The sequence below is a fragment of the Sabethes cyaneus genome, chromosome 1 (genome assembly GCF_943734655.1).
Source record: "Sabethes cyaneus chromosome 1, idSabCyanKW18_F2, whole genome shotgun sequence".
NCBI classification, from domain to species: Eukaryota; Metazoa; Arthropoda; class Insecta; order Diptera; family Culicidae; genus Sabethes; species Sabethes cyaneus.
The window spans coordinates 148,752,369-148,896,547 of record NC_071353.1 but is presented as its reverse complement, the minus strand read 5'-3'; the positions used below and the strand labels follow the sequence as shown (position 1 = coordinate 148,896,547).

The following is a 144,179-nucleotide window of genomic DNA, read 5'->3' as shown; positions in this document are numbered from 1 at the left end:
TTGACGAAGAAGACAACGCCGAGAGTGCACAGGTGTCCACCGAGGAGCTCCTGGCTGTTGCAAGAGACCTGAAAGTGAAAGTCAGGTTGACGAAGTTTACGAAGAGCGCACACGGTCTGTCGAGAATGCAGTTGGGATTCCAGAAAGGGAAGTCGACGTTTGGCGCCATCCGGACAGTTATCGAGAAAGCCGAAAAGTCGGCCAAACAAAAGCGAAGAAGCGACCGATATTACGCGGTGTTAACCATCGACATCAAAAACGCCTTCAATAGCGCCAGCTGGGAGGCTATAACCGCGTCACTGCACAAAATTAGAATCTCAGACTATCTGTACAAGAACTCCTGAAGAGTTACTTCCAGAACGAGTCGGTTAAGGGGCTGCGATCGGTGAAGACTACAGCGGGAGTTCCCCAAGGCTTTATTCTCGGTCGAACGCTATGAAACGGGAATGTACAACGGTGCGTTGACTCTAAAACTGCCCAAACCGGGAGGGGATCGTTGGCATTGTGGACGACATTCTACTGTCGGTAGCAGGTAAAACCCTGGAAGAGGTAGAAATACTGACCACGGAGGCAATCGGTACAAATAAGAGAGCGATGCAAGGAGCGAAGCTGCAGATAGCTCACCAATTACGCCGAATAGCTACGGACCTAGCAGTAGTAAGCGTCGGCTTCTGGTTAGTGTCTCCATGTTGATTCGCAGGTACGGTAGTCCAGCTTGGATTTCAGAGTTGAGGATCAAGCGAAACCTAGCAAAGCTGAACAGCATGTTCCGTCTCATCGCCATGTGAGTCGCGAGTGCTTATAGGACAACTTCATCCGAGGCAGTATGCGTCACCGCAGGAATGATCCCTATCGGCATCACAATGGTGGAAGACAAATGCGAAGGCAAACCAGAGGAATCCTGAAAATTGTCAGAGAGGAGTTCCTGGCCAAATGGCAACAGGAATAGGATGCGGTGTCAAACGGCAGATGGACACACAGACTCATACCGGCTCAGATCGACCTGAACTTCCATCTGACGCAGTTCTTATCTGGACACGGTTGCTTGAGGCAGTACTTGCATCGGTTTGGCCACGCTGTTTGCCACAAAAAAGCTTTCGCATCAGCACGGGTACTGGATTTACAAACCGTAAACAAAAATGTAAATAATCAACCAAATCCGAGAACGATGGGATTCTTGGTAGATGCATCTTGATACTCTATTGATGCTTTATTTACAACGAAAGTATGGGAAAATACGGCGTGATAAGACAACTCAGTCAATCAAACGTTGCTGTAATCAGCTGAGCTGGGTATTGATTGGTAGCACGATTGCAAATCAGTATCGTTCTAGTTAGCTACCGAGTCACTGTCACTTTTTTTTTCACTGCACTTATTTCCCGCTCGATCCAATAGTTGCATTCTCGCATCTGTCTCTGTTACGATGGATTCGACAAAATTAAATAGGAACGTAGGAAGAATATTTCTGCTCTGGATTTGGATTGTAATTATTGGCATTAGCCTTCGAATAACACCGGTAGCAGGACAATCACGTACGTATTTCAAACGTTATCGAACAATTTTGTACCAGCTTTTCATATTTTTAGAGAATGCTCCGTGTACCACCTCCACAGGCCAGAAGGGCCTGTGCGTTGCAGTGCAACGCTGTCATCAAGATCAAGCCTTAAACACTATCGAAAATCCAACGCCGGCTTCAGCTGCAGGTGCAGCAGCGGTCTGCACCTTAGCGGGTGCGGGAGTAGAACAAAGCATTTGCTGTCAACCGTCCGATGTGATTGAGGAAGCAACAGCTTCCTCCCAAAGAACGAACCTGTTACCCACAGAATGTGGCCGCTCAACGCCCGATCTTATTCTTATTTTCCCGGAGACAGCAAAAGTGTTCGCCTACCCATGGATGGCTCTGCTGCGGTACAACACGAGCAGCAGTGGTACGGTCCGGATTCGTTGTGCTGGATCGCTGATTAGCAAGCGGTACGTCCTGACTGCGGCACATTGTTTGGAAAAGCAAGACACATTACAGTCGTAAGTGCCTTCCTATATTAATGCGAACTTAGTTGATAACTCCGGATGATGGTGTCGTTGCAGATTGCAGGTCCGTTTGGGTGAGCACACCCTGGATCAGGAACCGGATTGCAATACCTTCGCCAAGATGAAAGATTGCGCCGGACCTGTGGAAGATTTCAACGTTGAATCATTCGAAGTGCATCCGGATTTCAACAAGCCACGGCTTAACGGCGATATTGGTCTGATCCGTTTGGATCGTGACGTTGAATTTAAGGGTTATTTACCGCTAACATTCAATCAAATTCATCATAATTTGATCTTATTTACAATTGCTCGCAGATCACATTCGACCAATTTGCTTGCCAACCATTCCGGCGTACCGGTCCAAGCGACCCTCGGCGTACATTGTGTCCGGTTGGGGAGCGACCGAAAGCGCAGTCCCGTGGTCGGTTCTTCTGCAGGCAATCGTTTTTCCGGTGGACAATGCCGATTGTGCGCGGAAGCTGGCGCAAAGTCATTACAAAGTGCAGCTCAATGAGGGGCAGATGTGCGCCGGTGGTGGCCGCAAAGGAGCCACGTGCCGGGGAAATTCGGGTGCCCCGCTTGCTTCCTACGTGCGGTCACGCAACGGCACCGGACGGTTCGTACAGCACGGTATTCTGTCGGCCGGAGGACATGCATGCGGCGAGGAAGCCCTGCCGGAAATCTACTGCCGGGTGGAAAGTTATGTCGACTGGATTCTGGATACTATTAGGGACTAAATTTTTACAAAAATTTTCATAATGCGTATCTTCAACTCTCCATTCTGACCATTCTATCTCATTTTTAACTTTTTGTGGTTGGTCTGTATTTTTTCATCAAAAATGCATGCATCTTCTTTGCGAATGAAAATCAATAAGGTTATATTCACATTAAAACGTTTAAAGATTCTTAATTTTTCTAAGAGAAAAAAGAGATTTTTTTCGAAGACTGAACTTGAAAAAGCCAGTAAATCTGATATAACCTTAATGTTTTCTTCATTCGACAATAAACAACCGTTATTGAACGTAAACTGAAACCTTTTCCACAATCGTAACGGAAATTCGATACGCGCCTAATGAATCCGTACCCTTTCTTTTTGGCAATGTGCAAAAACTCGAAAACTCAAACCCAAAGGGGTTTTTTTTCTCATTTTTTCGTGGGAACCATTTCTCACCGCGCCGTGATCAATATTTTCCGTAATTTCAATCGCTTTATAGCACCAATATCAATTTCTCAAGTTTCAATCCGTTCGTTCACTATCAATCTTCCGAATCCGAAAGTATCGGAGAGAGCGGAAAAAAAATTCTATCAAAGTTCTTCATCAGCTATCAAGCTGTACAAACATTCATTTTTTACTCCGATCCGATCCGATCCGAGATTCTTCATTAATAACACAGGCAAACAAAGGATTTTCCAAAGGAAAAAAAACCTAAAATCTTTCCCCTTTTTCAGTACTTATCATTCGGAACCCGAACTTCGATCGATGATCAAAACCATGCATCACAAATATTGGGAAGCGACCAAATTTAACCCCATTACTTTCAATTTCTCAACCTTTGCCGGTCGGTCGGGTCGCGGCCGAGGGGCAGCTGACTCGTAATTTTTTTCAAAAAAAAAAACCAAATCCCTTCTTCCACACACGGGAAGTGACAGACGGGATCTTCGGGAAACCGGGATCGAAATTGAGAATTGAACTGAGAAATAGGGGTAAACCCCGAAAGGTCTGCTGCTGCTGTTGCTGTTGTACTTTGGCTTCTTCATTAATCTTCCTTCGGGTTTCCCGTCCCGTCTCGTCCCATTCCGTGTGATCATCCATCGTCATAGACAGTTGCGTAACCTTAAACCTTCAGTTCACCGTGGTCCGAAAGGGAAGGGACGGGCAGAGCAAGGGGGGTGCGAAGCGTTTTGAACTTCGAGTCGGCAAGGTCGGCAGTCTCTCGTAGACAGCACATTTCAAGGGTGAAGCATATTTTGATGAATCGTAATCGAGCGTTTAGGAGGAAATTTTCTCTCGTTCTCCTCCGGAGTCCGGATCGGATCCGCCGGGATGAGTAGCAAGTGGGTTCGGCTCGTCGTTGTTGAGGAGAAAGATTTTTAGGATTTTTTTTGCGCTGTTCAATTTGATCAAGAACAAAACGGGGAAAAGGAGTCGAATCGGAACCGAGTTTTTTTGCTTACGTTTTTGAAGTTTACTTTCTCACAGTACTTTCCTCGCATGTAGGTACCGGAGTCATTACGGATGAGATGTCTATCGTCCAGCTGATGGAAAAGATTGAGTTTTGTTTTGTTTCGTGTGGAGTTTTTTTTTTCGGTGAAATTCGAGATTTTTAATGACATTTTCGTTGATGAAGTCGTCGGATGATAAATTGACCGCGATGATTGATGACGTCGCGATTTTTGAGAGTTTTTTAAATTGATTTTTTATATCAATTTCGAAACGCTTTCGTACCGAAGACCGTTATGTTCATAGAGTAAAGTGTGGGAAAATTTTCGTTTCATATGAGAAAACGTGGGTTAAAAAAGACCGCGTTTACAATACCGGACCGAAACTAAGAATTTAAACGGCGGTGCTAAGGATTTTTAACGATTTCAAAGAATCATTTGATTACAAATTCCCTTAGCAACTACTTTTATCCTATATAACAACGTTCCTGTCAGGAACTTTCAAAAACAATTTAATAGTTGGCCATGACATTACAGTTAATCTACATTAGAAATTTGAATAAAAAAAAATTCTTGAATAAAAAATAGAGTATTTTTAATTAGAAATTTTGGTTATGGACCGTGTTATAACTGATGAGGTCGGAGAATAGAAAAAAAATCTGTTTTAAAATTGAATTGGGCCCCTCTGTTTCTGGTGCCAGCAGGTGGAGTTCTTGAAGAGAAGAGATTTCACTGCACAGATGACAGGCATTCTTGCGACGTGGTCGGCCTACTGTAGCTTTTCGATTTTAGCCAGCTGTACGTTGGATATGGTCTCCTAGTAGTGCTTCAGTTTGTGGTTCGGAAGACTGCGCCACTCTCCGCTTTCCGTATGTTGACAGCAATTTGGGCGACGAATTAACTTAATACATTTGGAACAGTACATCATTGAATAGTCTAGGTAGTGTCCTTTTGGAATAGTTTATTGCTGCAAACTGCAATAAGCAAGAGGTACGGAGGATTTTCAACCGCAGGGTTACGTACTACCGGAACGATGCACTGCCAAAGCCCAAAGAAAATATCACGGAAGCATTCTAGGCAGCTTCTTGTGGATTGTTCGAAGTACCTGCTTTCCCGGCAAGAACATGTAAACAATCATATAGATATGAATATCAACTGACCAACGGACGGCAAACCTTGATTGATCTTTTTCCCATCGATGAACGATTTTTCTCAGACATTTCCAAGGTACAAATGTCGACTAAAGCTGTTCAGGACTATGCTCAACGGCTCGAACCGTAATACTAAGAACAGAGAAGTTAGATGCGGCACATGTCGAGATTCGCTGGTTTACAACCATCGGGGAATTCACGATGACGATGTTAGGAGTAAATCCAATGGGTAGTATTGGAACAAGAGACAACCCTACAAACACAGTTGTTATAAACTTGTTGTGGAAACTGTTTGACTACTTACTTACTTTACTTACTAACTTACTTATAGACTTATGACTTATGAGGGCTAAATCCAATTATAAATAAGTCGCTGCAACTAAAGGTATCGAAGTTGTGTTGCTTGGAAATTTGACGAAGCCCAAATTTTAAAACTACTTGGTTTTACTTAAGTTTTATGAAGGTTTTATTGCGGTATTAATTATTACCTATGGCTTTATTATAGTATTCCTCAATACCAAGAGGATACGAATCGAAACACACTATAGCTGTTAGTAAAGCAAATTTATTGTGGTTGGCACAATAAAACTAGTTGGCTGCACCACGTCCCTTATAAACTAACCTTTATTAACCTATATGTGTGGCGTTTGTGGTTCAATATGGCACATCAATCAAAATTGATCTTATCCAGCTTTCCACGAGCGATAATGGCGGATATTGAGCACAAGTGGGCACAATCTTTTGACATTCATTGCAGAAGCGTCGAGTTCGCCCTGACGGAGTTACTATGGATACATTCATGATTGTTTGTTGTTCGAATGTAAAAATGTAAACATTGTTCAATTTTGCAGATCAGCTGAAGAGGAACATAATTGAACCGGCAACAAGTTTTATGGATTGTGGCATTGCAGTTTTCGCAAACTTCAGGGAGAATGTCCAAATACGCAACAGAAAGTTTCTTATCAAGTCGAGACGCTGTTCGAGAGCAAACTTGACAACGGCTCGACCAACATGAAGTTAATGTTTGCGTTAATGTGTAATGTTTCGAATGTTTAATTCGCACGATTGTGAAAAAGTATTCTGAGCCAATGCCTTCAGTAAATTATGGCCGCTTCAGCTGATCTGCAAAATGAAACAATGTTTACATTTAACACTCGAACAACAAACAATCATGGATGTTTCCATAGTAACTCCGTCAGGGCAAACTCGATGCTCCTGCAATAAATGCCAAAAGATTGCCCACTCGTGCTCAATAGCCGCCATTATCGCTCGTGGAAAACTGGATTACGGTTGATTGTCTTCTCAACAAACGGTGAAATGGCTAAATTCGTATCTCACCGATAGAGCACTACGACTCAAACTCGGATCCAGTATTTCTTGGGAGTTTACCAATATATCTGGTGTTCCTCAAGGCAGCAGCATGGGAGCATTACTTTTCCTGCTGTTCTTTAACGATGTTACGTTACAGTTGGGTGTCGGTTGCAATGGCAATTATTGTGAGCGTTGCAAAATGCGAATGATGAGCTTTTATCGCATCAAAACCTCGATAAAAATTGATTACATTATTGCTGGTACAGAGTTACGCAAAGTGAACCAACGAACTCGGTGTCTTACTGGACACTAAACTGACATATAATTTGCACCGTGAATCAATCATCTCTAAGGCATTTCGGCGGTTTGGATTTAACTCCAAAATTGGGAGAAACTTTAAGGACGTCCACTGCCTTATATCATTATGTTGTGCCCTAGTTCGTCCGCTTCTGGAGGATTGTAATTTGGTTTGATTCCCGTGGAAACTTACCGGGTTCATACGGATTGAATGCGTGGAAAGAAGATTTATTCGACTTGCTTTGCATCATTTTCCTTAGCGAAATTCAGAAAATTTGTCACCTTTTTGCCTTTCTACTATATAAATATATAGTATAAAGGTATAGAAATCACTTGGAAAACCGGAAATGGAAAGAAGGTCCTGCGGGCCGAATGTTATATACCATTCGACTCAGTTTCGAAAACTGAGCATTTTCTGTGTGTGTGTATGTATGTGTGTGTGTGTGTGTGTGTGTGTGTGTGTGTGTATGTAACGCTTTTAATCTCACTCACTTTTCTCGGAGATGGCTGGACCGATTTTAATGTTCTTAGTGTCAAATGAAAGGTCTAGGTGTCCCATTGGTCGCTATTGAATTTCATTTTGATCGGACTTTTAGTTCAAAAGTTATGTATAAAAATACGAAAAATATGGAACTTCATTATCTCATAGATCCCTTAACCGATTTGAACAAAATTGATTGCATATGAAAGAGGAGCCTTACAAACCCTTAACTTCCAAATTTCATGATGATTGGACTTGTAGTTTGAAAGTTACATAAAGAAATGTGAAAAAATAGTATTTAAAACATATTTTTGTAACATTTAAGAATTAATTCAATGAAAAACAACACACATTTTATTATTATTTGAAAATTACTGCTGAGATCTATCAAACGAAACCAAGTTATTTAAAATCGGACGGTTCATTCAAAAGTTATTCAAACTTTAACATTTAAGCCCCGTATATTAAACCGTTAAAACGTGTGAAATCAAAACATATCAATTAAATGTTGATTGTATTCAATGTGTGCGATGTATGTATGTATGTATGTATGTATGTATGTATGTATGTATGTGTATGTGATGACAATTTGCAATGAAATTCAAGGAAAGTGAGAAACATGTCAAAAGTCAGAAGTTTTTGAAGCCTCTTAGTGGAATACGAACTCTGAAATAAAAGAAAAGAAAAAATCTTTTACCGACTAAATTCCACTATTTAATATTTATTCGCGACAGATACGTATACGCTTTGAAAAAAGACACTGATGAAGCCTGCATGTTGTAGGTGAACTACGTATCTGTCGCAAATAAATATTAAATAGCGGGATTCAATTGCAAAGTTTTTTCTTTTCTTTGATTTTAGATTTCAATTGTCATTTTCTTCACTTGCTGTTACTCACAATTGCACGCAAAGCAAAAAGCGGAGAAAAGCAGTTAATTTAAGTATATAAGTATAGTGTTGTATAGGATCAAAATACTAGTGAGTTGATTTTTCCAAATAAATTTATACAAATTTCATACAAATTTTGCGCATCAATATATGCTCCATAGATACTAGAGCTTAGAAATGTTATATGAAAAATAGGAAGTAAACGTTGCACGGTAGTAACTTTGTACGATTTGTTTTCGTTAGTGACATTTTAAAGGACAGATGTCTTATGTCATGTATCATGTTTTAATAAATAAATCAAAAATGACCAGCACTGGAAATCATATCGATCATATTTCTCATTCTCAAGCATGTTTATGGCGCAGTTTTTGCACTATTTTTCGACCTCATCTTGTTTTCCTAACACTCTAACATTGTAAAAACGATGCGATCAAGCTAATGACTATCTTTTCATGAAAGTACATTCAAAAGAAGCTCAAGTTTTGATTTTCATGCAAAAATAATTATCTGAAGGAGCGCCAGCTAAGAAAAAGTTCAATTTCTCTTTTTCATATCTAATGCTCTATTCAGTTATTTTTTCTAATTCAGATATATTGCAAAATTGAAGCCAAGCAAACTAATAGTAAAATTTTGAGATTAATCATTTTGTTGTAGATATCCTTTTTCTTCAAAAACGAAGTATAATAATAATTTTTCTGAACTCTTGTTTTTCAAAGATGCTAACTTTTGAACGCATGGTATTAATATCAAAATATCAAAAAAAATCTACCCTTTGGGCTAAAACCACTAAAAAAATATATCAAAAATATGCTATGAATGCATATTTCATATTGTCAGTTCAAAACAAGTTTCGTATGTGGCTCTGAAACCCAAAAGTTAAGGCCGACCGATTATAAAACTAAATAAGGTGTTCATCAAATAACATAAATGACGTTTACAAGTATTTACGCACCCAAGGAAAGAAAATATAATTATTCTACGCAATACGTTGTGAATTTTACTGGCAAATAAGGATTTTGAGGAATACGGAACGGATATTTAAAAATATAGTCAAGTTAATTATAGATGTTCCTGAGAAATTAAATAATGATTATTGTGGCAGTAGAAAGGCTAGGTCACGCCGCTAGGTGGATTAATTCAGGTTTTTTTGAACAGAATGTATAAGAAAAAGAGTAGAAGAGTTGTTCGACTTCGGCGCACTAAAATTAAAAGGGTCTTGCTTACTTTAAGATTTTTATTCTTTAACACCGTAACACCTTAATCAAACAGATTTATCGCTACTATTTGGAAGAATGTTAAAGTTCAACATCGAAAGCATTTTTTATGCGGGACCATATTCTAGTAGTTTTTTAACCCTCTAATAAAAAATTATCAAAGCGGAGAAAGTGAGCTGCAGAAAGAAAAATAAATATCAGTACGTTTTTATGTCACAGGAAGCACCTAGAGTGAATTTGAAATTGAGATTGGTCAATTGAATATATTTATTTTGCTAAAATGATCAGTTTTTGAAAATTGTATAGTTTTGATGGCGCATTGATTTTATCCACCTATCATATCAATATGCATGATACAATTTAATGCGCATATGCTGCAAACCAACAGAGACTGCTGAAAATTTATTAACTACTAGCTGACCCGACAAACTTCGTATTGCCACAAATTAAAATGTGTTGGACATAAATCGTGAATCTGTCACAATCTCGAGTTTAGCAAATTTTTGAGGAGCTCAACCTTAGATAACTCATTTTGGCAGTTACGGCACTATGAAAGCATGGGTAGTTTAATTTTCAATTTTTCCTTACAGTAAAGTAGAAAACAATCCCCCCGTTACTTAGCCAGATAAAATAAAGCGGATAACTTAAATATTTGCCGTGATTGTATAACATTTCGCCGCATACCATTTCGCGAAAACCCTTACGCGGAATGTACCATTTCACGGAAAACCTTTTCGTGGAAAGTACCGTTTCGATCCTCGGGGTGATCCTCTCCTTACTCGTTGTCGCTCGTTCGGTCCCAACTGAAGGAGAGTAATAGAGGTCAGTAGACCTAGGAAAACAAATAAACCTAGACAAAGGTGATTTTTGCGGGGGGCTGCAGATAGTTTTTGGTGGTCTTGTTATTGTCTGTTATGTTTCATGGAAGAGTCTAAAATTTCTCGAGTTCGATTAGTTTTTGAGTTACGCAAAAATTTCTGTTTTGTTTGTATGAGAGTCCTTATTCTCCTACCACAGGAGTGAGGGGTCTCAAACCATCATAAAAAATCCTCCCAAATTTGGTTCCATTTGCTTGATTAGTTCTTGAGTTATGCAGAAATTTATGTTTTATTTGTATGGGAGCCCCCACCCCCCCTCTTAGTGAGGGGAGGGGTCTCTAACCATCATAAGAACCTTCCCCGGCCCCAAAAACCCCTTATATGCAAATTTTCACGCCGATCGGTTCAGTAATTTTCGATTCTATAAGGAACATACGGGCAGACAGAAAGAAATCCATTTTTATAGGTATAGAAGATTTGCCATTTCATGAATTGTCACGTTTTCATTTGTTATCATGTTTGCGCACTGAATTTGAATTATCACCGCTTTATTTTATTTTTTACTGTTACTGCTTCTCGGTGGCTACAAGCGTATTACTTTAGACTCTTTTCTACCTTATTCATCGTATTCTCTCTCTCACTCATACACACACACACACACACTCACTCACACACACACTCACACACACACACACACACACACACACTGCCTTCTTTCTCTGTCTCCTCTCTATCTGATCATCTGTCTGTTTGTCTTACTCTATCTCCGTCTTTCCCCTATCTCTTTGTCTTACCATCTTTATCTCTCCGCCTCTCTCTCTTTCTCTCATCTCTCTCTATCTCTCTCCTCTCTCTCTATCTCTCTCACACACACGCACATTTTTTTTTCTCTCCAATTTTGTCGCTCTCTCTCAGTGTCTTTCTCTCTCTTTCTCTCACTGTCTGTATCTGTGTCTTTCTTTCTTCTCTGTCTCTCTATCTGTGTCCTTTTCTCTTTATACACTTCCTCTCTCTCTTTCCTCCATCTTTCTTTCTCCTCTCTATTTTTCGATCTGTCCGATGTCGATATCTCGATCTCGTTCTCATTCGTTCTCTGTCTTTCTCTCTTGTTAATCCCTTATTAATCAAAATATACATTGCCCAATGTCTAGACCTAAACAGAAAGTGAGATACTGACCTTTCAAAAGTATGCTTTTGGACAGAGAATTACCAAATAATCGTAGGATGGTGGATCTTTTTTACGGTTTTGCACTTGCACTCAATTGCACTTCAAATTGTATTTAAAGCTGGGCTTGAAATTGCACTTCAAATTAGGCTTCAAATCGGCGTTGAAATTGGAACACTCGGAATAGAAGCTGAAAAAGGGACATTAAATTTCACTTAGAATTAAACCTCATCACATTTGAAATAGGACTAGAGATCGGTGGTAAAATTGAAACTAAATTATGCTGAAAATTGGCGTTAAAATGTGACATTAAAATTAACCTCTTGAAACTAGATATGACCTTAACATCGTTTATGTTAAGGCCAGACTTGGTATTGGACCTGAAATCGGAGGTGAAATTAAACTAAATTAGACTTCGAATTGGACTTAAATTGGGCATGAAATCGGACCTAAATTGGAGTTGAAATTGAGCTAGAAATCGACTTTAAGATGCGACACTCGACTTCAATAGGATTGCCCTTGATACTAGACTTGAATATGACCTTAAAATCGGACATTAAATTGCACTTGAAATTTGCCCTAAAATTGGAGGTGAAATTGGAACTAAATTAGACTTGAAATTGGACTTGAAATGGGACATACAATCGGAACTGAAATTGAAATTATGATTGGAATTCAAAACGCACTTGAATTTAAACTTCAAGTCGTACTTGAAAATCAAAGGCCTAAATTAAAGGACATGGAATTAAAGTTAAAATTGAGCTTTGAAGCTCGGTCGTAGCATGACGCTAACATGGATATAATTGTCACTTGTCACTGTCACTGAACTGGGAGGATCACAAGGAGCACACGTACTGATTGTCACTGTTTGCCCCTGGGGTTCCGGGAATCCCGACATCTTATTTAAACCATTTCCTGAAGCTTCTAGAACGTCCAACAGCGCTATCTTAACAGCACGTCTGGTAATCAAACCTCCCGGCGTCTGAATGACTGCTCTGTGAACTTGACCTTCGATCTCCTCAAGAAGCCTACCACGCATCCGCCATTTCGACTCTTCTGTTCAACCACTACTATGACATCTCCAGGTTCCAGAGCTTTCACCGGTTGGAACCACTTCGTAGGTCAAGTCAATGTGAGAAGATATTCGACGATCCACCTTTGCCAGAAACTGTCTACCCAACTCTGAGCGATTATCCAGCTATTTCTTAGGACTAATCCTGCCCTGACCATGGTCGGTTGATTGATGCCTCCAATGCGTGTTCACAATAGCGAAAAATACGCTAAAATCCGCCAATCGTATGAAATACGTGCTTTCGAAGATTCGAGAAGCATCTCCAAGCTGCCTACATCTGCTACCCTACTAGCACAGTTGTTGCAAACCAGTTGTGGTAACCGAATTATGACTAATTTCAGTCATAATTGAGTTGCTACAAGTAGAATGGCCAAAAGCGTGCTGCTTGGGTAGCAACGTATATCGAACATTCTAGGTACTTCTTTCCAATGCCAGCAATACATTTCATCGAACCTTCCCGAAGTTGCTCGAGATGACCAGAATGCCGCGCCGTGTAGTATAAATACGGGCGTTTTGGATAGTTGCCTTGTTTCCGATCCCTGCTAGGTACAGAGTGCTGTGTATTCGTCGCCGTATGCTTCAAGTTGTGTTTGGTGCTAAATCCAATTCTCGGCTTTGAATAATTCCTCCTGCGTGAGAGGATACCATATCTTCTGTCCCTGAAACAGCTTCAAAGACCGCAGTATTTCTCTAATTAACCCGGTTGTGGGCTACCGCTTTACAATGCCTCGGACACCGAGTACTCTCCGCCACATCTCGCTCCACCTGATCTAACCATTTTGCTCGCTACTCTCATCTTGTTGCTACCGGATTTGAGGCAAACACCATGTTTGCAGGGTAGTTGTCCGGCATTCTTGCAACATGGTATCTGTCCAGCCTTAGCCACCTTTTAGTTACTGGGTTAGCCATAGAGCTGTGCCAGTTCGTGGTTTGTCCTCCGTCTCTATACTCCGTTCTCCTGTACGTCACTGAAGATAGTTCTTAGCACTCGACTTTCGATTCACCGGCGTCCACGAATACATGCATTTGGAGACAAGAAAGTGTTTCGTCGCTAGCCCCGGACGAAGAAACAACGTGGAATTTCGACGGTGCCTAACTCATTGTAGAGCTGAGTTAATCATTATGCACAAACCTGGCGTTATTGGCGTGGAGATTGTTTAGCTTGATGCTGTAAAAGGATGTGAAAGTGCATTTTTTTGTAAAGAAGAACGTTAAGGTGAAGGTCGTGAGAGTCCAGTTGCTTTTTTACCGATTTCAGTGCTTGTTGCCACTATTGTTTTGTTGAGAATAGAGTTGCTAGTAGTATGTAATAATCTGTTATGAACAATTATGAAACGTAGAATCGCGTATCTATTTTTGTTGTTGAACTAGATCCGATAGTAATTCTATCACATAAAATGTTGTTTACGGTGAATTTTATAAGTATATTATCGGCACTTTATTATACGACCTTTAATTTAATAGCGAAAATAATTGGTAAATTTCATGCTCAAATGTTTACGTTGGCATCACTCCATATCGACGTCCGTTTCCTTGGTAACGTACAACAACGACGTTTGCGGATTCGGAATTGCAATCGAAACGAAGTGAAGTTTTTCTTATCAATTCAAGTGAACAATTTGGGCAAAATGATTATAATATCTCTCTAAATAACTGTTCGGGTGGTAAAAGGTTTTTGTGCCTCAAGTTAAGTTTCGCGAGTGATTTGACGACTGAAACGGCTGAAAAAAATTAATGAAAAACCGACGGCAAAAAAGTGAAAATATAGTGATGAATATTAATTGGTCACTAAAAATCTCAGTATTTAGTGTAATTAATGACCGAAAAGTAATAGAACTTATAGAATGCAATGTTTCGTGCTTCGAGTTGCAAGATCTTACTACGGCTAGCAGGTTAGTTGAACTAATTTTCTATTTTTGTGATGGTTTCTCGAGCCTATGGGAGCATGTTAGTACACTGAAGAACGGAAGGGAGAGTGATATTCGGTGCCATGTTGACTGCCATAAATGGACTCTGACGACCTTGTCGTTAAGAAAATTGTGTTTGAAATTCGCGAAAAAAAAAATCTAAATTCTGGGTCCGGCACACGATGTGTAATGAATAGACAGAAAGTGATTGGGTTTGAGATGTGACTTTTATTATTTCAAAGGAATGTGCGAAAACAATCAAAACTGCACTACCGCTAGAAAGAGTCAAAAAAACGTTGCGCTAGTCCTGCAATTGTCCTGTACTCTAACAGCCGGCTGCGAAGTCTGTCGATAAAAAAGGGTCAGGCCTTTCAAAGTCGTTTAAGCCCTAGATTTTACTCTTTTTCACTTTGGCCCGACAGTATCACGTTTTGTCTTGACTATGACGGTCTTGAGATGGCCACAAAAACAATCCACAAGCTGCCCGAGTATGACTTGCCCATATTTTGACCCACTCACGGACAATGGTTGTTCCTTCGCATCTCGTGGTTGGCGTATTTTTTTACTCGGACCTTGCTCGTCAAAATGGTTCATTGGATTTGCAAATGGTAAATTCGAAAACTATGCTGTGGTCAAAATGAAGTTCGGAACGTTGTTTTTCAGACATTCTTGGTTCACTCGCGCTTCGTGAGACGGTGCCGAGTCTTGTTGAAACGTCTATGGTTTTCGACCGAAATGTTTATCCGGCCATGGCTGCCTCCGGAAGACTCCCGATAATATGTCGCATTTGCTTTGACGCCAGGCTCAAAGAAAACGATAGAAGAGCACCCATTTGCGGTTACAGAGTGGTCCGAAACATTACTATTTGTGGCGGGTGCTGTTTTCTGCCTAGTGACTAACCGGTAGCTCAAATTCTCGGACCTCGCAAATTGATCGCTGTCGGTCGGGCGAAGCAACTTATTTGCGCTCTCAAGCCTAACTTGATCGTGGATTTCGCTCAAGACGCTTCTCCACTTTTCGAACCATCTCAGGTTGGCAAGGCAAGATAGGCAAGGGTTGTTATGATGAGGTGGACACATTTAAAATAGAAAATATATCTATCACATATTGAATATTTATGCAGGAAGTGATTTACCTCGTGGGTTAAATGTAGCCATACAGCTTCTATATTTATAAAAGTTTAGAAATATGGGTGGTGATCAAATAAGTTGTAATTATAAAATTTCCAGTCAATAGTAAACTTGCAAATTCCTCTTTGGCTGGTTTGCGAAAACTAAACAATGTTTACATTTTTCCATTCAACCTGCAAACAACCGTAGCTGCTTCCATACCATAGCAACGGGTGGCAACTAAAATTTTGGATTTTTTTGCGGCCCTTATGCACATAACAACAAACGAGAGAAGTCAGAGATCAAATGAGAGTATGTATGTGTTAGCTCTCTCTCTCTCTCTCTCTCTCTCTCTCTCTCTCTCTCTCTCTCTCTCCAAAACAAGGCGAACAGGGCTGGGCGAATCTCATTGTCAAAATGCTTTGAGGCTCGTTTCAAGGGGTTCAACTAGAAAACTTAGATTATCAGCATGAATACACAGATTTAAGGCAGTATAGTTGGGAAACTATACGATTGCTTTATTCTACACCAATTTATGTCTTTAAACCCGATTTTTGTTACTTTCATTTTAATCTCGACTTGAAAATGTACTTGCAAACTATCATAGTGGTATTCCTCATTGTTTACATTTTGCTAGTTGCGCCCTAATCGCGAATCACTCCGGATTTTTTGTTTTGTTTATGCTTGCCCTGTTTTGCTAAAAATGGTGTCGAAACAAGAAGCATTTCGGGAGCGCATTGTACACTTCTACGAACTGCAACAGAAATCTCGGCAAAAAGAATACGGTACAACATTCAAAAAGCAAATATGTTGCGGCTTCGACTGTTTACCGTATCCTAATATGCCCAACAACTATTCGCAAGCAAGATAGTGGAAGACCAGCCAAAATTATGGATGCAGAAGGACATCGTTCTCTTTCTCGTTTCTTAAATGAGCAACAAGCCCTCTGGTTTGGCTTTCGATTAAGATGCACCAGACGAATGTTTAAAGAAAATGTTGATCCCGTTTCTACAAAAACATCATGCAGATGAACAATACGTGTTTTGGCCGGATAGAGCATCATCGTATTACGCCAAAAAAACACAATCGTTCCTGAATACCCATTCGATCCCATTTGTATCCAAAAACCACGACCCGAAAAATCTGTCTCAGTGCGCCCAATCGAAGATTTCTTTGGGATTTTGAGTTGCTTGACGTACAAAAATAACTGGAGAGCCACGAATTGCAAACAGTTGATTGGTAGAATCAAGAGATGCATTCGCAAAGTTGACATGACGGCCGTACAACGCTCCTGTTTCGACGTCAAACGAAAGCATCTCCGAACAGCCGATTACGGACCGTTTTCAAATGTACACTAGTTTTTTTTTCAACAATGGATAATGTATCTTTAATTTCGGTAAATCAGATCATCTTAATGTATCTTTGTTTTTTTTTTTGACTGCTTGAGAAAAAAATTCCAAAATTTTAGTTGCCACCCGTTAACCGCAGTAACCGCTCCTGCATTAAATGTCAAAACCGAACTGTGCCCTACAGACAGTTGTACTCATCAGCCGCCATTGTCGCTGGTGGAAAGCTGGATAATTTTGTCAACTACCAAAAATCAACTTTATTGGTTAATGGACAGCTGAGTTATCGCGATGGGCGTACAGCACCACCCACCGCGTTATACAAATCTTTACTGTATAACGAGTTTTGGAATGGTGATCATCTTGCCCTTTCCTATCCTAACTTTCATTCTGAGCTTTTGAACGCTTGTAAACAATATTCGGAACTGTCATTTAGCAAGGTGACAGCTGCGACAACGGTCTAAAGTTGGTTACGCTTCGAATGCCGGACCCGGTATGATTAACCCGGTATGACAACACTTGGCTATCAATGCCGCACAGCAGCGTGGAAGTTGGATCCACAATCGTTCCTAGACTATCTATCGGTTTACAACATCTAATTTTGGTAGCTTTGGGTAAACTATGGTGAGATCCATTCCTTTCCCGCTTGCCGAACTTTGTTCGGTGTCGAAAAATGCAATTTAGATCTGACCTAGTGCGTCGTCCTGCGACGGATGAATCGAACCCACAGATTTGTTCGATCCCTATGATCTTCTAATAGATGCCATAAATTAAATCTAAACACTACTTCGATACTTTGCTGCTGTTGGTCTGGCTGATCTGGCCGACCGCTGCGTGTGCTTCCTCGATTAAAGATCCGCTTTCGGTCGTCTTTCGCCGAATCATTGTTTTTTTCTGCCTTGCTTTTTCGAAAAGGATAAAATATCCGGTTAAAAGATTTTTCACGTCCCGTTTGCTTTTGTGTAAAATGCTGTCAAATAGGGTGTGTTTGTGTGTGCGAAACAGAACAAAATAAAAGGTAAACGAAAAACGGCATACTGTGATCACTGATGGTGATACTGTTGCACTACTGTATTGTCGCTTGTTTCGTTCCAAGTTCTAAAGCAAGGGGTTCGTTTTCTGTTTCCGTTCCTTTTCGACTTGTGTCGAAAGGATTTTCTCAGAGACATTGCAATGAAAATTTAATCCTTTTTTTTGGCGCAACCTTAACAAAACGTGACGCAGCTGCGCTGCTGTTTGAGTTCGTTTTTTTCCTTTCGAATTTGAATTAATTTATGGTGTTTTTTTTTGCAATTTTTAACCAGCAAAGCATAACTTCAGTCAAATATTAAACTGTCTTAAATTGCTTTAATTCAGAATATTACTCGAAACCTGATTCCTAACCATGCCATTAATTGGAATGTTGTTCTCTTTATTGCGCATAAAACTGAGTGATTTTTTTATACACATTTCCTTGACTGCAAGTTCAAACTCTACGTCAGTCAGCCAGCCAGCCAGTCAGAGACTTCAATTATACACAGTTTATTCGAAACACGAACTGGAACCACCGTTCGTTCGTTCGTTCGTTCGAGTTAGGTTAGATCATCACGACGAGTGTCGGTCGGGAGAAAAAAATCTAACCAGCATTCGAAATTCCTCAGATTTCAATACCACTCGCGGCTGTGGGGCTGGGGCTGGACGGGTACTGGCACTGGTACACTGTGGTACCGGTACGGGTACTACAGACAGGTACAGGTGGCCTCGGCTCACATACATCGTGCTATAATTGGCCGGTATCAAAAGTGCACGCTGCTGCACTGCAGCACTCCGCCAGCCATCCAACCAGCCAGTCAGCCAGACCTCGTATTTGAATGCAAATACTTAATAATAACTATGCCGTTTGCAGGTTGCAGCGGCAGCAGCAGCAGGCAACAAACACGAAGTGCATTTGCAACCGGAGAGCCTCCAATATTGTAGTATTTAATATTTAAGCATAGACGCTCGAGCACTGCACAAAAAATATGCTCGTAAAAAAACGATAAAATATAAGCTGCTGATGCGAGCTGCTTTGAGAATGTTGTCGGTGTGAGTGCGCGTGTTGGTGGCGGCCGGAATGGCAGCAAAAACATCGCAAATATAGGTACATATGGAAAGAAGTAATGGAAGTAATAACGAGAACAAACCGCGTTCCGATATGCGAGGAGTAGACTCACTGCTGGAAAAAATGAATCATGTTTTTAGCGTTTTTAGACCCGGTAGTAAAATTGTGTACTCGCCGCGTACTGTCGTTGTCGCCGTCGGTGTGTGTGACAAAGAGAACGAGAGAAAACTTTAAAGTTTCGGTGTTTGAGAGCTAAGATGAGAGCTTTAAACCACCCGCCGTCGCTGCGAGTGGGTGGGAAAAGCGGGTGGTGAGAGCCCAACCATGTAAAGCGAAACACACGACTTTACCGTGCGCGCTATCAAGGCCTCCTCAGATGGATGTGAGTGACCAAGCGATTTGTTTCTCACCTAAAAGCGGTGAGTAAAAAGAGGTTGTTCATTTCTTTTGTCTTTTTAAATCAGCGCCTACGTTGTTTGGATTCAAGTGTGCAAAATCAGAATAATTATCATATCTCAAGCTACCTATTATCGTTTTTGTTGGAAATCATCAGTTGTGATTACTGGAAAGCCCCAATGTGGGGCTTACGTTTCAATATGATTCCTTTCTTTGACTCGAACATTTTTTTGAGATCTGAGAATGCTGCTGCGAATAAGCGTTGTGGTTTTCCATACAAAACCCTACCAAAAACTTCAAGGTATACAGCCCTAAGGGTTGTACGAAAGGGTGACGTAGGACTATATCAGATCAAAGACTAATGTAAACTGCATTTATGGCATATGTATGTTTATAAGAATCTGTGAGTGCCATTTTTTAAGTGAATATTTAAAAGAGAAGAGCAAAATATTCAAATTCAATTCTTAATTTAATGCAATGGTGACTTTGAATATACGTGGACGGGGGTTCATAACTACAATGCCTGCAACCTTTGAGGCATAGAAATTTCTTTTTAAAATCACTTGTGTGTATCATAAAGGTTGAAATGGTAATGAATTATCCTCCTACCGCAGGGGTGAGGGGTCTCAAAGCATCATAAAATAAATAAATTCAAAATAAATTCAGGCCTCCAAAAAAGTATAGTAAACAAAGACGTAGTCCTACGTCAAAAACAGACAAAATCGAAAGCCTTTTTTTTGTTCCGTTTTCCGGTCATTGCATTGTGCGAATTTCCGTTTTTCTTTCGTACTGGAAGCACTAATACTCCCCACCCAAGCAACAATGTGATTTTTATTGTACTCTTGAGGCGGTTTTCATGACCAGTTTTGGTCTAAAATGCCATCATAAGCGCACAATAAAACCCAAATTTTTACTTGGGCAGACAATTGATCTTAAGAAACATAAATTTACTCATGTCCAATAGATTCACGTCTCATTTCACATCTCAAAGATTATTTAGTATGAATTCCAAGTGAAAATCACTCTACAAAAGTGTTTCCTTATCCAGCTTTTTACGAGCCATAATGGCGGACGTGTTCGTAATATTTGAACACCATTTTTGACATTTCCCTAATACATCGCACGTTTTCTTTCCGTGCGTTCACGGAAAAACTAGAGGAATGTACGGAAAGAAAACGTGCGATGTATTAGGGAAATGTCAAATATACTGTTCAAATATTACGAACACATGCGCCATTATGGCTCGTAAAAACCTGGATAGCGAAGATCGATTATACTTATTCGGATATGTTCGTATCTCGTTGGTCGTCGGCTAACAGTGAAAATCTGTGATATTTTTTCTGGAGAATTTGCTGCTCCGTCTGGGATCCCTCAAGGTAAGGTAGCCACCTCGGACCATTTATTTTCGTAATACACTTTAACGAATTTCAAACTCAGAGTTTCCCGTTCGTCTTTTTTTTAAGAAAAAGGAAAGAGCTCAAGAAATCCCGGATTCACGTTTCAAATCGCTAAGGATTTCAGCAACATCTACTGTCTGGTGAGTCCTTATACCGCTCATTGGTGCCTCCAATCCTCGAATATTACTGTCAAGTTTAGAATCCTTGCTCGAAGCTGTACAGTAGAGATTTGTGCGCTTTGCCCTTCGACACCGTCCATAAAGAGTCTTGTTTCGGTTGCTCCCTTACACAAGTCGTTGCCAATTCGTGAATTCGCAACGAATTCGTTTGACGAGCTTACTGCTAGAACGGAATGTCCAGGTAGTATAGTTGAACTTTTTCGTTCATCCCACAGTGTTGCCGAAAGGCCTTTTGATGATGTAAATTATAATATACCGACGGATACCAGAGAAACGTAGGGTAAGTGGCCCTTCATTTGGTCAAAACGGCTAACTAGAAACAGATGCATTTCATTCAATATCAATAAACATAAGACCCAACCTAATGATAGCGGCATTTGGAGATATCAAGATAAACGAAATATGAAAAAATGAATCGGCTTTTGTTGTTTGTTGTCTAAAAAATAGAGAAAAAAGTTCTAGCGGCTAAGAAGAAGAAAGGTGTACGGTCCTTATACTAGAGTGTTCCGAGCACTCTGCTCTTCGAAAGAGGTATAAAATTCTTGTCCAAAAGTTGGATCGAAAACGGCCTTGCAGTTCGTTTCATCACCTATAATGATAGTGGAATATGGTCCAACAAAATTTGTAAAGTTATAATTTTCCACAGAAGGAAATAAAATGTTTGAGATCCTGTTGAGTAAAGGGAGCATAAGTCTAACTCTGTCGACTGCTATGCAGTCAGCCTCGATGAGACGTCCTCGTGAACATCTCGGTTCGTCTCGCTTTTCAAAAGACATTGGGCCCTATTCTCACAGTCACCTCACCTCACCTTACTTCTCTCACGCGCCCTGTTCTCACATCACAGTCACCTCACCTCAACTAACGGTTCCCCGTTTGATTTGTACAGTCACCCAGGTGAGCGGAGTCACCTAGATGACTGTGAGAATCGCAAATTGTCACCTCACCTGAAAAATTTAGGTGAGGTGACTGTGAGAATAGGGCCCATTATCTTCCTCATATCAGATTTAGAAATTTTCTACGAACCTACGGATCGAGTGCTCATATCTACGGGTTTTCATTAATTTTCGGAAGTGAGAGTTTCATTTAGTCTAATGAGAAGTGAATTTTCAAGTTTGCAAAATATTTTCAATTTTATTTCCTCCCACATTTTGATAGTTCCTAATGAGGATGATTTCTGTAGCGCGATAGAACTTCAAAATTAAGCGAATAAGGTCGTTCGTTATCATCAAGTTGCTGGAATCCTTATCAATGTTGTATCAATGTTCCATATTCTCTTTTTACGCGATAATTAAAAACTCTTGGACATTTAAACCTCCAGAAAGTCATGGAAAGATGACTAACATACATAGCGTAGAAAGATAGCGCATTGGAAGGTTTTTGGAAAGGGGTTACCGGGCAGCAATCTGTTTATTGGACCGCTTCGGCACGACTGTTCGAACTTGCTTCGGTAAGTGTTTTTGTTGTTGGTTGCGATTGCTGCTTCTTTTTTTCTAACGACTGCTGCTTTTGCATCAACGACTTCTGCGATTTCTGGCCGGTTAACAGGCGAGCAAGTGACTTCCTTCCTTCTTCAGACAGCTGGAATGTTTCATCATCTTCTGCTTCGTTTTCCTCTTGGATATCATCGATGTTTTCTTTTTCACTTTCTGCTTGGATGTCAGCGCTCTTCTTCTTCACTTTCTTACTGACACAAGCACGGCCACCTGCTTCGACGAGCACGGCTTCCTCTGCCAACTCTTAGCTGGCGCTCTTTAAGCTCGCGCTCTTGCTCTAGTCGTTTCTCGCGGAATGCTTTTTCCACTTACTGGCGTTTTTCACGTAAGATCATCTCCTCCACGTAGGCTTCTCCATGGTGCGCTGTCCCCTATCTAATCTTTTCAGAGAATCTTCCAGCGTGCCGGCGCCCTCCAAAATGGACCCGACTGAGCACTTCGCTTTCTGCCCAGTCATCCTTTCGGCGTCGTTCCTGGAAACTTGTTTGGTCTTTGGAACCTGCAATGCATTTGTGCCCTTCTTGCAGTTCCAATTCTGCTCCTTTACCGCTGCCGTAACGCCAGGACACAGGTAGTGGACCCACAGCTCACACGTATCGCACTGCATCATATCGCACAAATCATGTTCGGAGCATTGCATATCATGCAATCTCGCTTATCGGAATCTCTTCTTTGAGGCGTAAATTTCTTCAATTTTGTTAGGATTTCTGTCAAACTAAGGTCTTGATGAATCAGCCAATTGAAGTATTTTAGGGCTGCTCCTAGCTGGAATTGTATTGGTTCTTAACCTACCAATTTAGTAGGGCCGGTGAGTACAAGTACTTCACCTTGATCCACCTTTCTTACTGTCGAGGTAGCAAGTATTTCATCCGTCAGACGCTTTCCCTCGCCTATTGACTCCAGCACATCTTTCGTGGAACGAACGAGTCTCTCCCAGACTCCGCCCATGTGGGCTGAAGCCGATGGATTAAAATTCAACTTCATCCGTGCTGATGTCAGGTCTTCTGCGTCTGCGTAGTCCACGTTGATGCTGTGTACTTGGTTCACCACTTCTTTGCTTGCTCCCTTGAAGTTTGGCAGTTATCCGTGACCACTTGCGATGGTGGACCTCGTTATGCAATAAACTGGTTTCTAGCCTGCAAACACGATTCAGTGGTACGAGATGAACCGCCCCGACTACCAGACATTTGAATAAGACGATCCACCGCTTTTCACTACGGTACGCCGAATGATACTGTTACCGACCCGAAGTAATCGATTCCTACGAAGACATTCTGTATGGTCTCTCTGTATCCAAGCTCGAATTGTTCGTGATAGTTTTGCACAATTTTCCAGGCATGTTTTTGAGTTTTTACTTTGTTTTATTGTTGGAGTAGATCTTACGCTTTAGGTTTGCCCAAAAATTTTCGATGGGACGCATCTGGGGGACGCTGGGCGGATTCGCCGACCTCAATATTCAGCCGCTCCATCTCCTCCAATGATCGCTTCGAGTAGTGGACCGACGCCAGATCCGCCCAGAACACCGCGTCTTCGCCTTTATTGTATTTCTTGATGAACGACGCAACTTCCGACGGGCACTTCCACTTCGTACTCTAAATTTTCCCGTTCACGGCCTGTCCGGAGCAAAAGAATAGCGGCTTTAACATCCTCTGAGAAACTTGGTGTGTGAAATGAACTTCACCTCGGAGCTCACTTCCTTCATGGGGGAAGTAAAATACGAAGTTCCCTGCCAGTCGTTGCCATCCGAGGTGAGATAGGTCTCGTCGTCCATCACCACCGCCACGTCGCGATTCGCCGGGAAAATCGTCTTGACCATCTTATTCAGCCGTTACCGCCGTTGCCGCAGTCGGCGCGGTTACACCGACCTCTCGGCGGAGCGCACGCAGCGATATAGCCACTTTTCCTTCGGTCTTCCCCTTCAGCATCCTTTGGAAGGTCTCTTGTCGCTCAGGGTCGTCGGCTGTCCGGAACCGGGCTTTCTTTCGATTCTTTGATTGTTGTCCAATAGTGCCAAGATATTGTAGATGACGGAACGGGCGTATCCGTGCGTCAAAGTGCCGCATGAGTCTGTTTTCGATGCGACCGGCGGGGTGTCGTTCTTTGAAAGCGCACACTACTGAACGGTGCAGTTTTACTGACTGATGGAGCTGTCAATTTTTTTCTACTGACTCATGGGTTACTATGTTTGATGCTGTATGTGTAGTTTCGTCAGTGCGTGTGGAGGTAAACCCATGAAAGCTCGGCAATTGTTTTCCAGGAAGGAAGGAAGGAAGGAAGGAAGGAAGGAAGGAAGGAAGGAAGGAAGGAAGGAAGGAAGGAAGGAAGGAAGGAAGGAAGGAAGGAAGGAAGGAAGGAAGGAAGGAAGGAAGGAAGGAAGGAAGGAAGGAAGGAAGGAAGGAAGGAAGGAAGGAAGGAAGGAAGGAAGGAAGGAAGGAAGGAAGGAAGGAAGGAAGGAAGGAAGGAAGGAAGGAAGGAAGGAAGGAAGGAAGGAAGGAAGGAAGGAAGGAAGGAAGGAAGGAAGGAAGGAAGGAAGGAAGGAAGGAAGGAAGGAAGGAAGGAAGGAAGGAAGGAAGGAAGGAAGGAAGGAAGGAAGGAAGGAAGGAAGGAAGGAAGGAAGGAAGGAAGGAAGGAAGGAAGGAAGGAAGGAAGGAAGGAAGGAAGGAAGGAAGGAAGGAAGGAAGGAAGGAAGGAAGGAAGGAAGGAAGGAAGGAAGGAAGGAAGGAAGGAAGGAAGGAAGGAAGGAAGGAAGGAAGGAAGGAAGGAAGGAAGGAAGGAAGGAAGGAAGGAAGGAAGGAAGGAAGGAAGGAAGGAAGGAAGGAAGGAAGGAAGGAAGGAAGGAAGGAAGGAAGGAAGGAAGGAAGGAAGGAAGGAAGGAAGGAAGGAAGGAAGGAAGGAAGGAAGGAAGGAAGGAAGGAAGGAAGGAAGGAAGGAAGGAAGGAAGGAAGGAAGGAAGGAAGGAAGGAAGGAAGGAAGGAAGGAAGGAAGGAAGGAAGGAAGGAAGGAAGGAAGGAAGGAAGGAAGGAAGGAAGGAAGGAAGGAAGGAAGGAAGGAAGGAAGGAAGGAAGGAAGGAAGGAAGGAAGGAAGGAAGGAAGGAAGGAAGGAAGGAAGGAAGGATGGCAAAACGATGATTTTTGACGTTCGAACTCAGCCTTAAAGTGGGCCCTAAAGCACCAAATAAAAAAATATTGCTCTAAAATTTTCCGAAAAAAAGGAACACATATACAGTAATATTCCGATTTTACTGGCTCACGATTTTGTCTACCCCCAATTTTATCAGCTTTTTATCCCGATTTTGTTAGTCTATAAATTTTGTTTAACTTTTGTGCTTTTACTATTCTTTACTTTTGTGCTTGAAACTACTCTGATTCTCTGGGGAGAGTTTTTGAATAAAATGATGCCTTCTTGCGAGTAATTCGGGGTCAAAAATAGGGTATTTTTGTAGTAAAACTTCTATAGGTTCTAAACAAGTAAAGATAGAGGTAGACTATATTCAGCAATGTTGTGTATTTTTATTATTTGTACAACTTTGTAAACCTGGAAAAAGTCATACAACAACTACAAAAACAGCTAAAATAGAAAAACTTATTTTAACCATTTTTAATAGGATTTTCTATCTTTTCTGAAGAGATAGAAGGTTACTGTCTTCAGCAAATTTTCTTGTAATAATATGCCGTCGAACTTTGCAGAACATATCAATGTGATATATTGAAACTGAACAAAAATAAATTCTTTGTTGCACTTTTAGGGGGATTAATCAAAATTTGAATTCCACTGAACGATAGAACAGTTAGTTTTAAGAAACTCTTCCAAAGGTTTCAAAAGCCTAAAACCAAGTTTTCCCGCACAAAATTTGAAAAAAAAACCGAAGCCCGATTGTACTTTTTTTCAATTGGCAAATGACCAATACATTGCACAGAGGCTTCCAGTATTTCAAAAAGATATTTTGCTGTTATTTTAACATGACAAACTGGGAGTTGTTCGCTTCAAAACCCTCTATCTTGGGATCGGAACACAGAATATCCTTTAATACTTTGTTTTTAAATCTACTGTGATAACATTCATAGAGAGATTTTCTGTACTTATTTTTGACGTAGGACTACGTCTTTGTTTACTATACTGGGACTGGGTAGCACTTTGTGAAAACGAAAATAGAAGTGTAACGTTTGATTGAAAGATTTCAAATACTAATAACTACTGAACTATTGAATGAAACTGAACAATTTATATGTCGTTGAATAGATAAAATGACCAGCAATTTTATGGGTGGGTTAGAGAGCAATTTTAAGAAGGGTGTAAGAGCGGGGGGCTCCTATACAAATGAAACACAAATTTCCCCATAACTCTAGAACTTATCAAGCAAATGGAACCAAATTTGGCATGTGGAGGTTTCAGAAGGCAAGAATTTTTTCTATGGTGGATTATGAGGCATGAATTCGTTTTATGATGGTCGCTCACCCCTGTGGTAGGAGGATAAGGACTCTCATACAAATAAAACAGAAATTTTTGCGTATGTACCATATTTTCTGCTATGTAAGAAGCGGTAAGGTCTGAAAGTAAACCAGTAAAACCTTCTCGGAGCAAAAGACAGTGAATCGATGCCGCTAACTTACGTGCCTGTTGCCATTCATGTAAAAAGAGGACATTCGAATGGCACGTCATATTTGCGATGAAAGTGCTTTGGCTTTAATGTTATTTGTAACCAATAGCCCTTTCAAAGGCCACAAGGGAGTTGAAGTAAGATTATTGAAATATGTCATGCTACGCATAATCATATTTGATACAATAATCTCTGGGCTGGTCATTAATTAGTATTTCAACCTTTATGATGCACACAAGTGATTTTTAAAAGAAATCTCTATATCTCAATAGTTGCAGGCGTTGTACTTATGAACCCCCGGCCACGTATTTTCAAAGCCACCATTGTATTCAATGAAGAATTGAATCTGAATATTTTACTTTTTCTCTTAATGGCACTTACAGATTCTTATAAACATACATATGCCAGAAATGCAGGTTACATTAGTCTTTGATCTAATGAGCTGATATAATCCTACGTCACCCTTTCGTACAATCCTTAGGGCTGTATACCTTGTAGTTTTTTTAATTGAAATCAATACTTCGACTTCAAAAAGCTAATTGAAATTAAAAAGACATGACGAGAAACCCAACCTGAGCACCCCTATCAAGCGCAAGAAAAACCGGAAAAAGTTCCACAAAGCGAAATTCACTCACGCTCTCACGAACCGGTCGGTTCGGAATGCACCCCACTCATTCATTCCTTCATTCATTCATTCATTCATTTATTTCTAAAAGCGCTTCTTGAAGTAAATAATAAAGCAGTCGCGTTCAAACAGCAGTTTTTGTTATCAATCGAAACTGCGCTGACGATCAAAGGTGTGTGTGAGAATGAGAGAAGACGCATACACCCATCAACGTTTGCATGCGAAGACCAAAGAGCAGCGGCGCAAAAAAGCACGTTTTTTGTGCGCTCTTTATTCTCTGCAGTTCCCACACAACATCATTTGTTCTCCCTTTAATTTCGTTCCGAACGAAAGGGCGATACCGTGATGGTACGGCGCCGCAGGCGCAAGCGAGAAGCAAACAATAACAAAAAACCTTCTGCACTTACACACACGCGTTTAGTCGCGTGTGTGTGCGAGATTCAATGGGAGAGAGGAAATTGCAGCAGCAGCAGCAGCAGCAACAAAAAAAGAACATTATTTTTCGTCTCGTTCGTTTTGCCCTGCTGTTGCTGCTGCCTGCTGCAGCAGCGGTGCGCGCGGGACGCGCGGAAAGAACGTGAATCCGTCCGACCGACCGCGAGCGGTCGTTTCTCGTTCCGTTCGTCACATTTCGAAAACAGCCAGCGACGAAAACGGTGCCCTTTTCACAGAGTGTGCGCGCGCGATCGTTTTAGTTAGTGTAATAGCCTACTAGTAACTAGTAACCGAACCAAGCAAACCAACCAAGGTTGGTTGTGGAATCGAGCTGACAGAGTTGAAGAAAAACGAATAAAACAAACACTTTCAGTAGTAATAATTATTGTGGCGTGGATTAGAATCTCCCGTGCAGGTTCTGGCTTTCCAGGAATTGCTACATAAAAATTATTTTAGTTTTTTTCCCCGTGCGTTTGTTCGCTTCGCCGTCGTCGCCGACGACGTTTGTGTTCAGCAAATCACAGCAAGCCGTGTGTTGGTAGTAAAAAGTGAGGAAATTTCCTGAGTCATTCGATATTATTTTCAATTCGCTGGAAATTGCGTTTTTGTGTTTTGCGCTGATAACGCATTTTTTCGGAATTGTTGTTTTCCTGTTGCTTGAGTGAACGACGACGACGACACACACACGCGAGTACCGAGTAGTGTGGCGCGACAAGTGGCACCTTTCTCGGAAGAGCACGTGGGGGAACTCGTTTATCGCTGCTATCGTTTGGTTCGGTGTGGTGAAAAAGGGGGTGAGTCGACGTCTGTCTAGCCTAGCAAGTGATTGCAATCGAACAGCTGCCCAAAAAGCGTCCTCCCAGCGCCTGCCACCTACCACCCAACCGGGCGCGCGTGAGAATCGAACAATCGAGTGCGGAAAAAATCCCATTGTACCCCTATCTTGTTTGTTGGGAGGAAAAACAACTTTACTTACTTTACTCTTCTCCACAAGGCAAGTGTGCAGCAGCTGGTGATTGATACAACAGCAACAACAACAAAAAAATCAAAGTATTTTCCACGAGTCATTAGCATTGAAGAGAGAAGGGAAGAACAAAAGGCGTGTTTGTGTAGTTCTTTTTTTTTGTTTAATTCAGACGAAGCAGAAAAAAACGAAGGCAAGTGTTTTCAGTTCGCGGAAAATATCAGCAACTTGTTAAGTGGCAGAAATATAAGCACGTTCCGTGGTTCGTACTGGAACGCTGAAAAAAACTGAATTCAGTGGGGAGTCCCGGTTTTCCAGAAAACCGAAACAGCAAGCAAGCAAACGTGAAACGCGCAAAACTCAAAGATCGATTGACGGTGATATTGATTCCGCTGTGTCCGAACACTCTTCCACTGATAAGCGAACCGATTTGTGCGGTGTTTTGTTTTGTGTTGTGTTCAGCTGAAGTGAGTTTGCAATTGGAACGCCCCTCGGCTAAACCAAACCGACAACAAATAGACGTCATCGCCGTTTCGTTGTTCTTGTTGTTCGTTTCTGGCCGTTCGTTGATAAGAAAAAGCAAAGCAAGCCGCGCGCGAAGTCACTCTTCTGTGTTGGTTGGTTTAGCAGCGTCGTCACACTCCGTCAGCAGAGGTGAGCAGGACGCGGACTTGAAACGCAGCTAATAACAAGCGAGTGGACAGACGGAGACGGAGACAAAGACACCGCGGGCGCGGTGAGAGAGGAGGAACTGGAACTGGAATTTTTCGGGTAAGTCGTTGAACCTCTACAGAACCTCAATTAGCGAATGTAAACAATGGGCACGTTTGTGGTTTGAAAAATTCTTTTGGAGACTTGCTTTCCGGGGGGAAAAACAAAAACGAACATCAAATCGATGTTATCTTTTTATTTTACATATAAGCACCAGCAGCACAGAACTAATTTTCAAAATGAATCTCGTAAAATAAGGAATCCACTCACTCTAGGAAAATTCCTCCTTCCACATTCCGTTCCACCATCCCACCCAAGCCATCCAAGGGGACAGGAAAAGTTTACGAAGTATCGATTTTTCCTCTGCCACATTCCCTGTGGTAATTTGAATCGTTTTTCCTGCTTCTTTACCCGTCCGTCCGGGTCGGATCGTCCGGACGGTTTTTGCCTCCGAGTTGAACTTTGCTCCGGTTTTTACTTATACTTATACATATGTACTAGGTTTTTAGGTTTAAGGGTACCCTTCCCTCTTTTTTTCTGGGAATTTTATTCAAATTCAAACTGTTCAGTCGTTCGAGATAGCTCAATGATGGAAAGAGTTTGAATTAGATTTTCAAAATCTAACACAAACCTGGTTCCACTGGTTCGAACGGTGAGTGAAAACAAATGCTACTTTTCCTTCTCCTTTCCTCACATTAACCTCTGCGAAAGTAGTTATCATAGCAACAGCGTTCACTCAGATAAAAAAAAAGCGTCAAACGAAAGAATGCAATGAAAAGTCAATCCAAGTAGTCCTTTGTTTTTTCTTTTTTATTTTGTTTTGCAAATATCAAAGGTGGATTGTTGCGCTGCGACGGCACGTGCCTAACAAGAGGAAAATTATTCTTTCAACTTAACCTCTTGCAGTTTGTTCTTTACATGTTGTGAACTTTAAAAGGCTGTGGTGAGACGCGTTCTACGTTTCGATAATATCCGGATAGAAACGGTAAACAATTGGGCGCTCTAAGAAAGCATCTTTGTCTGGAAATTCAACTTGAATGTGGATAATTCTAGTCTAATTCAAAACCAAAATCCTGTTTCTAAAAACCCTCAAATACCAAATTTGGTTCCATTTGCTTGATTAGTTCTCGAGTCCTATGTGGAAATTTATGTTTCATTTGCGGGAGAGCCCTTCTTCGTCCAAAGGGACGAAGGGTCTCGTTCTCGAACCACCATAGGAAAAAAATCCTGCTTCCAAAAAAAACCCTCACATGCCAAATTTGATTCCATTTGCTTGATTAGTTCTCGAATTATGCAGAAATTTCTCTGTCTCCCTCCGCTACCGAATCGATTCTTCCGCCGCACGAGTGTTTCCTTACATGAAATAATGACTCGTGTTACTATAAATAATGTTGAGTTCAAAACGTAGATGACAGGAAGCTTTCACTAGTATTCTCAAAAATATTTTCCCTCAGTAAATGAGACAGTCTGACAACTTGTAGCTTGATTGTAAGATTTGGTAAACTAATTACATAATTATATAATATTGTTAACATGTTGTGTATTTTAGGTTCCGAAGATTATTTATTATCTAATGTTGATTTGAGCGTGTATGATCAGCTTCATACTAAACTTAAAAAGTATGGAATGGATATCGCCCTCACTAGTGGAAATAACCAGCTCCAAACACGATTAGGATCCACAAAAGATCCTATCGATAAATTGAACAAAGCAGGAGTCTACAAAAGTGCATGTGGTTGGTCACTGTGATAAGATTTATATCGGGCAAAAAAAAAGAAATTTTGGAATCCGATCCGAGGAGCATGTTTTAGAAGTAACAAAAGCTAGGAAAGAACTACAGGAGAGCCAATTTTACCACTCCAAATCCAAAGTAGCCGAGCACATTTTTTCCCATTACTTCTGAAAACATTAACCTTCTTCGCCCTGTCAATAATATTTGGAAACTGGATGTTGCCGAATATCTTGAAATTTTTAAAGAAAATCCATCCAATCTTCTAAATAATCAAACTGGTAGTAACATTTTACCGCTTTTTTACCTAGTAGGTAATTAAAATGTGTTTTTTGGGATATTGCTACTACCGGCTTTTTGCGTACCCACTGGATTGCCCACAATCCCTATTCGGTTTAAATAGGGGACTGTAAGCTGCTATTCCACACACAGTCTAAGTTAGTTAGATACTGATGAAGGTCTCACGTCGAGACGTGAAATACGTATTTATCAATAAAACATAGTAGTTGAATTAAAGAATATAAATAATGCCACAGTTTCGACACTGTGAAGCTGTTCAAAAATCATGTTTCTTCAAAATAAATTAAATTTTCTTTTGCATGGTAGTAGGAAATAGAGAATATAGAGGACACTGAAAATTGAATCAAAAGCCAGCGTTTGAATTTGATTTTGATTCCAGAATGCAAATTCTGAGTCAAAATCCAGAACAAATTCAAATTCTGCGTCTAAATCCAGTAGAAGTTCAATCCAAATCCAAGTCAAGTGCAAACTAAATCATATCCAACTTTAATTCAAATCCAACTCCCATGCAAATCCCATTGCAGCGTAAAAATCCAGTTTAGCGACTTAGTTACTCTAGGGGCGAGGGTCAGTTATCGATCCTGCGCCAAACTGAGCTGCCGCGTTTTACTATCCCTCCCGAACACCAACCCAAAATCGCCTGTTTTGCTGGAAACGATGTAAAAAGCTACTGATGAGCATAAGCTGTGGATGAGCATATAACGTCAACACATTTTGCCCGAAACCCTTTGAACAAATATCAAGATGCACATCAAGAAAGCAAATTTTCATCAACTGTACTACATACGGTTGTAAGAAAACTAGAAAGGTCTTTAGGAGCGGAAGAAATTTCACTAATTGCCTCCCTTGATTTAGCAGGCGCTCTTCATAATTCATCTCATAATTCAAAGATTATGACTATGATGAAACGTGGTACAATTTCTTCTTCTTCTTCTTCAGCAGCATAGAGCCGGGGTGGCTCGTGCTGTTTCAAGCACTCGTCTCCATTCAACTCGGTCTTGGGCCACTCGTCGCCAATTTCCTAGTCGTCTCAGAAGTCGCAAATCGCTTTCGACCTGGTCGAGCCATCGTGCACGTTGGGCCCCCCTGTTCCTGGTGCCGGTGGGGTTGTTGAAGAGGACCATTTTCGTCGCACTGTCGTCCGGCATCCTTACGACGTGTCCGGCCCACCGTAGCCTGCTAACTTTCGCTAGATGTACGATGGGAGTCTCCCCAAGCAGTGCCTGTAGCTCGTGATTCATACGCGTCCGCCACTCTCCGCTTTCAGTTTGTACTCCGCCAAATATCGTCCGCAGCACTTTCCGCTCAAACACGGCAAGGGCGCGTATGTCCTCCGTAAGCAGCGTCACGGCTTCAAGTCCATAAAGAACTACCGGTCTAATAATGGTTTTGTACATTGTTAGCTTCGTGCGGCGGCGTATGCTTCCTGATCGCAGCGTTTTGCGAAGGGCAAAGTAGGCCCGATTTCCCGCTTGGATGCGCCGCTGGATCTCCTTACTAGTGTTGTTGTCCGCGGTCACCAGCGATCCCAAATACACGAACTCTTCTACCACTTCTAGTTCGTCGCCGTCAACGGTTACCGTCCGTGGGAGGCGCGCATTTGTTTCCTTTGAGCCTCTTCCTTTCATGTATTTGGTCTTCGACGCATTTATTTTTAGCCCAATTCTCCTAGACTCCGCTTTCAGTCTGGCGTAGATTGCCTCCGCCGTCGCAAAGTTCCTGGCAATGATATCGAAGTCATCTGCAAAGCCTAGAAGTTGGCTACTCTTGGTAAAAATCGTGCCTCTCGTTTCAATGCCCGCTCGTCGGATCACCCCCTCAAGAGCGATGTTGAACAGCATGCAGGATAGACCGTCACCTTGTCTCAACCCTCGTCGCGTCTCGAAGGGACTCGAGAGTGTCCCAGAGATGCGTACGAAACACATCACTCGATCCAATGTAGCTCTGATCAGTCGCGTCAGTTTGTCCGGAAAACCGTATTCGTGCATTATCTGCCATAGCTTGTCTCGATCGACTGTATCGTATGCTGCTTTGAAATCGATAAAGATGTGATGCGTGGGCACGTTGTACTCCCGACATTTCTGCAAGATCTGTCGGATAGTAAACATTTGGTCCGTAGTTGCGCGAGCCCCCATGAAACCCGCCTGATAATTCCCTACGAAACCTTGTGCTATCGGTGACAGCCGGCGTAACAGGATCTGGGAGAGTACCTTGTAGGCGGCGTTTACCAGCGTAATACCACGATAGTTGCAGCAGTCTAGCCGATCACCCTTTTTGTAGATGGGACAAACCACTCCTTCCATCCATTCCTCCGGTAGCTTTTCCTCCTCCCAAATCCTCCAAATAACCCAGTGTAGAGCCTTTGCTAGCGTTTCCCCGCCATGTTTATAAAGCTCTGCCGGTAGGCGGTCCTTCCCAGCGGCTTTATTGGTCTTCAGCAGCCTGATTTCTCGTTTGACTTCTTGGAGATCAGGTGCTAGGACATCACTATCTTCCATGGGCGCTCCTAGGTTAATTTCCGTTCCGCCTCCTTCTGCGACTTCGCCATTGAGGTGTTCATCGAAGAACTGCTTCCACCTGTCGACCACCTCGCGCTCGTTTGTAATTAGATTCCCTCCCTCGTCCCTACACATGTCAGGTTTCGGTGTGTAGCCCTTCCGAGTTTGGTTCACCTTCTCATAAAACTTGCGCGTGTCATTAGCTCGGAATAGTTGTTCTAATTCCTCACGATCTCTGTCCTCCTTTTGGCGCTTTTTCCTCCTCAGGATCGTGGTCAACTGGTTCCTAGCTCGTCGGTACTTGGCCAGGTTCTCTCTAGTGGCAATACTTAGATAATTTTTCCAAGCATTTTTTTTCTCATCCACCGCTTGTTGGCATTCCCCATCAAACCAATCATTTTGTGTACTCCGAGGCCCAATACCTAGTGCCGCGGTAGCGGCCTCTCCGATGGCCGAGCGTATTCTGCCCCAACCGTCTTCGAGGTTTGAAGCACCTAACTCCTCGGAAGAAGGCAGTGCCTCATTCAGTACTCGCGCGTAGTTCTCGGCAGCTTGTGGGTTATCTAGCTGCCTGATGTTCAGCCGAGGAGGGCGGCTTTGACGTGTCCGGTATCCGGTGGACAGCTTTGAGCGCACATGTACTGCTACTAGGTAATGGTCAGAATCAATATCCGCACCCCGACGGGAGCGTACGTTCGTGATGTTAGAGAAGAACCGGCCCTCTATGAGAACGTGGTCAATTTGGTTCATTGTACGTTGGTCAGGTGATCTCCAGGTGGCTTTGTGGATATCCTTGCGCGGGAAAAAGGTACTTCGGATCACCAGGCCTCGGGAAGCTGCGAAGTTTATACATCGTTGGCCGTTATCGTTTGTGTCGGTGTGCAGGCTATGGGGTCCTACCACCGGTCTATACATTTCTTCCCTACCGACCTGGGCGTTCATATCCCCGATGACGATCTTGATGTCCCGTGACGAGCAGCTGTCGTACGTAGCCTCCAGCCTCGCGTAGAACGCTTCTTTCTCATCGTCGGGTCTACCTTCGTGCGGGCAGTGCACGTTAATGATGCTATAATTGAAGAAACGGCCCTTTATCCTCAATACACACATTCTCTCGTTGATCGCCTTCCAATCTATCACGCGATCCTGCATTCCGCCCAGCACTACAAAGCCCGTTCCCAGTTCGTTGGTAGCGCCACCGCTCTGGTAAAACTGGGCCTTTCCGCCACGGATCTTCCATACCTTCTCTCCTTTGCGACAGATTTCATGCAGAGCTACGATGCCGAGTTTGCGGGGTTCCAGCTGTTCAATCAGCACCCGCTCGCAACCTGCGAAATTTAGCGATCTGCAGTTCCAAGTCCCGAGTCTCCATTCGTCGTCCTTATTTCGTCGCCTAGGTCGATGCCGAATATTCCGCTCCGAATATGCTTGAATGTTGTTAGTTTAAGTTTAGTTTAGGTGTGTAGCCGTACTGGGGCAACACTACCGAGTCTCGCGATGGGGCTGCCATCTCATAGTGCCGAGACGCACTATACCTCCTTCCCGGTTAGTATACGACCTTAGTTTCCACCGGGGTTGGTTACCCGATCTCCGCTAAGGTTGCTCGTATTCCGGCTGGTACCACGAGGAGGTCGGGATCGGAGTTGCTGGATAAGAGGCTAACGACCACTATGGGGTCTATATTCCGCATTATCTAGCCGTTTACCAACCGTACAATTATATCTCGCAAACCATATGATGCAGATACTTAGCATCTTCAGCAAAGTTTAATGAAATTCCAAGATCTACAACTTTGCCGAACACATGAACATGCTATCTAGTTCCTATAAAAGTTAATGTGTTATCCCCTTAATATCTAATTGTATGAAAATATCAACAGATGTAGAATACTTTTTTAAGGAACTTCTCCGAGGACACCTACGGTCGCAGCTGGTGGATGATCGCTTACCTCCTTGATGGGGGACGTAAAGCACCCGGTTCCCAGCCAATGAATCGTTGTCGTCCTGCGCCGCCAAGTAGGTCACGTCATCCATTATGACCACGATGTCGCATTTTGCCGGTAGAATGTTTCTTCAGTGCCTCCTTCTGGGTAATTATCTGCCGCTCAGACCAAGTGCCTCAACTGATGTACAACTTCTTCGCTCCGGACTGGAGAGGGCATTACGAACTAACCATCGAGCGTAGTTGCTTGACTGTTTTAAACTTGTTTTCACCTATGATTATAACGTTCTGCCATAACGTGTGTTCTTGTTTCTACGGCAAATTGTGACAAATTATGTTCGTGTGCAAAAAGATGTTACCTACTTTAACAACCTGTATGGGTACTTAATAAGCTAATAAGTTAAATAAGTTTTAGTGGTATACTAAAAAACACATTTTCCGACAATCACAACCGTGACGGATTTGAAACTTATTTTTTTGTTCTCATCTTGCATACCTCCAACCACCGAATGGTTCCCCGGACCCGGACCGGGTCACGTGATTACACTCGGCGACGACTTTAAATTACGTACCAACAGCGGTTACTGTACCATCACGGTAGAGGCGCAATTACTGCCGCCCTTCACCACACTTGGTCTCGTCGGAATTGCTGCTGTCTTCGTCTCCAGTCCGTAAAAGGAGCTGTTTTGGATAGACGTTTTTTTTTCGTGTGCTTCTCTGCTCGCTCCACCAAAGTACCCACATTTTGATGATGGCTTCAAGGCAGACGAAAAATACCGAGAGCGGCAGATGGCAGGAGAAGGATTGACAGTTTTTTGTTGTTGTTGTTTTGCTACTAATATGACTAACCTAACCTAGCCAAGTAGGTATTGTGTTGTGTGGTGGCTCTCAAACTTGGCGAGTGCACGGCCTACTATGCTTCTCTAATAGCAGCAGCAGCAGCAGCGAAGCGAGCGGGTCTGTCACAATACTTTGTGTTGTGACGTGATGGCCTCGGTCTTTCCCAACTTCTCAACTCAACTGTTTATGGAATTGTTTTCGCTGCTAATGTCCATGTTTCTTGTTTTTTTTTCTGTGTGCAAGCCTCTCTCCCCGAAGCTAATGATGATTAGACTCATTTATTCGGTTGTTTGATAATGTGCTTGTGCAAAATAACGTGAAAGTAACTGAAGACGTAACTAAAGCCACGTTAGAATGACAACTATCCTTTGTCTTTTGATGACCTTTCAAAAGAAAAAAAAACGATTCCCGTTAGGAAGTTAGCCCACTTTCGAGTTCGACCAGTCGATCGATCGTGACCTTTAACAGTGCGAGAGATTTTCCCCTCATTTCCGTTCCCATTGAGCCTTAAAATTCTAATGACAGACAACGGCCACCGCACCGTCGTCTGGCTGACCCGAAAAGCTACCGCGGCCTGGCGTCACAAATCGATTCCACCACAGCCAAAAACAGAACGACGCCAGTCCGCGAGGTGTAAGTAAGCCCTGCACCAAATAAGTAGTCTCCGGTGCGCAGCAGCATTAAGCGACCCCTTAATTGCCACCTTGTGCGCTCGGAGTCAATCGAAAATAAAATATACCACCACGGTAAAGTCGAAATAGAAGGAAAAAATCAGAAAAAATAAGGCAAAAAAAAATACCAAAGGTCCAGGCCACACCGTCCGTCGACCGTCAGTCAGTCAGAATGGGGCATCAAATTATACGGTAGCAGCACGTTGATGCGAGGATTTTAAAAAGCACTTCCAGACCAGACCGGGCCCGGTCTGGTCTGCTCTGGTCTGGTCCTAATCGATTCATTACGCCCCGTCCGTGCACACGGACGCGGACGGATCACCGGCGCACGAACGAACGAACGAACGAAGGAAGATGATGACGACGACGACGCGTGCTGTTTGCATTTTTGCACTAGCCTACTACTACCTATACCTTTACCTACGATGGGATATGGGATGGCGCTCCATCTCCTTAATGACAGTTCAGTCTTCCGTTCGGTTACGCTTACCAACGCCTGCTGGTGCTGGAAGGGTCGATCGTCTTTTTTTCTTCTTCTGGGGATTCAGCGGGTTTCCGTATTCGTTTGACCTACAATGAAATTTTCGATCAACGTGTATCAATTTTCTATGGTGTGCGAAGAAGTAACCGCACCCGTGGTGCGGGGGACCCGGGACCGGGTAGGAAGAAGATACATTCCTTTTATTGTTTTTTTTTTCACATTTTTATTACGAACAGAAGCTGCTGGCTGCTTCGCGCTATCAGCGCGCGATCGAAAAAGAAGAAAGCGAAGAAGCAAAAAAGAAGGACGCGCCGCAGTAGGTTGGGTGTGAGTCAGCGAAAACTCAGTGAAGAGAAAAGGCAACAACAAAGCGTCGTCGTCGTCGTCGTTGTCGTCACTCTTTCGTCGAATCGATTTCCTCCTGCGTGGCGCCGCCGCCGGTTGCTTTGATAAAAGCAAAGCGAAAATTGTTTTCTGGAAAAATTGGAAAATTTTCTGTTTTTTTTTTGCAGTTTATTCAAACTCAAAAAACATTTTTGAAATTTTCCTACCAGTTTTTTGCTCTCAGCTCCGGAAGTGCTGCTCAGCACACAACGGAAAAGACTATTCTTTATCGCATCAAGCGACCGAACCGAACCAAATCATCGCGGACGGACGGACATACCTACATAGATAACACCATAACAAAGGGAAGCAAAAAATTAGACCATTCGATTCGATTCGATTCGATTGTCCGTACGACGAAGCCGCAGCGACAAACTGAGCACACGGCGAAACGGAAAGAGAAAGAAGCAAAAACATTCTGTTAATTATAACAATTATCGATTAGCCTCAAAAAGTGTGCAGCTCCGAGGACGGAACGGAACCATCGCTGCGAGTCGAGCGGAGCTCGCGGAGCTGTGATTGACGGTAAGATAAATTTATGATGACCAGTGACAGCTCATCGGAATCGGAGTCAACCGGCAGTAGAGGTGTGACCCAGTTATTAAAATTCTTCCGATTAAAATTTACATAACTTACACCTTTCTTTCGGCGATGATGATGATGATGAGTAATAATCTATTTCACGAAAGCAAAAACTTACAATCAAAAAAAGCTGACTCAAACGGCAGACACTGCTGCTGGTCGCAACAAAGACAGAACACACGTTGGTTGAGTAAACAAAAGATAACATCTTCCGACGAATCAAGCACAACAAATTGCAATTCTGTGAACGGACAAAGAATCGCGAGAATCGCGGCCTGCTGCGTCTCGCTCGCTCGCTCGATTGTGGAAAGAAAACGTACATATTAGGACAGTGGAATGCGTTCGCAGAGCGGGGGTAGGTATGAGAAATCCCCAGTCGATTACACACATCGGAAAAATCAGCAAAAAAACAACGTACTGAATAATGCACCCCGGGACGGGGTGCAATTGGCGTTCGGATGGGAAATACACCCGAAAAAAAACAGTGTTGTGGAAAATCCATCCTCCATTCAGCAGTTCCGTAGGTACGTACGAAAATCTTGTGGCGGGTATTAAAATTTTATGTAATCAACGTAATAGATACGTCGGTACTACTAGTGTGACACAGTCACAGTCACAACCGTGATGTGTAATCACTTTGTTCGACACAAAATGACACTTAAAATGTGTCGTGAGGCCGGCTGTTCAAGAGATGAGTGATGCGCCGCCAATCTACGCGCGGCCTGCTACGTTCGATAGAGCGAACGAACAACTGTAAACTGCACGAAGACTATTTCGAGCAGTTTCGAGCAAGCAGTCTAGATTTTCTCTGGAACATATTGCAAAAATAGTGGAAAGTGTATTGTAATCTGCACATAGGATTGCGATTCTGGGATCAGGATTTGAGGATTCTGAAATTTCAAACGCACGTCATCGATTTCTGGGATTTCAAAAGCAGTTTTACTGCTCAAAACAAAACGCCGGCAGCCGCCACTCTCCGCTTTCAGTTTGTACTCCGTCAAATATCGTCCGCAGCAGCACCTTCCGCTCAAACACGCCAAGAGCGCATATGTCCTCTGTGGGAGGCGTCAGGGCTTCAAGTCCATAAAGAACTACCGGTCTAATAAGGATTGTTTTGTACATTATCAGTTTCGTACGGCGACATATACTTCTTGATCGTAGCGTTTTGCGAAACGCAAGGTAGGCACTACGACGTAGTAGCTACGACGTTCGTATGTTTTTCCTGCTCCAACACGAAATATGCGATAAGGTTGCAAGGAAAGGTCATAGAATTTGCGGTCTTCTGCAGAAACGTGTGTTTTGAGTGCTTCGATAGTCGCCTTAAACAATGTATTCTTCCAAAATGCAACTAACAAAAGTTATGTATGATGAACAAATTTCAAAGGAACTTCCTAAGAAGCTGCTCCATAACCCTGCACGCGGTGGAGATAGAAATTTCATTTAGCATAGCATAGCATAGCATAGACAACCGTACACATCATAGGTGGCTGATATGATGTACCCGTAAGTACAACATACACCTGGCCATGTCCTTACGATTGTAGAAATGGGTACGTTAGTTGACCACCTACTTCAAGAGTATGCGCAAAAACTCACGCAATCTTCATAGGTGTTCTTGTACCCAGTAATATACGATATGGATAAAATATTAAAAATAAAATGAAATGAAGCATATTTGGGAAAAATAGAACAATCTCACCATCAATCCTTCGAATGAAAAATAATTGCGTCAGTTTCCATCATCTAATATCCAATAACTAATTTAATTTTTTCTTACCACCGTGGGAACCACGCGGCATCGCACCTCCTAGCTTAGCTACTCAATAAAGTATTACCGGGTATGGCCACGTGGAGGCGCTAGGTAGGAGCTTGGGCTGGCAAAAGCTATGTTGGTCGCTTTCTCGTCTCCATTTCATACCCGGTGGAGGTACAAATTTCATTTCTTCAGCAAACTTGCTTGTTTTTATGGTTTCGATAACTTTGCTGAAGAAACCGTGTGTATATCTCCTCCCTCTCTTAACTCTGACGGAAGATGATTTCAGTGTGCAATTGGATTGGATGCTGGGAAAACCCTCCATTCATTTAGTGTGGTAAACAGGTCCAGTATTGATTCGATTTGGACGGTGGATCATTAAACTGTGGATTTGATCCTTTAACGCGGACTTTGATTAAACTAGTTAACAAAATAGAGCAAAAAGCGTGAACTCAGTAAGCTGAAGGTGATTTTTTATGTAAAATTGGCCGCTGAATCCGAAAATGCGGTCAGAAAAATTTAAAGTAGGATAGTTTTTGAGATATGAATTAAAGTTGAAATTTTGCTTAAAGATAGAAAGTACATGCACATAAACACAAATTTTTCCGGCTGCGGTGCACCAATTTCAAATCCCTTTTTTCCATATTAAAGAGGAGAAAATTTGCTATCGATTAGTTGAACTTCATTTTTCTATAAGAATAATAGTACTGTGGATATTTGAGAATTTGTTCACAACAAAACAAAAAAGAACGCATCTTTTTGGAATAATTTCAACTTTATCAAAGGTTTTAGACAAGATTAACGCATTTCAAAAATTTCATTTCATGTGGGTCTTAAAGGCTGATAAAAAAACAAAGAAATCATGGGGTTAATGATAACAATCGGTTGAAAATTGTGGAAGTTATGACCATTTTACTAAAACAGTAATATTTGCGCATTTGAATATCATGCTCATGATCATGCTTGAAGAGTGATTGAATTCTGAATAGTAAGAATTGTGAAAATAGTAAGAACCGTAAGAAAAATGAGCGTAAGAAAGCATGAGTTTAAACGTGAAAATAATCCACAGAAACTCTGTTACGCCTGTGGAAACTATATTTTTACAACCCCGGTTAATTTCACTGCTTCATTGCAAACTGCGTTTCCATTTGCGTATCCATTTATATAGATCATGACAAGCAATTCGATAAATGTTATGCCAATTAAGACAATACTTGTTAGTGTTTGGATATAAAGAGGCTATTCGAAGTTACTGTTTGGATGTAAAGGGGCTATTTGGTGAGCCCAATGACCCAGCTGAATGGCGTTTGTTCATAGACAGCATAAAGCAGAGTGTGAAGACTGTATAGGATACCGCCTCTAGTGAAAATAAAAATCAGAAGTTGGCGCTAGTGTTTCATCATGCGTCATGTGTGAAAATATGCTTGAAACTGTCCATGTTTCCCTGTTGAATACAACAAATGTCGTTGCTTGGTAACGCATATTGTACATATTGAAAACAACCCAATTTTGCGCAACCAAAAATTTACTTAGCTAGGCAATAGCACTCTCTCTCTTTCATCTCTGTTTCTTTTGTGTTTACCGTTAAAGGCGGTATAACCTTGGACATTTGAACCAACAAATAGTTGGTAAATATTGTTTTTGTTTATCGCGTCCATGTCACGAAATTTAATTTCTTTTGAATTGAAATGTCGCAAAAATATTCAGCACCCGGCTCTCGCACGGTATCAAAATCACCTTCCTGAAACCACCTGAAATTTTTGAAATGCGTTAATCATGTCTAAAACCTTTGATAAAGTTGAAATTATTCCAAAAAAATGCGTTCTTTTTTGTTTTGTTGTGAACAAATTCTCAAATATCTAGAGTACTATTATTCTTACAGAAAAATGAAGTTCAACTAATCGATGGCAAATTTTCTCCTCTTTAATATGCAAAAAAAGAGATTTGAAATTGGGGCACCGCAGCCAGCGGCCAATTTTACATGGAAAATCACCTTCAGCTTGCTGAGTTCATAAATGCTGTTAATTCGAGCTCCAAATTTTGGACTCCGAATTTGCTCCGGGTTTGATATTGTGCTTAAAGATTTAAGCTAGATTCAGATTCAGCTAGATTTTGGACTCTAGATTTGAGGTCTGCATTCTAAATCTGGACAGGAAATTCGAGTTTGGGCACCGGATTCGGACTCTGAATTTGGTCCCAACACTTGGCTTCAACATTTGTGCTAGGAATTTGGTTTTGGTTAGAATTGTGCTGTGGATTCGAAGTCGATTTGAATTCTGCATTTGGATCTTTGGATTTGGAACTTTAAACTTGGAGTTGGGCTTTGGATTTGGACTTGAAATTTGGTTTTAGAATATACATTTGTGCTCTAGATACGAAGTTTGGATGTGAAACCTAAGTTTACCTCCCGAATTCGGACTCAAAACGTAGACTGGGAAGTTGCGCTCTATTTTTGGTTTCTGAATTTGGATTTCTATTTCAATTTGGGCTCTAATATTGACTGCTGAATTTGGATTTTGGAGTTGGACTGAGAAGTCGGTCTCTGTATTTAGACACTGGATTGGAACTCTGAATTTGGACTTTAGATTTGAGAGGTCTGAATCTGGTTTGGACCCTGAATTAAAACTCAAAGTTTTGATTCTGTGATTCTGTGAGTTTTGATTTTGAACTGCACTCTGAAGTTGAGCTTTTTATTTGAACTGTAGGCTGGAGTTTGGAATTGCACTCTTGCCGTGGATTAGGTAAGGATTTGGACAGAACCAAGAATAGATTTGGATGAAATTTGGGTTGAATTTGCTTTGGTTTCCAATTGCATTCAATTGCAATCCAATATAGTTTTAAATTGGATTTGAACTCGGTATGGTGGGGTCTCTGAGAAACATTCAATCTGGGATTCTTAATTCAATGTTTATTAGTTCTCTAGATTCGAACTGCGAATTTATACTCTAATTTTGACTGTGGATTTGGAATCTAGATTTAGATACTGCATTTTTTGGAGGATCTGATTTCGGATCCTAGATTTTGCGCTCTAAAGTTAAAACCGTTAAGGAATCTGAGTCTCCTTGTTAACCTCCAGATACGACACTGGTCTAACAAACAAGTCAGTCGTCGCAAGTTCGAATCTCGACTGAGAGAAGCTGCGCGAATCAATAGGATGGTAGCACACAGCAGCCCCGCAATTGTTCTGTACTCTCACAGATGGATGCGAAATCTGCCGTTTAAATTAACCGTAAGTCACGCTTTATAGAATCTGAGTTTTGACCCTGGATCCGGGCTCAAAGTTTTAAATCTGGGTTCAGATTCTACGCTCGAATTCAGAATTTGGACACTGAATTTGAACTTTGAGGTTAGAGTTTTGATTTAAAATCTCGATTCGACCTCTGGATTTGGATCTTAGATTGTCTTAGGCATGAAATTTGGACTCTGGATTTAGGCTTTGGACTTGGGCCTCGGATGTGGACTATGAATTTGGTCTTTTGATTAGGATTTTAGATTCGTACTATGGATTTAGGCTCTGGATTTGAAACCTGGACACTGAATATGGAATTTGTATTCCAGATTTCAATCTGGATTCGACCTCAACGTTTAGAATCTAAGAATTTGTTCTCAGTTTAATTCGGACTCAGACGCTGGATTCGGATTTTCGATTTGGGGTACGAACATGACTTTGCAATTTAGATTTAAGCTCTGAATTCAAGGTCTAGATGTAAAATTTGAGTGTTCACTCTTCCTTTCATTTGAATTTCGACTCTAAAGATTTGAACTTTGTAATTGGATTTTAGAGTAGGGCTATTACTATGGTCTCCATTCGGATTTGACTTGGATTTAAAATGCATTTGAATTGATTTTTGATTGTATTTGAAATGGATCTGGATTACATTTAGTTGCGTCTGCGGAATCTGAATTTGAGATCGACATAGAATCATAATTTGAATCCTAAATTCGGGTTTAGAATTTTTATTTTGGACTTGTATTGAATCCTAGATCTGCGCTCAAAATTTGGAATCCGAGTCGGATTCTAGATTTAGACTATACACTTTGCCTTTGGTTTTGAATTTTAAATTTGAATTATGGATTCAGGATTTCAGATTTGGACGATGGATTCGATCTTTTCATATTTGGACCCTGCATTTGATCTTTGATTCTGGGTTTCGATTATGAATTTTAAATGATGGATCCAAAGTTTGAGTACTCAGCCACTGGCTTTCGACCTCGGGTTTGCACTCTAAATCTGGAACTCGGATTTTGCACTCTGGTTGTGGATCTATGCGAGCGCGCTAACGCTCGATTCCTCCTGCTAGCAGATACTTTTTAGATGTATTTACCACTAACCCAGCCTTCACCGCTTCGCGTTTCAGTTTGGTCCTGAAACGTTCTTCAGCGTCGTGAGCGAAACCCGCGATTAATTTGCTAACTTTATTGAACACCTTCTAGCTTGATGTTGAACAGGAGACAGGAAATACTATCGTCTTGTCGAAGTTCCCTGCATGTTTACGGCACCGAACACACCATGCATCATTGCCTTCTCAGAAAAGCCGTTTTCGTCCTAAATTTTCCATGGCATTTCACGGTCGATAGTATCGTAAGCGGCTTGGAAATCTATGAATAGGTGGTGCGTAGAGATTTGCTATTCGCGACATTCTTGGAGGATCTGTCGCAGTACAAAGATTTGGTTCGTTGTTGATCGCCCGTCCACAAAACCGCCTTTAAAGCTGGAATTTTTTCCTCCATTTATGGTTTTCAGCACTTTTATTCGTATCCCCTTTAATCTAAAGCTGTCAAAAGTTCGGCCTCGCTTACTATAATGAAAACAAAAAAATAACTTTTTTGTGTTAGGAAATATAGACATAGTTTCTTCGGAAAAGTTGTAAATATTGTAAAAACAATTAACTTTGCTTAAGAAATAAAATTTCTATCTTTATCGAGTGCCGAACTAGAGGGCATATTCTTTAAAACTTATTTAAAAATTGGTTTTTCATGATTGCCTTTTGTTAGTTGCATTTTACAAGAATACATGGTTCTAGGCCAATTATCGGAGCTCTCAAAATACACGTTTTTGCAGAAGACCGCAAATCTCTTGGACCTTTACTTGCTGAGTTATCGCATACTCAAGCTTTCAATTTCCTTAGCTTCACGAGCCCATGGGGTGAAACGGGGGCAAGCGGATTTATGAAATCAGTGCTTCATCTCAAAGCTTAAGTCGAGTACTATAGACTTGTATGGGTTCCGCTTGTCGCCAACCACCCAAATGAGAGTACGGCAAGCATACGTTTTATGTGTTTCGCATTCGCTAAAGGCTCCATGCACGTCCATTTTTTTGGTTTCACATGGTTTCTTACGCAAAGTTATGGAAAATATAAAGGTAAACAACTTTGCTTAAGAAATGACATTTCTATCTCTGTCGAGTGCAGAGCTGTAGAGCATTTTCTTTGAAAATTCATTAAAAATAAGTTTTTCATATTTAGCGTATGTTGGTTGCATTTTACAAGAGTATATGGCTCTAGGCGATTATTGAAAGACTTAAAACACATGTTTCTGCAAAAGGTTGCAAATCTCTATGACCTTTCCTTACAAAGTTATCAAAGACAAAGTCCTAGAGATTTGCGGTCTTCTGCAAAAACGTGCATTTTGAGTGCTACGATAATTGCCTAAAACATTATATACTTATAAAATGCAACTAACAAAAGCTAAGTATGAAAAACCAATCTTTAAAGAAGTTTTAAAGAATATGCCCTATAGTTCAGCACTCGATAAAGATAGAAATTTTATTTCTTCAGCAAAATTGCTTGTTTTTACAATATTTACAACTTTACCGAAGAAACTATGTCTATATTTCCTAACACAAAAAAGTTATTTTTTTTTGTTTTCATTAAAGTAAACGATGACGAACTTTTGACAGCTTTAAATTAAGGGGCATATTCATACGAACAAAAGTGCTGAAGACCATAAATGATCAAATGAAAGCACAAAAGACACTAGGAAAAGAGTTCGGCTTTTCACCCTTTTGGACCACTGTGCGGCGTTGAGAATAGTGATTGCTCGATGGTTTTCACGTTCTAATATGATGATTCTTCGTTTGGATTTTTCGGAAATTTTGGCTTTCTTGGCTAGTTTCCTTATGGAACGTTTCATTATGGAAAAATAAATAAATAAATATTAAGTTTTCACCGAAAAAAACAGATAACAAAGAGGTGTAAGTTTTTTTTTGTTGTTGTCTACTTTTCACATCCCCTAAGAAGTAGTTACCAAATTGCTTCGTTCAAATCTTTCGTTCGTTCGTTCGTTCGAGATTGGAGTCAAGTCCCCGGTTGAAAAGTCGCTCGGTCATAGCAGGCCTCGCGCGTTGAAAGCTTTGCACCCGAAAAAAAAGTGATAATTGAAGCTCTCTAGCGCGCGGTGCGCGTTGCGCGGGGCAATGGATGATGATATTTTCCTTTTCGCTCTCACCAACCCAAACCAAACCTAACCTCACACGTCTTTGACAGTTTACTGTGATCACCACCAGCCACAGACTTTGAATTGAAAACCACTAGACCTGGATATTTCGGGGGGAAAACGTCAGCCCCGACGACGATGATGATGATGAGTGGTGGATGAGAAGAGAAAAAAAATGTGTAAAAACTCAAAGTCATGCGTAATTCCGGCTCGATTTGGACAGCAAATCGAACGATTTTTTTTTTTCGTTATTTTCTTGTTCCCTTCCAACTTGTATTAAACTAAATTAATCATAATCAAAAAATCGTTTTAGCTTTTCGTTTTTCTGGAGTTACGACGACGAAGAAAGAGTTGAAGCAACAACAACAAAAAACAACAAGAATGTCATGGGGATTAGCGAACGGGAGGGGGGAACGTGACCTTCGCGAGGGAACGCGGACCGTCAAAAACCAATTTCTCGGAGAACCCGGACTATAAAGCAAAGCACGGATTGATGGGGCCACTCTTCTCGCGACGGATGGTTTATTATTAGAGAGGAGGGTCTTTTGTACAACAATTTGACTCGCGCAAAAAGGAAAGAATTGAAATAAGAAAAAAAAACAACAACCGTTTTTTTTGTCTCCTTCAGCTGTGTTTTTTTTCGGGGGGGCTCTGCTGACGCGATATTCAAAATAAGTGCTGAGCCGACCCGAGAGCGGCTGGCTGGCTGGCTAGTGTGAGTGTTCGTCTGTTTTTTTTTATTCAGTTCCCTCGAATATAGCTATTAACCTCGTAATTTTTTGCTTATTTTTCAATATAATACAATTTGCTGCTTTTTTTTCTCCTCTCATTGTTACTGAAGTAAGCACACTGACATTCCTCATTATTATTATTATTTTTTTGCGTTTGCGTCTTGTCTTGTGGTGGTACGTACGTGACTCGAAAGCGCAAATTCGCTGTGGTTTTACACCGTGAATGATGCGAAAATATCCTTGCACTTTTGATGGCTATGTAGCGCGCTATGGCTTTTTTTTTTGGTTTTGAAATTCCAACAAACAAGCAAATCGCTGAAAAAGATTATTTCGTTGGAATCTAAATAATCGATATGTAATTGCTCGCACATCTGTGGGTCCCTCGGTTAATTACCGATTTGCGCTTGGCAATCAAAGGAGCCGTTGCTAAGGGTTTGTTTGGTGAAGTTATTTCGTGTTCATTGTTCATTCAAGCAGATTATTGTTCATTTGTTAAGAGGTTCGAAAGATGGATGAGAAAATGATAATATTCTGGTATCAACTACTTTATACTATTTTTTGAGTGAAAACAAAACAATCCTGAGTGAAAAATCGACAAAAGTACTAGAATTTAAGGTAACTTCGATTACCAAGGCACCCCGCCCTACTCAACAGACACCTCCCTATTCTATTTGCAGTTAATATTTGAACTGTAATCAGAATCCATTCCACAGTTTTTTTTGTTCAAAATTGTTCAATTTTGAGTACAAGTCTAGAACCATTGAATTACAGCGGACTGAGTAAAAGAAGGAAACTCTTCAACACCCTTATGAAGAGCGACGTATTTCAACACTTTTAGGACAAATTCCTGAACAAGTACCTCGGCGGAATAGCGCTGAATAAGCCGGCAAAAACGAAACAAAATAGTTCGAAGCTTCAGAAAAAGTTCCTCATTGGACGCAAAGTCTGGTGAATATGGCGGGTGGGGTAGTACTTCCTAGCTCAGTTATTCTCCAGGTAATTTTCGTGCAGTGCAGCAATTTATGTGATGTCTATTTTGGCCATTTTTCTACCAGATTCTTGCTGCATTTCAAACCAATTGTTTGATCAAATTAAAGCAGCTGATAATAGTAGTTTTTTCTGAACCCATTTCAATTTAGCCCAATCCTTCTAGATTCCGCTTTCAGTCTGGCGTAGATTGCCTCCGCCGACTCAAAGTTCCAGGCTATGATATCAAGGTCATCTTTAAAAACTAGAGGTTGACTATCCTTGGTTAAAATCGTGCCTCTCATTTCGATTCCCGTCCGTCGGATCACCCCCTCAAGAGTGATGTTGTCTCAAAGGGACTCGAGAGTGTCCCCGAGATGCTCACGAAACACATCACTCGATCAATTGTAGCTCTGATCAATCGCGTCGGTTGATCCGGAAAACCGTGTTCGTGCATTCTCTGCAATTGGCTGGTCTCGATCGACTGTACCGTATGCTGCTTTGAAATCAATAAAGATGTGATGCGTGGGCACGTTGTATTTCCGACATTTTTGCATGATTTGTCGGATGGTAAACATTAGATGCGTAGTAATTACGCTAAAACCGTTAGTCCTAGGCAGATAGTATCTTCGGAGTAAATTTGTTATTTTAACTTCCGCATTTTTTGGTGTATATGACATTAGGGTGACCGTCATAGTAAGCGAGTGCAAAATATAAACCTTTTTTATGGCTTAAGTTAGCTAAATAAAATATTCAGCAAAGTTAAAGAACATTAAATTTGAGGTAACTTTGCTAAAGAAATGAAAGTTCTATCTCTTATGGTTGATGGGCAGGAGCTATTTAAAGTTGGTGGACCTAAAAAATCCGTTTTTCCTTTATATCTTCTTTCGTGTTTATTTCTGACAAATCATGCCTTCTAAGCACTTTCACACGCATGGAAAATGCACATTTTGTTCGAAGGAATCAAGTTGCTATCTCCTTCGGTTCCGAAGCTACAGGCATTTTGTCTAAAAAAATATGGTTTTTTCAAATGTCTATAACGTAAAAACTGCTCAAAAGCAGCAAATCAAATTTTGTATAGATGTTTAGTAATATATTGGCCTCCAAAATTAATTGAGATCGTCGTATGTTCGAATACTGGGAGACTGGGAGAGGCTGTTAGAGTCAATCGTAGATCGTAGCAACTGGCCCTGCAATTGTCCTGCACTCTAACAGCTGGCTGCGAGGTCTGTCGTATAAAAACAGAAGGTCAAGTTTCGATAACGGAATGTAGCATCTAGGCTTTGCTTTGCTTGATGTTGGAAAGTGGCTGTGATGTGCTCTTTAAGGCGGCGTACGATTCAGTCAAACGGAATGAGCTGGGGCAGACGGTGACGTTGCTTGGACTGAAGCAAGCGGATGCACTCTCTAACTGTTCTGCTATTCAACATCCAACGGAAAGAAACAGTACTTCCATCACGAAGTCTCACATGCTTCTTGGTATTGCGGATGACGTCGAATCATCGAAATCAACCGAAGAGCAGTGGAAGACGCCCTTAGGCCTTTCGAACGGAAAGCAGCGAGATTGGGGCTTACTGTTAACACCGCCAAACCGACATGGTACATGGTTGTTGGCAGGGAACGTGGGAGTCCAAATGGTGTCGGTGTCGAGGTGCAGTTGGGCGCAAAAACTGGCGCTCTACAGAACAGTCTTCCCGGTAGACAAGAATCATGGACCCTAAGGGAAGCTGACTGACGAGTGCTTGGGGTTTGGTGGGTGTGGCTGACGCCTAATTCAAATCTCAAGTATACAAATATGCTGACATCGTAAAGGTGGTACAATGTGGCAGGCTGCAGGGGGCTGGGCACTTGGCCAGAATGCCCGACAAAAGAGTAGCTAGAACTATTTTCAGCAGAGAACCAGGAAGAGGCCATAGGCTTCGGGGCAGATGGTGGAAAGCACCAAGGAAAAGTCGGAAAATACTTTTTTTTGTTTGCAAATTTCCGCTATTTTCATGATATTTTTTGCAGTTCTTTTATGGTTGAAGGGGGGGGGGGAGATGTTGTTCCTTTATAGGAGTTATGTCCAAAACTATTTTTAAATATTTCAAAAATTTAAATCGCATGAAACAAATAGCATAGAGCAAACAGTTTCTTATGATAATGCTAGTAAATTTTATTAACATATTCACAACTGGATTACTGATGGATCTAGAGGTAGTCCATCTCCTAGTGTTTCTGCTTGAGGAAGGAATAGGAAAGAGTACAGAGGAAAACGCGACAAACGCGACGGGATAGAGCAAGAAAAGAAGAAAAATGAACGAAAAATTGTGACCAAATGGGAGGAAAAACCAGAACAGAAACATAAAAAAAAAGTGTAAAAGTAGAAAACGGGAGAGAAAAGGGAAAAAACGAGGCAAAAAAGTAGAGAATGAGCATAAAAACGAGAGAACGAGAGAAAAAAGAAGAAAAACGGAAAAAATAAAAGAAAAAACAGAATGTAAAAGGAGGAAATACGGGATGCTGCCCTCAATTCGAGAAAAGAGAGCAGACAAAGAGGAAATTTGCAGAGTTAACCGGACAGAAAACAAAAAAACAAGACAGGAATAAGAAAATTAAGACTGAAAAAAGGGAAAACGGGAAAACAAAAGACGGGAACGAAGAAATAGAGGGTATAAAAAATGAGCACGAAAGAGAAAAGCGCAAGGAAAACGAGACAAAAAAGGAAAAACAACCAAAAACAAGAGTAACTGAAGGTGAAAAGAAGCATAACGAAAGAGGCAAAGGAAAATCGAAGAGAGGGAAACGAGAAAGAGAGGTTAAACGATATGAAGAAGGAAAGAGATGGGAAATTGAGACTTCTTTTTTGTCTTAATTTTCCATCTCATTAACTCAAAAACAGGAAAAACAGACCCATTAATTAAAATGATTGTGAAATTTTTCTTTGATATCCAACCTGGTGGTTTTGCTTATCAAGTTTATTAGTAATATTAAATTCCGCGAATGGAAAAAAGGGGACCAAAAACTGATTAAACATGACCGAACATAACAAAAAACGGGGCATCTAAAAGAGGAAAAACGGACCAAACGAAGACGAAAAATGGGAAGGAGAGTGGCAAAAAAAGGTAGAATAAGATGAAAACTGGAAACGAAAACAGGAAAAAAGGAAGAGAATTGATGAAAAACGAGAAAGAAAATAAGTGAGACAAGAAAGCAAAATGAGGAAAAACAGGACATAATAAGAGGAAGAACGGAGCACAGAAAAAGAAGACAAATAACAAATAAATAAATCAGGGCTGAGAAGTGATAAAGCGGAAAGAAATAGCAGGCAGAAAAAACGAGCACGAGAGAGGGGACTGGGGAAAACGTGACAAGAAAAGAAAAACACCACAAAAAATAAGAGAAACCAGAAGCAAAAAGAAGCAAAAGGGGAACAGGAGCCCCGATAGAGCAGGTGAGGAAAAAGAAGATACAGAGAGATGGGAAAATTGTGGGAATAGGATGAGAAATGGGGACAAAAAAAAGAAAAGAGAAGAAAAACGAAAAGCGGGAGATAAAAAAAGAAAACCGGAAAGCAAAGGGAAAAATGGGGACCAAAAATAGATTAAACGCAACCGAACAGAACAAAAAAAGGGGACATCCAAAAGAGAAAAAATGGAACAGACGACGAAAAACGAGAATGAAAGGGGATGAAAAGAGTAAGAAAAAACTAACACTGGAAACAAGAAACAGGAAAAAGGGAATGATGAATGATGAAAAACAGGGAAGGAAATTAAGAAAACATAAACGGAACATGTCATAAAAGGGGGAAAGAGCAGGACATAATAAGAGGAAGAACTGAACAAACAAAACGAAATGGAACAGAAAAACGAAAAACGGTAGATAAAAAAGGAAAATCGGAAAGCAAAGGGAAAATAGAGGACCAAAAATGGATTAAACGTGACCGAAAAGAACACAAAACGGGATATCTAAAAAAGAAAAGACGGAACAGACTAAGAAGAAAGACGGAAAAAAGGCGATAAAAAGAGTTAGGAAAAAGACGAACATTGGAAACAAAAAAGAAAAGGAAAAGGGAAGAGAAATGATGTAAAACGGGAAAGAATATCAATGAAAAAAACGGCACATGTCAGAAAAGGAGGAACAACAGAACATTATAAGAAGAAATACAGAACACAAAAAAAAAGAAAAATAGAAAAAAGGTTTAGTAAAGACAGGAAACAAAAGATGAGACGAAAAGAGAAAAAACTGGCCTGAAACTGAGCAAAAATGGAAGACGAAAAACGAAATAAGGAAGAGAACAACAAAAATACGCTAATCATGGCTGAAATGCATTCCGCTTTTGTATCTAAACTTGCTTTTTCTTGTGTTGGACATATTTCGTAGCCAGCTGTTAGAGTACAGGACAATTGCGGGGCTAGTAATACGATCCTATTGACTCTTACAGCCCCTTCCGGTCAGGATCCGAACGATCGTCGTGTCTCAAAGCCAACTGGGAGACAAAAAATGGTAAAATAAGAGAGAAAGAGACGAAAAACCGGAGATAAAAAAAGGAAAACTTGAAAGCAAAAGGAAAAAAGGGGGTCAAAAATGGACGAAATGTGATCAAAAAGAACACGAAAAATGGGATAAAAAGGGTTAGAAACAGATGATAACTGGAAACGAAAATAGGAAAAAGGAAAGAGAAATAATGAAAAACGGGAATGAAAATAAATGAGGAACAAAGATGCAGAACTAGTACTAAAAATTAGGAAAAAAGATACATTAAAGCAGAGGAGCGGTGCGAAAAATGTTAGACTGAATACTGGGCAAGTTTTCGATCTGCGGCTAAAAATATATTGGGTTTAGCTCGTGGCACTGGGACTCCAACCCGGAATTTCTCGATTAGCACACATACGCTCCCCCGGTGACGGTTATTATTTGTAATATGACTGCCCTTTGCTTCTACACGAGAAGATAGACTGTTATCGACTGCATTCTGTAGAAGCTAACAGTCTGGTGCCTACCGTCGTCGAGGCACGGGGGAGCGTATGTGTGCGAAAGATGGAATGCTTCGACTGGTAGGACAAAAACTAGATCTGAGACTAATTAATACATGGGTGTGGTATAGTTTAAATGCGTAAACGCTCCTCTGCTTTAATACAAAAAAAAGAGACAGCAAACGAAGAAAAACGGTACAATAAAACGTGGAATAGAAAGAAAAAAAAAACATAAAGAAAAAAAAAAACAGAATAAAGAGAAAAACGGAAAGGAAAGAATGAAAAAGGAAAACAAAAACCTAGAAAACAAAGGATAAGACGAAAAGAGAAAAAAACGAGCTGATACTGAGCTAAAATGGAAGAGGTAAAACGAAATAGAGAAGCGAGAAACAAGAATAAACAAATCAGAAGCTAAAAAGGGGTGAAACGAGTAGAAGTAGCAGACAAAAAATGTGAACGAGAGAGGAAAAACGACGAGACAAGAAAGGAAAAACGCAACAAGAAACAAGAAAAATCAAAAGGAAAAAGAACAATAACGAAACAGGAAATGGGAAACAGATAGAAGAAGCGAGAATGTATAAAAGGAGAGAGATGGGACAAAAAGGGGAATAGGATGGGAAAATGGGACAAAAAATAAGAAGAGAACAGGAAAAACAGACCAATAAAAAAAGTGAAAGGATACAGAAAAAGATGAAAAACGGCAGATGAAACAGGAAAACCGGGGAAAGCATAGGGAGAAAAGAGGACTAAAAGTGGATTAAACGTGACCGAAAAGAACACAAAACGGGATATCTAAAACAGAAAAGACGGAACAGACGAATAAGATAGACGGAAAGGAAATGGGATAGAAACAGTTGGGGAAAAGACGAACACTGGAACCCAAAAAAAAGGAAAAAGGAAAGAGAAGTGATGAAAAACGGGAAAGAAAATAAATGAGAAAAAAAAACTAAATAAGATGAAACTGTTGTTGGGGTTTGTCACCGTGAAATTCTATGTGTTACTCTTGTTGACTTTTTCGGTGAAAACTTTTTAGTTCTTATTTCTCACCGAAAAAGTCAACAAGAGTAATATATATAATAAGGGGAAGTACAGAATACAAAAAATGAAAAATAGAAAAAAGTTAGTGGGACAGAAAATAAAAGATGAAACAAAAGAGAAAAAAACGAGCTGATACTGAACAAAAATAGAAGAGTAAAAACGAAATAGAGAAGAGAGAAAAAAGAATAATCAAACCAGAGCACAGTGGTCCGATCAGGGAAATACGTGATCGTTTGATATAGCGCCGAAACGTGAAGTTTTTCGCATATACTACTTTTAGTAACATTTTTTGGTATAACAAGCCCCTTCTTGTGAGAGAAATCTTTGGGTGATCAATTCCCTTAAAAGTGAGATACGAAATTTATTTTCTCGTATATTCGAGATACAGCCTTGGTACTTTCGGCAAAGTTGCGGTAAATATCAATGCAAAAAACTTTGTCAAAGACACCATACTTGTATCTCTTCATGGAAATTGTCTATGAAGCGTTATTCGTAGACAAACCCTTCAAAACAATTTTTAAACCCTGACTCATTCTGATCAACTTTTACGTGTCCATAGTGTTCTAGAAAGTTGTTTATCTTGCTAAAATCAACGTTTTTGTAGAACATTATTATACGCGATTTTCTGCAGTTTCGGAGATTTTGAGCATTTTTGATGAAAAATAGTACTATTTTGAGCTTAAATATTTCCCAAGGTGGCAAATGGTGGCAGATCAAAGAACTCGTACTTAAAAGTACAACAAAACAGGATACAAACAGATACAGACAATTGGTACTTGCTTTTAAAGGTTTTTTGTTGTACTTTTAAGTACGAGTTGTTTAATCTGCCACCATTTGCCACCTTGGGAAATATTTAAGCTCAAAGAAATACTATTTTTCATCAAAAAAGCTCAAAATCTCCGAAACTACAGAAAACCGCGTATAATAATGTTTCACAAAAACGTTGATTTTAGCAGGATAAACAACTTTCTAGAACACTATGAACACGTAAAAGTTGACCAGAATGAGTCAGGGTTTAAAAACTGTTTTGAAGGGTTTGTCCACGAATAACGCTTCATAGACAATTTCCATGAAGAGATACAAGTATGGTGTCTTTAACAAAGTTTTTTGTATTGATATTTACTACAACTTTGCTGAAGGTACCAAACCTGTATCTCGAATATACGAGAAAATAAATTTCGTATCTCACTTTTAAGGGAATTAATCACCCAATGATGTTTCTCACAAGAAGGGGCTTGTTATACCAAGAAATGTTCCTAAAGGTACTATATGCGATAAACTTCACGTTTCCGCGCCATATCAAACGGTCACGTATTTCGCTTTTTAGACCACTGCACTATGGGCCAGAAATTAAAATTTCGGGACATATATATTTGCTGTTAAATTGCATGTCTCAGCTCAAAGTGGTCTTCGGCAACTTTTTGAATGAAAAAATGATGCATATTTTGAAGGGGTCGTCCAATATTTAGGTATTACTTTAACAACAATTTAAGTAATAACTTTTTGAGTAACTTATTTTTCACCTTTTTGGTTTCAAAATATTAAAGATAAACCAATTTCAAGTATTTTTTCTGAAGATATTAAACTTGTACCTTTTACCCATTTACAACAATAGACCTTTGTGTATTAATGACCCCTCAAATCACATTTCTTCTTGTAACATGTTTATTCCAACAGACAGCTCAATGTGATTTTCTAGAAAATAGTTTGCACATAAGAGAGGAATATTTTTGCTGAAGACTGTTTTGCTTTTTCTGCATTAATTAATAAGATATAACTGTTTTTAGGCTAAAAACCGTTTGATGAAAAATGTGTATTTTTTCAAGGGTGGTGTCTTTGGAGAAGTAAAATAATAAAATATAGCGCATCTTCTTGCACTATTAGGGTGACCATGAATTCACCTATTAGGGTAATACAAACTTTTGTTTTCTTAAATAATTAAAAAAAAAATTTTTCTCCAAAAGTTGCGGAACATACTAAAATAAACAACTTTGCTGAATAAAGTAACTATCTATCTCTTACCAATTGCGAAATATGATGATGTGTTAAAAAAGAGCACTTAAAAATCAACTACACTCAATAACTTTGCACACGATTATTTTATTGCTTTCAAATGTTCTACAAAGTTATTCAGTATGTTGAAATACATATTTTCTGTGAAGACTGTTTGACGCTAGGACGCATTTTTATTGAGTTATAAAATGTATGAAAAAAAATCCACACTATTCTCAGGTATTCCCAGCCATGATATTCCCAGGTATTCTCTGAAATACACATTTGGGCAGATAGCTTCAATAATTCCCTACAAATTGGTATGCAAACTAATTGCAGATACTTGCAGATGGCTAAGATATTCGGATTTCTCATCAGACGGTTTTTAACCTAAAATCAGTTATATCTTATTAATTAATGCATATAAAGCAAAACAGTGTTCAGCAGAAATATTCTCCTTTTATGTGCAAAATATTTTCTAGAACATCACATTGAGCTATCTGTTGAAATAAACATGTTACAAGAAGAAATGTGATTTGGGGGGTCGTTTATAAACAAAGGCCTATTGCTGAAAATAGGTAAAAGGTAGAAGTTTCATATCTTCAGAAAAATTGCTTGAAATTAGTTTATCTTTAATATTTTGAAACCAAAATGGCGAAAAAAAGTTTACTCAAAAAGTTATTACTTAAATTGTTGTTCCAGTAACGCTTAAATATTGGACGAGCCCTTCCAAATTTGCATAATTTTTTATTCAAAAAGTTGCCGAAAAGCACATTGAGCTGAGATATGCCGTTTAACCGCAAATATTTTTGTCCCGAAATTTTAATTTCTGGCCCATAGTGAACCGTCCTTACTGGAAACGTTCTTATTCGAAACCGCGTTATTCGGGGGACTGCTGTACAGGAAAAACATACCAAAGAAAAAGGTAAAACGGGACAGAAAATGAATTAGACGTGACCGAAAAGAAGACAAAACAAGGCATCTAAAAGAGGAAAAACGGAACAGACAAAAACGAAAAACGAAAAGGAAAAGGGATAAAAAGAGTTAGGGAAAAGACGAACATTGGAAACAAAAAAAAGGAAAAAAGAAAAGAGAAATGATAGAAAACGCGAAAGAAAATAAGTGAAAAAGCAAGACGCAAAAACTAGAGGAAAAACAGGTCTGAAAATAAGCAAAAATGGGATTGTAAACGAGGAAAAACGGATCAATGAAACAGAAAACTCATGACAGAAAAAAGGAAAACGTTAGATTACCAGAAAAACGAAAGAAAAAAAGATGATAAGTAAGAACCAAAATCAAGCAAATGGTACAGAAAAGAAGAAAAATTTAAAAAGTTTAAAAAACAGGACTGGAAAAGAGAAAAACAGGAACAAAAAAGAGGAAAAACATATGAGGAAGACGAAAAATGTTATTTTTAATTTCGAGTTAAATTTCGTGTCCATGTCCAATTTCAAGTCTAACTTAATTTCAATTTTATGATCAATTTTAACACAAATTTAAAACTCCGGTTGCAAGTCCTCTCTGCTGCTAGATTTTTTTCCTCTGAAAACAGCAGCCTTTCTCTGGTGGCCACAGAGCGCTTAGGATGGAGCTCTAATTGAACTGTTATTTTTATAGCTGCTTTATGTAGGACACCAGCAGAGTTATTTCGGAAAAATATCTCTGCAAGATTTAAACTTTACACAAATCGGTAACCATTTTAAACCACCATGTTTAAGCTCACCTTATTTCCAACTAGTTTATTCAGGATGAGTGAAAAAAAGGTTCAAACAGACCAGCACATAGTGTATCCATTAAAATACACCAAGAAAGACATAAAATAATGACAAAAACCATTCATCTCCCTCCCTTCGCTTCTCGTTCCGCACCCCCGGTTTGAACTATTCCACCTCTTTTCTCCTCCCTCCCCCCCCACAGGCTCGAATGAGGCAAATGTTCGTGTGGAAAAATACACCAAACCATGGCAGTGCCAGCCAGAGCTCTAGCTAGCTAGCTCGCTAGCTAGCACACAGGATGAAAAACATTGAAACGAACTTGTTGAGCAAAAAAACAACTATTTCAGTCCCGGAATACACCGCTTGGTGGCGCATCCCACCTCCTCGGCCATGGCATGGCATAGCATGCCATGCCTGGCACTGGAACACATAGCCACTTTTTGTCTCATTTTCTACGTGCACGTACATATGAAATACATAGAAAAACCTTTTTTTTTTGTTCGTCTCCTAGTTCTGGAGTCCTCTTTGGAATCTTTTTGCCGTTTTGTGTTTCCTCCAAATGGAACTATACTTTCCATGTCCTCATTTTTCCCTCCCACCTCCCGCCACAGCCCAACGCCACTCACCCGTTCTTTCCCGGTTCGTTCTTCTCCATCGTCATCATCATCATCAGATGGCACGGCAGCGCACTTTTGTCTCCTCGTTGCTGCTGCTGCTGCTGCTGCTGCTGCACTTCTTGCTGCGACTGCGAAGAGGGTGTACCACCCCTCGACCTGGCCTGGCCTGCCTCTCCCGCCAGGGGCCAGGGGCACGCCATGTGCTCGCTCGTCGTCGTCGGTTCGACGCGAAGCTTCGCTTCGAGTGCATAAAATAAATTTAATAAATAATCTAGTGAGCGTAGGAAAAACGACGAGCAAAGAAAGCTCTTCCGACACACTGCCACACACGCCAACCTCTACCCAGTGCTCTGCCCGGTGCTCTGGTCTAGGCCTGCTACGGTGCGCTTCGTTCGGGGGCTTCGAGGGCAACAAAAAAGTTTCATTTACGTATAGTTTAATCATTTTTTTTTCTGTGCTGATCGTGCTCTTTCCCTTCATTTTTCGCTACAACTCTTTGCTTGCCTGCTTGCTTGCTTGCTGCTTCGGCAGTGTATTTTTCAATTACAATGAATTATTTATTTCTGCGTCTTTTGCTTACCCCCTCCGCGTTTCGGTTACCCTATCCTTACCGGGCTTAAATTCTCCTCCGACTCGAAGGTACCCTTCGGTACAGGCTCGCTAGCTTTTTGCGCATACGACTTCGACGAGATTCATCTTGCTTGCTGCTGCTGCTGATGCTATTATTGCTGCTCCCCGCCTCTCGTGTGTGCGCTCTCTTTTTCACTCTTTCTCATTCTCTAACTCCACACTTTATTCAAAGCGCCCACTTGCTGCGCCCGCTCCTCTTGTTGGTGCCTCTGCTCGCTCCGCTCGCTCGCCAGAACGGCGCTCATAACGCATCTACCTAGTAGTGTTTGTTTTGTTTACAACTAGCCAGCCCACCCGCGCCACCTCTTCTGGTTTCTCTCCTAACCACAACCACCATCACCGTCATCCTTCTGAATCGTCGTCGTCAGCTGTGTGCAGCTTGTGCCTCACACCGGAGTACCGACCGAGTACCGAACCGAGAGAGGAGCCTAATTCTGCTGGCGCTTTTTTCCTTCGTTCATTCGGGGTTCGTATTTTATTTCATCCTCCTCCTCCGGCATTGCCTCCTCCTCTGCCTTTTAATACTTACTACTTTTTTGCGGTTCTCATTGCCATCATCATCATCATCATCATCATCATCATCAGCAGCATGAACTTTTTGTGCTCCGGCTCCGGCTCCGGCTCCGGCTGTGCTTTGGCTTATTTCTAAGGTTATTTGTACACTGAAAACACTAACTGCTCGGTGCTGCTCGCTCGGACGGCCGTACGGCGGCCGGCGGGGGTCTCTCGGTTTGGCCTGCTAGCGAACCTTGATGGGGCTCTAGCAGGCTGGCTGGCTGGCATTGATTATGTTCATATTTTCGCTATTTTGCCATTAAAAGAACAAAAAAAATGAAATGAAATGAAATGAAATAAAATAAAAAGGTCATAGATAAATTGCGGTAAATGCACAACGCATTGCATCGCATCGCAGTAGGCCGCGCGTCCGGACCGGACCGGACGACGCACGGGGGAAGGTTTTCGTAATTTTGAAAAGTGACGTACCCCTTGAACGCGCAATCTCAGTAGGCTCAGCTGGCAGGTAACCAAGTTTCTAATAGGTTTTTTTTTCTTCTTTCCTGTCATAAGAATCGTATTACCTGGTTGCTTAGATTTTGCGGTTTGTTGTTTCGCAACGCGCAAGGAGATCGAGACCGTTTCGCGTGACACCTCGTCTTCTCATTGCATTGCACGAATTCATCTACTCACAGCACAGGTTCGCAGGTAATGCTGGCAATGACGATCGCAGCTTCGCAGTGACGTTTATTTCTGGTTTAACGTTTAGTCACGTTTTTTTTCTCTTGCAGTTTTTGCTGTTGTCTTTGTCAAGATTTTCTGCTGGATCCGTAGTAAAATAGTAAGTTTTCGTCGTCTCTGATTACCTCCGAGAACACCTAGAATTTGGACCGTTTTTAGCCCTCTAGCTTTGCCAAGTAGTTGGTAACTGAGTTCCAAACATGGCCATAAAACTTTTGAGTCGGTTCGTTAGCAGCACAAAAGAATTCCTTGAATACCTCAGAACATCGGAAGAACTAACAGAAGACGATATAGTAATCTCTTTTGCACATTTAGGGGTAATTTCTACAAACAATTGATGGGAGCACCAATGGGCAATTCACTGTCACCGATCCTGTGAGAACTGTTTATGGCGAATTCCAAAATAAAACTAGAGCAAAACTAGCTTTTTTCTGGAAAGATAGTGGCGATACGTCGATGATATTTATTTATTTAACAGCCAAAAAACGTATACCGTCGGTCGAGAATGGAGTAAATGGAGTTTTAAATTCAATGCGTTCTGTGGACGGTGGAAACCTTCGGGTGTCCACCAGAGGCGAGTATTTTTCTGACAGTTTTGCTTCTCCCGCACTGAATGACCCTATGTTGCAGCGTGATGTCACCTACGAATATGGTATCCGGATCCTCTATCAGAATGTGCGCGGCCTACGGACGAAAATCGAGGAGCTTTTTTTGACGACCTGCGAATGTAATCTAGACATCATCATTTTGACTGAAACTGGCCTGGACGACCGAATCAACTCCCTGCAACTATTTGGGTCATTGTTCACTGTATTCCGTTGCGAGTAATAGTAATGTATTCCGTAGTCCCTGTAATAGCAATAAATCCAGCGTTGGTGGTATGTTGGTTGCTGTAGCGCAGTGTCATCCCAGCTCAGTCATCGAAACAGTGAGTGGAAATAATCTGGAGCAAATTTGTGTGAAGGCTAGTGTTAGAGGCATGACCGTGCTACTGTGTGGCGTATATATACCTCCCGATCGCAGCCAGATCATCAACGTAATTGAAGAACATATCTCTTCTGTTGGCGAGCTTCACAGAAAATGTGGCGATGTTGTTTTCTGGAGATTTTAATCAACCACGACTTGTTTGCAATGTTGACCCAGTTGGTATTTCTACTCATCCTCCCGCAGCCAGCGCGGCGTTGATAGACGGCATGGATTTTTTCAATTTATGCCAAGCAAATTTACAAAAAAATCACGTTGGAGGTCCGCTGAACTTAGTGTTTTGTTCCTCTGATCATCGATTGTTCGGTGAGGCAGGGTGGCAACTACCTGGAAAAACCTGGAATTGTCAGGGAATTTGAAATTACCTGGAAAAACCTGGAATAATCAGGGAATTTTTAACAAAATCAGGGAATTTTTCAAACAACCCCAATGATCGATTCATTGAGTAGTCAAGAACATTTAGAAATAGATAAAGAAGTACGGCACACAAGCGATAGATTGGGTTATCGATAATTAGATCAGTGTTTTGCAAAGGGCCTTATTCTGCGAGGCAAGTGAAGTGATATAACAAATTTAGTTTGCACTCACTTTGCGCGTTGCGTTTGGCGTTAGTCAAGTCGAATCGAATAACATTGAAGTTTCAGGACGGACATTTTGCGGCATGTGACACAATTCGCAGAACATCGAAATAAATGCCAGTGGCACCGCAGCGAAATTCGGTGTTCGAGAAAAATGTTGGAGAAATTCCACTGACTCACGGCAGTACATAAACATGCCATACTGTTGTAACAAATTGTAACCGAAATGCGAGTGTAGCGACCCTACCTTCCACGTTACGAATCCCGATCAATCCAAAGTCCAAATCCAAATGCAAAGTGAAATAAGCCGCGTTGGTCAGAAAGTAGAACAGCCACCAGTGGTAAAGCGAAATAAATTAGTTCAATTAAACTGCTTTTTTGCATGGCTTATGGCTTGAAGAACGAAAATTAAACATACGAACATTTCCGCGTGGCTGGCAGGAAAAGCACCACGGCGGGTTCGAGAGCTAGCCGCAATGGGCACTAAAACTCCGCTTGCGCCTGAGTTTGCGAATAAACTTCCGCGGAAAAAAGAACAGATGAGGAACTCATGGGAGGAGTGTAATTTACTGGTCGGCAGAATAAGAGAAAGCGATTGAAGAATTCGCCTAGGTAAATAGAGTAGGTGGGGAAATTTTTCTCAATACCTCGTAGATTGATAAACAATTCAAATATCAATGATCGAAACACATTTTCAGTTAAAATTATATCGCAATATGAAACCTAGAATTTTATTAAACACCGGGAAAAACCTGGAAAAATCAGGGAATTTGGTTTTTCGTATCCAGTTGCCACCCTGTGAGGGCAGCATCGCCCCGCTACTTCCTGTCGATCCTCACCACCCGCCTCTTTCAATAACTCTTGCAACTGCCAATTGTAACAGCGCTGCTCGTGCATGTGTGGGTAACGAAATGCGATTGTTAAACTATCGAAAGATAGACTTTGATGCTTTGACAAATCACTTGTCGATATTTGTTGGGAGTTCCCGCGTGATTTCATTGATGTTGATGACATGACTGCTTCTGCAATATTTTTGTGGAATGGCTGAATGGTCTTTTGCGCAAGGGAAATTTCCCGGAATATGGAAGCAATCTTTTATGTTTCCGGCGTTGAAAGCTGGGGACCGGCAGAACGTTAGAAATTACCATGGAATCACTAGTCTGTCGGCTGGCTCCAAGCTATTCGAGATTATAGTGAGTGGCGTGGTTCTCTCCCGTACAAAGAATTACATCTCTACCTCTCAACATGGCTTTGTTCCAGGTCGCTCCGTTTGTACTAACTTGCTGGAATTTACTTCGTCGTGTATATCGCACAAGAAGCAGAAGGCACAAATCGATGTCATTTACACCGATCTAAAAGCAGCTTTCGATCGCATTGATCACAAGATCCTTCTGTGTAAAATATCGCGACTTGGTGGTTCTCGTCGATTCGTTCAATGGTTGAGTTCGTACCTATGCGGTAGAATCTTACGCGTTAAGCTCGGCGCATGCATGTCTTCGGAATTTACTAATAATTCTGGAGTTCCGCAGGGAAGCAACATGGGACCCCTGTTATTCATGCTGTTTTTCAACGACGTGACCATGTTACCATGCATCTAGCTGCAAATTGGTGTATGCCGACGACCTTAAATTGTATCTGGTAGTTCGAACCATAGATGATTGCCTCCGTCTGCAGGACATGCTGAATGATTTCGTTGGCTGGTGTCGAAGAAACTGGCTCGTAATCAGTATTGCCAAGTGTGAGGTCATGACGTTTCACCGCATTTTAAAGCCAGTTTTGTTTGATTATCACGTCGACGGATTGCAACTGAGGAGAGTCGACCGTGTAAGTGATCTCGGGGTTCTCCTTGATGCGAAGCTCACTTTTCACTTACATCATGCCGCATTGATATCAAGAGCCACACGCCAGCTTGGTTTTATCTCCAAAATCGCCCGCGATTTCAAAGATCCACATTGCCTGAAAGCTCTCTATTGCTCTCTAGTTCGTCCAATACTGGAAAACTGCAATTTAGTTTGGTTTCCACATCAGTTGACTTGGAATTTGCGGATTGAGCGTATTCAAAAAAGGTTTGTCCGACTTGCATTACGTGAGCTTCCCTGGCGTGACCCCGTTAACCTGCCACCGTATCCGGATCGCTGCCGTCTACTCGGAATCGATACACTCGAGCGCCGTCGAAAATGGCAACAAGCAATTTTTATTGCAAAACTGATCAACGGTAATGTTGATTCACCGACACTTCTGTCTCTCCTGAACTTCCGCGCTTCTCAACGTACTCTCCGTTCAACTGGCTTGCTACAAACCAACTACCACCGAACATCATTTGGTTATCTGGAACCGATTACCGCGTGCATGAGGACCTTCGAAATGGTTGCACAATTGTTTAATTTTAATGAGTCAACGCAGAAATTCGTCGCGAAACTAAAAGGATCGAATATTTTATAAAGTTGACGCACATTTATTAAGATTTTAAAAATTCAGATGAATGTTCTGTAGAAATAAATAAATAAATAAATAAATAAAAAAAAATAAACGGATAAGTTTGATGTTTTTCGTTTGCCCCTTTTTAAGATATTCTGTTCTGAAAAAGACTAAAAAACACTGGATAAACGTTAGAACTCGTTATACGTATGAGTTTTTAACATACAATGTTCCACAAAAATATGCTCTTTGATAAAAGAAACAACTTTGTAAAACATTATGATGCAATAAAACCATTAAATTTGATGTAATCAGCGAAAAAATGATTCTGGGTAGGTCTTTATATAAAACACCCTGTGGGCTAAACACTATGAAAAATATGCCTACTATGTCTTTGGCAAAGTTACTTATATATTCTTTAGCTACAACTTTGTCGAAGAAAGTATTCTTCTATCTCTTTTCTATAAAAAGTTATTATGTGTTATGTTACCACAAAAAACTTTCTACTTAATTTTCGCCTCTGAACCACTGTGCAGTGGTCCAAAAGGGCGAAAAGCGGAACTTTTTTCCTAGTGTCTTTTGCTTTCATTTGATCATTTATGGTCTTCAGCACTTTTGTTCGTATGAATATGCCCCTTAATTTAAAACTGTCAAAAGTTCGTCATCGCTTACTATAATGAAAATAAAAAAATAAGTTTTTTGTGTTAGGAAATATAGACATAGTTTCTTCGGCAAAGTTGTAAATATTGTAAAACAAGCAACTTTGCTGGAGAAATAAAATGTCTATCTTTATCGAGTGCTGAACTATAGGGCATATTCTTTAAAACTTCTTTAAAAATTGGTTTTTTATACTTAGCTTTTCTTAGTTGCATTTTACAAGAATACAATGTTCTAGGCAATTATCGAAGCTCTCAAAATACACATTTTTACAGAAGACCGCAAATCTCCTGGACCTTCACTTGCTGAGTTATCGCATGTTCAAGCTTTAAATTTCCATGGATTCACGAGCCCATGGGGTAAAATGGGGCAAGCGGATTTATGAAATCAGCGCTTCATCTTAAAGCTTAAGTTGAGTACTATAAACTTGTATGGGTTCTGCTTGTCCCCAACCACCCAAATGAGAGTACGGCAAGCACGCGTTTAATGTGTTTCGCGATCGCTAAAGGCTCGATACACGTCCATTTTTTTGTGTTAGTAGATAGACACATGGTTTCTTCGGCAAAGTTATAGAAAATATAAAGGACAACAACTTTGCTAAAGAAATGACATTTCTGTCTCTATCGAGTGCAGAGTTATAGAGCATTTTCCTTGGAAATTCTTTCAAAATTAGTTTTTCATACTTAGCTTATGTTGGTTGCATTTTACAGGCATTTATGGTTCTAGGTGATTATTAAAGGACTCAAAATACACGTTTTTGCAAAAGATTGCAAATCTCTAGGACCTTTTCTTACAAAGTTATCGCTTTTGGCTCGTGAAATAAAGCTTAAATAAGCGATAACTTTATAACGCGAAACACATAAAACGTATGATTGCCGTACTCTCATTTGGGCTGTTGGGGACAAGCGAAACCCTTACAAGTTTATAGTACTCGACTTAAGCTTCAAGATGAATCACTGAATTCATAAATACGCTTGCCCCATTTTACCCCATGGGCTCGTGAATCTATGGAAATTTAAGACATGAATAAGCGATAATTCAGCAAGTAAAGGTCCAAGAGATTTGCGGTCTTCTGCAAAAATTTGTATTTTGAGAGCTTTGATAATTGCCTTGAACATTATATTCTTGTAAAATGCAACTGAGAAAAGCTAAGTATGAAAAACCAATTTTTAAAAAAGTTTCAAAAAATATACCCTATAATTCAGCACTCGATAAGGATAGAAGTTTTATTTCTACAGCAAAGTTGCTTGTTTTTACAATATTTACAGCTTTGCCGAAGAAACTATGTCTATATTTCGTAACACAGAAAAGTTATTTGTTTATTTTCATTATAGCTAGCGATGACTAATTATCTACAGTTCTAGATTAAGGCCTTTTGGACTACTGTGCGCTATGATTCAAAATTTAGCGGATTTTGAGTGCCTTGTCGCCTCTGTAATCTATAGTCTCTGTGGGGATAACACATGGAGGAGAAAAGTAAAAGGATACTGGAAGCTGACTTAACATTCAGGGGTAATTTCTACAAACAATTGATAGGAGCACCAATGGGCAATCGGCTGTCACCGGTCCTGTGCGACCTGTTTATGGCGAACAATTGAAACAGAACTGGAACAAAAATAGCTACTTCCGGAAAATGGTGGCGGTATGTCAATGATAACTTCAGCCTAGGGCCTGGTTATGTAACTCATGTCAAGCTAGTCAATGTCAGTCATTGTCGAGAGTCGAGTTCGTGGAGAAAGGCAGCATAGCGGCCGAATGCCTTGTACATAAAATGGCAGCTTTCCAACATATTCACCGGGTGGAAACATTGTCTTTGAACGAGCTAGGCTGCACGGACACCAACAGCAGCAGAACTAAAGAGAGTGGCAGTAAAATTTGACGAAAACATAACACAAATTTGTTTATTCTAACCGAAACAGCCAGCTAAACCAGGACAATTTGGACCTGATTGGCGAAATCAGTTGTCCACATTGCAAAAATGTTTACTTCCATCACGATGCATGCGCGAGTCAGACGAGACGAGAAATCTGGAAACTCGTACAAAAGAAACACTTGGCAGTAGTGACGCAACCATCTAGGGATACCAAAAAGGTCTATCGGAAAATAGTGACGTGTCGACCACGTCCCGTGGAAGCGATTGATGAATAGTTGCCCAAGACCGAATGAACTAGAGACGAGTTCTTAATACGGTACAAACCACTCTGGCTCTAAGCTGCTGCAACGAAAAAGAAAGTATTCGGAGCCAAGCATGTGCTTCATTTGGCCGCTCTCCAACATCGAGCTTCTTACCGAGAATCTTCTATACCGAGTAAATTTGGGACAATGCTCGAGAATGTGGGATAGAAAGATCCACTGGTAGTGGACATTGCCGGAGGACTCAGCGTCGTCTCATAGAATGCTTGTGAATCAAGAATCAAGAATGGATATCAACAAAAAAAAACTCTGCTTCGTCCAATCCCATCTCTAGACTCTAGACTAGAATCTATTGGATTACTCCACTTGCTCCACTTGTTACGGCGTCTGCCGATGGAAAAATACTGAGGTGAAAAGTATATTTCGAGCCGCTAGCTGGCGCTAAGGCGGATGCACTGTCGAAGCGCAAGGGACCGGCATAATGACGATTGATAAAACCAGTGCTCGAAAAAATTCATTGGTTTTACCCTTGGTCGGTCCGTCCATGGACATGACTACTGAACTGCTGGCAGTGTTTGTCTTTCTCAGTTTTCTACCCTTTAAAACAATTTGTTCATGAATTACAGTGGTGAATGATTGCTCGACTATAACCTGTCAGTCACTTTTCTTGCTCTTGACTGAGACTTTAGGTCTCATAATTTAGTTTTTCAAATAGCAGATTTTTAAGCACTGAATGAAACTCTCAGTAAAGGACGTGCCGTGTCTATGGGTTCGTGGATTTGGGGGTTTGGTTTTAATTGTTCGTCTTGATTTGTTATGTGTCATTCTGTGTGATATGTGTTGTGCTTTGCTTGTCGTTTTCCGCTAGTCGTTTTTCGTTTTTAACATCTGCTTCGTTCTTTTTTTTTAATGCCCGGTTTTTGACATCTTTACATTCTCTAACGGTCTCTTTTAGAGCGATTTTTTTCTTTTTTTATCACCTTTTCTGACCTGTTTGGTTTCACAGCGTCTTTTTGTCGTCATTTGTAGTCTTTTTTGGTATTTACTGTCGCTGTTTTGTCGTCTTTTTATCGCCTTTTCTGCATCTATTTCCATACCTGCCCAGTTAGCTTCTCAAGGTAAGATGCAGAGCTGGTCTAACAAGCCACCCGTCGTATGTTCGAATCTCGGCTGAGCGGTGCACTATGGGCCAGAAATTAAAATTGCTCAAACTCAATGTGGCCTTCGGCAACTTTTTGAATGAAAAAATGATTTTGACGGTTTTGTACCTAAAATCAGTTATATCTTATTAATTAATTCATATAAAGCAAAACAGTCTTCTGCAAAAATATTCCTCTTTTATGTGCAAAATATTTTCTAAAACATCACATTGAACTGTCTGTTGAAATAAACATGTTACAAGAAGAAATGAGATTTGAGGGGTCGTTTATAAACAAAGGTATATTGCTGAAAATGGGTAAAAGGTAGAAGTTTGATATCTTCACAAAAATTACTTGAAATTGGTTTATCTTTAAAATTTTGAAACCAAAAAGGTGAAAAAAAGTTTACTCAAAAAGTTATTACTTAAATTGTTCTTTAAGTAACGCTTAAATATTGGACGACCCCTTCAAAAGATGCATCATTTTTTTATTCAAAAAGTTGCCCAAGACCACATTGAGCTTAGACATGCCGTTTAACCGCAAATATTTTTGTCCCGAAATTTTAATTTCTGACCCATAGTGCGGTCCTTGGCTCTTTGAACGAAAGACTTGGACAGATTCAACGTTTTGGCCACATCCCTGACCGAAGCATTGCGATTCCGCCTAAACGCTCCCACGCCACGCTCGTGATCCTGATCACTGATAGGACATATATTCTGACCGCATTTCTCCTTTTTTTATGGCAGCCTCCTGAACTAGTGCGACCTATTGTGGTATACTCCGTGTTGCTGTTTGCATAATCAGTTCGTTCCACTATGAGCCAGAGTGTTGGTCGCGCTATGAATTTGCATTTCCCCTCAAGAAGGTAGGACTTCCTTAATGAATTTCAGTACCTTTTATGTTTCAGCAGACCATATCTCGCTAGGCGTTAGAATGCCCTCTCCGAGAATACGCAGTCCTCGTTGAATTAGTGCGCTGCATTGACGCAGTATATGTTCCGAGGTTTCGATCTCAAAATTACAGTCAGCTGTCAGCTTATCTATATTTTTGAGGTGGGCCACTGTCCCATGGGAATTGATATGTCGATTCCTGGTCCACTAACCCCAGCTCCTGTAGATTTGCCAATTCTTGAACCATCAGAGTGATCCCGGACGAGTCTTAGGACCACGTTCTTCCCATAATTTGCGATCGGTTTCGATTACTTTGAAGGGAATATCGAAGTTTGTCCTAGTTTCCATCCAGTCTTCGTTCATGATTACCTGACATAAAGATAGTCATCGGGGATACAAATGCACAGGTCGGACGTGAAGGGTTCTTTCGCTCCGTTATTGGTAGAGAAAGCCTCAATCCTGCTACAAACGACTATGGCCTGAGGCTAATCAACTTTGCTGCAGCCAGAGGAATGGCCACTTTTCTGACGTGCGATCCTTCCGGGGACTAAACGTCGACTCGGACCACCATCGCGTAATAAGCAAAGCAACGAGGAAGATTCGACTGAACATTCGGCGGTTATCAGCGGAAGGAGTTGCTGCTGAGTACTCTCGGAAGACTGATGAGCGGAACGATGGACAACTCGGAGAGAACCTGAACGGGACAGTGGAGGCACATCCACGATGCGAGTAGTGCTGGGTTCTACTGCCGCAGCTACTTCCAGTGAGTGGTTTGATGCAGAGTGCCAACGGGTGACTGACATCTAATGAAGCGTGCGGCGTAGAGAACTTGATGCGACTTCAAGAAAGCCTAAAGGGTGCGGCACTCGGGTCAGTTCGCGGACAACTCTTGCCCAAATCGGCTCCTAGGATTATTACGAAGCTGCGGCAACTTTACAACTGCTGCAAAGCCTTACCATCGTGAGAGGGTTCGGAAGCTGGATTCCCCAAGAACCAACCGGTTCGCCAGGTCCATCCCTTTCGGAAATGCAGCAGAACAGCTTTGCGAACATTTAGAAGCTGCCGCCGAGCCCACGCTTAACCTTGTGAATCCAATCCAATCCATTCAGGATTTGGTCAGCAAACGTTCCCGGATTTCATCTCCAAAATCGTGTTCGACGCTTGTGAGGTGAACGTCCACTACGAGTATAAGCCGGACATTAAAGCAGCAGCAGCTAGCGGAAAAGCCAAGCCGAAGGAGAAAGCAGCTCTATGCAGCCACAGTGAGGCGAGTGGAACCATTCCGACGATCGGAGCCGTGTAAAGCGTGCCAACGAGACGATCATCGGCTAAGAACCTGGACAAAGTCAGACTCATCTGGGACGCTGCGGTAATGGTTCAACTTCGACTTGAGGATCAGAATACCTGGGATGGCTCCACTCGAACAAGTTTGACGAATTTCGTGATGGACGAGATGAGTAGCATTTTGCTGATGTTTTCTCTCAACTGAAGCGGGCAAGGAAGGATTCAATTGCGAATATGATGTTTGCAAATTCAAATTCTTGTCACAGTTATCGGGTGTCCTATCTTAAGGTCTGGCGCAGTTTTACAACCAAATGCAGTTCAAAATGACGCATAAATTGTTTGACCAATCGTGGCGTCTCCAGCACAAGCGCGTCACTTTCAGTTAGCGCGTCAGTTTCGAATACAAATTGATACAATATAATAATATATCGGTATAACCGGAGGAGGGTGAAGTGGCGTCCTTTTCTCTAACGGTTTACTTTCAGGACATCAAGTTTGTCTAGGTTCAATGTTCGAATAATGAAATCGATTGAATGGTAGTTTTACACTTTTTACAAAATTGTTTATTTTCAGGACATCAACTCATGGTCTACTAGATTGGAACGCGAAGATTCTGTTACTGTTTTTCTACAATTGAGTTTCTGGCTGCGTCCATTGTTGGAGACCCAAACCACTACGAGACTGACCTGATTAAAAGACGGATAATGCTGTTTCTTTATTTGGCGTCAAACATTCAAACCGAAAAATAAGATAAGAAGCTGCACAGATGTAGTATAAAACGATTTACGAATCCAGTCCATTCTACCAGAGCAATAACAAATCCGAAAGGGGGTTGTGGCTTGGGCTTGTGTTGTGAAAATTCTATGTGAAGCGATGTCAAATCAGTTGAATCATCAATTTAATAGTGAAAATGTTTCTTATTCCCGATGTCAACAGGATATCAAGACATTCCATCGAGTAAAAAAAAGAAGTCCGATAGTTCGGAAATCAATTAACTGTGCGGTTGGTCGTGTTCATGTTCACCGTTTACAAGCTAGAACTGGAGCGCGTAAAACCACCGCACGCGAGAGACTTTGACTGTCGTCGTCGCGTCAATTCCAGCAAAAGGTTTGCTTTGTTTTGTTTACGAGCCACTGATAGCCACTCACTCACTGCTGACTCTCTCACGTTCGTACAAACAACACAACACGCATAGTGTCTCAATGGAGTTCCCCCCGCGGCGGGTCAGCAGCGCAGCAGTTCCGCTTCGAATCGTAGTGGTCCGGGCGCCCGATACGCTATGCTATGACAACAACAACCAACAAGAGTAGCAACAAGCACACTACAACCAGCTGATGATTAATCAATGTGGCTGCGTGTTGAAAAGTTTGGCAACCGGTACGCGTCTGCTACCGCCTGCGGCGGTCCCCAAACCCTGAACCGGGCCCCGGACGGACGGACGGACGATGCTCATCGTCTTTTCGATCGAAAGTCACGTGCTGGCGGGGCACACAAAATGCAGCAGCAGCGGCACCCTTGCGTTGTTGTTCTACATCTACAGTCTGTGCCGTCGATTCTCTCGCGGCGCGCGCTATCGGTTTGAGTTGTTTTTTTGCTCGCGTTTTTCGGGGATGTGAACCGGAGGAGGACAGCAAGTTTGACGTTACCGCCTATGGCGAATTTTCGGTGCGGTGCGATGCGATGATTACTGCTGCGCTGGCTCTGCCAAAGAGTCGGAGAGAATAACGAAAACAAAAACAAATAAAAAAGAACCGAGAGAAGGAGCAACCATCTGTTTGATCCGGCGTGAATCAGCTGATTTCAAGGGAATACCGCCGATCGCAGGAAAACATAAAGTGAATTTTGGAGCGGACTTTTTTCCGGTGGTTTTTTTTCGCCGTCAGGTTTTAATCAGAATCTGAACTATTCATCAAGGGTTTGAATTACAGTTTTTTATGGTTCGTGAATGTTTTAATCTTCGGTTTTATTTTACGGCGCAAAATTAATATCTAAAACGACAATGGCAGGTAATCAGAATTCTCTAAAAACCCATTACCAGTCCTTTCACGACTGGTTCTAGGCATTTCAAAAGCAAATGGCTTCGCGGAAAATTACTGGCGAGACTGGCTGTACACTTCTCCGCCAGGCTGAGTCGACTCGAGAGTCGACACAAAGGCAATTTTCCGTCGTTCAGAATTCGAATGAAAATAGCAAAAACCAGTTAGAGAGATCGTTTCGCATGAAAAAATAAGCAAAAACGACACATCAGCTTCCATTCCAGCAGCGCCCGAGCCTAGCGCGGGGTAGCAGCAATAATGGCAACAATAATAACAACAACAACAGCAACAACGCGGCAGCATCCCAGTTCTCAACGCCACTTTGCCATTTCGAATAGCCTCGATTCGTCGACGGTATACGGGCTCACGAGAGCTGGAAAAGCCACCGTCGCCGCCGCCAGTGCCACCACCACCGCACCACCATGAACCGAAGTGTGTTCCTCCGTTTATTGCACAAAACGCGATTATTTATTCTTAGCCTTTAAATCAGCGGATTTGTTCGGTAAGATACCGCCCGTCCGCCCGCCATTTGCCGTGCCACTCTCGGCTCGTATGCACTTTCAAACTCCCCCCGTCCAGAGGCACCGCGTCTTAAACACAACGAACGAACGGCGTGAAAAAAACCTATTTATTCTGAAGGTTAACCTAGAGCTGGGGAACCCTCGTCGCCGCCCGGCACAACCTCCCCCCCCTCCCGTCACACAATCCCGCCGCTTGGTCACGAGCGAAGAAAAGACGGAAAAAGCTGTGAAAACGAGAGGAAAAAAATCAATGTAATTTTGTTTTTCTCTTCCCCATTGGAGTCGCGGAGCGGAGCGCTGCCGCGTGCGCCTTTGGCGCTCACCCCAAACCCGCGCAAGCAGCGCAAAACCACAATTCTCGCGTTCGCTGCTTGTTTATTAAAATTATTCTTTTCTAGGTAATGTTTTTTTTTCTCTCGCGCGCTTGCATTCATCCCCCTCTCGGGGACCTTCCCGGCGTCTTCTAATCGCAGAACACAGCATAAGCTGTGCGCTAGAATTGGCGATCAGTTGCTTTGCAACTGCTATAGCAAACCAGCAATTGCATTGCATGCCTGCATTATTTCTTCTCGGTCTCGCTAGTCAGATGGGAAGAGGCATCGGGTTTTCGTCGAGTTGTGGCACACAAAGAGCGGCCCCGAACCGAACCCTCAGTGCAGCCAGCAGGCAGGCATTCGGTCGGTCGGGGCCACCGCGCGCACGCCTTTGCTTTGCTTTGGTTGTGGAGTTTAGTAGGTTCGTTTCGTTTCATTTCGATCCGTTCCATGCCGTTCCGTGTTCCATTCTCTACTTAGTGTGCAGTTCAGTGCAGTAGCAATGCCTGCTACGATCGCGTCGTTCAAGTCCATTCACATAAAGCGCGAAATGTGGGAGTTAGGTTAGGGCTGCGTGCGGAAGTTTCTGTGCCCTCTATTGGAGAGCTGATCTTGAAATTTGACACATCTTAAAACTGTCATTTTATCTCTGTCGATCTCGCACAAAATGCGTTACTTTTTACCAGCATAAATGCATTTTTCTTCGCAAAGACAGTCTTAGCTCCGGAGTATTAAGTAGATTCCTTGAAAGGCACAGTGGCGTCATTATCATTGTACTACATACTACAACATTAACCCAAATGATGCACTTTACTGAAGCTGCTGTGTTTTCATCAGGACGGCGCAACATGCCTCAATTAATTTATTGATTGAAGCGTAAATCGGCCTCCAAGATCATGCGATTTTCCACCGTTAGCCCTTTTTAGGGGACTGTGTGAAGTCTTAGGTCCACGGTCGATCGGTCGTAGAGGTTAATACTGATAACACGGCCTCGCCATTGTCTTTCAGAAGAATGTTTTGGCCTGGAAAATCCGGTAATCATAGATTACTCGAACCTATTACTACTTATCACAAAAATATCGGTCGATTTGTTCAAAAACACCGGACTTTCATGTGCAATTGGACTTAAAATGAAAGTTGAAATGACTAGAAATTTAAGTTGAAATTGGACTATAAATCGGACTAGACACAGGACATTAAATTAAAGTTCAATTTGTACATGAACACGAAATTAACCACGAAGTTTGACTTGAAATCAGAACTGACATATGTCACACTAGTTTTACCTCTTTTCTGTTCTATTTTTTTTCTCTTTCCAGTCCCGTTTTTTCACTTTTCGTTACGTTATTCTTTCCTGTAACGTTTTTTTTTTGGTTTCTTTCTCCTCCCGTTTTTTTCTATCGTTCTGGCTCGTTTCCTGTTCCATTTTTTCTTATTTCCGGTCCAGCTTTTCCTCTCGATCCTCACTCAATTTTTTGCAATTTTCCTTCTCTTCCCTTTGCTTATTTTCGTCTTTTTCTAACCTCAACTCCTCGTTTTTTGCCTTCGTCTGTTCCATTTTTTCTCTATTAGACGCCCCTGTTTTTTTTATTTTCTGTCACATTTATTCTGTTTTTGGTTTCCTTTTCCCATTGCACTTTCCTTACTTATCTCCTGTTTTTCTTCTTTTCGTTAACAGTTAATCATAGTTAAAATCCGTTTTTCCTGTTTTTCTATTCTTTTTCAGTCCCGTTTTCGCATTCTATTCCATTTCATTCCCATTTTTCCCCATCTCCTCTTAAAGCTTTTTCTGTTTTTCTCGTTCCTCCATCGATTTTCTTTTTTCTCTCGAGCTATTCTTCTTTTCCTTCGGGTTTTCATTTGTTTTCCGTTCCATTTTACCTTTCTTGACTCGTTTTCACAGTTCGTTCTTCACCGTCTTCCCTTTATTTATCTTGTTTTTCTCTTTTTATTTATTTATTTATTGTCATCAATCAATATTGTAGGCCCGCTGTCCGCTGATCCTAATTTTCCTCTCGTTTTTCTCTTTTTTGTACCGGTTTTCATTTTTTCGGGCACGTTTCTTCCCCATTCCAGTCTAAGATTTTGTTTTCTATCCCGGTAACTCTGTTTCTATTTTTTTTGTTTTCTTCTGTTCAGTTCTTCTTATTATGTCCTGCTTTGCTTCCTTTTCTGTCACGTTTTGTTTTTCGTTCTTCTCAATTTTCTTTTTATATTCACATTTTTCAATTTTTCTGCTCCCGTATTTTTTCCTTTTCCTTTCTTCTTTTTCTATACCGTTTTTCTCTTTTTTATTCTGTTTTTTGCTATTTCTGACTAATTTTCTTACTCGTTTTCCGAATTTTATTTATCGTGATCCTTCTTCTGTTTAATTTTTCTTCGTTTCTTTTTTGTTCTCTCTCTTTTACTACCCAATTTGCTTTTTTGTGTCACGTTTACCCTTTTTTCTCTTTTCCTATCCCGTTTTTCCTGTCATTCTGTCACGATTTTTCCTTCGTTGTGCTTGTTTTTCATGACAAATAACAATTTTCCGTAAATTTGCGGAGAACGCGCGCCGTCCTTAACGGGAAACTAGCCAATCATTAACTTTTCGTCGAAAAGCCCAATTTCGGAAGCAGTTTTTGGACCCAAAAGCGAGGTTCTGTTTATAAAAATTTAAATACTGCATTCTTCTTGCCAATCTGAACACAGCGAATACATTTTCATCAACAGAATTTTTGTTTCAAAAAAAAAACTTGCTTTTGAAATTGGCAGAATTGATGAAGACTATTTTCACCTTAAAGGGATATCGAAAATGCGACCGAAAGGCGACGAAACGATAGTAAAAAGACAATATTTTTGTTATCTTGACAACAAATAGGTCGACCAAAACGTAGCAAAAAAGTGTACGAAAAGGCAACAAAAAAAACGACGACATGACGACAAAGGATGATAAAAAAATAAGAAAGTTATGACGAAAAAATGTCAAAAAACAGCAAAATGCCGCCAAAAAAGCATCCTAAAATGGAACAAAAGAGCAGACTGCAAAAACAGCGAGCAGACGACGAAAATATTATGAAAATATGGCAAAGAGACTATGAAAAGACGATCATAAAACGATGGGTACGAAGAAAGGACAACAATCAACAATAAGTTGATGAAAAGATGACAAACGGCCGACAGAAAGACAAGAAATAGATAAAAGGACGACCGAAGAGGCTGTGGAAAGACGGCGAAAGACGACGGAAAGATGACGAAAAAGTTATGAGAAAAAGGTAAAATGACGATGAAAAAACAACGAAAGACAACAAAAGTATGCTGAGAACATGCAGAAAAAACTACTACTGTTGGCATCGGAAACAAGAAGCATTTTCACTATTAACTGATGATTCAACTGATTTGACATCGCTTCACAAAGAATTTTCACAACACAACCCCAAGCCAAGCCCCTTTCGGATTAGTTTTTACTCTGGTAGAATGAACTGGATTCGTAAATCGTTTTATACCACATCTGTGCAGCTTCTTTATCTCACTTTCCGGTTTGAATGTTTAACGCCAAATAAAGAAACAGCATTACCCGTTTTTGAATCAGGTTAATCTCCTACTGTTTGGGTCTCCTCCTTAAATGGACGCAGCCAGAAAATCGACTCTGGAAAAAAGTGACAAAATAGGTCCGTCCCAACAGGTCACAAATTGCTAATTTCGATGAAACCTAGACCATGAGTTGATGTCCTAAAAATAAACAATTTTGTAAAAAATGTGAAACTCGTTCGATCGTTTTTTTCATTTGAACATTGAATCTAGATGAACTTGATGTCCTGAAAGTAAACCGTTAAAGAAAAGAGCGCAATTTTCTTTTTCCTTCATCGGGAAGTGGGCTTTCGGCATCCCTTCTCAGGCAAGTATCGTGATTATTTATCATTTATTTATTTGATTCATAGGACCATCTGGTCTTTATGAATTTGTGGTAGGATGGGAGTATTTGCAAACATCAAGCATAGAAGTAATCTACCTTCACCCTGTTTCGGGTTCCGATCGAGCATTAAGGATTAAATCAGTTTCGAGGCTGTTCACTCGGAGCTCTGTCTTTCCGACTTCCTACTTGATCATCCTACTATTGGTAGTGCATTTGCCAGTTTCGCCAGTTCCGAGTTCTTTTTCAAAGCGATAGTTTAACATAGCCAGCAACGATTACAGAGCTTTTAATTGACTCCTGTACAAAAAATTAACTTTACGAATGCAGTCCAACTTGCGTAGAAATCCAAAGTTTATTCTGGTCGTTCGTGAATTCCAAGAAAAACAAAGTAGAATTGTTGGGAATTGTTAGACGAATGAAGTCTTATCTTACTGGCCGCAGTTTATGTATCAAGATCGGTCCGCGGAAGAATCGGAAATTCCGATTTGGAATTGTTTTGCAACCTATCAGGAGACCCTCAAGGAAGCAACTTGGACCTTTAGCTTTTCACTCTGTTGATAAGCGAGTTGTCTATACAGCTACCAGCTGGAGGCCGTCTGTTCTACGCGGATGATGCTAAGATATGGTGTATCTGAACTTACTTGCCGTACTCTAATACGGGCAGGTAGTAATAAGCGACAAGTATACAACTCTATAGTACTTGGATCTAAGCTTCTGTTCCTACGAAAACATGTGTTTTCAGTGTTTCGATGATTGCCTAGAACCATGCATTCTTGTAAAACATAACTAACACAAGTTAGCAAATGAAAAACAAATTTTTAAGAAACTTCTAAAGGAAACTTCTAAAGGAACAATTTCATTGTCAAGGAGTTTGGCCGCCACAAAAATTGCTTGTTGAATACTTCGACGACTCTCTAGTAATGTCTCCAAATCTAAAAGCCGGCATCGGTCTACGTAGCGGGGAAGACTGTTAGGTAGACACCGGGGTAGATGTCTCAGGGCGATACGCTCTGTTCCTTGGCTTTCCAACACAGGCTATGAGGATTTCGGATGATACAGGCATTTATTCCAACGCACAATACAATACCTTCAACCAATGGGGATATGTGAAGACTCGAAGGTTGAACGTGAAATTTTTATCAAAAAGAACTTCGGAGATCGCTGTTCTGATCGACGAGCCCGGGAATTGCTGCGTTGTTGCGGTAAGCAAAGGAGATGGGTACATAACATCGGTGAAATGTTATAACCAAACATTTGACAATGCTTATTATGAGCTCATTTCTCTTACACCAATCAGCAAAAGTTTCCAATAGCGCTTGCAATCGGTAGCATCCAGTGATTTCACAACGAGATAGATCTTTAGATCGTCGGCAGATAATAGTGCGCATTCGGAACCGAGCAGAATAGCGATTTTGTTGAAGCACAAGGCAAGCCGCAAAGGCCCCAGGTTACTGCCTTGTGGAACACCAGAAGTATTACTAAATGCACGTGAAACTGTGCAATCTTGCTTGACACGTAAAGTACGGTCTGTAAGATACGAGCTAAACCATAAAGTCACCACTATCAGAAACGCCTCGTCTCGTCCAGTGATGAAAGCTGAAACTTCAACGGGAGCGGAAAAATGGCCCAATGCATAGAGATCTCATGTTCAGGAAGGTGGTAAACGAGGTCCAGTGTTCATTCGAGGTAATTACGCAATAGATTAACTTGTTTCAAGTTGGAAGCGGGAAATGTATCACCGGAAGGAATGCACCGGATTACAATTGCACTTGCCTGCATAACTGGGTAAAAAGACACTGGCAGAAATGGCACGACTGTGGCGGAGGGATCGAGGGCGTCCATAATACCAACTTCTTCCAATGTTCTTCAACTTGATCTGCGGGCCATGGCACCGAAAATCTCTAAAAATTTCACGTTAAGGCAGGCCGAAAATTTTGATTATGATCAATATACTCGATGCGGAAACAGCGTTGTCGTGTTCCATTGTATGCAAGTAGAATTACTGCAGAATCGAGTTTATCTACCTGGCAACTTTCATGTCAATGCTGTTCGTGAAGGACCAACAGGGGGTTGGGTGGATCTATAAGCAATGTCGCTTAGATGATTCCAAGGGAATATAAGACACTCCTTCCAGCATAGACCTCCGGTTCCAAGATACATAACTTCGCCATGCAAACCTATCTTGCGTGATGATTTGTGTGCTAGAAGGGCGCGTCAAAATCCTCGCCGACCTTATATGACTTGGGCTGGTTACCACATCCCTCATCCAGTCTTCGATTCATTCGATACCCTGATGCTGCTTCCCCTGAATATACATTATACGAAGATATATGGACAAAAATAGAACAACCTCACCAGCAGTCCTTCGAATGAACTAGAGTTGCATCATTTGAGTTTACATTAGTGCTTCCATTATTAATTTAATTTTTCTTCTGCTATCCATGAGCATTATTTAAACTTTCTTCGGCCCGAGTTTTCACTGTACAGTAGGAGGTGCTTGCTCTATGAGCTAAAACGAAACAAATCATTAAAATAACTTATGTTGAGCTTACCTACTAGAAATATCGTGTGGCTCAGCCGTCATCCAAATCCGCAGTTTTGAGATTAGGCAGCCGGGAACCCGATACGGAAACAGCGTTGTCGTCTACATAAAATTGAATCCAGATATTTGTTGCACTTTAGCCACTTTTGTTAGTTCATTGGATTCTTTAAGGAATATTAACTCACTATTTTCACGTTTTACGTCTTAAAGCTAAATACTTACTCTTCATTTTCATTCAGCACGACTGTTTTGACTCATCACAGCCTCAATTTAATTTGTATTAGATTCCGCTTTCTTACTTTCATGTAGAAACTCGAACAATCGTTAAAATATACGATCAATCAACCCTGAACTGGCGCCTCAGATAATTGTAAATCTCGCATGTATGAAAGATTTTATTTAGGCATAATATATGCCATAAATACCTTCTATTTAACATTCCTTTTTTGCTTCTACGATATGGTTATAGGCAGGATATATGTCTGCACTTCTGTCTTTCTGTGCGCAGCTGCTAAGCCGACCTCTTCAAGTTTATATCAATTCATCTGAGATATTCAACTCTTCTTGATTTAGTTTTACGACTGGCATCAGAAAGTGTTCTCTTCGGTTTCGGATCGCTCGGATCACATCTACTTACATCCACTGGCATATCAATTTGTAAATTGAAGTATTTAATCAAACAGAATCGTTTCCGTTCGTGTAAAATCGTTTTCTAGGCTCAACCTTATAAATAGCTAACATAATGATATGATCCGATTAGGTTACAGTGCTAATACGGAGTTTATCCCCTGAAAACCAAGTCGCTTGAATCGGTGTCTGACAGTCACCGATTCGGTTCACTTTATAGCCGTATAAGTAACGGATTACCTTTAATCTTGAGCTTGACCCTTGCCGCTACCCGAAACTGGCAATGCAAATGGAACAAACATTAGGAAACCTTTCGGAACTGGAACTTCCAAAAATCGTGCTCCGAGCAACCTTGGAAGTCGAGACACACCAACACCGTTCTAGTTTCTTCGAAGTCCAACCGAACCGAACAGGAAACGCCCGAGCCTGCGACCAGTCCACTATGGGCCAGGAATTAAAATTCCGAGACAAATATATTTGCGTTTAAACGGCATGTTTCAGCTCAATGTGTGCTTGGGCAACTTTTTGAATAGAAAAATAATGCATCTTTTGAAGGGGTCGTTCAATATTTAAGCGTTACTTTAACAACAATTTAAGTAATAACTTTTTGAGTAAATTTTTTTTCACCTATTTGGTTTCAAAATATTAAAGCTAAACCAATTTCAAGTATTTTTTGTGAAGATATCAAACTTCTACCTTTTATCCATTTCAGCAATAGACGACCCCTCAAATCACATTTCTTCTTGTAACATGTTTATTTCAACAGACAGATAACATTTTACACATAAAAGAGGACTATTTTTGCTGAAGACTGCTTGACTTTTTCTGCATTAATTAATAAGATATAACTGATTTTTGGTTAAAACCCGTCTGATGAAAAATGTGTATTTTTTCAAGGGTGGTGTCTTCGGAGAAGTAAAATAATAAAATATAGTGCATCTTCCTGCACTATTAGGGTGACCATGAATTCACCTATTAGGGTGATATACACTTTTTTTTTATTCAATCTAGTTTATTGATACGTTTTGTTGAATGGATTCTTCAAGCTCTTCTTTTTTCGTGAGTAAATTATTATACAGGATATGAAGCTGCATGAAAATTTTCTAAAAAGAAAATACTAAATAGGAATACGTATAGTTTTGAGGAAGATATATATATAAGGGACATATAGGAAAGGTCTAAACTCGCTAAGATGTCACGAACAGGAACATCAGATTGTCTATTTCCAGCCCGAAGGGAATCTTTCAGTTTGGACCTAGCGGCATGATGTATCGGACATTGCCAAAGGACATGTTCGATGTCACAAGCACAAAGATTACTTTCTGAGAGTCCAATACGACGTAGATGTGCCTCGAACCAATAGTGATTTGCCATAAGTCGAGACATCACGACTTACATCCGAAACTCCGAACCACGGTTTGGTCGATACTTTAGCAATAATAGAATGTAACCATCTTCCTAGATCATCATTGTCCCAAGAGGTTTGCCAATTGATTAATGTTCTCTGACGCAAGGAAGCAAAAAATTCATTAAAGGCAATAGGTCTCTCATAAATTTCACCGCTCATTGCACCCAGCTTAGCTAATGTATCAGCTTTCTCACTGCCAGTAATTGAACAATGAGAAGGAATCCACACAAAAGTGATATGAAAATTTTTTTCAGTCAAAGCACTTAAATCACGAATTCATACGAATTCAGCTTCAACAGCACTAACACTATCTGTAAAGATGAAATAATGATCTTTGTGCAATTGATCAATAATCCCTAGAGTATACTGAATTGCAGCTAATTCAGCGATGTAAACAGAGGCAGGGTTATTAAGTTTGTAAGAAGCGGTGAAATTAACATGTTAATGCTGTTGATATTTTGGAATTTGTTACAAAATATTTGTGGGATTTGCAGTGTGCGTAATTGATTGGAAATACGGCGAGTATCTTCCAGCATCGACGTGTCGAAAAATATAGTAGAATCGTAAATATTTGGCAAGTTTGCGGAATTCGAGGAGTATGTAGGATTGATATTTTGAGTCATGTGGTTGCAATAAATAGTCATAAAACGAGTTTGAGGCTGAAGCTCGAGTAGTCTTTCAACATTTTCAATTACCAATTACCAGAAACAACCGTCTTCTAAAACCGATAATATCGTTGTTTTGTAAAGTTTGATGAGGTCTCTTGGATGAGCTCCCCACCATGTTCCGGTTATTGTACGAAGAAAAATACATTTCAATTCAATTTCAAAAAGAAGGTTTTTTCTCCAAAACTTGTAAAACATACTAAACTAAGCAATTTTGCTGAATAAAGTAACTGTCTATCTCTAACTGGTTGCGAAATATAATGATGTGTTAAAAAAGAGCACTTAAAAATCAATTACACTCAATAACTTTGCACACGTTTGTTTTATTGCTTTCAAATGTTCTACAAAGTTATTCAGTATGTTAAAATACATATTTTCTGTGAACACTGTTTGACGCTAGGACGCATATTTATTAAGTTAAGTATTTGAAAAAAAAATCCGCACTATTACCAGGTATTCCCAGCCATGGTATTTCCAGGTTTTCTCTGAAATACACATTTGAGCAGATAACTTTAACAATTCCCTACAAATTGGTATGCAAACTAATTGCAGATAGTTGCTGATGGCTAAGATATTCGCATCAGACGGTTTTTAACCTAAAATCAGTTATATCTTATTAATTAATGCATATAAAGCAAAACAGCTTTTAGCAAAAATATTCCTCTTTCATGTGCAAAATATTTCCTAGAACATCACATTGAGCTGTCTGTTGAAATAAACATGTTACAAGAAGAAATGTGTTTTGAGGGGTCGTTTATAAACAAGAGTCTATTGCTGAAAATGGGTGAAAGGTAGAAGTTTCATATCTTCAGAAAAATTACTTGAAATTGGTTTATCTTTAATATTTTGAAACCAAAAAGGTGAAAAAATGTTTACTCAAAAAGTTATTACTCAATCGTTGTTAAAGTAACGCTTTAATATTGGACGACCCCTTCAATACATGCATCAATTTTTTATTCAAAAAGTTGCCCTAGCAAGACCACATTGAGCTGTGACATGCCGTTTAACCGCAAATATTTTTGTCCCGAAATTTTAATTTCTGACCCATAGTGCAGTCGCCGGAATTGTGATAGGAAAAACATTAATTTCCCCAAAATAAGTATGTAGCGCAACACTTACGTCTGTCTAACACCAACGAGGGACACACTCTCACGAAGCTTACCAAACTAAGTCTTTTTTTTTCAATAGCTCAAAACAAACAAAAAAAAGACACACGCAATAAGGAGCACAAAAAGTTCCGAACGGTTTCTGGGTCACACCAGCAGAAAAATTAAACGGCAAACCACCGCACCATCAGAGCAGAGCCTGCTGCGATTGTAACGACCCATTGGAGGTTGGTGGCTGGCTGCGTGCGGCCTGGCCTGACGCGTGAGGCGGAGGGGTTGGTAAAAAATGACGTGTACTCGCGCGCGTACGGGCTGACACAACTACAAAATAATTTATTTCAATGACTAACTTCAAAAGCGAGGCGAATTAGTTTGAAATTTTTTGACGTGATTTTTCTTTGACTCAACTCAACACCAACCACCAGTCAGTCAGTCAGTCAGCAAAACAAGAGATCCGACGCCAGTTGCCTGCTCGGGCCGGCCCGGCCCGGCCGTCGTTGTCGCCCCTTTCGTGTTACCCGTTACTTAAGTGGCATTGAATGTTTTGCTTGTTTGTTGTGCTTCGCGCAAAACGACGAAACGAACGACCAGACCAGAGACCAGAGTATTGAGTGTTCGTCTTTTATGCCATTTTTCGAATAGTTGTTGGGCGATAGATAACAGCCTTTGCACGACGCGACGGTTAGGGCAAGGAAACAAGCCGAGCGCAGCCACCAGCAGCGGTTCTGAAGGTTATGGGCGGGGAGCTGCCACCGCGCACCACCGCCGTTGGTGGGTAATTTTCGAAAGGCGCGAAAGACAGATGGTGGAGTGTCGATCAGTCACAGACCAATTGAATTGCCCATTTATAATGAATTTGGGAATTGGGGATTTTCGGAACGATTAACATATTAAGTTTGTGGTTTTCTGTATTCCTTTTTGGGGAAATGACAGCTGCGTGCGTTCAAATCCGATGACTCATCCAGCGGGGGGACAAGAAAGCTTAAAAATCGCGAAATGTTTTTCCACCCAATCGTGCAAGGGTTGCTTGCAAGCTTCTAATCAAGTTAAGCCTGACAGTACGAGCGAGCGGCAGAAAAAAAAGCGCAGCAATCCATGGCCCTGGCCTTTTTGCCGGTTCAGCTGATGTGATGACCTCCTTCGTTTTTCATTCACCATCTTGTGTGAATGCTGAATGCGCTGCTACTGCTATCAACGGATCGCATCTAATGCGGCAGCAATAATATCGAGAGAAAGGAAGACAAAAAAAAGCGCAAACAGCTTAGAACGAAATAGTGAAACAGAGTGTGGAAAAAACTATCATCCAATCATCGCCACGGCTACGACGACGAGATGAATGTGCGCTCTCGGGGCTTTTCTCTCCCTCTCTGTTCCTCATTCTTGCCGATGATGCCGATGCCGAATGCAAGCATAGTTTTTCCGCCTTCCGCCTACTTGGTGCTAGCGCAGAGCGAAGAGAACGGAGCGAGCCCAAATGGTTGCGGTGGTTGGTGCAGCAGCCAACAGCAACAACAAGAAAAGTGCATAGCAGGGCACAGGGAAAGACGGCCGGAGGCCGGACGAAGCGGCGGTGGCAAAATTGCATTCAATAGATTCGTTGACTACGTACGTACGTACGTACGATCAGCACACAGCCGGTTGGAAGGAGTGGTTGCTAGTTAGGTGGCAGGCAGGGGAATTTGTTGCATTTGATAGTTGAAAAAAGCACAACTTGAAGCTGTGGGGCTTTGTGTGTGAAAAAGCAAAACGACGACGACGGCTGATGCTGCATGCTAGAAGAACAGATGAGGGCCGCAAAAGACGTTCGGTTGGGTTACCCGGCCGGACTCGGGGTGGGGGCTGGCCTGGCTGACTGGCTGGCTGGAAATATAGGACTTTGTGTGGTGGCAGCTAGCCTAGCTAGCTGTTGTTAGGTTTTAAACAAAAACAACGGGTTTTGATTAAAGAAAATGTTTTTCATAGCCAGCTTAGACCGTTAGTTAAATGTGAGAAATTTGATTCATTCTTTTTTTTAATGGCAAATGAAGAATTTGATTACGGCCCCAATGTTCCCAATAACTCATAGATTTACACATTAAGACTGTTCCAGAAAGTAGCTTGCTGCAATTTTCGCAACCCTTCATATTGTAGTGTTCCAGTCCATCTCTATGGCTGCATCCTGTTGTTTACTTTTACCTGTCAGCTCCTGTGCAGCGGTATATTTCTTCCGGCAGTGTTTTTTTTTGAAAATTCGTGGCCTTTCAATAGAACAACACCTGAAAAATTGTGTACAATTGTGATTGTAAGAACTAAGAAAGTTAGCAAATTTGGAAGGTGCAAGTGAGAAAGCTATGTGAACAGCGGCCAGGAAGTTCTCTTAACAAGAACCTCAAAACAAGAAGCACCAATTAGGCCCGGAGCGCGTGGCCAGTGCCACAGTAACGAATGGTGAGAGTGGGACAAGCATTAAACCAGTTTGAATCATCCATTCAAGTCGAAAAAAGTCGAAGACCAGGAATGTTTGAATCGATTCAGGCGCTGACCCCAAACCAGATTCGCGATGCGTCGTTCACGTTCTCAAGGTTCGGAAGGTACCGAACCGACACGACAAACAAATCGCGGTGTCCAAAACTCGCGCCAGAAAGCTGTACCACCGAGCTGAGTAGCTGACAAACGTAAGTTATATCGTGGTGACGGACGAAGAAACTTAAAGCAACTTAAAGCTGGAGGGTGGAAATTTGCAGTCGCCAGCGACGATGAGCACCGTGCGTTGTTGATCCGTGCCCCGCTTTTAACATTGGAGTTGTGTTTCTCGAATTCTGTGAGAAATTTCGCGCTAAAGATGTTGGCCTAAAGCCAGTTTGTTCAAAAACTGAAGCTAGAGGTGTTGATCCACTCACTTCACTCGAACAGGGGAATACGTTTTCGGGGCTGCAATATTCCATGGACTGGGACAAGTTACGAGTTGTTGAAGTTATTGACGTTGATAGTTGCACCCACATCTACTACCAGAATGACAGAGGACTCCGATCTGTTTACAAAAGCGCTGGCCAGACTTTGCTTCGTCTTTTCGCCCTTTGTTTTTAACTCTTAACTGTATCTTTTTTTGTTATGTGTATTCTGTCACCTTTTACTTGTCGTTTTCTTGTGGTCTTTTTTAACATCTGTTAGTCGTTTTTCGGTCTGGCATCTTTACATTGTCTTTTGGTCTCCTTTTGAACGATTTTCGTTTCACTTTTTACCACCTTTGTGATCTTGGTTTGACGATATCGTTTTGTCGTCATTTATGGTCTTTTTGGGCATTTCTTGTCGTTGTGGTGCTATCTTTTTATCGCTTTTTTGCATTTATTTGCAGCTTTTTCGATAATTTTTCATCGTATTTTGGTCGTTTTCCTTTTTTTCATCGTCTTTTTACCACTTTTTCGTCATCTTTCCGTCGTCTTTTGCCTTCTTTCCCCATTAGAGACTATGAAAAGATGATAAAAATACGTATTTTTATCATCTTTTTATAGTCTCTTTGCCAACGTATTTTCGCTTTTCGATTACTTTTGTCGCCTTTTCGTCCTCATTCCGTAATCTTTTTTTCGTTTTTTGTCATTGTCTATCGTCGTTTCGCCATTTTTACTGTCCTTTCGAGTCGCCTTTTTGCTGTTTTTCTGTCGTCTTCTTTGTTGTCAGTTGTCAGTTTTACTGCCTCTGCGTTGTTCTTCCGCTGTGTTTATTAGACATCTTTTCAAACAACTTTTTGTCGTTTTTCATTTTTTTTTGCTGAATTTTGTTTCCCTTTTTTTGTCAACAAATTTTAATCGTATTTTAGCCATCTTTTAATAATTTTTGGCATATTTTCATCGTTATTTCGTCGTCTTATATTCGTTTTCTTGTCATCTTTTTATTGTCTTTTGTCGTTGTTTCGTCATTTTTTTTTGTCTTTTCGTCACATTTTTTTCCATTTTTTCGTTGTTTTATTTGTTATCAATGCAACAAAAATGTTGTCTTTTTATTGCCTTTTCGTCATTCTTTTGTCATCTTGCTGCAGTGTATTGGATTTCAACGTATTTTCATGTTAAATCCGGCATATTATCAAGATCTTTCGCCGTATTTTTATCAACCTTTCATCGTATTTTTACTGTCCTTTCATCGCCTGTTTTATATTAGACACGAAGTTTTACTTGAAATTAGGAATAACATATTTCGTCTTACCTTCTAACACGTTTTGCATTTTTTCTATTTCATTTTTTCTCTTTTCCAGACCCGTTTAAAATTTTTGCTACCTTTGTTCTTGTTTTCTGTACCGTTTTCTTGGTTTTTATTCCCACTTTTCTTCTTTTTCCTTCCATTTTTTGTATTCTATTTTTTCTGTCACGTGTTTCCTGTTTCACTGTTCGGTTTTTCGTAGTTTGCTGTTCTTATTTTGAGTTCTTTTTTTCATCTCGTTTTTCAACCATTTTTTTGCATTTTTCTTCCTCGTTTTCCATCTTTTTCATTCCCGCTTTTTGTTTCTTTTTTCCTTTTTCTTTCTCTAAATCTTTTTATCTCCTTTCCTTCTTATTTTCCGTCTTTATCTGTACCGTTCTTTACTTTCAGATTCCCCGTTTTTCAACATTTTTCTGTTTCCTTTTAAGTTTTTCTTTGGTCCATGGTTTCCTGTTTTACTTTACTTCTTTTTCTGTCCCATTTTCCTATCCCATTCCCGCTTTCAATTCCCATTTTATATCGCATTTGACCTCCATTACCCGTTTTCATTGTCTCCTCTATCGGTTTTCTTTGCTCTCTCTCTCGCTATACTTCTTACGACTTCAGGTTTCTCTTGTTTTGTGCTTCGTTTTCTAGTTCTTGCCTCGTTTTCCCTCGTTTTCGTTCCCTTTTACCCACCATTTGTCACTTTTGTTTTTCTTTATTTGTCCCGTCTTCTCTCTATGTGTCTCGTTTTGCCTTGTTTTTCTCTTTTCTTTTCAGTCTTTCGTCTTTGTTCTTGTTTTCCATTTTCAACCCGTTTTTCTTCCTTACCTTTCTCGTTTTACGTTGTTTTCTGTCCCGTTTAGTTCTTTTCTATTTTTCCGTTTTAGTCTGTTGTGTTCTTCCGTTTTCTGCTTTTCCTCCTTTTCTGTTTTCTGTTTTATCCCGTTTGTGTTTCGTTTTCATTTTGCTGTTTTTCTGTCCTCGCTTCTCCATTTTCCTACCCTCGTATTTTCGTTCGTTTTTTGGCTCCGTTTCTTTTCCAATTTGTCCTTATTTTCTTCGTTTTTTTGTTCTTTTCTTACATATTTCTTCTTTACTCTTACTCTTCTTCTTATTTTTCTATCAAGTTTCTTTCATTTTGCTTCGTTTTCCTTTTTTTCTCCTGTTTTCTTCTCTTCCACTTTTTTAATTTCGTTTTACATTGTTTTGACAAGATTGACAAGACACTTTTCTTCTTTTTTTGTCCCCTTTTTCTGTCCTGTTTTTCCTCTTGTATTTCAATCATTTTCATGCATTTTTCTTTCCCGTTGTCCATCGTTTTTTTTCTTTTGTCTCTTTTTTCTGCTTTTACTTTTTCTAAATTTTTTTATCTCCTTTCTTTCTCGTTTTCCCTTTTTGATTGTACAGTTGCCCTCTTTTAGATTCCCCATGTTTTCCTATTTTTTGTTTCGTTTTACCTTTTTCTTTGGTCCGTGGTTTCTTGTTTTGCGTTTCATTTTTTTCTTTTCCATTTTCCCTACCCATTCCCATTTTTATATCGCGTTTACCTCTCTCCTTCGTGTTTCTTTGCTTTCTTGCAATTTTTCTGGTTTCTCTTGTTTTGTGGTTTGTTTTCCCATTCTTGTCGCGTTTTCCCTACTTTTTCTTCCCCGTTTACCCACTTTTTGTCACGTTTTCCCTCTTTTCTGTCCCGTATTCCCTCCATGTGCCTCGTTTTCCCTTGTCTTTCTCCTTTGTTTTCAGGTTTACGTCATTTTACTTTCGTTTTTCACTGTCAACTCGTTTTTCCTCCTTTTCGTTTTTCGTTTTATGTTATATGTCTGGTTTACTCATGTTCTATGTTTCCGTTTTCGTCTCTTTTGTTCTTCCTTTACTGCTTCAACTCATGTTCTGTTACGCTCTGTTTTTATTTCCGTTTTATACCATTTCGTTTTCATTTTTTTTTTTCTTCTTTTTCCATAACCTTTATTGCTCCGTTCGGTCCTTGCAGAGTTTTCTTTATCGTTTTTCCTTCTTTTCTGTTCCGTTCTTCTGTTTTATCTGTCTTTCTGTCCAGTCTCCTTCATTATGCCCTTCGTTTCCTTTTTTTCCACTTATTGTCTTGTTTTCTCGTTACCTCCCCCCCCTCACAACACGATTTGTTTCATTTTTCTTTTTTTCATGCCACTTTTCTTCTTCGTTTACTGTCCCTTTCTTTTCTTACTTTCACTCCTTTTTTTCCTCTTGTTTTTCACTCGTTTTTTGTTGTTTTTTCTCGTTTTCCCTCTTTCCTTTTTCCATGCTCTTTCGTTTCCAATTGTATTGTTTTTTGTTGATTATCTTTAATTAAGGTGAACCCAAGCCCAAGCCCCACAAAAGAAAAGGAAATAAATAAAACCTTTTACCTTCTCGATGTCCGTCGTTGCCTGTTTTCCATTTTCCTCCTTTCGATAACTGGTTTTGTTTTCTTTTCTGTCACGTTTATTCTGTTTTCCCCTTTTGATCTCTCATTTTTCGTCTTTTTCTTCTCAGTTTCTTTGGTGAATTCCTGTTTCTTGCTTCTTTCTCTGTCCCATTTTCCGGTATCATGTCCCATATTTTTCTTTTTATATTTCATTTGCCAGTTTTATTCGTGTCCTTTATCGCTTTTTTCACTCCCTCGCTATTTTTCTACTCTTTTTTGATTTATTTAGATAGTAATATGTTGTCACCTTCCGCTATTTGTACCGTTTTCCCTCTTCTTTTCTTCCATTTTCTCACTTTTACTGACATTTTTTTCTGTTTCTGTGCCGTCTTTCCTCGATTGTTGTCTCGATTTCCTTCCTTTTGTCTCTCGTTTTACTTTTTTTCTGCTTGAAGTTCCGTTCCTCTTTCTCTATTCCGTTCTTTTTTTGTAATCTTGTTTATAGCCGCCCATTTTTTTTTCATTTCTCCTGCTTTTTTTCGCGCTTTACATGAAAGTGTAAAAGTAATTATTAGTGACTACCATAATTTACCTGCGTATTTTTCCATTAAAGGCCAATCTAATCTGGTTCTTTCAAGACTAGTTGCATAAAAATCGATTTAAAATCAGTGGAGATAGAGCCAAAAGTGTAACTGAAAGTACCTTCATTTTTGATGTCGGGGACGCAAAGGTTAAAGACAGAAAACAGAAAAAGAAAATAGAAAACAAAACAGAAACATAGAAATAGATCTGTACCGTTGTCCTCTTTTAGATGCGGCGTTTTTCGTGTTTTTCTGTGTCGATTTATCTTTTGTTTGGTCCGTTTTTCCTGCTTTTACTTTTGTTCTTTTTCTGTCCTATTTTTCCACCCCACTCTCATTTTCTTAATTCCCATTCTATATTGCGTTATTACCCGTTTTCATCGTTTCCTCTATCGGTTTTCTTTTCTCTCTCTGGCTATTATGTTTTGTCCTTCGTATTCCAGTTGTTGCCTCGTTTTCCCTTTTTTTTCATCCCTCACCATTTGTCACGTTTTTTTTTCTTTTTCTGATCCGTCTTCTCTCTACGTGTCTCGTTTTTCGTCTTTTTCCGTTCTGTTTTCCATTTTCAACACGTTTTTCTTTTTTACCTTTCTCGTTTTACGTTGTTTTCTGTCCCGTTTAGTTCTTTTCCATTTTTTCGTTTTCGTCTGTTTTGTTCTTCTTCCTTTTCTGCTTTTATCCCGTTTGTGTTTCGTTTTCATTTTGCTCTTTTTCTGTCCTCGCTTCTCCATTTTCCTACCCTCGTATTTTCGTTTGTTTTTTGACTCCGTTTCTTTTCCAATTTGTCCTTATTTTCTTCGTCTTCTTAAACGTTTTTCCATTCATATTTCTTCTATTCTTTTCCGTCTTCTTCCTCCTTCTATCAAGTCTCCTCTATTTTGTCTCGTTTTCCCTTTTTTCTGCTGTTTTCTTCTCTTCCACTTTTTCTTATTTCGTTTTCTCTCCCATGATAATATTTGCTTCATTCGTTTTTCTTTTTTTCATGCCACTTTTCTTCTTTATTTTTCTCATTTTTTGTCTTTTTTCAATCCTGTTTTTCCTCTTGTAATTTCAATCACTTTCATGCATTTTCCTTCCGTTTTTTCTTTTTTTTCCCATTTATCTTTCCCTAAATCTTTTTATCCCCTTCCCTTCTTGCTTTCCGTCTTTGTCTGTACCGTTGTCCCCTTTTAGATGCCACGTTTTTTCGTATTTTTCTGTTTTGTATAACTTTGATTCGTTTTTTCTGTTTTACTTTTCTTCTTTTACTGTCCCATTTTCCGTTCCCATTCCCATTTTCAACACCTGTTTTATATAACGTTTGACCTCTATTACCCGTTTTCATCGTTATTCTTCTTATGCCTTCAAATCCCTCATGTTTTGTGTTCTCTTTTCCCATTCTTGTTTGCCCTATTTTTTCTTCCTCATTTGCCCATCTTTTGTCACCTTTTTTCTGTCCCGTCATCTCTATATGTCTCGTTTTCCCTTGTTTTTTTTCTTTGTTCAGTTTTTCACCTTTTTCCTTCCATTTTTCACTGTCAACCCGTTTTTCCTCTTTTACTTTCTCGTTTTGTGTTAATATTTTCTGTCATTTTCTTTGTTTCCATTTTTGTTGCTTCAGGTTTTCCTTTTCCTCTCTTTCTGTTACGTTCTGTTTTTCTTTCCATTTTATTCCGTTTGTGTTTCTTTTTAATTTTTTTCATTCTTTCCTCTTTTTCTGTTTTCGTCTCTCCATTTTCTTACTCTTGTACTTTCATTACGCTCCGTTTTTTCTCCTTTTCCATTTTCTTATCCAGTTTGTCCTTATTTTCTTTCTTGTTTTCTTCGTTTTCTGTATCGTTCTTTTCACTCATATTTCTTTTTTTTTCTCTTTCGTTCTCCTTATTTTTCTGTCAAGTCTCCTATATTTTGCCTCGTTTTCCCCCTTTTCTCCCGTTTTTTTTTCGCTCCTACTTTTTTTGGTTCGTTTTACGTCCCGTTTTTCTTCCCATGACACGATTCGTTTCGTTTTTCTTTTTTTTCATGCAACTTTTCTTCTTGTTGTTTGCCATTTTTTCGTTGTTTTTTTGACCCGTTTTTTTCTTCTTATTTTCAGTCCTCTTGTTTTTCATTCGTTTTTTGTTATTTTCTTTCCCGCTTTCCCTCTTTCCTCTTGCCTTTCTCTCTTTCGTGTCTAGTTTTGTTGTTTTTTAAATTTTATTTTTAATTTTTATTTGAGGCGAACCAACTACCGGTTGAAAGCCCCGATGAGAAAGAGGAAAGGGGTTGGCACCACACGATTCTCCGGAAATTTTTTCATAAGATCATCTATATTTTATCAACCAACCTGCAGGGCGTATCTTAATTGTGCCTTTTTTATTTTTTGCTCGTTTTTTCCCACAGTGCATCGGTCTATCTTGTCCATCGATCTGTCTTGTACATCGGTCTGTCTTGTCCAGCGCTCTGTTTGGTCTATCGGTCTGTCTTATCCATGGATCTGTCTTGTCCATCGGTCTGTCCTGTCCGTGGATCTGTCTTGTCCATCGGTATGGCTTGTCCATGGATTTGTCTAGCCCGCCAGTCTATCTTGTCCATGGATCTTATTTCTTATTTGTTTATTACATCAACAGACTTACATGGTCCTAATGATGGTCTAACTTCCTAAAACCAGTGGTCAAGTGTAAAAAATAGTAATAAATTCACATAAATATAACTAAAACGGATAGACAAGTCAATTGGACCGGCTGAAGGAGCGGTTGAATCGTTCACGAAGGGTTTGGCGCGATAGATGGAAATCGAATATGAATGCTACTCTTATTGTCAAACGTCCTCTGGAGACCGCTGACGGCCCCGTATTTGCTGTAGTTCGTACGGTGCACAGTAGTCCTAAAGGGTGAAAAGTTGAACTTTTTTTCATTTTATCATTTATGATGGTCTTCAGCACTTTTGTTTGTATGAATATCCCCCTTAATCTAAAACTGTCAAAATTTAGTCATTGAATAACTTTTTTGTGTCAGGAAATGTAGACATAGTTTCTTTGACAAAGTTGTAAATAATGTAAAAACAAGCAACTTTGCTGAAGAAATAAAATTTCTATCTTTATCGAGTGCTGAACTATAGGCGGGCATATTCTTTGAAACTTCTTTAAAAATTGGTTTTTCATACTTGGCTTTTCTTAGTTGCGTTTTACAAGAATATAATGTTCTAGGCAATTATCAAAGCACTCAAAATACACGTTTTTGCGCAAGACCGCGAATCTCTTGGACCTTTACTTGCTGAGTTATCGCAGCAGCTAAAGGCTCGATACACGTCCATTTTATTGTGTTAGTAGATAGACACACATGGTTTCTTCGGCCAAGTTACGGAAAATACAAAAGAAAACAACTTTGCTAAAGAAATGACATTTCTGTCTCCACCGAGTGCAGAGCTATAGAGCATTTTCTTTGGAAATTCTTTAAAAATGAGTTTTTCATACTTAGCGTATGTTGGTTGCATTTTACAGGAGTATGTGGTTCTAGGCGTTTATTGATGGACTCGAAACACATGTTTTTGCAGAAGATTGCAAATCTCTTGGACCTTTCCTCACAAAGTTATCGTTTATTCAAGGTTTATTTTTCTTTAACTTCTCGAGCCAAAAGCGATAACTTTGTAAGGAAAGATCCTAGAGATTTGCAATCTTCTGCAAAAGCGTCTATTTTAAGTCCTTCGATTATCACCTAGAACTATATCTTCTTGTAAAATGCAACCAACATATGCTAAGAATGGAAAACTAATTTTTAAAACAATTTCCAAAGAAAATGCTCTATAGCCCTACACTCGATAGAGATAGAAATGTCATTTCTTTAGCAAAGTTGTTTGCCTTTATAATTTCCATAATTTTGCCGAAGAAACCAGGTGTCTATCTACTAACACAAAAAAATGGACGTGTATCGAGCCTTTAGCGAACGCAAGACCCATGAAGCGTATGCTTGTCATACTCTCATTTGGGTTGTTGGGGACAAGTGGAACCCACACAAGTTTATAGTACTCGACTTAAGCTTTAAGATGAAGCACTGATTTCATAAATCCACTTGCCCCATTTTACCCTGTAGGTTCGTGAAGCAGCGGAAATTTAAAGTTTGAATATATGATACCTTAGAAAGTAAAAGTCCCAGAGATTTACGGTTTGCTGCGAAAACGTATGTTTTGAGCGCTTCGATAGTTGCCTAGAACATTGTACTCTTGTAAAATGCAACTAACTAAAGCTAAGAATGTAAAACTAATTTTTAAACAAATTACAAAGAATATGCCCTATAGTTCAGCACTCGATAAAGATAGAAATTTTATTTCTTCTGCAAAGCTGCCTGTTTTTACATTATTTACAACTTTGCCGAAGAAACTATGTCTATATTTCCTAACACAAAAAAGTTATTTTTTTATTTTCATTATAGGTAAGCAATAATTATCTTTTGACAGCTTTAGAGTAAGGGGGATTTTCATACGAACACAAGTGCTGAAGACCATAAATGATAAAATGAAAGCGAAAGACACCAGGAAAAAAGCTCCGCTTTTCGCCCTTTTGGACCACTGTGCATTGGTCGCAGATATTTTCCATTTTTATTACAGACAGCAGCAGTCTACTCGTCAGTCTTTTTCTGTCCCGTATTCTCACTATGTGCCTCGTTTTCCCTTGTCTTTCTCTTTTGTTTTCAGTTTTACGTCATTTTACTTTCGCTATTCACTGTCAACTCGTTTTTCCTCTTTTCTTTTTGCATTTTATGTTGTTTTATGTCTTGTTTACTCATTTTCTATGTTTCCGTTTTCGTCTCTTCCGTGCTCTTTCGTTTCCAATTTTATTGTTTATTGTTAATTCTCTTCTCTCTCTCCCTCTATTTTTCCTTCTCCACTTACCTACCTTTTATCACGTTTTTTCCTTTTTTGTCCCGTCTTCTCTCTATGTGTCTAGTTTTCTCTTGTTTTTCTCTTTTAATTCCAGTTTTGCGTTTTTTCCTTCCGTTTCTTACTGTTAACCCGTTTTTCCTTTTTTCCTTTCTCGTTTTATGATATTTTCCGTCCTTATCTATTCGTTTTCATCTGGTCTTCGTGTTATTATGTTCCGCTTCTCCGTCTTTTCTGTCACGTTCTGTTTTTCTTTCCGTTTTATCCCGTTTGTGTTCCGTTTTCATTTTCTTTCTTTCATTTTACTCTTTTTCTGTTCTCGTTTCTCCATTTTCCTACTCCCGTATTTTCCCCCTCTTTTGTTCTTTTTTGTTTGTTCTTCGTTTTCTTCATAATTTTTTTTTCTTTTCTCTTCCGTTCTCCTTATCTCTCTTTCCAGTCTCCTCTCTTTCGTCTCGTTTTCTCTGTTTTCTACTGCGTTCTTTCCATTTTTTCTCGTTTCACGTCCCGTTTTCTCTCCCTTGACACGATTTGTGTCAGTTTTCTTTTTTTCTTCATATTTTCCACTTTTTTTCTCCGTTTCCTGTCCCATTTTTTTCTTATTTTCAGTCCTGTGTTTCCTTTTGTTTTTCATTCGTTTTTTGTAATTTTCTGTACCATTTTCTCTCTTTCCTTTTCCCTTCCTCTCTTTCGTTTCCTGTTTTATTGTTTTTTTTTTAATTGAGGCGAACCAACTACCGGTTGAAAGCCCCACTAAAAGACTTTGTATGTTTCCCATTTTGCTCATTTTGATGAGTCGTTTTTTCTTCTTTTCTGTCACGTTTATTCTGCTTTCCTTTTTTTCTCCCAATTTTCGTTTTTTTCTCGCCATTTTACGGGTCTGCCTTGTCCACCGATCTGTCTTGTCAACGGATCGGTTTATTTTTCTTTTCCCTGTTGTTTTATCTTGCTATCTGCTCTCTTTTCCCTCTAATCTTGTCTCGGTTTTCCTCCTTTTCCCTTTCCGTTGCTCTTTTTCTGTTCCTCTGTTCCGTTGTTCTTTTCCTATCGCTGCCTATTCATTCCTGATTTTCCTCTTGATTTTCTCTGTTCTGCTACGGGTTTCGTATTAATTTTTTCTTTCATTTTTTCTCGTTTTGTTGAACGTTTTTCCTCTTTTCCTGCTTCATTTTACTGTCTCATCTTTAAAAGCAGAAAACAGTAAAAGAAAATAGAAAACAACACAGAGACTTAGAAATGGGTCTGGACTTGGACTTACGCCCCAATTTTGGGACGCGAAATCTCACATGCTTTCATGGTTTGGCAGCTTCTTATTTATTTAATTGACGGTTTCCAGACTTATTGGTACAGTAATGTTTCATTTCTCAAGTTCCATTCCCTGAGCTGACGTCAGAAAGAATCTGACGTTCCGTCAGTCTGCATCCATCCGAGCAAAATTTACAGCTATAAAATAATCACGGGTTGCTTAGTTGCTCGAAGGTGGTGGGTGCCTCTCTCCTCCATAATCGACGAAACGATCTTTCCGATAGAAATTCCAACTCGAACTCAAACTCGAGTACGAAGGTGTGTGTGTGTGTGTGTGCGCTGATGGTAAACTTATCTTTGAAAAATTCAAAAAAATTGTTTCAAAATCGATTTCTCCTGTTGTGTAGAGCATAGTCGCAGCACAGAGCTTGCCAGCCAGTCAGCCCGCTGGGCTGGGGCATGAATTGCGCAAAACGAAAGCAGCAGAAACTGGAAGCAACAAAAAAAAAAGATTGAAATACCAGTAAAAAAGAACACCGTCATCAAACAGGGCAACTTCGTTGGTTCACTTCGTCCCACCCGGGACGACCGGGACACCGGGACGGAACGGGAACAACCGGAACGGTGAGGGGACAAAGATTTTTTTATTACAGAAAAATATATATTATATGCTATGAGCGAGCGAGCGAAGGAAGAAAAAAAACCGAATCGAAACGACGACGACGACGACGGGGACGGCGACGATGGCCACGACAAGAGCGAACCCGTTGGGACCGTCCCGTTCGGCGAAGTGCGCTGGGTCCGGGTCGAACACACCGGAGGTGAGGTGAAAAGCATGGATAGAAAAAAGAACTCCTAGGAAAAAGATGATTTTTCATTTTATACAACTTTTTTTTCCTTCTTCTACTTTGCATTAACATTTAACAGCGAAAGAAAAAGGAAAAAGATTTATTTTCGTGCCGCGAGGGGTGACCCGATTGTAAGTTTTCTCTTGAAATTGAAAGGAAGGACTTTCCGAAAAATCTATTTTCGGTAAGCTCACTTCCGAAAGTCATATGTTAACGCGCGCAGCGCCCGTGTGTGCACGTTTGGATCCCCAATCCTTCGTCCCAAGTCCACACACGTGCTGGGTGCTGCTGCTGCTGCTGCTGATAATGACGCGGATCGGAAGGAGAAAGAGCGAAAAGGAACTGCACTGAAAATGTTCCTCCAACCTATATCAAGAGGGAATCTCAGGATAATGATGATGATGACGGCGGCAGCGGCGGGGAACCCAGCAGCGAGTGAGAAAACCCGTGAACAGCAGCAGCCAGCAGCAGCAGCATCGAAGGAAGAAGCAGAAAAAAAAGTTCAATTATCTTTGAACGAGCTTTTTCCCGCTCCGCGAGCGAGCGCGCGAGCACCGAGCACTATACCGGTGACCGATCCGGAGGATCGGATCGGCCCCATCCATACTCTGTCCGTGTCCGTCTGCAGTTTTCCGCCGCCTTGCGCGCGCGTTTTTCGTCGTTCTCGACGTCCGTCGTCGTCGTCGTCGTTTTTGTGCGCTTTTGCTTTGAGCAGCAGTTGTGATGCTGCGCTGCTAGAAAATTTCAAATATTTAAAAAGAAAATAATTTATCTCCTACATTCCTTCGTTGTGCTGAAAGCTTTTTTTCGCTCTCTCTTCTGCCTGCGCTTCTTGCCTTCCGATATTGGTTGGGTTGGGTGGTTGGTTGAAGCTGCGTTCCGGCGGTGCCGGTTGATTGGATGTGAAGTAAATTGATTGTGTCTGTGAGGGTTATTTTGTTCTTTGTTCGACTGTCGTTAATTTTGTTCTAATCCAGCTTGACTTTAGTCGTTAGTTGAAAGTTTTTTTCTGTTGATAAATTTCTAATAGCTTTATTTTTAATTTCAATTTTTTGCAGTTTGCCATCCTCTCATGACATAAGTGAACATCCTTTACTGGACGGTTTATCAGCTCCATGTAATTGATCGGTAAGTTTCATCATTTAAAATCAACTATAACAACATTCAAAACAAAAATAGTATCAAAATTCATCGAAAACTGATCGAAATCGATGTTTCGATATTAGTTGATCGATTTTTTGTCAAATGTCAAACGCTTATTTCCCCTTTGAATGCTCCGAGAGCGTCGACTGTAAATCGATCAGGGCGGTTGAATTTCAACGCCTGCTGTTGTAACCCAGCCACGTGTTTGGGGCTTTTAGTCTTAAATTGACGTGAGTGTTTGCAAGAGTCGAATTGTTGAGAGGTTTGTGAAATTTACTGAAAATACGCAAATTTTAGTCGTAGCTTAGTTATACTTGTGTGAAAGGAAGTAAAACAGTGCAAATTCCAACTGTTGCACGCTGCGTCTTGCCTAAAACTGGAATCCTTCCGTTTTTTTTTCGCGAAAATGTGCTTCCTTTGTGGCTCGTGACCAGTCAGAAAATGAGGTAACGAGGAAACTGTGTGAATTGAATAACTCCGAAGGTCGTGGATTTGATCGTTTAGCCTTCCATTAGCAGGGTTTGTGAACCGATCAGACCCCAGAGACCCGTTTTTAAGATATTGCACCGTAAAAGTTTTCTTCAAATGAGATTATTTGATAATTAACGCTCCCCAGAATTTGAGTTTGCAAATTTAATTTTCAGCAATACTGTTCAATACGCTTCAAGCGCCTAACTTTTAGCCAAATTGCTCTCTCTCTCTCTCTCTCACACACACACACACACACACACTGTCTCTCTTCCCAAAATTTTCGCGGTTTTTTACGCTAAATATTCCTCTTTTATGTGCAAAATGTTTTCTAGAACATCACATTGAGCTGTCTGTTGAAATAAACATGTTACAAGAAGAAATGTGATTTGAGGGGTCGTTTATAAACAAAGATCTATTGCTGAAAATGGGTAAAAGATAGAAGTTTGATATCTTCAGAAAAAATACTTAAAATTGATTTATATTTAATATTTTGAAACCAAAAAGGTGAAAAAAGATTTACTAAAAAAATTATTACTTAAATTGTTGTTAAAGTAACACGTAAATATTGGACGACCCCTTCAAAGGTGCATCATTTTTTCATTCAAAAAGTTGCCGAAGACCACATTGAGCTGAGACACGCCGTTTAACCGCAAATATATTTGTCCCGAAATTTTAATTTCTGGCCCATAGTGCCTTGGGACACTTGATCAGTAAATACAATGGTTTTGACGTAGGACTACGTCTTACGGTAAGGTTTGGCTGGGTAGGGTGTCGTTCCAAAAAATCTTTTTTCGAAAAGTGGTCAGTGGTTTTCAATATTTTTGCACCAATCGATCGGAACATCTTATAAGAATTGGTTCAAACGAAGAACGCTATTATTTCGTAAGTGTACACTATTAAAAAACTGAAAATAATGCAGCATTGTCCAACTAAAAATCCTTGCACCGTGATAGGTCGAAGAAAAGACGTCATCAGGGTTTGCACGGGGTTTTTGCACAAAAGTGACAGAAACTCCTCGTCCCAATAAGTCGAACCTGTATCAATTTGATACCTGTGCTTGGGAAGTACCTCAGAGTGCAAAACCACCCCTTTGCTTCAACCGATGTTATCGTTTCAACATTAAACCTAGTCCAATGTGATGTCCTGAAGGTAAACAATTTTCTTAAAGTATTCAACCACCCCTTTTCTTCAACCGCCTTTAACATTTAAGCTTGAAATTAGTCCAAATTGATGTCCTAAAGGTGAAACATCATCTAAAAGTAAGCGGTCATCCTTTCCTTTTACCAGATTGTATCCATCATATAGGCACTGCAAGAATTTGTTCGGAGCTGTTGACTTGCATTTGTGCATGTGTCGCGACACAGAATTTTCAAAGCGAGGAAAATCAGCCTCTTTCCAGACTCTCTTATCCGAGAATAGTTTTGATCGTTTCATTTGCTGCTTTGCATCAGTTTAGTTGCTGGCAATTCTTTACATACTTAGCCAAACATTACATTTTGATTAATTTCTTTCGAAAATGATGGACAGGAGCGACCCGTAGTGATGCTAATGTGCTTTTAATTACGGAAATTTCGGAGCTTACCCAGATTTTTATGCAAATTCTGGAAATTGCGCGGTATTATAAATAAAATTTGGGATTTACGACGTGCGTCGAAACGAGACAAAATAACGATGAAAATATGAAAAAAGGATGACAAAAAAAAAACGACGAAGAGATGACTAAAACTCGATAAAAAAATTTAATACCAAGACACAAAAAATGACGAGAAGACGTCAAAAATCAACGAAAATACGGTGGAAAGATGCAAAAAAAGGCAAAACCACAACCATTAAACGATGTAGAGCAGACAAAATAACGACTAAAGGACGACGGAATGACGACAAAATAACCGTGAAAAGAACGACAAAAAGTCTTTAAAAAGACAACCAAGAGATGACAAAAGACAACAAAAATGACCGAATGGCGACAAAAAGTCAACAAAAAGTGGACGGAAAACGAAAAAAGGGCACAATAACGATAAAAGAGGACGTTGAAAAGACGTCAAACATGCGACAAAAAGACTGAAAAAAGACAACAAAAATACAATAAACAAAAAACGACAAATGTTACATTCAAAAGATGACAAAATAACGGCAAAAAGACGAAAGGAATATGACTAAGAGTTGAGATAAAGATGGGATGGAAAATGACAAAAATATGTCTGAAAAAAGGACAACAAGACGGCAGAAAGATGACAAAAAGACGACAAAAAGGTAACCAAACACATCACAAAAGCGACAAAGAGACGACGATAAGGCAATAAAGAGACGACAAAAAGACATAAAAAACGCGATAAAAAGGCAGTAAAAAAATACAAAACTTGAAGAGACAAAAAGACGATGAAAAGGCAACAAAACAAGAATGACGTCAAAGAATGACAAAAAACGCAAAAACCACAACAAATCGAATCAAAAAACGTCACAAAAACGACAGACTACAAAAAGGAGACGGAAAACGATAAGGAGACCAAAGGGTGGATGAGTCATCAATAAGACGACAAAAACGCCACAAAAAGACAACCTAAAGACGACATCAGTTTGCAAAAAGGTGACAAAATATAACGCAAGACGACAGAAAAAACGTCTAAACACAGCGAAAAGGTGACAAAAAAACAAAACAAAAACATAACGATGAATTACACGCATGAATTTCCGAATTAACGCGGATTATTTCACGCAAATTTATTCGGTTTTAACGCAGATTTTGAAAATTTGCGTGTTTTTTACGCGAATTAAGGAGTTCTACGCCGTGTTTACGTAAATTTTGTAATTTACGTAACGGTGACCAGGCCTTCCCGCCCCAACGAGCTATATTCTACAAATGCCCGGTGCAGTAATCGAAAGAACAAAATTTAAGCGAAAAGAGCGTGCCAAGCCAAGGTCTGATGTACCACACGGAAGTAACTTTGGACCGTTACTTTTCCTCACATACTTTAATGGCATGTGTCTTGTAATCTCAACGGTACATATTCCGACGAACAGGAAAGAAAGGTCGATTGATTTTTTTTTGCGGAAACCGTAGCATATTGGTTACAGACACTGCGGGACACCGCGGCGGTACGCGTTCTGCGTTCACCGACTGCTCCGCAAACGAAATGGTCGAGCTTCTCCTATCCTGCTGGAATCAAGCTGTCGATTCCCCTTTTTTTCGAACTTCCTCGTAGGTATTTTCCATTGAAGTGAAATTATAGAGCCGAAATCAAGTGCCATCTATACCACAATAGATCAAAATAATGGTCGCAGTGGTCAAACCTTCCGACAAAAAAAAAGTCCCTTCTACCGGAAACTGAACGACTGGGTTGATTGCCTTCTGGCTTTCTGCCTGGAAACGACTTGTCAAGTTGTCACTATTCAAGTTGGACTAGTGAAGGACCAGTGAGTGAGTGGTACAGTGACAATGACGTCACTGCGTTTTCCGCAGAGTGAAGCTCGGCCATTTCCCCGGAAGGTCTCTGCCCAAATGTGAATAGCAGACTGTGAGGTAAAAAGACTGAGAACTTGAAGTGCCTCAAGGTAGTGTGTTAGGAACAATGCCTTTTATACTGTTAAAAGTACTGGCAAAGGGTTTAGGAGTGACAATACCGATGCAACATTCAGCTAGAATACTGGAAACGAAAGAAACTAATTTCATTTTCAGATTTGTTAATAATTGCTCTGTCAGGAGGGCAACCTTGAAGACGCTACCGGAAAAGGGCAACCCAAGAAGTGCACCAAGTCTGTTGAATATGGCGGGCGATGTAAAACTTCCTAGCCAGTATTTCCCAAGTATTTTCCACTGGCGTAGCAACATTCGGTCGTGAGCGATTGGCAGGAGTCTACACTAAGGAGGGTTTTCATCGTCGAATTTCCTTGACATTTAAATTACCAGTTTTGAAGCATTTAAATCACTCAAAGTGTTATGATTTGGTCAGAACATCGTCACCTTAGGTGGTTTTGTTCGCAGCAAATTTCGGAAATTGAGGTTTTCTCGATTCTTTCGCATAAATTGTCCGACAATCCACCCGAGATTCTCACACAGCACTGGATCCCATCCATCGTAGCCATGATAAGTCTAGTCTAGACAGTTTACTGTATGCTAGTGACCTGAGAGTATGTTTGCTACTTCACGGTCTATCAATAATAGCGAGATCGATAGAGGATTGATTATTCGCGGTTGCATTCAATAGCGACCATTTCCAGAGAACCAATTAAAGATTGGTTGAATGACCAGACACTTTTATTTGTGTTTGCCAGATTTTCAAGAAAACCTATCATCTCCAACTGTATCAGCCCTTCAAGAACTTTATGAAATCGTCTGCTATTTCTGAACCGAATTCCCACTCGCATATTTAAAAAAATGTACCGTTCCGCTCTTACAGATCTCTATGCAAGGAAACGTTTTCAATAATTTGGATGAAGTCTGTCGTTTTGACTGTGTATAAAATAAACAAACAGCAATGTTTCAAACCACCGAAGAAACACTTCATTGTGCTAGATATTTGAAGTATTTGAAATATCTACGGGTGTATTGAGAAAGGAGCCCAGGTGGGTACTGTTTACACCGATATTAAAGCTGCGTTTGATCGTGTCGATCATCGTCTGCTTTTGAGAAAGTTAAAACGCCTAGGAGTATCTGCCTCATTTGTTCTCGTCGTCAGCAACATCGAGCCGGGATGGCTCGTGTTTGGATCTTGGACCAGTCGTTGCCACTTCAGACGTCACAAAGCACTTTCGACCGAGCCATTTTGCTCGTCGACCCCCGTTATTCCTGGTGCCCGCGCGGTTGTTGAAGAGAACCTTTTTGCCGCATTGTCATCCGGCATCTTTACGGACGTGTTCGGTCCACGATAGCCTCGTCCAGTTAGCTCCGGAGTGCGATGCTGGCCTGACAAGACAGTCGTCGTATGTTCGAATCTCGACTGGGTGGTGCTGCTTATAGTCAATACAATAGGATCTTTGCACTAGCCCCGTAATTTTCCTGTACTCTAATAACCGGCTGCGAAGTCTGTCCAAAAAAAGCGTCAAGTTCTTAAGGACGTTTATACCCAGGGCTTTGCTTTTACAATGGGAATCTCTCCAAGTAGTATCCGTGTAGTAGCTCGTGGTTCATACGCTTCCGCCACTCTCCGCTTTCAGTTTGTACTCAGCCGGTCGAACACGACAATGGCGCGTATGTGCTCCGTGAGCACAGCAAAGCTGCTTGTTTTTACATTATTTACAACATTGCCGAAGAAACGACGTCTACATTTCCTAATATAAAAAAGTTTTTTTTTATTTTCATTATAATAGTAAGCGATGACTAGCTTTTGACAGTTTTAGATAGAGGGGGATTTTTTAGCTTGTCTCCAATTTTTATCTATTCCAAAAAATGGTGAAGGTTTTGGTGGCAGTTTTCTTCGATTGCAGGAGCGTGGTACATTATGAGTTCTTGCCGCAATCAATAAGGAATATTGCCTTCAAGTAATGCGCAATTTGCGAGTAGCAATCCGCCAGAAACGCCCGGAGTTGTGGAGGAACAAAAATTAGCTTTTGCACCATGATAACGCCCTTGTTCATGCATCATTACTTGTGCGCGAATTTTTGGCTAAAAACAACACTTCAATAATGCCTCACCCACCATATTCACCAGACCTGGCTCCCTGTGACTTTTTCTTGTTCCCGAAACTGAAAAGGCCCATGAAAGGACGACACTGCGCCACGGACGATTGAGGAGATAAAGACAGCGTCGAAGGAGGAGCTGAACAAAATTATAAAGAAACGATTTTTCTAAATGCTTCGAGGAAAATTATCTGCAATTTCTTCCACACCTCATTTCGCTTAACTGAATCGTATGTCGCCTTGAAATTCACAAATAAATTATCATTCTGTGTGTCATCAACCATCTACTTCAAACAACGGGTTACGGGAAAGCATTTTACACGCCGAATTAGGCTATGTTTTAGGATCTCCTGGACGCTGAAATAGCGTGACCGATGAGCTCTAGCCGTTTTGAGTGTAGGATCCTTTAGGGCCATTTCTTGGCGACAAATTAGAAGAAGTGGCGCAGGTGCATAACTTTTTTAACACATTTTCATGTGTTGCTGTCTCCTCAGTAACTTGACCGACGCTAGTTGTCGCAACTAGGAAGTAGTCAGAAGCAGCCAAAGTCTGGCGAGTAAGCCGCATGTATAGGAATGACTTAATTGTTTCTATGATCGGTTTTGCAGTGTGTGGTGGAGCACTGGCATGCAACAAAATCACTTTGTGCTGCCTTTTTCTTATTATTCTGATCATTTTTCAACCAAAACTCGACGTAAATTGATTATTTGTTGTCGGTAGCGCTCGGCATTAGTGGTTTCACCAAGTTTGAGTAGCCCATCATATCACCTTTCAATCTCACTGAACACAAAGCTTCGTTCTTTGTCCATGGCGATTCCTCTGAACTTACCCAAGATCTTAGGATCCCTGAATTAAATTCACTTTTCATCGGCTGTCAAAGTCCGATTCACATGTGAATTTTCGGTTTTCCAGCTGTGCTTTCGTTCAGCTCATTTGGAACACATTTTATTCTATCTTCTGGATCTTTCCCATGACCTTCTAACATAGATGGAACTGACTTCTTGAAACACATTCAATTGATCTGCATTTGTTGAGTTTTCTGTTCGTCCTAAAAGGCCTGCAGTTCACTGTCCTGGAACTGTTTCCGGGTTTTTCCACGCTCTACATGTCGTTACTTTCTCACGACAAAATCAACATTCTTAAATTTTCTAAACACCCAAAGCACTTGATTTTCCAGAAAAAGTTTCTCGTTTGGCTAAAGATCGGTCAAGCTGCTGGCTGAGAACTGATCAGTTTCCTTTTTATTAAGGAGCATAACTGATAAGTGATGCTCTCCAGTAACTTCTGGAATCATGAACGAAGAAATTTATCGAAAAGAAAGCCTTCAGGAAAGGTGGCTGTTTCTTTGTTTTGGACCAAGTAAAGTGGATTGCTTTTCTGAAAACGACTTTTTAAGTTGTCACTCTTCAAGGTGGGACCAAACAGCGAGTGAGTGGTACAATGACAATGACATTACTACTGCGATTAACGGAGAGTGGAATTCGGGCAATGCCCCGGAGCTATGGCCGACTGTGAATCGCAAACTGTGAGGTAAAAGAACTGAGAAGAGCTATTGGATGCAATGCAAAGTTTAATTTTGAAGTGCCACAAGGTAGTGTGTTAGGAACAGTGCCTTTTACTAGCAAAGGTAATACTGGAAATGAAAGAAGCTAGTTTCAGTTTTAGATTTGTCAATAATTGCTCTGTCAGGAGGGCAACCTTGAAGACGCTGCTGAAAAAGGGCAACCCAAGAAATGCACCAAGTCTGCTGAATATGGCGGACGATGTAATACTTCCTATCCAGTATTTCCCAAGCATTTTCGACCGGTATAGCAACATTCGGTCGTGAGCTCATATTGCGATTGAAAACTCTAATGTACCACAAGATAGTAAGTTGAAACCAGTGTTTTTTATACGATTGGTCAACGCCTACTAGGAAATAGTATTGAAGAATGTGAATAAGGAAACTTATTTTTTACAAATCCGATAAAATCTACGATTTCACATTAGAACAACCTGAATCCAATAGAGAGATTAGCTAATCCTTAAGTCTAATCAAATATAGTAGAAAAGAGGGATGTTTTCTAACATGAATTGCCTAGTTGATAAAACTGACATTACAAAAATCGCCTGTGTGCAATTTACGGCATGTATGGGTGCAGCCTACCACTCAGGTTCTAGTTTAATTTCCCAGCACAATTCGAACCCCGAAAAACTAATATCGAAAACCGGATGTCGATTCCGCACATGACAGAGCAAAACCAAAAAAAAAAAAGAAACGAGTGCTTATCTATTCACGTTCGTCGTTTTTGTCACTCCGTTTTCCATCAATCGCTCAAAAAAGTGAACTCGAAAAAAAAAAAATGGAAACTCACACAAACACTAGGACTAGATGTGATATGCGTATGCAATGACGACACACAACAGTTGCGGGGAACAATCGGACTGAGCAGGAGCTTTTTTACTGGTCCTAAAGCATTTTTTTTTTGTCCTATTTTCAAACTTTATTTGCAATTTTATCTGATATGAAAACAAATCAAACACACAGAGAGAAACAAAAAAACACTCGCTCAGCTAATAAAAGTGGAGACTTGGCAACCGGCAAACAGTAACAGGCAGGCAGGATTTTTGCTATTACATTTGCAAAACTGGCCTGCTTGGTTTGGTCGGTGCCGGTTCGCAATAGTTTCCGTTTCGACGGGCAAACAAATACCGTAGTGCTTGAGTCGTTTTTTGCTCGGGTACCCCTTCGGGACCGACCGATCGGAATCGGGGAGGTGTTCAGAAAAAGTTTACATTCACTGACAGTTTTTTCTGAGAACGGTTTCCATCAGAGCCTGCTTTGAGTGGTGTGCTGTTTCAAAACGTATAACAAATATCTTTGAAATTTCAACATTTTGGTAGTTTCTCGATTATGATGCTTTCCAAAAAAAAAAAAGTTGACGTCGTGTATTACGTCAATTCGTTACGGGCAAAAACTCACCGCCACGCCGAGGAACCCTCCTCGGCGGGCGCAGCTCTTGCAAAAGATTTGAAGCGACTAGTTGGATTCAAAATGAAAAAAAAAATAAAATACTTCACTCTACCATCCATCCATCCATCGCAGCGCAAAAGCTTCAGTCAGCAAACGAAATATAAAAAAAGAACCATTACTCGTTTTAATTTGGTTCCATGAAATTCGTGGTCCGCTCCGTTTTTTTTCACTTCTTGTTATTACCGTGCAGCAGCTCACAGTGTTTGGTTTTTTTCACGATTACAATTTTTTTTCTCGATTCAGTACTCCGTTCTGTTCGTTACAGGCCACTACCACAGCTTGCCAGCCAGGCAGAGTTCCATTGCGCGAGGAGACGGTTTGGTTTGAAAAAAAAAAAAAAAATATGAAAAAAGACCTGCAAGAAGGCGTCATCAATAGCCCACAAAATTTAAATTAAAACCGACGGACGTAACGTGTGCCACACGATATGGTAGGGCCCCCGCCGCCCGTCCGGGAATGGTGGTAATACGGTGGAGAAAGGAAATAGAGAAAAAAATCATCAGAATAAAAGAAGAGCCCTAGGCAAGGCTAGGCCAGCCCAAGCCAGGCCGGTAGCACGTACCTATTTAAAAATAGACAGGAGAAGCTAAAAAATCCGGAACGGTTTTAATGGTCATAGTCCCCGCGCCGTCATGATGTGCCCATCACCGTCGTCGTGTCGTGTTGGGTGAAAATTTTGAACGATTAGTGCTGGTGAATAAGATGTACAAGTCATTGATTTTTTCCTGTAATTATATTTCTAAATTTAAATTAGAATTTACCCCTGTGGAAAAGAGAACGTTTGCCAGTCTCTGTTTGGGATTGTTTCTATTGTCAGACTGTGACTGTTATTTTGGAACAATCACAGTAGACTGTGACCAGTGACTTCCAACGAAAGGCTGGAAAAGTTTATCAAAATTTGTTACGTTACTATGTCAACAGTTTTCAATTAACCCGAATATCTCCGTCGCACTCTCAATCGAAAGGTTCGTAAACACAATCGAAACAGTAAAAAAACTCTAAATACCTTTTAAAGTGACGACGAATCGCATTTAGAAAAATAGGTTGAAAGTGTCTATTCAATTTTTTTTTCGAGTTTTTTTTACATAACCTGACACAAGCGTAAAAAGTTGTACACCATCCATAACTATATAATGCCGAGACCGACCAACCGACATTCGTCGTCGTCACCGTTGTCGTCGTTGTCGTCGTCGTCGCGTACATTTCCAGTTTACTTACCGCGCGTACTGAGTTTTGTTGCTCATCAACCAACAACCGAAAAAAAAGACCGCGAGTAATAAAAAATGAATCCATCAAAATGTGAGTAACCAGCAACAACAAAAAAAACTTACCTACCGGGACAAAAAAAATGAAACAAAAAAAAATTCAGTTCGGTTATGGCACAAGCCACGACCGCACGGTTGACGTAGGACACTTCGTTGATGGCAGCAGCTAACATTGCACCACTCTACGCACGTCCTTGTGCTCAAAAGCTTGTTCCGGAAATTTAAAATTTACTGTATTAGTAATTTAGAGAAATATGCAAAAACTGTTTCCTTCAGTTATCAAATGAATTTTTCGTACCTAACAGATATTCTCCTTTGAGTCACTCCCGGTTTTAATTCCCTTAAAAGTGAGATGCGAAATTTTGTTTTCTCGTATATTCGAGATACAGATTTGGTACTTTCAGAAAAGTTGTAGTAAATATCAATACAAACAACTTTGTCAAAGATACCATACTTGTATCTCTTCATGGAAATTATCTATGAAGTGTTATTCGTGGACACGACAAACCCTTCAAAACGGTTTTTAAACCCTGTCTTATTCTGGTCAACTTTTACGTGTTCATAATAGTCTAGAAAGTTGTTTATCTTGGTAAAATCAACGTTTTTGTAGAACATTATTATACGTTATTATCTGAAGTTTCGAAGATTTTGAGCTTTTTTGGTGAAAAATAGTGTACTTCTTTGAGCTCAAATATTTCCCAAGGTAGCAAATGGTGGCAGATCAAACAACTCCTACTTAAAAGTACAACAAAAAACCTGTAAAAGCAAGCGTTAATTGTCTGTATCTGTTTGTATCCTGAAAGTATCAAACCTGTATCTCAGAACGGAGCTTTTTTCCATTTGCTTCGTATGAATATCCCCCTTAGTCTAAAACTGTCAAAAGTTAGTCATTGCTTACTATAATGAAAATAAAAAAAAAACTTTTTTGTGTTAGGAAATATAGACATAGTTTCTTCGGCAAAGTTGTAAATAATGTAAAAACAAGCAACCATGCTGAAGAAATAAAATTGATATCTTCATCGAGTGCTGAACTAGAGGGCATATTCTTTAAAACTTCTTTAAAAATTGGGTTTTCATACTTAACTTTTGTTAGTTGCATTTTACAAGAATACAATGGTCTACATAATTATCGAAGCTCTCAAAACGCACGTTTTTGCAGAAGACCGTAAATCTCCAGGACTTTTACTTTCTAAGTTATCGCATATTCAAGTTTTAAATTTCCATAGCTTCACAAACCCGTGAGGTAAAACGGGGCAAGTGGATTTATGAAATCAATGCTTCATCTTAAAGCTCAAGTCAAGTACTATAAACTTGTATGGGTTCCGCTTGTCCCCAACGACCCAAATGAGAGCTAAAACGGCGTTTTATGTGTTTTGCGTTCGCTACAGGCTCGATACACGTCCATTTTTTTGTGTTAGTAAATAGACACATGGTTTCTTCGGCAAAGCTATGGAAAATATAAAGGCAAACAACTTTGTTAAAGAAATGACATTTCTATCTCTATCGAGTGCAGAGATATAGAGCATTTTCCAATTCTTTAAAAATTAGCTTTTCATACTTAGCTTATGTGGGTGGCATTTTACAAGAATATATGGTTCTATGTGATTATTGGAGGACTCAAAATACACATTTTTGTAGAAGATTCCAAATCTCTAGGACCTTTCCTTACAAAGTTATCGTTTTTGGCTCGTGAAGTTAAGAAAAAATAAAGCTTAAATAAGCTCGAATGACAGTGATCGCACCACCTGCCTCGGTGGATCCAGATCAATTCATTTCCACTAACAACAACTCCTGCCTGTGACACTTGTGGATGATGCAGAGGACTCCACGGTCTCTAGTAGCAGCAAGTGTCGGACTAACATTCCTTTCCGTCCCAAATTGACATGCATGGGCGTGGCCAGCTTTGCTGTTGATCATCACAAAGAATTAGATCACCAGAAAATGCACACTGAGAATGATCTGCTACTCCCAAGCATCATTCTGATGGCTCTTTGTGCAATCTCAGCTGATCTAGACCATTCGCGGGCAACTCACGGACGGTCAAACTATGCTATGCTATTTACAACTTTGTCGAAGAAACTATGTCTATATTTCGATTAGGTCGAAAACTGCGGGCTTTCGGGTGCAATTGGACAAAAAATAATTATTGAAATTGGACTGCAAATTGGACGTGGAACTGAACTGGTAATTAGAGCAGAAATTGCCACGATAGGACATTAAATTAGACTTGAATTTAGACTAATTTCAACTTAACTTCAAACCGCGTATGGACAAGGGGCATAGACATTTTTCGTTTTGTTTTCTCACACATAGGGTAAAGAACCGGTTTTAAGCAGTCTAAGCGGATCACTGATTGTTTTACCTTATTACAAGCGATGGATTGACTAAGTGGGGGATATCAGCATGCCAATCTTCTTGCTATCTTTAGTTCTTCAAGCTGTTACCATTGGAAGACACTATTGTTGTGCTAAACTTTTGATTTTCCGCTTTAAAAGTTGGAGCGGTGGAACTAATTTTGATCAGACCGAATATATTTTCACCCTCAAGGTGCTTTTTTAAGCAATCCTGAAATCTGATTTTTTTTACGTCCCCGTAAACAATCCCTCGAACTTTTCCCCCTATTCAGTAAGTTCGCGTTCCTATCCGCGACCTGCTAATCGGCATCTGATGCGTAATCGGCATAGCGTATCGGCATAGATGCGTGAAATGCCATCTGTCTAAATTGTTTATCGGGGCATCGGCGGTGAATGGCACCGTTCGGCAAACGGTATTCGTTGTCTCTTTTATTCTCTAGTGTTTTTATGGGAAACTGCGAGTTTGACGTCTCACTCGCTGTTCTTATGGATGGTGGGAGAACAAAAGAGGCAAACAAAGCAGTGCACACGGTCCGACTGCAGAACAGTGTTGTCAAAGCAAATAACATTGAAACACATCGTAGCTTCACTAAATTACTGAGAAAATCCTTCCCTTCAGCAGCGGCCCCCTTGCCTTCAGCAGCTGAAAAACGTATGTTTTTGGACAACAATTTTTAATTCATCATATTTCTGTTCGGAAACCCAGTAAATTGTGTTTGTGTGAATTAAATGTATGGATAAATGAGTTGTGAAGATGTTCCTGTCAAAAGATTTTGAAAATATGAATAAAAAGTGCATTTTAGGCTCATTTATTCTCAAATGATTAAAATAGGTGACACTGCTTAACTTGTTCCTTACCCTATTTACGCAAATTCGAAGATTTGCTATATTGACGATTGCCTGACATAGGTACGTCCTGACAATGTACCTCAAGGCAGCAGCATATTTCAAAATTATCGTACAAAAAGGGTCTGAAGAGTTCCGGAATTCCATGACATTTTGTGCACGCGAATTGTTAAACGATGAATTAGTGAACGAAAACAATATTTGAAAACAAACGCACATTACTCATTCGCAGGGCACGTACTCTCAGTGTTAGTGAGAACTGATACTTTTCAGCCAGCTCAAACTAATAACTTTGCTCGCAAAATACGTGGAAGAATTGAGTGAATCAGCTTTATTAGTTTTGCCAAAAAACCCTGTTAAAGTATTACCTGCTACCGCAGCTCATATTACTTGACCGCATCGTACGCCGCCTTGAAATCCACTAACAAATGATGCGCCTCCCTGTTTACAACTTCTGCCCAGAACTGCGAAGGAATGCATCGCGTCAGCTCAACCAACGATAGATTTGCTGCCGTTCTGTTGAGGTGTGTGTACTCTGTCGTGAATGGTTAACACTCAATTTCCTTTGCTCCATCTTGATGCTAATGAATTCTCTTCCTTCCTTGGTCCGGTCTTAGAATTTTGGATTTTTCCCATTACGATTCTCAACCGCACGAACAAATTGCTTAAAATGATCTACCACTTCTGACTGTTGCTTTAGGAAATATACGGCCGTGTACCTGCTGTAATGATCGATCAGCGTCCAAAAGTATTAGCTTCAGTATAGCTTCGTTGTCGCGGGTCTTCAGCAGTGGGCCATAACCTTTTGACTTGAGAAAGCAAGCAAAATGCGTCTGTATCGGCAATGGGAGCGTCAGCTGGCAAAATAGTTGGTGAAGGAATTTTAAGCCATCCTAAAGAAGTCGATCAGCTAACAACACAGAGGAGATTTCGTTGAAAACCTAACGTCCTCGGGATATGTCGACGTAGCGGTGTTGTTTCCGAGCGTTCCAGTGAATTAAACTTTGCGGCTAGCGCATACTTTCCCATTACGGTGATAGTAGATTAGAAAAACAAGATTGATAAGTATTTGATGTTTGGAAAAAAAAATATTTCACGTTAAGAGGCAAGTTTTGTAAACAGACAAAATGCACATCCATGGGGAATCCCCTTTCATCTTTTCTATTGTGCTTTGCTGCTTTGCGTGGAGCAAATCGTTTCAGTCCGATGTTATCTTTGCAAGCATCCGAGATGTGCCACCTCCATCGATAAACGAAGTTAAAATGCCATCCAGGGGCTGAAGAACGACAAAGCAGTTGGAAAGGATAGATAGCTTTTTAGCGGAACTTATAAAAATGGGCCTGGACAAGTGGGACAGCTGTTGGCATCAATTGATTGTTGAGATTTGGGATACAGAACGATTGCCGAAGGAGTGGAAAGACGGGGTTTTCTGCACAATCTACAAGAAAGGCAATAAGCTGGAATACCGGCTACAATGTGCTTACCCAAGTCATCCTTCATGGGCTATCGCCAATAACCAACCGATTCGTGTGTGTGATTCGTGCCAATTCCAAGTCCCCACGCATCACCTGTTCGTTTATTTCAAAGCCGCATATGATAGTGTAAACCGACAAGAGCTATGAAAAATACTGCACGATTTTTTTTGTATTCCTAAAAGCCCTGTTCTTCTTTACAGAACCGGGCCATTGGTTAGTTGTTTCATGGCAAATTTAAGAAATATCACATGATATAGATCCCAACGTTTACTCAAAATTCAACTTTTTTTGAACCTGTTAGGCCCCTTGGCGAACGAGGGGTCCACTATTTCGAGGTATTGAAAGTGTAATTCTTATTTTTTTAACCATTTTCAACCAATTAAGCGCAAAAGTTCCAATATTTGAACACCTCGTGTCAGTAGTGGCCCCGTTTCAGCGAGAATTACTCATATGCTTTCTGCATAATAAAAGATTATTCATACAATCCCAAATTTTCAACCGACCAACTGAGAAGCAGACTGGCTTTCAACAGAAATTTGGTTCCATTGTGCGAAAGCAACGAATAATTGAAAAACTTCATTTCCCATCAAAGTACTAAGTACTCTGGGGCAAGACAAATTTTCCCTTATCGAAAATTGCATTCCATCAGCAGCCAGAAAAGCAGCTAGCTAGAGCACACAAACGACCTCTTACTTTCTTGATAACAATATCGATTTTTGTCAGTTTTTCCTCGCTCCGTTCTTCAGTCAGGCAAGGCAGCAGGCAGCAGTGTGAAAACAAGTAATTTATCCGGACTTTACTGGACAACACTCTCCCTTATTTTTTATGACCATCGCATTTTCAAACCTTCTTTCTTCCATCCACTCACACCCAAAAACGCTGCGCGTTTTATTGAGGGTGGGTGGGCGAATCACACAAAAAATATACACGATATTATCGTCGGTTCGGGCTTTTTTTTGGGTGAAAAATTCCATTTTAGTAAATATTCCTTCCTCTAACAGGAGAAGCAAAAAAGCAGTTTTCCTCTTGTCCTGTACCACGTCAGCTCACACGACGCCAACTTGGATCGCTGTAAAATGCAAGAAAATCAGCTTGCAAAAATAAAATCGTTTAAGAAATAATCCAAAAGGAAATGTCCATTTTTCCTTTCCCCGGTCCCTTCATACATACATACATACAAAACAGCACACACACACACACACACACACACACACACACACACACACACACTCGTACGGTCTACATACGGGACCCAAATACATTAACCAAAAAACAGGGATGAAGCAAAGCTGGCTGATTATGAAAGATATCGCCAATACTTTGCTGCGAAAGGACCATTCGCAAACGGTGCCACAACCCCACACACACACTCGGGGTCGGACAGGAAAGTCCGCCTCCGCCACCGGTTGGTTCGTCGCTTGCGAGCGTTTCTCTTCTTTTGCCAAACGGAAAATTCCTTGCACCAACTTTTTGCAACCCACCGTCGTCCCGGGAGCCGGGAAGGATTCTTTGGCATTTTTTTTTTGTTTCGTTTCGTTTCGTTTCGTTCGCTTTTTCCTTTTTCCGTCGGGGTCACGAAAACACATTTATTTATGTACGTTCCCGCTGAGCTGTGCGCTGTCCTCCCGGTGGGATGGTCGTAGGTCCTGGGAGGGCAAGGGGGGTCGACGAGAGTAGCTTTTCCGTTTCGGTCCGTTCGGGTGGGGCGGGGGGGATCTTTTTTTGTCGCTGATTTTTCTTCGGTTCGGTTTTTTCTTTATTTTTTGAAACTCAACTTGCTTTTAGGGCCCAACCGCCTTGTTTCGTTTCGTTTCGTTTCGTTTCGGTGGTAGTGGTGGAAAGTATTTTTCGAGGAAAAAAATAAAACGCGGAGAGATGATTAATGTTTTACGATACGCTTATGTACTGCGCGTTGTTCTTGTTTCCCATCCGTTCCAATTCCCCGACCCACCGAGAAGCTGTTTCGATAAAAAAAAATTCACCAGAAGGAGCTCGGTCTTATTTTCAACTTTTTATTTTCGAAATCGAGCAACACACACAATGGCGAAGGCAAAGTAAGCGCTTCTGCTGGTAGGAGAGGTAGCTCTTGGCTGTCATCGTTCGTTTCGATGGGTAGGTGGTGACGTAGGAAAGTTTGAAAGGGGCTTTGAATATTATATTCTGATCCAAGCAATCGGTTGCTTTCTCCGATTGTGTTACTTTTCACCGTGCGCTTGTACTAATGACAGCAGCAATAATCATCGCCGCCATGATTTGAATAGATTGCAGCTCACAACAATTCGAGTGCTTTTGTACTAGGTACGTCAACTACTCACTATACTGAGTGACGGACGGGCGCGGAGGGAATTTACGCAGAAACATAATCGCGCTTCAGGGACCCGCACCTGGTAAATATTTCATGGCTGTGTAAAACCTTCGTTTTTTGCTTACGTAGGACTACGTCTTACTGGAACATAGCCAAAACAGGTGGTCGTAACAAAAATCTTTCTCGAAAAATGGTCAGGTTTTGACCTTTAAGGGGACATAAACGACTAAAACTTTTGAATATTTTATTATTTTTTTATTTTAGATTTTGATTCTGCAGTCTTTTCCGCTTATTTTGATACTAATTTTATGATGATACGACCAGACTGTTTAGTCTACACTGTTCGGTTCATGAGATATGAATTTTTGAAGTCAGGAAAGCCGAGTTTGTCGGCCATAACTTGGAAAAACAAGAAAAATCTTATCATGAAAATTTTATCATCAAAAAATTAGAAATTGACTAACTAGAAAAAAAACTATTGCAAAATTTCCATATGACAGACAGACATAATTTTCCGATTTTCCATTAGAGTTTTCCACCATCAGTCAACTTGAAATTGGACTAAAAATTCAAAATGAATATAAATTGGATTAAATGTTTTAAAAATTTAATGTAAAACTGTAATTTTTTCATACGTTTCGACTGTGTGTTGTATGTGTCTGATATCAGTGTTCAAGTTAGGCATGCTATTAGAATTGAATTTGGACTTGAAGTTAAGCATAAATTAGGCTTGAAACTTGACATTTCATTCATAGCTGGACTTGAAATTGGACGTAAAACAATGAAACAGGAAATACATAACACTAAAAGAACAAACGATAGACAAGAGGAAAGCGCAAGGAAATGGCAGAAAAGTGAGAGCAAGATAAAACAAACGATTGCAGAAAAGTAGAAAAAATGGAACTATTTTTACTTAAATAATTCACTTATTGGACAAATAGTGGCAAATTTAATTACTAACTGTGAACTTCTGGATAACAGAAATTACTTTGTTTTACATTAAATTTTAAAGGAAAGGTGTGGCACATGGCTCAGCGTGTCCCAGAGTGGGCACGCCGGTGGCGATGTTGTAAAAAGAACGAAGTGCGGAATACCGAAAAATAACTTAGACGGTATCATCACATTAGGTCACAATATTGGTCGCAATGCAAAACCACACTATTTGGTTAACTATTAACTTAATATTAAGTTGAACGGAGACGACTAATAGAAACAGCGCGAGCCACTCTGGTTTATGCTGATGATGAAAAATATTTGGTTGGGGTTTCTAAAGAAGTAACTCGTTCTACTCTATTTTGGTCAGTGTTTACCAACAAATTGGTACACATAAAGTCATATGTTATCAAGGAGTTCACGGTCAAAAAAAGGCAGATCCTAGAACATTACTTAATTCTCTTCGGACTGGATCCTTTGCGGAATCTTTTATCGGCAGATGTTAAGCTGGTTTTCGAGAAGGTTTGCTCCACGACGGATCAAACATTTAGTCTGCAAAATATCAAAAATGTGCAGTTTACAGATTCATGGTTTGTTTGGTTGTGGATTTCCAGGCGGCGTAAGATTTAATCAAGCGACACGAGCTACGGCAGGTAATGCTTGAACAACCTTTTGCGACTAAACTGACATGCACTGGATGAATCCAAATCAAGCATCGGAATAGTGAGTGAGATCTATGTCTATGATTTTCTGTTATTTTTTATTGTCTTTTGTGGCATTTTTGATGGTGCCTTTTAGTCCTTATTTGTATTCTGTTTTGGTCTCTTTTGACATTGTTGTTTGTCACTTCTTTGGCGTTTTTTAGCGTCTTTTCGTCGTCCTTCGTCTTTTGCTTTCATCGGCCTTTCGCCTACTTGTCATCACTTTTTCGTCATCTTTTCGCTGTGTTTTCGTCACCTCGTCCTTGTCTTTTTGCTGTTATTTCATCGTGGTTTTCTCGCTATCTTTGGGTAGTTTTTTCGATGAGTTTTCACCGTCTTTTTTCCATTTCTCTGGCATATTTTTGTCGGCTGTTCATGGTCTGTTCGTCATTTGTTGATTTCCATTTTTGCATTTTGCATCACTTTTCTCAACGGATTTTTACCGTTTTTTGTCCTCTTTTTTGCTATTGTTTCGTTGCCTTCATTATAAAATGGTCATTTTGTCGATTTTTTCGTCTGTTTTTGTCATCTTTTTCATCGTTTTTTTGTGGACGATATCGTTGTCTTTTCAACACTTTTTTTTGGTACCATTTTCTCATCGACAACAAACAATCAAGACAACCAACTGCCACAAAAGACGATCTTCAAGACTGTAGCAGTGACCTTCAACCCTCATGCCCTTTTGACATACAAAAAAACCTAATAAAAAAGACAACAAAAATGCTGTTTTTACCCTTGTTTCGCCATTCTTTTGTCGCCTATCCTGTATCCTATATTCATCGTTTTTTTACGTATTTTATCGCCTTTTTGATGCTTTTCAAATGATTTTTTGTCATATTTGTTTTTTTTCTTAGTTTTTCGATGGCATTTTGCCAGTTGCCAGCGTTTTTGGGCGTTTTTTCGTTCATCTTCATCGTATTTTCATTTTATTTCCGTCGTCTGTTCCGTGTTCATTTTGACACCTTCAAGCGTCTTTTTGTCTGCAGTTTTTGGAGCGTCTTCCAATTAAATTCTGCTTTCTTTTAGATAAATTTCAGGTCTTTATGTCTGTTTCGACTTTTTTTGTCACTATTTTGACATCTTTCATCATCTTAGTGTTGTTTTTTTATGCCTTTTTGCCGTCTTTTTGTTGCCGGTTTTTCGTTTTCGTCGTCGCTTTATCGTATTTGTCATTCCTTGTCGTATTTTACATTATTTACATTATTTCTACGTCTCTTCAGAGAACTATTGTCATAAATTATCCCTTTTTTGGCGGTTTTTATCGTATTTTTGTCTTCTTTCGTCTTTTTCCATTGGACTTTTCGTCTGTCATTACCTTTTGGCATATTTCCGCAGTCTTTTTTGCTGTTTTATTATCGTTTTTTCGTCGTTTTTTTGTCGCCCGTTTGCTGTCTTTTTGTCTTTCTTTCGTCGGTTTTTTGTCACTTTTTTGTTGTTTTTTCCTTTTTTTGTCATATTTTTCTTAAATTTTCGATGGCCTTTTGCCAGTTTTGGCGTTTTTGTGCGTTTTTCGTTATCCTCTTCGTATTTTCATTTTATTTTCGTCGCCTGTTCCGTGTCCATTTCGACACCTTCAAGCGTCTTTTTGTCTGAAGTTTTTGGAGCGTCTTAGTAGAATACGAAACCTGAAATTAAATAGAAAGAAAACTATTCCAATTGAATTCTACTTTCTTTTTATTTAATTTCAGGTCTTTTCGTCTCTTTTTTTGTGTGTTTTTCTTTGTCGATTTTTTGGTTACTATTTTGTAAGTCTTAGTGTTGTTTTTTCGATGTCTTTTTGCCGTCTTTTTGTTGTCGTTTTTTCGTTTTCGTCATCTCTCTGCTGTATTTGTCATTGTTTGTCGTATTTTTTGTTCTTTTTGCTGTTGTTTTGGCATCTTTCCTTCATAGTTTCGCTATCTTTACATTATTTCTTCGTCTCTTCAGAGAACTATTGTCATAAATTATCGCTTTTTTCTCGGTTTTTATCGTATTTTTGTCTTCTTTCGTCTTGTTCCGATGGGCTTTTTGCCTGTCATTACTTTTTGCCATATTTCTGTAGTCTTTTTTGCTGTTTTATTACCATTTTTTCGACACAACTTTCGTGTTTTTTTTGCGTCTGTTCTTTTTGTTTCGTTTTTTTCGACGGCTGTTGCCGTTTTTGTTGTCTTTTTCGCTGCTGTTTTGGGTGCTTTTCGTGGTCGTCGCCGCCTTTTCCTCGTTTTTTTTGTCATCGTTTCGTTTTGTTTATTATTCTTTCATTACTTTTAGGCCAGTTTTTGCGTCATCTCATTCGTTGTTAGTTGCTTTTTACTGCCTCTGTGTTGTGCCTTCCATCGTATGATCGACATCCTTTCGTCGCCATTTTTTGCATGTTTTGTCGCTTTTTTCACAACTATTTTCTAGCGACTTTTTGTCATTTTTTGTTGTTCTTGTTGCACGTTTCTTTTCACCATCTTTTCGTAACTCTTTCCACATTATTTCAACGCATGTTTGTCATAATTGTGCCGTCTTTCTCCGCCTCTACGTCGTCTTTTTCTCGTCTGCTTGCTGTCTTTTCGTTGTTCATTGTTATCTCATCGACGCCCTTTTGCCATTTTTTAATTTTCTATAAAATTTATTTTTGTTATCTTTTTATGGTCTTTTCGTCATCTTTCCCTCGTATTTTGGTCGACCGTCGACTTGGATTTCGACGCCTGCTTTTGGCATTTTTTGCCGCTTTTTCGCTGGTTTCTGTAGTCTGTTTTGACGGGTTTTCATCGTATTTTTGTCGTCTTTCATCTTTTTTCTATGGACTTTCCGTCTATTTGTCATTACCTTTTGCCATGTTTCCGTCGTCTCTATGTCGCCTATTTACTGTCTTTTTGTTGATCTTTTGTCGGTTTTTTGTCATCTCTCTTTTGTTTTTTCTTTGTGTCTTTGTCTTATTTTTGTTGTGTTTTCATCATCTTTTTTTGCGTCTGCTCTTTTTGTTGTTTTTCCGACGGCTGTTTCCGTTTTTATTGTCGTTATTTTGTAGTCTTTTCTTCGTTTTCTCGGCATGGTTTTTTGTCGTCGTTTAGCCAGTTTTTTTATTGTCCTTTCATCGCTTTTATGTCATTTTTTTGTCGTCTTGTTCGTTGTTAGTTGTCATTCTACCGCTTCTGTGTTGTGTCTTCTGTCGTATGTTGGACATCTTTTCGTTATCTTTCTAGCATGTTTTGTCGCTTTTTTCACGACTTTTTTCTAACGACTTTTTGTCATTTGTTGTTGTTCTTTTTGTTCTTTTTACCATCTTTTCGCAACTATTTCATCACCATTTCAACGCATCTTTGTCATCATTTATCAGTCATCCGCCTCTCCATCGTCTGTTATTTCGCAGCTTTCTTTTCTTTATAGTTTTGTTATCTTTTTATGGTTTTTTTGTCATCTTTTCGTCATATTTTTGTCGCTCTTTCGTCGGTTTTTTGTCATCTCTTTGTTGTTTTTTCTTCGTTTCTTTGTCGTATTTCTGTTGTGTGTTTTCATCATCTGTTTATCCTTTTTGCGGTCTGTTCTTTTTGTCGTTTTTTGAACGGCTGTTGCCGTTTTTGTTGACTTGTTGGTGTCTTCTTTGCTTTTTTGTCATCGTTTTCTGTCGTCATTTCGCTATTCTTTCTATTGTCCTTTCATCACATTTTTGTCATTTTTAGTGTGTCTGTGTTATGCCTTCCGTCGTATGTTTGACATCTTTTCGTTGCCATTTTTTTTTGCATGTTTTGTCACTCTTTTTTGTTATGCTTTTCTAACGACTTGTTATCATTTTTTATTGTTATTGTTGAACGTTTCTTTTCACCATGTTTTCGTAACCTTTTCGTCATCATTTCAACGCAACTTTGTCTCTACGTCGTCTTTTTCTCGTCTGCTTGCTATCTTTTCGTAGTTCATTGGCCATCATATTGTTATCTCATCGACGCCCTTTTGTCATTTTATAGTTTTCTATAAAATTTATTTTTGTTATCTTTTTATGGTCTTTTTGTAATCTTTTCCTCGTATTTTGGTCGACTGTCGACTTAGATTTCGATGCCTGCTTTTGGCATTTTTTGTCGCTTTTTAGCTGGTTTCTGTAGTCTGTTTTGACGGTTTTTCATCGCTTTTTTGTCGTCTTTCATCTTTTTTCAATGGACTTTTCGTCTGCTTGTCATTACCTTTTGCCATGTTTCCGTCGTCTCTATGTCGCCTATTTGCTGTCTTTTTGTTGATCTTTTGCCGGTTTTTTGTCATCTCTTTCTTGGTTTTTCTTCGTGTCTTTGTCGTATTTTCGTCATCTATTTCTCTTTTTTGCGTCTACTTTTTTTGTTGTTTTTTCGACGGCTGTTTCCGTTTTTACTGTCGTTATTTTGTAGTCTTTTCTTCGTTTTTTCGGCACCGTTTTCTGTCGTTGTTTAGCCAGTTTTTTTTATTGTCCTTTCATCGCTTTTATGTCATTTTTTTGTCGTCTTGTTCGTTGTTAGTTGTCATTTTACCGCCTCTGTGTTGTGTCTTCTGTCACATGTTGGACATCTTTTTGTTACCTTTCTAGCATGTTTTGTCGCTTTTTTCTAACGATTTTTGTCATTTTTTTTTTTGTTCTTGCTGCACGGTTCTTTTAACCATATTTTCGTAACTCTTTCATCATCATTTCAACGCATCTTTGTCATCACTGTGCCGTCTCTCTTCGCCTCTCCGTCGTCTTTTTTGCTGTCTTTTCGTTCGTTCATTGGTCACCATATTGTTATCTCATCGGTGCCTTTTTGTTATTTCGCAGCTTTTTTTCTTTATAGCTTTGTTCTAGATCTTTTTTTCATCCTTTCGTCATATTTTTGTCGCTCTTTCGTCGGTTTTTTGTCATCTCTTGTTCTTTCTTCGTTTCTTTGTCGTATTTCTGTTGTTTTTTCATCATCTATTTATCCTTTTTGCGGTTTGTTCTTTTTGTTGCCATTTTTATTGTTGTTTTGGTGTCTTTTTATCGTAATTTGGTCGCCTTTTCTTTGTTTTTTTGTCAACGTTTGTTTCCTGTAGTCGTTTCGTTATTTTTTATTGTCCTTTCATCACTTTTTTTGACAGTTTTGCGTCGTCTTGTTCGTTTTTAGTTGTCTTTTTACTTGTTCCTTTTCTTTTTAGTATGTTTTGTCTCTTTTTTGCCGCTTTTCTGTGATCTGTTTTAGCGTATTTTCTTCAACATTTAGTCGTTTTCTTCGATTTTTTGTCATTATATTATCACCTTTGTCGTTGTTTCGATTCTTGTCTGTTCTGATGTCAATACAATATAAATATTTTGTCTTTTTACTGCCTTTTCGTCGTTCTTACGCCGTCCTGTCGTAGATATCCGTCACCTTTGTGACGGTATAAAGTATCTTTTAGTCGTTTTTTGTCGTGTTTTTTGGGCAAAAGACACCAATGCCCATCTTTTCATCGTGTTTTCATGTTAAATCCGACGTATTGCCATCGTATTTCGCTGTAACACATTTGACGAGTGTTTAAAAGTATATTTGGTTGAACATTAAACCAAGGTTAGTCAAGAGAGGTTTTCTGATGTTCAAATTTGTTTTTCACCCCCGCTGGGTTACCCTTGACGATCACCGAAATTTTCAAAGCGGAAACCGTTGAATGTATAAACAACGCCGATGGTTGCTAACCAATCGTTCCGCGCACTTCTGTTCTACAAACTGTGAAAACTAGATCACCTATTTTAACTCACCTTGCATTAAACATATGAACGTATGTTTTGCTGGGAGATTGTCGATTTAAAGCACGAGGTTGCTCGGAATTAGGCACCGAAAATCAGCCGCATGAAATTAGAGCGCCTCACAGTATAGAAAATGCGAAAAAAAAACAATCCGAGTAACGGTTAGTTCCTGAAAAAACTTATCTACGCATGCATCAGATGCGTCAATTTGAAAAAATATTCGTGAATTGGCCTCAGCCAGCCAGCAGCATGTTAATGAAACTGAATAAGTTTTTTGAGGAATGAAAAAAGATCTATGTCATCATGTTGGCCATGATTTTCGTAAAGTTGAAGTGAAGAAAAAACCAAACAGAGCTGGTACCTTGGTAACGGATAACAAACGTCAAACTGTGCCTGAGACTGTAAAAGTTGGAATCAAGTTTTTTTCGCTCCAGAATTTTAATTTCTACAGCAAAAGACACGATTTCTTGGGTATTTTCGGAATCATGGACAGTAAGTAGCATTATGTTGTGTTTGATTCAATTAAGTTCGCAATTCGGCATCAAATTTCCGTTGCGTTAATGGAAATTGTTTCGCACCACAAACGTGCCTTTCCATTAGTTTCAAAAACTCTTCTCAAATCAATTCAAATTATGATTGAATGTAAATTTTTCCACAATGGACCCTCGTTTACTGGCTGCTGTTCGTCCTCCAGAGCGTCCAAGTATCGATTTTTCTGTCATAAATTTTTATTATATAAGAAAAAAATACCTATCACCAGCCACACAGTCAGCCAGAGCCCAAGAGAACGGAGACTTGGAGACACCAGCGTGAAACCGACAGAAGCAGCCCAAAGCAGCAGAAAAAAATCGTATGCTTGAAATCCCAAAAAAAAAATGAAACGACGATAGAAAAAAATATATGAAAAACGAGAACCGGTCTCAGGAAAAATGTCATATCCCGTTCGTGTTTCCCGCTGCTCGGTTGCTCGGACGCGTTCCAAAAAAGGGGGAAAATCCAATATAAAAAGAAAAATCGGCCAACTGCAGACAAGCACCGGTACAGAGGGGCAGGGTGATGGAAATATACACTACCCTTGTATACCATATAATATTGAATTTCCAGCGCACGATAAGAGTTTTTATTTCTTTTCTGAGAAACCGAAAAAAAATTCGTTGGAAAACCGTGTTTAAAAAACTTTTCTCTTTTTCCCGTTCTACTTTCAGATCGCCCATCTCTCAGTTGTGTTGTACCCACCCGAACGAACCGTTTATTCCGACTAGGACGCGACGAACCGTCATGCTACCGCAACAGTATTGCCTCCGGTGGAAGTACCACCACAGCAACCTGCAGACCATGTTCTCCCAGCTGCTCGATCGCGGGTGCTTCTGCGACGTAACGCTGGCCTGCGAGGGCCAAACGATCCGCGCGCACCGGGTGGTGCTGTGCGCCTGCAGTACCTACTTCGACCAGCTGCTGACCAACTGCAGCACGACGGAGAAGGATCCGATCATCATCATGCGCGATGCCAAATTCGAGGACATCAAGTGCCTGATCGAGTTCATGTACAAAGGCGAAATCAACGTCGAGCACGGGTCGTTGGCGTCGCTGCTCAAGACGGCCGAAGAGCTGCGCATCAAGGGTCTGGCCGAGGTTAGCTGGCGGGATGACGAAAATGGCAGCACGGCCGGCAGCGATGCCAGCGGGCACAACAATAACAACAACAGTATGAGCGTGAAAAACGGTAACGCTGCTGCCGGTAACAATAATAACAACAATAACAGTATTAAAATTGTGGAAACTAAAAAGCTGCTGGCGCCACAGCATTCGCTAGCGGCGGCTGCAGCCGCAGCGGCATCCTCGCTGACTCCGCTGACGGTCAGTAGTTTGGAGAGCCGCATTTCGGACTCGCCGAATTTGCCACTGCTGACGCCGCTGGCGGCGGGCTCGCCGCGCAATCCCGCCAACTGCGCCTCGCCCATCAACTACTTCGGCAGCAAGAAGAAACGTGGTCGACCTCCGCTGGACGAAGAATACGATACGTTCCAACAGCTGTAAGTTACCTGGTTGCATCCCCTCTCTAGGTTAGAATTATTTATTAATTTTTTGTTTTGCAGACCGAAAATCTCGCACGTTGAGGGTGGCGCCGGTAGTTCTACGCCGTTCACGTCCAGCTCGCAGCTGGTGGCGGTCATGATGGACGACAGTTCCAACGAGCAAACCAATCGAGACGAACAGCAGCAGCAAAATCACCACCACCAGCAGCACCAGCAACAGCAGCAGCACCAGCACCAGCACCAGCAGCAGCAACACTCGGCGGCTGCGGCTGCCTATCTGGAGCAGCAGAGTCGAACGATTCCACCGGAAGCGCTGCACGGTATGGAGTTCGACGAGGATACCCACATTCCGCGGAAGTTGATTCCGAAGCTGGAACGACCCGATACGCCGCAGGACTATATGGCTAACATTGGGGCGAAGTTCGAGTACGACGACCAATCGCCACCGAGTCCGAACGATCAGACCACTTCGGTGTTTCTGACCGCCCAGGAACAGGAGGAGTGGAAAGATGTCGTCAAAATGAACGACTATCTGACCAAGGGCCGCCGGCCGCAGTTCTGGGAGGAACCGTTCACCAAGCGGGTGATGGACGGTATCAAGAACAAGACGCTGGAAATGAAGAAGGCCGCCAAGCTGCTGGGTGTTTCCTACGGGACGCTCTACGGACGGTACCGGGAGACGTACGGGTGCCTGAAGCATCCCTATCGGTGAGTTTTAACGTCTAGAACTAGGCTTTTGTTTTCTATATTGGGGTGCACTTTAGAAGTACGAGAAATGAACATGTAACGAAAAGTGGTTACGTCTTGCACGCTTATAAGTCAGCCGTTTTTCAAGTTTTTTGAAACTTAATGTTGGAACACCGGTGTTCATAGTAGCAGTTGCGATCCGGGATGCCTATCACAACGCAATATGGAAACCCCATATTGGAATCTCAGCCGTCAGTCGTTTTGATGCGTTGCAGGAAGCTCTATGGAACCCTCTTCCCAGTTCGACACGGTCCGGTCGTTTGCTTACAGCGTTCTTCTCAGTCGCGTCTGTTAAAATAGGTGATCATATCTCGTCTCCGTTTTCAGTTTGGTCTGACGTTCCACAAGGAAGCCACCTTGGGTCGCGTTTATTCTTGCTGTATACGAACGACGACACAGTTTTTCTGCAAAAAAAAAAACAGGTGGAAACTCTCGCTGAATGGTGTCATGTCGCTAAACATGCCTAAATGCTTGATAATCTTATTTGGTCGAAAACAATTACTTTTGCATTTTAACTATGCCTCAACGCAGTGGTTCCTAACCTTTTTTGTCCGCGAACCCCCGTGATGATGTTTCACAAATATACCACAAATGGTTCATGTATTTGTATGTTCCTGGCTGCAAAGCTTGAGAGTTGACTATTTTTGCTAAACAACGTGTCTCTCGTTTTAATGACCGCTCTTCGGATCAAGCGATGTTGAAAAGTATGCAGGATAAACCGCCGCTTTCTCCTAACCCTCATCGCATTTCTGCTATTGGAAGCTATTGGAAGTTGGAAAACTGCGGTGGGCCGGCCACGTCGGAAGGATGCCAGACGACTCTGCAATCCGTTCTTTTCAAAAGCCCCACCACCAAGGTGCCGGGGGCCCAACGTGCTAGACGGCACTATCAGGTTGAAGCCGGCTTGCCTGTGTCGAGACGCTCAACAATACACAGCCTACGAAGACTAAATCGTTCGGTTCGGATCTGTGCAAACTTTTCTACGGCTCGCTGATGCTAAAAAGTCATTTCCTGCCTGTTGTCTGTTTGCCTTGGAAATAATCCCTCCTGTAGTGCGCATGGAAAGTAAGCTTAGGCTCTAGTAGAATACCAAGATTCGTTACATGGTTCATTCAATTGAGAATATTACCATCGAATTGACGAAATCGATGAAAGATCATCGACTGCATTTTTTGATGCTGACAACGAGTTTGTAAATGGCTTCAAGTCCATAAAGAACTACCGGTCTAATAAGGGTTTTGTACATTATTAACTTCGTGTGGTGGCGTATGCTTCTTGATCGTAGCGTTTTACGAAGGGCAAAGTGGACCCGATTTCCCGCTTGGATGCGCCGCTGGATCTCCTTAGTAGTATTGTCCGCGGTCACCAGCGATCCCAAATACACGAACTCTTCTACCACTTCTAGTTCGTCGCCGTCAATGATTACCATCTGTGGGAGACGCGCGTTTGTTTCCTTTGAGCTTCTTCCTACCATGTATTTGGTCTTCGACGCATTTATTTTTAGCCCAATTCTCCTAGACTTCGCTTTCAGTCTGGCGTAGATTGCCTCCACCATCGCAAAGTTCCTGGCTGTGACATCGAAATCATCGGCAAAGCCTAGAAGTTGGCTACCCTTGGCAAAAGCCGCGCCTCTCGTTTCGATGCCCGCTCGTCGGATCACCCCCTCAAGAGCGATGTTGAACAGCACGCAGGGTAAACCGGCACCTTGTCTCAACCCTCGCCGCGTCTCGAAGGGACTCGAGAGTGTCCCAGAGATGCGTACGAAACACATCACTCGATCCAATGTAGCTCTGATCAGTCGCGTCAGTTTGTGCGGAAAACCGTGTTCGTGCATTATCTGCCATAGCTTGTCTCGATCGACTGTATCGTATGCTGCTTTGAGATCAATAAAGATGTGATGCGTGGGAACGTTGTACTCCCGACATTTCTGCAAGATCTGTCGGATAGTAAAAATATGGTCCGTAGTTGCGCGAGCCTCCATGAAACCCGCCTGATAATTCCCTAGGAAACCTTGTGCTATCGGTGACAACCGGCGTAACAGGATCTGGGAGAATACCTTGTAGGCGGCGTTTACCAGCGTAATACCACGATAGTTGCAGCTGTCTAGCCGATCACCCTTTTTGTAGATGGGACAAACCACTCCTTCCATCCATTCCTCCGGTAGCTTTTCCTCCTCCCAAATCCTCGAAATAACCCAGTGTAGAGCTTTTGCTAGCGTTTGTCCGCCATGTTTAGAAAGCTCTGCCGGTAGGCGGTCCTTCCCAGCGCCTTTATTGATCTTCAGCAGCCCGATTTCTCGGTTGACTCCTTGGAGATCAGGTGCTAGGATATTACTATCTTCCATGGGCGCTCCTAGGTTAATTTCCGTTCCGCCTCCTTCTGCGACTTCGCCATTGAGGTGTTCATCGAAGAACTGCTTCCATCTGTCGACCACCTCGCGCTCGTTTGTAATTAGATTCCCTCCCTCGTCACTACACATGTCAGATTTTGGTGTGTAGCCCTTCCGAGTTTGATTCACTTTCTCATAAAGTTTGCGCATGTCATTAGCTCGGAATAGTTGTTCTAATTCCTCACGATCTCTGTCCTCCTTTTGGCGCTTTTTCCTCCTCAGGATCGTGGTCAACTGGTTCCTAGCTCGTCGGTATTTGGCCAGGTTTTCTCTAGTGACAATACTTAGATAGTTTTTCTAGCAGTATTTTTCCTCTCCACCGCTTGTTGGCATTCCCCATGGAACCAATCATTTTGTGTACTCCGAGGCTCAATACCTAGTGCCCAGTCTCCGATGGCCGAGCATATTCTGCCCCAACCGTCTTCGAGGTTTGAAGCACCTGACTCCTCGGAAGAAGCCAGTGCCTCATTCAGTTTTCGTGCGTAGTTCTCGGTAGCTTGCCGGTTATCTAGCTGCCTGACGTTCAGCCGAGGAGGGCGGCTTTGACGTGTCGTTCGTGATGTTAGAAAAAAAACCGGCCCGCTATTAGAACGTGGTCAATTTGGTTCATAGTACGTTGGTCAGGTGATCTCCAGGTGGCTTTGTGGATATCCTTGCGCAGGAAAAAGGTGCTTCGGATCACCAGGCCTCGGGAAGCTGCGAAGTTTATACATCGTTGGCCGTTATCGTTCGTGTCGGTGTGCAGGCTATGGAGTACTACCACCGGTCTATACATTTCTTCCCTGACGACCTGGGCGTTCATATTCCCGATGACGACCTTGCTGTCCTGTGACGAGCAGCTGTCGTACGTTGCCTCCAGCCTCGCGTAGAACGTTTTTTTCTCATCGTCGGATCTACCTTTGTGCGATCCTGCATTCCACCCAGCCCCACAAAACCCGTTCCCAGTTCGTTGGTAGCGCCACCGCTCTGGTAAAACTGGGCCTTTCCGCCACGGATCTTCCATACCTTCTCTCCTTTGCGACAGATTTCCTGCAGAGCTACAATGCCGAGTTTGCGGGGTTCAAGCTGTTGAATCAGCACCCCCTGGTAACCTGCGAAATTTAGCGATCTGCAGTTCCAAGTACCGAGTCTCCATTCGTCATCCTTGTTCCGTCGCCTAGGTCGATGCCGAATATTCCGCTCCGAATATGCTTGAATGTTGTTAGTTTTTGAATTTAGGTGTGTAGCCGTGCTGGGGCAACACTACCGAGTCTCGCGATGGGGCTGCCATCTTATAGTGCCGAGACTCACTATACCTCCTTCCCGGTTAGTGTACGACCTTAGTTTCCACCGGGGTTGGTTACCCGATCTCCGCTAAGGTTACTCGTATTCTGCCTCATACCATGAGGAGGTCGGGATCGGAGTTGCTGGATAAGAGGCTAACGACCACTATGGGGTCTATATTCCGCATTATCCGGCCATTTACCAGGCTGCAACATATCGTCGGTAAAGAAAGCTCTTGTCACGTTTTCTTGCACCAGAAGCGTTTCCAAATGGTTCTATCGGCAGCGACCTTTGTCACTTGGCAATGGGAACGGATCTCGCCATGATAGATGACGAAGAGCAAAGCGTAAGAAGCGACGTTGAATCGACCCAATCTTTGCCATCACGTTTTGGTAATATCAATGCCAGACAATGGGACCGTATTCGAAAGACAAACGAATGAACGAACGTAATACCTTGAGACAATACCCGTTGGTGAAGCCTTTAGCGTTGCGGAAGACGAAACCCAAAGTTCCGGATGCTACGTCCGCAATGATAGGAAATGTGACGTCCGAACGATGATTGAATATCTAAAATAAGGCTGAGATCCTTCTCCTGTTTGATACTTTAGATTTTAGTGCCATTGAGCTTAATTGTTTATTTGTACATCAACAGGCCGTGTGGCCCAAATGGTAATTTAACCTAAAAACTACGCGCTATTGATAAAAAACGATTTTTCAGCAGGTTAAGGCTGACGTCAAATTCGAAGCTGGAGTAAAAACGGTCAAAGTGGCGTAGGAGACCGATAATCGTGCTGAAGCTGCTGTAGTTAGTCCGTCGATTCGGCACGTGTAGAAAGTGTCTATTGCGCAATGTACGACTCCGGACGTGAATATCAAGGTTTTCCAATATGTACGGGCAATCCACTCGTGAGGTCAATAAATCAGAGACAATTGTTGCTCTATTTACATCGCGACGAACATGAAGGGGGTCTAGGTCGATGAGCCTACAGCGTTGTTCGTAGCTTGGCAGCTGGAAAGGGTTATTCCACGGAAGTCTTCGAAGAGCAAAGCGAATGAATCTCCGCTGCACTGACTCGATTCGGCTAATTCCATTTTGATAGTAGGGACTCCAAACTGGAGCACAGTATTCAAGGTTGGAGCCGACTAGTGCACAATAAAGAGCTTTCAAGCAGTAAACATCGTTGAAGTTCTTGCCGATGCGCATAATGAAGCCAAGGTTCCTGCAGGCCTTGTCCACGATGAACGCGATGTGCTGTTTGAATGTAAGTTTAGAGTCGAGCAGTATCCCCAGATCCTTGACGCATGTCAGCATACAGGTATCCGTTGCCGCGTTCACACCAATTAATGCTTGGTAGATTGAAATCACCCAGAATAATAATGTCATCGGACGCAGATGCCATCGATGCTATTAGGTTAACTGAATTAATATGTGCATTCAGAATAACCGGGTCTCGGATGCGGTCAGGAGATACATAGATGGCACACAACAATAGTATACGGTATGAAAGTTTGATATTTACCCATACTTGCTCGACCGGTAACCACTCGACGTTTTCGATGACGAAGGTCTGCAACTGGCGGTGGACCGCAATCAAGACTCCGCCTCCCGTAGCTTTGCGGCTGTTGAGCACACTTCGATCACAGCGAAAGACTTCGTAGTTCGGCCCAAATATCTGCCGAGAGCACGTACGGTTGTCAAGCCAGGTTTCGGTCAGCACAATTATCTCGTACGGACTGTCGGCGCATGCTAGCAGGTAGTAAGGAACACTCGTGTTCATACCACCAACGTTCTGGTAATAGACCTGAATGGGATGGAGTTTGGAGAGGCTCGGTGGCGATGAACTAGAAGCGAAGACCGGATCAACAGTGGGGCTGGGATCAGCGATTTCAAACTTGCCTGGAAGGCGATTTTGGAAGCCCTGTTCCCTGCACCCACCAGCAGGACTGCGGCGGGGGGGTCGGGGGCGTCCATAATTCCATCTGTAGTGCGTCACGTTGGGCGAGGAGACATGCGGATGTCTGAGGTCACGGTCGTTCTGGTGGAATGTCAGTTCAGCAGTTGGAGTGTCGTCATCAACGTATCGTTCAGTAAGGACCGATGTCGGATCATGCAAATGCGTAGTACTGGAAACACGGTACGAATCAGTCGCCGGATGTATATTAACAAATGTGTACTTGCCGTGAAGAGAATTTTAGAAGCCACTTTCCCCGCACTCACGCGTAGGACCGGAACGACCGATGAACGCTGGCAGCAATAGCGCGACTACGGTGGCGGGGGTCGGGGGCATCCATAATACCAACAACAGTGCGTCCCAGTGTCATGTACCGCTGAATTCGTTCGCGCATCGTCGAATTCCCTAAATACTATTTCCTGTGGCCAAGTATCTGGGTTCAATGCCGCATTTTTGTACGCCAGTTGAGCGATTGAAGGTCGGTCCCCTTTTTCACCGGTGAAATTACACGAACGGGCTCCTGATTTTGTAAACCATCTCGAACAAGCCGCTCGACAACTTCATCAGAGGTCACGGTAGGGTGGAAACGCGAGAGGTACACCCAGAATAGCTTAGGCGGGGTGCTGACCACAAGGTTTTCGGGGTTCTCAACGAGTCTAGTGCCAGTAGTCGGTTTATTCGGGGTTTCCGAGTCACCGCGACGACGTTTAGCAGGACGATCGCGAGCTGGTATTCGCATTGGGGTTGCCGCATTGACCTTATCGGCGAATTTGGCTACCTCGAGCTGGGAGTTAAATATCACAGGTTGACGAATGCGAATAATGGAGCATTTTTCATGTTTCAGAAGTACTGCAGAAAGATTAACGGTCCCAAGTGACTGACTTGTGGAATTCCAGACGAGACCGGGAATGCATTTGGTTAGAAATCTACAACTGTGGCAGTCAGTTTACGACTTACAAGATAGGAACTGAACCAACGCAATACACTGCTGCTGATACTGAGGTCTTTCTAATTTAGCAATTTCAATAGCATATGATTGATTTTTGTTTGTTTGTTTGTGTGTTTGTTGCGCTGCCTTTTTTTCTTGTCTTTAGCTTGCGGGTCAACCAGCGAATCAATCCGTTTTAGCGAATGAACTACCTTAGGTACTTGGCGACCGATTGGGCACACAATTATGTACGAGAGAGTCAATCCAGCGTTGTCAGTATTATTTCCGTCGAGAACACCAATCCAGTCAATAGTGGCAAGGAATTCGGCAATGCTGTGGTGGTCAGCATTCCGAAAGTCACAAGCAACAGACAGGGTGGTTTTTGTTTGATTAGAACGATGGCATCACGCACATTGCCCAAATCGATGTAGTGTACACCGATTCGAAGGCAGCGTTTGATCGTATTGACCATCGAATACCGTTACGAACACTTTCTCGACTTCACAAAACTTTACTGAGTGGGTGGGGCTCCTAGGTCGAACGCTACGTTCGCTGCAGTTCAATTCCTGTTAATCTACACCATTTTAAAACAAATCGAGCGTACCCCAAGGCAGCATTATGGGCTCACTGCTTTTCTCACTGTACTTTAATAACATAGCATTACTACTGTGTTCTAATTCGTTTTTATTTTTTTCCTATTGTAGGGGGCCCTTCATGGCAGCCTCGCGGATGAACAGCATGTGGCCGGCGGCGGCGGCGGCAAGCGAGAGTGCCGCTGCCAACGTGGGGACCACCACCGACATCATGAACATGCTGCAGCGAGGCATCATCAGTCTGCCGAGGGCGGCCGAACTGATGCACACCACCCCCTCGACCATCAGCAGCTACCTGGAGCAAGTAAGTATGGTCCGGCTGCAGCAGGACGTTGCCAGCAAGCTGCTGGCTGCCGCCAGTGCAGCCTCGACTCCGGTTACGGTTACGCCGATTGCGGCTCCCAGTCTGGAGCAGCAGCAGCAGCAGCAGCAGGAAGCTGCGCTGGACATGAGCTGTCGATCGACGCCGGAGCAGGCGGTGTCGATTTCGCCCGTCGTCTGTACGATACGGACGCCACCGCCGCCTCCGGCGGTTCCGTAACCGGAGCGCAGGCAAAGGAAGGCAACGTTCTGGCCGAGACTGTGGAACACTTCGCTTAGGGTTTTTGCTAGAGTTAGCAAGGAGTACGAGAAAGAGGAGGGATCGTTGTTTTGTAATGATTCGTAGATTACTGAATTTCCAGTACACAGCGCTGTGTTGTACGTAGTAGGAACCCGGTAGATTGGGTAGATTGGGGCTGGCAGCCAGCCCCGTACTATCAGTAGTCGTAGATAGTCAGCCATCCGGAGGCAGTAGCCCGGCGGGTTCACGTTGTTTTAATCCAATGCCGTTTGTGTCTGTGCTCTGTATTTATGCTTGTAGCTCCAGGAAGTGACGGCACAATCCGATCATGATTCCCTGGCCGTTCTAAGTGCCAATACCAGTTCCGATGACGACCGAGCCCACCACCAGATGCCAACCATGTCGCTAATGTCCTCCCACGTGGAGCAACAGCAGCAGCAGCAGCAGCAGCTGCGGATCAAACCGGAGATCAGCATATCGGCACTGAAGAAAAACCTGCCTGCGGCTGCGACCAGCACCGGCACCGGTGGCGGCGGCGGCGGCGGCAGTAGCAGCAGCAGCAGCAGTAGTAGTGTCATTAGCAACAGCAACGGCGGCAACAGTGGCAGTCTAGCGAACGCACTGAGCGCTATTCCGTCCACTTCTGCTGCCGCGCAGTAATTTGCCGTGCATGCCATAAAATGTCCAACCTTTTTATAGCATACTAATAGGTGGTACGGTGTTGTGGTGGAAAGGGTGGCGGGCAGAGAATCTGCCCGGCCTGTCCGCCTGTGGCGGTGGAAAAAAAGGCGGCACGGAAATGTTAAATGTGATTTATTTGTGAAATATTTTATGTTTAGTTCGTAGACTTCTCCCGGCATGGTTTCAAGGCCTGCTACCATCATCGAAGCATGCCACTCTTGCAACCATGCTGGTTCCGTTCGTTGCCAACGAAACCGAACAGTTTCCTAGCGATGATCACAAAACAATTATTGTGACAGCGGGACGGATTTTATAGCAGAATTTAAAACCTAAATTTTAGTTCCATCCATCCATGGATTAATAATTGTGTATACCAACAAACTTTAAAGCGTTAGGTTTTAACAGTTCCACTAGCGTTTTAGGCTTTCGTTTTAATTAGTGAGAATCTTGCGTACTTCATCCATCTGCCTAGGATTAGGGAAAAAGGTGCTTATTTTATATTTTCACTTTAATTTTTTTTGTTTCTAAGGAGAAAGGTCTGTTGTTATATAGAACCAATGCCATCTCGTAGAGGTTAGGCTAGTTTAAATCGGTTAAATAAAACAAAAAATTACATATACTTATATATACAAACCCACACAAACAGAACAGAGATAGTCTGCCATTGATATTCCACCAGCAGAAGCTATTTTGAGTAGCCAAATTACACCTAATTTCATTGGTTTTAGTTTCCTATACTTCTGCGCGTTAAAATCGACTGATCTGTGAGATAGTTAGGTGTCCGAATCAAACGAATAGAAAAATCACATTCCAGGTCTACTTTGATCATTTTCATCTCAGTGCAGTGCAGGATTGGATCAACAATCGATAGTTGAATAAAGTAAACACAAAACGGTATTCTTAATTTTAGGAGAGCAATAAAACACACTAACAAACACACCTACAACACAAACACAAATCAGTAGCGTACACACCCCTAGTAGCAACTAGCAAGTATAATTTCAGAAAAACCTACAAACAAAAAAAAAATATGAGCCGAAAGATTCTTCAAAACAAACGGGGAAACGGAACAAAACAAGTTTCCTTTGTTTAGTTTTTTTTCCCTTTTCTTTTTTTTTTCTACTTTTGCTAAACAACGCAGAGAGCAAACGGAATGTGCAATCACTCTTACAACTACTACTAGCTAAAATAATAACTCTACACATACATACTATCTATATTTGATGATGGAATGGATCATAGCATAGAGCAGGTCCGGAGGAAGCTAGGAGCAGCACATATTTAATCACCCACCCCCGCTCCCCCTACGATGATAGTAAAGAAACGTGAGTAAGATAACAAACAAACAAACTAAATAAGAATAAAAGAGAAGCGATGTGTAAAGACAAACAACATATTTAAAAAAAAAGGTAAACGTAAAAGAAGAGAAAAGAGAAGTGAAAATGTGCCTGAATGGTTTCCCAAAACTACAAAATATTAACTACTACAAGAACTAGAACAACACTAAGGAAAAAAACAAAAGAAGAAGGATCGATAAATAGGGAAAGACAGAAGACAGAAGCAGCAAACAAACAAACAAAAAAACAGGAACAAGGAAGAAAGTTTCCTATTCTTGTTATTGTTGTTGTTGTTGTTTGGGGTTCAGTTCTGTCGGCGTCTGTCCGTCTGTCTGTCTGTCCGTTGCGCTTTTCTTTTTTTGTCGTCGTAACTATGTCGGAAGTATGTAATCGTGTCCAAGTAAAAAAAAACAAAATGATGATGATGATGATGATGTGTATTTATCAGTATATAGACTATCGATCGATTCAAACAAACAAAAACAAAACACACAGGATTTGCGTACTACTACTATTACTACTATGTGGATAATTATATAAAAGAACAAAGTAAAACTAAATAAATGAACAAGATGAAGAACATTTGAATGAAAGGGTTGAGCTTTTAGCCTTCTTACGTGCCGAAAAGTGTCGACAAACGTTGATGACAAAAAGCTGACGAACTTGTGGCAAACAGAAAAGCCAAAAATTTGGTGAAAAGATGACGACGGAAAAGTTCTCACAAGTACGCAAAAGACAGTGGAAAACAAACAGACAAAGAAACGACGAAAGTCCGATCAAAAGACGCCGAAAAGACTAAAAAACGACAAAAGACGCTATCAAGAATAATCAAATCGCCACAAAGAGGATAAACAATTTCCTCGTTTCCTTTATCGGTTGTCTTTTCTCTCACTATTCTTCTTTTCTCCCTTGGTTTCTATACCGTCCCGTTTCTTGTCTCGTTTTTCCCTGTCTGGAGAAACGCTTTCTTCTTTTCCGTTTTTCTTCTTTTTTGTGTCCCGTTTACCCTCCCAATCTGTCACGTGTTTTCTTTCATTTTTCAGTTTTCTTTTCCCGTCCCGTTTTTCGTCCAGGTTTCCGTTTTTTTTTTACTTTTCAACTCCTTTTCTATCCTGTTTTTCATCGTTGTGTGTCTCGTTCTTCCTCTTATTACGTCCTACTTTTACTCTTTTTCTGTCGCGTTCTATTTTTCGCTTCAGTTTTATCCTTCTTTCTTCCGTTTTAATTTTTTTCTCTATTTTTCTTTTCTTTCCCCTCTCGTTTTTTTCTCATTCTCATTTGTTGTCCCATTGTTTCTCATTTTCTATCCCGGTTATACTCAATTTCTTCTTTTCCGTTTTATTTATAATTGTTCCTTCTTTTCTCTCATTTCCTTTTTTTTTCTTTTCAGTCTTCGTTTTTTGGCTCGTTTTCTTTTTGTTTTCCTACCGTTTTCTTCTTTTCCACTTTATTTCTGCTATTTTCTGTTCACTGTCTCCTCTTTCTCTGTTCCTTTTCTTTTCTTTTCATGTCCCGTTTTTGTGCCCTTATCCTGAGTTTCCGAAACAGTTTTTCTCTGTTTCGTTCTTCGTTCATGTTTTCCGTTTTTCGTCGTTTTCAAGCCCGTTTTTCCTGTTCCGGTGTCACTTTCTGTCCCTGTTTTTTCTGGTCGCAATGTTTGTTTTTTTTCTTCTGTCTTGGTTATCCTCATCTTTATGGTTTCTTCTTTTCTCAACTTTATTGCTATTGCGTTTTTTTCATTATTATTTTTTTCCCTTTTAGTTTCTCTTATTATGTGTTTCGTGTTTTCTTTATTGTCTCAATTTCTCTCAAGCTGACGTTTTCTTCTTTTCCACTTTTTTCTTTTTTCCCCCGTCTTTTGTCTCGTTTTTTCGTTTGTTTTTCTTTTGCCAGTTTTAAGTTTATTTTTTGTCCGCCGTTTCTTTTCTCTTCTTTTCCTGTTGCGTTTTTCGTCTCTTTTCTCTCCATTTACCCGTGTTTCTAGTCCGTTTTTTCCTTTTTTTCTGCCTCAGTTTTGTCACTTTCTGTCTCGGTTTTCGTTTTTTTTTCGCACAGTAGGATTGTTGCACAAGCCCCGTAACTGTCCTGTACTCTTACAGCCGGCTGCGATAAAGTCTGTCGATAAAGAAGGATCAGGTCTTAGAAAAGCGTTTAAGTCCAAGGTTTTGCACTTGAGAAATAAATTTAAGATTTAAAATTTCAGAATTTTTTGTACAATCGATGCTACTTAATTTCTTTTGGCATAAGTTATTGACAAGTTTATTAAAAAAAAAATTTAAAAAGCGGGGTGTTGATCGTGTCATTTCTTCTGGAGTTAGAGTATCTTCATTCGGTATCTTCGGCAAAAGGTCGTACTATACCGACTGCTAAATTATCCATGCGATAGGAAAATCCTTGTTTAAGAACTTTTAATGAGCGGTTCACTGGTACTGACATTTATGTTTAATTAATACTGAAAAACCAGTTGAGTTGGTTCCTCTGTCTGCTCGGCTTCTGAATTTATTCCATTAGCTTTGATACTAGTAAGTCTCGCAGTTTTTCTATAACATTATCAAAACAATCTTAACGTCTGGCAGAGTACTACAGTCATTGGTTATTCTCTCTGAAATTTGACCAATACAATGACTCGAATCCCAGTTTGGCGATAGATGAAATGTGTTCCGATAGCAGCTCTAGAGCTTCGTAAAGTTTGCAATTTGTCCGGTACAACAATTCGACGGTAACCAACCCACTTTGCACTAGTAACCGAACGAATTCCTCTACCGGGGTAAGTTCTGACATTTATCCAGAATACTCCACTTTTCCGAAGAGCTTCACAAAAATGCTTTCTTCTCATTTTTTCTCGTAAATGAACCAAACAAATATCTTCAACTTCGTAGCCGCGGTTGCACAATATTCTTAATTGTACTTTTGTCAAATTCGCTAAGCATTTCAAGATTTCTCCTTTGAAAAAATTAAAATTGCTGAAGGGACGGTAGGCGAAAGAAATGAAAATTTTTGGTGAAGGAGGGGAAGAGCGGAAAGGAAGGAGGGTGGGGGGGGGGGTATTGGTAGCTATGCTTGACAAGTAGTCATTTTGACTCCTACCTTTTGTCCAATGCTGGAAGGTGCATGAGTCGAACCAAGCTGTAATCTGAGATTATAACCGGATTCGAACCCACAACACCCGCCAGGGCATGTGGTTCGCTTGTACTTGTACCTTTGAACCATAGAGGCGCTGGACAAAAGGAGACCGCAAAATCCACTTCTCAAGCATAGCGACGCGTTTTGGTTGGGTTATCGACACATATTGTGCCGCTTCCTGCATCAATTTCAGCTTACCACCGAGCGAGAAGTTTTAATCTAACTACTATTTACTTTCAGGACGACGACACTATGCCGGCCCTTACGACTTGCAAGGTACTGCAATACCCCCCCCCCCCTTCCTTTCCGCTCTTCCCCTCCTTCACCAGAAATTTTTCATTTCTTTCCCCTACCGTCCCTTCATCAATTGTAGAATCATCGTTTCAAAAAAATATTAATATATGTATGACCTCATTCCAAGGTCAAGACTAAAAACTTGAGATTAGACTAAAATTGCTGTTTTTAAAACTTTCAACTATAGAATTGAGTTCTCCCTATACGTTCAAAGATTTTCGAAGGCCTCTTCAGTTGTTATTTGAAAATTTGGCGTATTGACGTATTTCAACCTCTACCAACACTGGCGGGGTGAGTTATTACTGACGGGACAACAACACTGTACGTGACGACCCAGGGCTTTTCTTGGACCCAGGTTTTCGCCACTGTTATTGCATTCATTAAACGTTTGCCTGGATCCAGAAATGGAAAATTATGGGCGAACACGGCTTTCCCAGAAAGCTGACAAGACTGATTAAGGCCGCGATAGATGGTGCACAGTGCTGTGTGGGGATTACTTACTTTACTTTACTTTTTCGGCGACAATCCGCTTCTCGAATCCATGCCGAATGCGAGAGCCGTTTTCACAATAATCGGTCTTGGGCTGCCGCTATCCAGTCGCTACCACGCTCTACCAGCCACCGTATACTTTGTTTGGGTAGAATTTATGATAAGCCCTATCCTCGCAGCTTCCTTCTTAAGATGCGTGTACGCTTCTTCCACAGCTCTGCGGTTAACATCGATGATATCGACGTCGGCGAACCCTAGGAGCATTTGAGATTTCATGATGATGGCACCGCTTCTCTGCACGGTTGCCCTTCGAATAGCACTTTCCAATGCAATGTTAAACAGCAAATTCGATAGTCCGTCACCTTGCTTCAAACCATCGTCACAAACGAGTCCGATGTCTCACCCGCTATCCTGACGCTTGATTTTGAACGATCAAGGGTAGCACGTATCAGCCTGATCAGTTTTGTTGGAAAACCATGTTCAAGCATAATCTGCCACAGCTCGTTTTGTTTAACTGTATCGTACGCCGCCTTGAAGTCTATAAACAAATGGTGAGTTTGCAAGTTTATTTCCCGGAATTTATCCATCGTAGAGCATTCCTATCGAAAACCGCACTGCTATTTGCCAACAAAGGTTTCCTGCAACGGCCTGAGTCTGAGAAACAGGATTTAGGAGAGAATTTGGTATGCAGAATTGAGGAGAGTGAAACCTCGGTAATTGCTGCATTCGACTCGATGACCCTTTTCGTTAATAGGGCATATGAGATCTTCCAACCAGTCCACTATGGGCCAGAAATTAATATTTCGGGACAAATATATTTGCGGTTAAACGGCATGTCTCAGCTCAATGTGGTCTTCGGCAATTTTTTGAATGAAAAAATTATGCATCTTTTGAAGGGGTCGTCCAATATTTACGTGATAATTTAACAAAAATTTAAGTAATAACTTTTAGAGTAAACTCTTTTTCACCTTTTTGGTTTCAAAATATTAAAGTTAAACCAATTTCAAGTATTTTTTCAAGAATATTTTTGCAAAAGACTGTTTTGCTTTTTCTGCATTAATTAGTAAGATATTACTGTTTTCAGACTAAAAACCGTTTGATGAAAAATGTGTGTTTTTTCAAGGGCGGAGTCTTCGGAGAAGTAAAATAATAAAATATAGCGCATCTTCCTGCACTATTATGATGACCATGAATTCACCTATTAGAGTGATACAAACTTTTGTTTTCTTAAATACAATTTAAAAAAAAAAATTCTCCAAATACTAAAATAAGCAACTTTGCGGAATACAGTAACTATCTATCTCTTACCGATTACGAAATATAATGATGTGTTAAAAAAGAGCACTTAAAAATCAATTACACTCAATAACTTTGCACACGATTATTTTATTGCTTTCAAATGTTCTACAAAGTTATTTAGTATGTTGAAATACATATTTTCTGTGAAGACTTTTTGACGCTAGGACGCATATTTATTAAGTTATAAAATGTATGAAAAAAAACTCCGCACTATTGCCAGGTATTCCTAGCCATGATATTCTCAGGTATTCTCTGAAATACACATTTGGGCAGATAGCTTTAATAATTCCCTACAAATTGGTATGCAAACTAATTGCAGATACTTGCAGATGGCTAAGATATTCGGATTTTTCATCAGACGGTTTTTAACATAAAATCAGTTATATCTTATTAATTAATGCATATAAAGCAAAACAGTCTTTAGCAAAAATAATCCTCTTTTATGTGCAAAATGTTGTCTAGAACATCACATTGAGCTGTCTGTTGAAATAAATGTGTTACAAGAAGAAATGTGATTTGAGGGGTCGTTTGAAAAACAAAGGTCTATTGCTGAAAATGGGTAAAAGGTAGAAGTTTCATATCTTCAGAAAAATTACTTGAAATTGATTTATCTTTAATATTTTGAAACCAAAAAGGTGAAAAAAAGTGCGAAAAAAACCGGGCGTGGATCTTGCTTACTACGAGATAGTGGTCCGAGTCGACGTTTGGTCCCCTGAAGGATCGCACGTCTGCTACATCAGCAAAGTGCCGGCCATCAACCAGAATGTGGTCGATCTGAGAGCAGGCCTCTCCATTTGGGTGCTTCTGAATCTTTCATCGTGCAAAATGGGTACTATAGCCATAACCATTCCTCTGGCTGCAGCGAAGTTGATTAGCCTCCGGCCGTTATCGCTTGTGGTAGGATGAAGGCTTTCTCTACCAATAATGGGACGCAAGAACTCTTCACGTCCGACCTGCGCGTTTGTATCCTTAAAAACCTGCTTTGGCAAAATATACAGCTACTTTACTGCTAATCCTCTTATAATGCTGACAATGCTTATTTCCAGCTGATTACCGACAAGAACAATTAAAATAGAATTTTGCATGCTAATTTACAACAGCTATGCATTCAAAATGCCAATGTATACAGCAACATGCTGTATAAAATGCCAGATATGCTGATAAGCGATTGATTTACTGCTTATGCTAATGCTTATTGGCTACCTGAGAACACCCTTGTTTCATTACTTTCTTCTACCCGGATCCGTTGATTGTAAAAAACTACCGTGACAAAAATTAATGTCTTATTGGTCTACAGCAATCAAGCCGATCGCTCTTTTTGTAGATGGGACAAACCACACCTTTCATCCACTTCTCCGGTAGTCTTCACCTCCCATATACTGGATATAATAATGTAAAGTTCCGTTGTGCTAAACTTCTTATTCTTATTCTTATTAATATCATCACAGCCACAATAAAGGATTCCTGGAAATAATTTTAATTATTTCTAATCATAGAAATACATCAAATTATTTTCTTGTCAGTATTAACATTTGCAAAATATCAAAAATATATCGCAAATGTTTAATCGGCCAGGCCAACTGTGAAATATTGCCGCAAAGACGATTATACGAATTGAATCTTGTGTGAATAAGTTATTCATACATAGATGCATTTCTAAATTAACAGGGGATGAAGAAACGGGGACGTCTCGTACCAACCGTTTCTGAGTAATTTTAACTTTGTTTTCGTTGGGAGTATCTATGCTAATAATGGTAAAGTGATACTCCGGACCCTCGGGGATGAACTTATGGCATTTACTCCAAAAGCCCGGCTGCTGTTGGCCAAGGTTATAGCGCCTTATTTCGCTCTCTAAAATAGATCAAATACACCAACCACCAAGCTACCAAAGACATGGCATATATCAATTAATTTGTTAAACAACAAAATGAAGCAATAATAAAGTAAATAAATTTACGTGCATGTAGTTGCATAAAACAACCTTAAAATAATGTAGTTATAAAACGATCTCACCAGTACTTCTGTTCCGTTAGAACGGCAGATTCAAGTCGAATGATTAACCTGGACCTAAAGTTCACCATGCTATTAGCTAAGTTTGATGGTCCCGTCTTTCGAATCGGCGTAGAAAGTGGT

At 40.8% G+C, this 144,179-nt stretch overlaps 2 protein-coding genes across 2 annotated transcripts; both read left to right on the top strand.

Moving 5' to 3' along the window:
- Window positions 1-1,386: 1,386 nt before the first annotated feature.
- Window positions 1,387-2,897, top strand: LOC128745141 (phenoloxidase-activating factor 3-like). Its single transcript, XM_053842136.1, has 4 exons — window positions 1,387-1,532; window positions 1,587-2,022; window positions 2,086-2,279; window positions 2,344-2,897. The coding sequence occupies exons 1-4, from the start codon at window positions 1,424-1,426 to the stop codon at window positions 2,763-2,765; spliced, it is 1,161 nt and encodes a 386-aa protein (XP_053698111.1). The 5' UTR covers window positions 1,387-1,423; the 3' UTR covers window positions 2,766-2,897.
- Window positions 2,898-28,790: 25,893 nt separating this feature from the next.
- On the top strand, window positions 28,791-137,357 carry LOC128735700 (protein abrupt). Its single transcript, XM_053830187.1, has 6 exons — window positions 28,791-29,885; window positions 99,623-99,692; window positions 125,557-126,384; window positions 126,448-127,095; window positions 134,373-134,565; window positions 135,124-137,357. Exons 3-6 carry the CDS (start codon window positions 125,630-125,632, stop codon window positions 135,481-135,483), a joined length of 1,956 nt encoding a protein of 651 aa, XP_053686162.1. The 5' UTR covers window positions 28,791-29,885; window positions 99,623-99,692; window positions 125,557-125,629; the 3' UTR covers window positions 135,484-137,357.
- The last annotated feature ends 6,822 nt before the right edge of the window (window positions 137,358-144,179 follow it).

What these genes read in the sequence shown, in the direction of transcription:
- LOC128745141 (XM_053842136.1), top strand. Translation starts at nt 1,424, where the DNA reads ATGGATTCGACAAAATTAAATAGGAACGTAGGAAGAATATTTCTGCTC. An exon ending in ACCGGTAGCAGGACAATCAC is followed by an intron (nt 1,533 to 1,586) that starts GTACGTATTTCA and finishes TCATATTTTTAG; the next exon opens with AGAATGCTCCGTGTACCACC. An exon ending in AAGCAAGACACATTACAGTC is followed by an intron (nt 2,023 to 2,085) that starts GTAAGTGCCTTC and finishes GTGTCGTTGCAG; the next exon opens with ATTGCAGGTCCGTTTGGGTG.
- LOC128735700 (XM_053830187.1), top strand. Translation starts at nt 125,630, where the DNA reads ATGCTACCGCAACAGTATTGCCTCCGGTGGAAGTACCACCACAGCAAC. An exon ending in TACGATACGTTCCAACAGCT is followed by an intron (nt 126,385 to 126,447) that starts GTAAGTTACCTG and finishes TTTGTTTTGCAG; the next exon opens with ACCGAAAATCTCGCACGTTG. An exon ending in TCAGCAGCTACCTGGAGCAA is followed by an intron (nt 134,566 to 135,123) that starts GTAAGTATGGTC and finishes TTATGCTTGTAG; the next exon opens with CTCCAGGAAGTGACGGCACA.